Here is a 139,650-nt window from a genome sequence, read left to right on the forward strand (position 1 = left end):
TGTTGTTAGTGCTGTTGAGTCGATTCCTACTCCTAGTGCCCGTGTGTTCAGCAGAGTGAAACCCTTCCTGGTCTTTTTGCATCATCCTCTCACCTTCCGGTGCTGTATCAGACAATGCTCCCCTCCTATTCTTAGAGTTTTCATGGCCAATTTTTTTAGAAGTGGGTGGCCAGGTCCTTCTTCCTAGTCTATCTTAGTCTGGAAGCTCTGCTGAAACCTGTCCACCACGGGTGACCTTGCTGGTATTTGAAATCCTGGTAGCATAGCTTTCAGCATCACAGCAACATGTAGCTGCCACAGTATGACAACTGACAGACAGGTGGTGTGGTTCCCTGACCAGGAAGCAAACCCAGGCCCGGGCCACCGTGGTTAGAGCGCCAAATCTTAACCACTAGACCACCAGGGCGTAGTAGAGACTATAAAAAGGGATATGGTTTCAGAGGAGTAGGAGGTGCTTAGAACCAGATTCTGACCTGCAAACGCCAGTGATCTGGATGAGGAAGAAATAAGAGATGCACTCAAAGAAGCCAATGCCCAATGAAATCAGGATGTTAAAGGGCAAGGTTTTGGAGGAGGAACACATAACAAAGGAAAATATAAAAAGAGCCACAGATGTGAAAGGGGAGATTCAGGAAGTCTACAGCACATAATACATTGTGGTTTAATAACAAAAGGGGGGTTAATTTTTTATTGGGGGAAGGGATATTTTCAATGCTCAATGTTGAGAGCTAGAAGAAAAAGGAAGAGATAATCTGATCGCTTGGGACCCTATGATATGATGTGATCAGACAACTGAAAGAAAACAGAAATACCCAACATCGATTTTGCTTGCATTTTGTCTATTAAAGAAAGTGACCCTCAAGCTTGAAAGAATAAGGAAAATAGCAGCAAGAGGAAATTAAAGGTAAGATAGGTGCAGTGGTAGAAAGCAGCAAGTTGCCTTAAATGGGTTAAAAATCTTCAGACCCAGATGAGTTATATCTCAGTAGACAAATGCTTTAGATTATGACCCCGAAGCCTTTCTTATGGATCTTTAAGAAAATGTTGGAGGAGATGACATAAGGGTAACTATGACTATTTCCTGTCTTGAGTTTCATAAAAGGAAAAAATATGTGCTCCAGACTGGATGCTTATTCCCAGGATGATTTGAGACCATGAAGAAAAGGTGATTATTTAGGGGCCTTTAGTGGTTTACCAAGTCCATTTCGTGTCAAATGGACTTCATTTCATGATGTTGGAAGAATTAATTGATCATTAGAATAGGATTATAGCACAAACAACGTAATTTGATTCTAAAAAACAGCTGGCCCAGTTGTCTTAGCCATGACTCTCAGTTCAAAGTGAAGGCAGAAAGGCTGTTTATCAGCTCGTGTAACAGGAAGGACGCTGAAGTGGCTCTCACAGTCAAAGGATGAGCTGCCGAAACCGGGGCCTCAGGGGACCAAAAGCAGAACTCATTTCCCCAGGCCTTCTTGCTCCCGTCTCTCAGTCTGCTTCTCAGTGCTTGGCTTCATTCAGAGGTGACTTCACCTCTTGCTGTGGGGAGGATGGCCGCTGGCAGCCCCACGTTCATATTTTCCAGGCTTGGCAATCCCAGTGGAAAGAGCAAACATCTTTTTCCTCACAGCAATCACACAGAGTGACTTGTACCCTTATTTTTACATTTCTGTACTGCTTGAATTTTTCACATGTATTACTTTCTAATAACGAATTTTTAAAAATAAAAAATTTCTAAATAAAACCATTTATCAACATTAATATAGAGAGCTGCATGGACAGACTATTGCTCACTTAACTTTCCCCCTGCTGCTGTACATTTAGTTTGTTTTCAGATCCTACTTTATAAATAAAGCTGCGATCAACATCGTTGTACATAAATCTCGGTCCATGCTTCTGATTATTATTTTAGGATGGGGTCCCAGAAGTAGAATTCCTGGGCCAAAGGTTTTAAATATTTTCCAGGTCTCTTGATACATGTTGCTATATTGCTTTTTAAGAAATGGGCCTATGCTTCAATATCACATTGAGTATTATTATTTAAAAACAAAGATACAGGCAAAACCCCTGGCATTCTCACTGTTATTTTAATTTGCATCTATCTGATTACAACTTTCCTCTGTTAAAGGGATAAAAGGCAGCAAAGTATTAAAGGAACTTTGGGGAGGAGCATCTCACTATGTGGGGGGTGTTGGGCTGGGGTGGAATGCCTGTTATTATTTGTCTTACTTAGAATGGGATGAGAGGAAGGCAGAAGTCCCAGGGCCCTCTGCACAGGCCAGCCCATGCCCCTGGAGTTAGACTCAGGGCTGTGTACCACACCTTGCATGGGAAAATTGGGAAACTGAAGTATATTCAGGGGAGGCTGACAAAGAGGGTAAATCTGAAAAATGTATCATAAAATTATAACATATCTTGCCAGCTCACTTCCTGTGCCCATGTACCTTCTCTCCTGATTCATCCCTCAGCTCTGAAAGGGGTGTCTGTCTCACGCGGCCTCCAACGTTTGTTGTGTCAGTGTCCGTTCTAGGAAACCACTAGTGAAATTTCCCTTTCAGACCTGAAGGCTCTATGCCAGTCAGAGTTCTTGGTTGCAAACAACAGAAATCATCTCTGGCTAACTTAAACAGAAAATCAAATTTACTGAAAAGATGGGGGAGAAGGAAGGTTGAGCGGGGCCTGGAGGGGAGGAAGCACAGCCAAGTCACATTGATCAATGCTCCAAGAATCAGCTGGTGAGGATGCCACCGTTAATGCCCCTACCTCTGTAACCTCTGCTGCTGCCACCACGATTAAGCAGCCGTGCATCTTTAGGTCACTCCTTTGAGAGGCAATGAATTCCGAGGTGGGAGCAGCCCTCTGACCTGCGGTCACACGCCTGAGTCCTAGCTGCCAGGTTAACTGGGAAATGAAGTATCTGTCCTTGTAGGATTTCCATCGAAGGAGGCCATCCCCTGTTTAACCCAAACCACACAAAGAGAAAATCTCTCAGATAGGAGAGGTGTCTGTTTTAATGGCAAATGGCAACTATGATCCCCACACCTGCATGTGATTAATGGTTTTCCCCTTTTGTGGGAAATCCATGAGATTAGCTAACGGATTTAAGGTCACATTTACAACATTCTTGAAAGAAATCCCTGTCCAAATTGATGTTTACTTTTTAACATTGTTACCAAAGAACAGAAAGAGACCCACCTATGACCTCATCTCGAATGAGGTAATGGATTTAGGATTAGCTCTCACTTTAGCCCTGATTTCTGTCTCACATAAGGTAAAAACAGTTGATCCGCTTTAAGTATTCAGGGGTTCGGGGAAAGAACCTCAGTTTCTACTGCCTCTTCTTTTCCTAAATCAAGTCATTCTTATCTACAATAGCTAAGACTTCAGAAAAGGAAAGAACTTTCACCTGCTGAAGACCAATTCCAGACCAACTCTTTAAGTTCCCTAAGGCTGCTGTAACAAATTACCATCAACTAGTTGTCTTAAAAAAACAAAGAAACGGTGGCCGGCCTGGTGGCACATGGGTTAAGTTCACACGTTCTGCTTCTCGGCGGCCCGGGGTTCGCAGGTTCGGATCCCCGGTGCGGACATGGCACAGCTTGGCAAAAGCCATGCTGTGGTAGGCGTCCCATGTAGAAAGTAGAGGAAGATGTGCGCGGATGTTAGCTCAGGGCCAGTCTTCCTCAGCAAAAAGAGGAGGATTGGCAGTAGTTAGCTCAGGGCTAATCTTCCTCAAAAAAAAAAAAAAAAAAAACTCCAGAAATGTATTCTCTCACAGTTCAGGAGGCCAGAAGTCCGAATCAAGGGGTCAGCAAGGTTGGTTCCTTCTGGTAGGCTCTGAGGGAGAATCTGTTCTGTACCTCTCTTGGCTTCCAGTGGTTGCTAGCAATCCCTGCTGTTCCTGGGCTTATCGAAGCATCACTCCAATTCCTGCCTGCATCTTCACATCACCTTCTCTGTGTTTCACATCTCCCTCTCCTTTCTCTTATGACACCAGTCATTGGATTTAGGGTCCACCATATAAATCCAGGATGATCTCATGTCAAGATCCCTTAATTACAAAGATCCTATTTCCAAATAAGATCACATGAACAGGTACCAGAGTTTAGGACATGGACGTATCCTTTGGGGTACACAAATCAACCGACTACACCAAACAAAGGTTGAAACAAGTGTGCTAATTCTTAATATTGTTAGAGGGAGAATAAAGGAACAGAGAAAACCTTTCAGATGGTTCTGCCTCTTGGTGTTCTGAAATTTCTATTTCTTTATTTATTTTAAAAGAACTAAAGTGATGGCTATAACTTCCATGGCAGTCAATTTGGTAATAGCTAACAAAATTACAAATGCATATGCTTTTTGGGTGGAAGTGCTTTTTATAAATTTTTATTGAGGTATAATATGCATAAAGAAAAGTAAACATATCATAAGGATAGACTATGCTACTTTAAATATTGTTCTTTCCTTTTTCATTTATAGTGAGCAAACAATCATTTAAAGGTTCTTTCCTACTGTAAAAGTAATATACATTCAATGCAAAAAAAATCAGAAAGATTGAGAGAGTGCAAAGAAACTATGCCACAACCATAGTACCATCCAGAAATTAACCATTACCATTTTGTTGTCGTTTCTTCTGGGTTCCAATGCAAGTATACGCATATACTTTTTTTAAAAAAAAAAAAGATGAACCATATGATACCTATTTCCTTGTAGTTTCTTAACAAGTTACAGTGCATTGTGCACAACTCTCCATATAATTAAATTAACACAGTTACATCACAATTTTTTTTTAATATTTTCTTTTTGCTTCTCCTCCCCAAAGCCCCCTGGTACATAGTTGTATACTTTAGTTGTGGATCCTTCTATTTGTGGTATGTGGGATGCTGCCTCAGCATGGCTTGATGAGCAGTGCTAGGTCCGAGCCCAGGATCCAAACCAGCGAAACCCTGGGCTGCTGAAGCAGAGTGTGCAAACTTAACCACTTGGCCATGGGGCTGGCCCCTACATCATAATTTTTAATGACTATATAGCATTCTTAAGTGAGGCCCCACTGAAGGACATTCAAGTTGTTTGCAGTTTTTTCACATCATAAACAATGCTCCGATAAACAAGATGGTGCAGACATTCTTGAAAACTTTTTAAAAGGCCAAATTTTTGTGGGTGTGTGAGGAAGATTAGCCCCGAGCTAACATCTATTGCCAATCTTCCTCTTTTTGCTTGAGGAAGATTGTTGCTGAGCTAACATCTGCGCCAGTCTTCTTCTGTTTTATTTGGATTGCCACAGCATGGCTTGATGAGCATTGCTAGGTCTGCACCAGCGATCCAAACATGTGAACCCCAGGCTGCCGAAGCAGAGCTCGCGAACTTAACCACTAGCCACCAGGCCAGCCCCTTAAAAGGCCAAATTTTAAGTGCAGAATATACAATAACTTCTATGTCTTAAATGCACATCAAAAGGAATTCTTGATATTCCCTCCAAACTTGCTTTAGCCATAGCTGTCTCCATCTGTCAGGTGGTTTCATCTTTCCATTAGCTCAAGCAAAAAAACAGACAGGAAAACAAACATTGGAGTCATCCTTGACTCCTCTCTTTCTCTCATGCCTAAATCCAATTAATCAGCAAATTCAGTTGGCTCTTTCTTCCACATATACCCAGAATTTGACCATTTCTCATTACCTCCACTGCTCATACACTGGTCTGTGTCACTGTTATCTCCTGCCTGGATAATTGCAATGGTCTCCTAACTAGGGTTGCCAGACTTAGCAAATCAAAATGCAGGACACCCAGTTGAAATTTAAGTCCAGATAAGCAACAAATTCTTTTTAGTCTAAGTATGTCCCAAATATTGCATTCTCTGTGCAGCGGCAAGAGGGATTCTTTCGAAAAATCAGAATGTCACTCCTCTGTTCAAAACTCTGCGATGCCTTTTCATCTCACTTACAAGAAGAAGTAAAAAACCTCAAAGCTGAGGCCCTTAACCCTGCAGGATCTACTCCTCGTCATTGTTTCCTCTTTGATCTCATTGGCTTCCCTGTCCTCCCCTTCCCTCTGCTTGCATCTCTCTTCTCCCAGAAATACCTTCCCTAATCGCACTGTTTAAAATTTCACGCTTCCCTTCTCCTTCCCTACTTTTATATTTCTGTGTAACACTTAGCATCTTTAAAAAATATACCATTTAATTTATTATCTTCCTCCTTCCACCAGGATTCAAGTTCTATGAGGGCACTTTTGCTCTTTTTTGTTCACTGCTGCCTCCCCGGTGCTTAGAATAGCGCCTGGGACATAGATGCTCAATAAATATTTAATTTATTGAATTAAGGAATTGTACTTATCGAATTAAGGAAACGTAGTCATCCAAATCAATAACTTTTTTTTTTTTTTTTTGGTGAGCAGCGATTGGCCCTGAGCTAACATCTGTTGCCAATCTTCCTCTTTTTTTTTCTCCCCAAAGTCCCAGTACATAGTTCTATAACAAATAGCTTTTGTTTCTGTTTCACTAGACTCCTTTCACATTGCGATCATTCAGCACGTTGTCTATTTCAAAGTTGTCAGGTAATCGCTGTAATCTTAGAGAAGCCATTTTCTGTACTTCTGTAACCGTAGCTAACATTCATACATACAGACACAGTTCTTAGGTATGATTATATTTTAGAACTTGAGGTATTATTATTAGAGTTAATTTACAGATGAGGAAAGTAAGACCTGGAGAGGGGAATAATTTGCTCGAGATCGTCTGCGTGGGATAAGGCAGCGCTGGGTACAGAACCTGTGTTCTTAACTATAGTGCTCTGCCAGCTCGCTTTTAGCTCCTTTTCTGTTTTCTTTTGGTATTAACTTGTTTTGGTTAAGCTATCAGTACAAAGCTCTTAAGGATCAAAGTCAAAAACTGTCAAAGGCCAAGTGCTTTCTCCCCCTCCAGTCAAGGACTCGGCATTTTGCATTTGAATCCTGTAGGGCGGGAAACGGCAGGCAGGTGTCGGGAGGGGTGGGGAGGGGCCGCCAGACCCCCGCCAGCCAATCAGAGCGGGCGGGAGCCTCCCCTCCCCCTCCGCCATCCACGCGCCAAAATTCCAAACGGGACCACGTCCGCTACCCGCCGTCTCCCTCCGCCGAGCTCCGCGAGCCGGAACTATGTAAGAAAAAGAAGTCAGCGTTCTCCCGCCCCTGTTCGCTCAGGTGCTCGACACTGGAGGTGCAGGTTCTCCTCAACTTCGGCCCGAAGTCCTTCCCTCTACAGATGGAAGGAAAGTTTCGAGCCTGCGAGTGTCGGGTGGCGGCGTGGGCGGGACATGCGGCGGAGGGATTTCGGGCGCGCGCGCTGCGGCCGCTGGCGCGGAGCTTGTGGCGCCAGAATTCGGAGCGCGGAAGAGCCTGAGCGGCTGCCGTCCCCAGCTCGGGCCCATCTCCCGCCGCGGACGGCCGGGCGAGGCGGCCAGAAGATGGTGGTCCTCCGCAGCAGCCTGGAGCTGCACAGCCACTCCGCCGCCTCAGCCACGGACTCCCTGAACCTGTCCAACGAGTTCCTCAGCCTGGAGCAGATCGGCCGGAGGCGGCTGCGCTCAGCGACCGCCGCTGGGCAGTCCGGCGTCACCGCGGCCGCCGCGGGCGTGAGTACCGGCCTGGGGCGGGCCCCTCGGGCCGGGCCTGGGGGACCCGTTGCCCGGGTGGGGCCTGGGGGGGGTGGGCGGCGCGGTTGGGGTGACAGTTGGGGGGAGGGGCTGGGAGGAACGGGATCGAGGACGAGGGAAAGGGCAGCTTCTTCCACCGGAGCCCCGAGGGGTGCGGGGCGGGTGAGGAGACGGGCTGCCTGGAAGAGGGCTGAGCCGTGCGTTCCTGCCGACTTGGACGCAGGGGGAAAGCGAAGCCCTCGGAGCCGGAGTGCAGTGGGAGGCCGGGCCTGGGGTTGGCGCTGCCCCGCCCCCCGCCTCCCTCCCCTCCCTCGCCAGTCAGTCGCCCAGGCTCCCGTGCGAGGTCCCCATCAATCGAGTGTCACACGCTTTTACAGACTGTATGCGAGATGGGTCTTTTCGGGGCCACGGGAATAGAGATTATAATTCAGGTTCCCCGCCCTTCCTTTACGATCCGGAGAGGTTGGGGAATAAGAGCACAGTGCATAATACCAGGTTGCACAAGGTGAGGGATGGGGACCGACGTGAAGCCCCGTGTCAGCTCCACAAGGGTGGATAGTTAGGGTATCGGCGTTACAGAGGAAGAAGCGGACTCAAGAAGGTAGTCAGTCCGTGGTCGATCTGAAATCGGAGCCTGGATTCTCTGCCCCCAGAACCTTTCCCTTCCTGTTACATCCTGCTGCAGTTATAAACAGTGTCTGTAGGGGAAGTTTCCGAGGGGCTGGAACAGTCAAGTCCTCTCGAAAGAAGGGCTTCTCCGTCTAGGTCTGAAGTCCAGATGGGATTTGCGATTGGCCGAGTTAAGGCTGAGGGAGAGTCCCTCCACCTCCCCACCCCAGCTGCTGGGAGAGGCACGGATGGAGGGGGCAGTGTTAACAATGGGTTGGAGAAGTTGAGGAAGCAGCCCCGTTCAAGTGAAGGCAGCAGGAAGCAGTATAGTTGTGTTGGAGGGAGGCTGGGGATGGGGGTGGGAAAAATAGGACCAGAGAGGGAGGGTTAGGAACTGGGAAGTCAGAATGAGAGACCAGGGGGAGGGATGGCAGAGTGACAAAACATAGTGAAGGGAGGGATCCCTGTAGGAAATTAGCTGTCGGTATCTATTGTAGATGCCCCATCCTAGTCGCTCCTCTACTGAAGGGAGTGAAAGAGTCTGTTCAGTCTCTGACATGGTGCTTCTGCATTGAAAAAACAAATTCCTGACTTGCAAGAGCTGTTTCTCAGTCCCATGCACAAGTTGGTAGACATCTCGGGGGGCCAGACACTTCTGCACTGAACTGGGGTCACTTGACTTACTAGCTCATGTTCAGAAAAGCTCATTATTTCGGTGAATATTCGTTGACTGTTTATCATCTTCAGGAACGATGCTAGGTCCTGTGACTGTAATGATGTACTGAATACCGCTTAAGTAACCGGCAGTTAAAACAACTGTTAGTTTTTTTTGTCTCAGCTTGCCAAGCATCAGCAGGTTTCTACATTTGTTGAAAGGGGTGATACCCACCACATGGGTAGTGAGGATTAAATGTGTTCATGCGTGTAAGGAGATTACCTGAACGCTTGGCATGTAGTTAGAACTCAGTCATTGTCGGCTCTTAAGACCCCAGTCAGTTTTATTTAATGGCCTCTCCATCTTTCCAGTTCCTCAGGTCAGAAACCTTAGAGTCATCCTTGACTCCTCTCTCGTTTCATGTTAGCAAATTTTGTTCCCTTTACTTTCAAAATATATTCAGAATCTGACAAGTTCTCAGCTCCCCTCCATTGTTGCCATGCTGGTTCAAGCCATTATCTCTTGCCTGGATTATTAAAATAGATTTTTGACTGACCCCCCTGTTTTCCACCCTTATGTGTAATGTCCCTGCCCCCCAGCAGTCAGTTCTCAATATAGCTTACAGAGTGATCTTTTTTAAAGTCAAAACAGTTGATTATTCCTCTGCTCAAAAATCCCTATCTAACAGTCAAAGTTTAAAAGTTTGGGAGCAGCCTTATGCCCTTCCAGCCCCTTCCCTTTATCATGACATCCTCTTGCATTCTTTCTTTTGCAAAACCTAGTCTATTCGAGCCTCCCTGGCCCAGCTGCTTCTGAATACCAGGGCCTTTACACTGCTCTACCCTCTGTTGGGCATACTCTTCCCCTGGATATCAGCATGACCTGTTCCTTTACCTTTTGCATTTTTTTTAATTAAAAACAAAAAAACCTCAGAAAAGAAACTTGTTTTTTACGTCAATTATGCATTTCAGAAACTTAACTCCTTGATCACCCTGATTGATTGGGCATTTCCTAGTCTCCTCAGCCATGTATTTATTGACAGTGTTTAATAACGTGTTCCAAGAATTTTACAAGTCTTAACTCAGTCCTCATAACATTATGAGGTAGATGTGGTTATCTTGTTTTGCAGATGAGAGAACTGAGGCACAGAGACTTAACTAACTTGTTCACATTCACCTTTATATAAGCCACAGAACAGAGTACTACCTGGGAGGACCTAGGAATCTCTCTTTCAAGTCCGCTAAAATTCCACCTTTTCATTGATGGTGACCCTAACCACCCTATTTAACATTACAAACCACTCTGATTGACATGCCCTTTTACTCTGCTTCATGTTCCTATAGCACTTACCACCTTCTAACATATTCTATAATTTCCTACTTTTTAGATATTTTTCTCTCTCCCTAAATCAGAATGTAACTCCATAGGAATCTGGATTTTGACCTTTTGTTCAGCAGTGTATTTGCAGAACCTCAAACAGAACCTAGAGTATAATAGGTGCATAAGAAATATTTCTTATTGGTTGTCATTGCTCTAAAGGACCTTGGTCTAGCAGAGGAGACCTAACAGCAACGTACAGAGACTGTTTGCCAGAAGTGTTGTGTCAGTGGTGTGTAGTGGTTGAGCAATTAACACTCCGCTGGATGTTGTACGGTGGAAAGAGTTTTTTTCCTAGGCCAGGCTTTCCAGTAGAGATTATACCTTTTTGAGACATAGTACTCCTCTCTTCTGTAAAGCCTCTAGACCAAATTATGGTCAGAGTGTTCCTTGGTGAACATGGGATTGGATCAAAAGAAATGGATAATCTTGTGGGGTAATGTATGTATTAGTGCTGACAAAGCCCACCAATACTAAAAATGAAACGTACGTTTGTGATTGGAATATTTTCTCATTTACGGACTTTATACATTCATTTGATTTGATTATAGCTTGTTTTTTACATCAGTTATGCATTTCAGAAACTTAACTCCTTGATCACCCTGATTGATTGGGTCTTTCCTAGTCTCCTCAGCCATGTATTTAGTGACAGAGCATTTCTTAGGGTAGGTTACTTTTACAGATGGTTGAATTTATTCATATTAGTTCGTTAACTTGAATTTTTCTTCATCTAATCTCAGAGGCTGACCTTATCTTCGAATTCTGAAGGTACCTGCGGTCCTATCTATTTATTAACCACATTCTACTTTTACACTTTGAATATAGTCTCACTCAGCTGAGCTTAAGGCTGTGTTAGTTTTTTTTTTCCCTTTACTTTTATGGGTTCCCTGAATTTTTGTTTGTTTTTAATTTGTTTTTTTGCTTTTTAAACTTTTATTTTCATCCTACCATCCTTATGAGTTTGGATGCCCCTTCTGTGGTTTCTTTTTTCCTCTGAATCAGATTAGCCATTGTCTATTTCTGTGCTTTCACAGGTCTGAGGCTCTTTGATTCATTAAATTTAGAGTTGTTTCTCATGCTGAAGAGTCACTTAAGGATAGATAGTAGGGGGGGTTTTTTGGGTGATGATTGTGCATTACTTTTGGGTTGTGTTTACATACATTTTTATTCTTCCGTATGTTGTTAGGTAAAATAAAACATGGTGTAGTATGTAGAAGGTACTATTTTGGGGGTTTTTTTAGTTGTATGTTTATTTAAAAGTCTGGAAAGATGTTCCAGACTCAACACTGACGTGTATGACATATGTGAGATTTTTAAAAACTTGAAGCATAACACAACACAGAAAAATGAAAAGTATACAGCTCAATGTATCACAAAGAATGGATAGGGAGATTTTGACATGTGGCAATAAATCTTGCTCCCTGGAGTTAGGTGACGTGGCTGCTCTGCATTTGAGAGAGTGTGCTTGGTTTTGTGTAATAATAGGTAGTCCATTTTTGTCAGTTTGTGTTAGACTGGCCCTTGATTTTAGGCTTAGAAGTTGCAACTTTTAGAACAGAGATCTGATGAGTTAGTGTTTAGGATGGATTATAGTCAACAAATCTGGAGTTTGGAATACCAGTTAAAAGATTATAATGTTAATAGCTACCATTTATATAGCACTTGGTATGTGCCAGGCAAAGTACACACATGCACATACACACATGCATTTGCCCTATAAAGTAACTATTATTATTATATTCATTACAGATATGGAAACTAAGGCACAGAGAACTTATGTAATTTGGACAAGGTTACCCAGCTGTAAGTGACATGGCAAGAATCAATCCTAGGTAGTCTATCTTTAAGAGTTTGGGCTCTTAATAAGTACACTATTATCACAATAGACCAAAGCAGAGAAAACTAGAGCATAAATATACTCGGAGGAATGGAGAGAAAAATACCAAATAATACTGCAAGGAGTTTGAGAGTTGTTCAGATACAGGGAGGGAAGGTGGTGTTGTTTCCAGCTAAATTGGTGAGCAACAGAACATTGAGAATGTGATGCCAGAGTTTGGTGAGAGGTTAGGACTATATGTCTTTAGGAGTCATCTTTATAGAGGTGATAGTTGAATCCTTGAAGGTGAATAAAAAACATAGCAAAACAAAAATATTTAAGAAGGTCTGGAGCCATGGCTGTATTTTAAGGGTGAGAAGAGGATGAATTATGTAAAAAAGAATGTCATGTAAACCAGAGTCAAGGCATTTAAAGAAGGGAGTGATCAACTCCGTAGAAGTCAATGAGGTAGAGCAGAGGCCGTTGGCTTTAGCTATTGGGAGATAGCTTTAGATCTACTGAAAGAGCGGTAGAGGTAAAAATCAAATTGCTGGAGCTTGTGGAAGACATCAGTGGTGAGGAATTAAAGATGAAGCTGAGGAAGGATGTCACAACTGGATATACTAACATGTTTACCATTGTGCATTAAAATTTACTGCTGTTCAAGCTTTCAAGGAGGCCTAAGTCTGGATGAATACATTTCATAGCATTATTATAACTGTGATTTTAAAAATCCTGTTTAAACGTCATTTGTTGAATTGATATTTGAATTGACTCAACCAGCTGACCCCCTCCATGCATATTTTTTGTTATGAATTTAAAGCTTTAATAAGCTTGTTTTTTTGTGGGAAAACAGCATATTAGAATATTTCTCTTATGCAATTGTGTCTACTTTGGGGAAAAAACTTTTGTTATTCTATTGTTGCATGCTCCCTGTACTAACTTACTGATTCTGCAAGATTATAACATACTTAAAAATCTAACGTATATTTTTTCCTCTTTTAAAACTTCACTTTTAAAAAACTATCAGTGCTCTCAATATTTAAGTAGATTTTAGCTAAAGAATAAATGAGAACACTACATCTACAGGTTTAGTTTTCAGATTAAGTATCTTTTCTCTTTGTTTTTTACTTCTTAGGAAATTTTTTTCTAGTAATACATATTGGAAGAATGTAAAAAAAAGAAAATGGAAGTCCCCATTTCTATCATCCAGTGTTAATTAACTGTTAACAGTTGGCATTTAACTTACCTCTAGAAAATTATTTTGATTAGCTATATATTAAACTGTGACTGATCTAGTAACGGTGCTGGTTTCCTTAGATAATTATATGTACACAAAATAATTCATCTAGAGGCATTTATAACACACAGAAATTGCAGATAACCTAAACGTAATACATTAAACAGGTTGTTAAATAGATTCATGTAATGATTGAAATACTATTCATTTAAAAAAAATTTTAGAACGATATTTAATGACATGGGAAAGTGTATTACTAAGAAAAAGTTACAAAATATAATAGTATTATGTATTATCCCAATTTAAAAATAGTACGAATATGTTTGCATAGGAAAAGAATGGTTTATGCACCAAAAGGTTATCTGGTTGTCTGTGGGTAGCTGGAATTAAGGGTGACAGTTTCATCTTTGTGCGTTACATTTTTTTCAATTATATTGGATGTGTATTGCTTTTATTTTTATATTGCTTTTATGTAAACTTTTTTGAAAGTTAATGATATTTTAAAATTCCCCAGTGTGTATTTCTATATAGGTGATTCCCCAAAAACCTGTTTTGTTTTTCTCTCCACTCTGTTAAGGAGAGTCTTTCTTAATGCCTAATGCTTATTTAGGAAGGATGAACTAAGCCGCTCACCATGCACATCAAAGATTCACTCATACCATTTATAAGATTAAATCTTCCAGGTTTCTCAGGGAATCTTTTCTTCTCAGTATTTAGCACCCCCTTCCTTCTCTTTTCTATGGAAACAAACCTTTTATTATTATCCCCGGGAATATAGTGACATTTACTTTTCCTTTTTTATTGTAATAAAATATAGATAACATAAAATTTACCATTTTAACCCTTTCTAAGTTTACAGTTCTGTAGTATTAAGTAAGTGCATTCACATTGTTCTGCAACCATCACCACCCTTCATATCCAGAGTTTTCATCTTCCAAAACTGAAACTCTGTGCCCAGTAAACGCCAGCTCCTCATTCTTCCTCCTCCCAGGCCCTGGCAACCACTGTTCTACTTTCTGTCTCTGAATGTTGCTACCCTAGGAGGCTCATTTAAGAGGAAACATACAATATTTGTCCTTTTGTAACTGACTTATTTCACTTAGCATAATATCTTCAAGGTTCATCCATGTTGTATCAGTATGTTAACATTTCCTTTCTTTTTAAGGCTTAATAATATTTTGTTGTATGTACATTTTTTTTAATCCCTTCATCTGTCAGTGAACACTTGGATTGCTTCCACTTTTTGACTGTTGTGAATAATGCTGCTGTGAACATGAGTGTACAAATACCTGTTCAGGTCCTGCTTTCACTTCTTTTGAGTGTATACCCAGAAGTAGGATTGCTGGGTCATATGGTAATTCTGTGTTTAATTTTTTGAGGAATTGCCATATCGTGTTCCACAGTGGCCGTACCATTTTACATCCCACCAGCAGTGCTCACAGGTTCCAGTTGCTTCACATCCTTGCCAACACTTAGTTTCTTTTTTGGATAATAGCCATCCCAAGGAGTATGAGATGGCATCTCATTGTGGTTAGATTTGTATTTCCCTATGACTAGTTATGTTCAACATCTTTTCATGTGTTTACTGGTCACTTGTATATATTCTCTGGAGAAATGTCTGTTCAAGTCCTTTGCCCATTTTTAATTTTTTTTTGTTATAACATAGGAGTTTTTTATATTGTGAATATCAGTCCTTTGTCAGATATATGATTTGCAAATTTTTCACCTATTCTATGGATTTCTGTTTCACTCTGTTGATAGTGTCCTTTGCACAAAGTTTTTAATTTTGATCAAGTCTAACTTATCTATTTTTTCTTTTGTTGTCTATGCTTTTGATGTCATAGCTAAGAAGTCCTTGCCAAATCCAATGTCATGAAAGTTTTCCCCTATGTTTTCTTCTAAGAGTTCCTAAGGGTTTTTGTTTTTGTTTTTGAGGAAGATTAGCCCTGAGCTAACATCCGCCGTCAATCCTCCTCTTTTTGCTGAGGAAGACTGGCCCTGAGCTAACATCCATGCCCATCTTCCTCTACTTTATATGTGGGACGCCTGCCAAAGCATGGCTTGACAAGCAGTGTGTAGGTCCGCACCCGGGATCTGAACCAGCAAATTACGGGGCACCAAAGCAGAATGTGCGAACTTCAGCGTTGTGCCACTAGGCTGGCCCCCCACTAAGGGCTTTTTGTTTGTTTGTTTGAAGATTTTATTTTTCCTTTTTCTCCCCAAAGCCCCCCGGTACATAGTTTTATAGTTTTAGTTGTGGGTCCTTCTAATTGTGGCATGTGGGACACCACCTCAACATGGCTTGATGAGCAGTGCCATGTCCGCACCCAGGATCCGAACGGGGGAAACCCTGGGCCGCCGAGTGGAGTGTGCAAACTTAACCACTTGGCCGTGAGGCTGGCCCCTGTTTGTTTTTTTTGAGGAAGATTAGCCCTGAGCTACCATCTGCCACCAATCCTCCTTTTCTTTTGCTGAGGAAGATTGTCCGTGAGCTACCATCCATGCCCATCTTCCTCTACTTTATATGTGGGACGCCTGCCACAGCTTAGTTTGATAAGAGGTGCGTAGGTACACACCTGGGATCTGAATCAGCGAACCCTGGGTTGCTGAAACAGAGCATGCGCACTTAACAGCTGCACCACAGGCCAGCCCCCCTAAGGTGTTTTTTTTTTTTTTTAACTCTGTATTCTATACATTTCTAAGCTGCCATCTAAAATCTCCCCACCCCCACTGGTTTAAATAGTTACAATGGAGATCTATTTGTCATCTTTTAATGTTGATGTTAAAAAATAAAACTATTACATCAGACTTCTACAGGTCCACTGGTCTAAAAACCATAGTTATTTGATACCTGTCTTGGAACAGTAAAAAATAGTACATGAACAAGCGCTTTTAGTGGTCAGAAATTTTACCTTCATCGTTTTTTTCCCCTTTTAATTTGTATTTCCAATTCATTTAATGTACAGCATTTTATCTTGATACATTTTTATGCTTGAAAGTCATTTATTAATTATCATTTCATACTTGTAAAGCAAAATTTGACTTTTTTTCCATTTTTCTGTTATTGTAAGGCTCCAAGGAATAAAATTTTTATGTATTGAATTATCACAGTTATTAATATTCAATTGATCAAAACAGCGAAAGCATTACCTATTTTGATTCACAATGATTAAACGTAGAAAGTAAGATTTCATTAGGATTTCATGTGGTTGAGTTCCCCTCCTCACTCAGTTAGTTCATGGATCTGTGGGTGAGTCTTACTTATTGCTGAAAACGTTTGGCATCAGTTCCATTGTTTTTATAAATGTAAGCACTGAGAACATTGTTCATATAAATAAGTAGATAGTAATGAAGGGAGTTTTGTTTAGCAGTGCCTCGCAGTTTTTCTGGCTTTTATGCTGAAAATCACTTGCCAAAAATTATTTTTAATGGTCTTTTAGCTTGATTAGGTCTCCTTTCAATTTTCTTGAAAGCAAATAATTGGAAACCATCTAACAAAGGAAAGGATTTGTTGCCTATTTTGGTCAGTCTTTTTTTTTTGTGAGGAAGATTGTTGCTGAGCTAACACCTGAGCCCAGTCTTCCACTGTTTTGTATGTGGGGGATGCTGCCACAGCATGGCTTGATGAGCGGTGTGTAGGTCCACATCCAGGAGCCCAACTCACAAACCCCAGGCCACTGAAGTGGAGAACACAAACTTAACCACTACCCCATTGGGCCCGGTGCCAATTTCTTAACACCTACACTAGTGTTTTTCTTTCTTTGGTTTTAGGAAGTGTTTAATGCCTTGAGGCAGTCCACGATAGTAAGATCCAGAATGAGTGAGAGATATGACTTTGTTTTGTAAAATGAGAGAAAGGTAAATGAAAGAGGATGCCTTGTGTTAAGGTGCCTTCACAGGCAGATGAGTTTTAAGGAAAAGTACATATGAAAGTTGAGAATCTGGAAATAGATTCCCTTAATATTTGCCTTGGAAAGTCTTATGTTACACTACACTGATCTAAGATGTAGATAGTTGTTTTAAAAATAATATACCTACCGGGGCTGGCCCCGTGGCCGAGTGGTTAAGTTCGCGCGCTCCGCTGCAGGCGACCCAGTGTTTCGTTGGTTCGAATCCTGGGCGCAGACACGGCACTGCTCATCAAACCACGCTGAGGCAGCGTCCCACATGCCACAACTAGAAGGACCCACAACGAAGAATATGCAACTATGTACCGGGGGGCTTTGGGGAGAAAAAGGAAAAAAATAAAATCTTTAAAAAAATAAATAAATAAAAAAATAATATACCTACCTAAAAGTGTTGATATTTTTTTCAAACATCCTTAAATGTAGGTACACTGATAAAAGTGGTAACAAATCATACACGTCACTTAATATTTTATGAAGTACTTGTTTAATTCTTACCCAGATGCTTGTATAAATATCCTTATTTTACTTGTGAACCAAACAAATATTCTGCCCAAAACTAATGACAGAATGTCCTGATAAAACAATGAAATGACCGAATAAAGCCAGCCTAAGGTGGGGGGCACTGTTTCTAAAACACTGCCTGTTTTTCTAAAATTGTCAATCTTCAGAGTAGGAATGCATGAATTAGAGTTGATAGGTACTATTGCCTTCTCTTCTAGTGTAAAAGTATTCTTTATATGATTTCAGAGAGATGTGTATGAACTTTTGAATACTTTATGACAGAACCTCTGTAGCTCATAAAGCAGCCCACTGACTTAGAGAACCTCCGGTCTATTGAGCAAAAATAAAGTTACATGGAGTTTCTGTGGTTTTACAACAGATTAACTTACCTAAAGCCAGTCTCTGAATTCAGTTGTTTCATTATCTGGGTGAAATAGATAGTAATAACTCCTTTTTGTCATCCAAGCCAAAATTACAATTCTGATGGTCCAGTTATTTTAAGGTTGCTGCCAGTGGTTGCATGGCAGACAACGAATGGTGTGTGTATCTTTCTAATTTCTGTAGCCTTAAAATAAAGGTGTACTTACTGTTATGGACTATTACAACTTTTTATCACTAGTGGAAAACTAAACTCTAGACAACTTATTATGAAATAGAACTATTCATAATAGTTCATAAATAAATATATTAGCCATTTCATAGACATTGCTAATATTTATCATAAAATGATTATTTATTCTAAATATTAACTTTCGTAGCTCCCTAGAGAGATGCAAAATGATTCTGCACAAATAGCAGTTGTTACAAACTTATAATCAGAGAAAACTCCTAGGAGGAGTTTAACTTGGGAATTTTGACTAAAGAAAAACTTAGATGGCTTTCTTAATTTTTCTTAAAGGATGGGTCTTCAGTTAAGGAAGTTGAAACCTACCACCGGACACGTGCTTTAAGATCTTTGAGAAAAAATGCACAGAATTCTTCAGGTTCTAGTTTTGAAAAGAATATGGAAATAACGGAGAAACATGCTAATAGCAGGCATTTTACAAGGTAATACAAGATGGTTGAATGCTAATTTAAAATAGTTTTAAAGTAATAATTTAGAATTTGCATTTGATTTTTAAGTGTATTCTTGGCCAGTCATCAAGATTTCAGGGTTGTAAAATGTTATTTATTTAAGTGAAATTACCACAAGTGAATATTATTGAATTAAAAATGTAATATGTACACAGTCGGATTTGTTTTTATTGTCCAAAGATGATGTTTTTGATGTGCGTGAATGCAGCTAACAAGATTGGTTGATACGGGATCAGGTCTCTTAAGTACTTGAGTATCTAAAGAGCCTGTGACTGTAACTTTCTTATGATATGTGGTTCTGTTTCGTAGTCTGTCTAGAGCTTTTATTCAAAATAGTAGTTATATTTCTGATTGCTTGCTACCAAGTTTTTCATCAGTTCTGAGTCTCTCTTGAATTTCTCTGTGTTGGTGTGCTTATAAAGCAGTCTTCACGTAGAGGCAGAATGTGGGGTTTTTTTGACATGTCTAATGAGACTAGATGTTTTATACATATTTAAACTTTGTTTCCCAAGAAGCATGAGGTAGGTAGCATGAATTCCATTTTAATACTCCAGGAGTTAGTTTCAGTGAATTAAGTAGGTAGTTCATGCAAGTTGGGTTTGTTTGGTTCAGGACAGATTTAAATCTAAGTTTAATTAGCTCAAAACCTTCACTTTTTCCCCCACTTTGGTGGGCCTAACATAAATGGGAGGAAGTGCCAATTAGAATAAAATTTGTTTGATGAAATAATTGTTTTTACATTAATTCTTTTCATAAATTGCTCATGACTTAGAAGACTAGAACTCTCCTACTTTTTTTTATATGTTTACCGGATTTTTTTTTAATTTTAAGATTGGTACCTGAGCTAACATCTGTTACCAATCTTCTTCTTCTTTTTTTTTCCCCCTTGGTTGTCTTCTCCTCATCAAAGCCTGCCAGTACATAGCTGTCTATTCTAGTTGTAGGTCCTTCTGGTTGTGCTATGTGGGACGCCGCCTCAGCATGGCCTGGTGAATGGTGCCATGTCCACACCCACGAACCAAACCAGCAAAACCCTGGGCCACCGAAGCAGAGCACGCAAACTTAAGCACTTGGCTAGAAGGCCAGACCTGAGAACTCTCGTACTCTTAAACAGAATTTAGATTTTGATTTTGATTTTGTGTAGCAGGCTTTCCAGATAAGTGAGGTTATGCCCTTTTAAGTTTTGCATTAGTGTTTCTTTTTCAGTTACTTGGTCTTTTATTATATATTTTTAAATTTGCATCTTATTTCGTCCATTATTTATGGAGTGTTTACTGTTGTATTTCAGGGAATCCAAGATAACAGCAGTTGAAACGTACAAAATTATTTTATAAGATGGTAAAAAAGAAAAAGTAGTGAAAGTTAAACTACAACATGCCATCTCTTATAAGACATCCCAATTTCAGAGACATTAAAATGGGAGAAATGTACAACTTTTAGAATCAGTGAAATACAATTTAAGCTACCCCAGTATTTCTGAACCTTGAAGTCTTCTTGGGGTGGGGGGGAGTGGGCCATGAATTCTCTGTGAGAATTTTCAAGTTTATTGTATGATCTGAAGAAAAAAATAAATATTCTGGGTCATCTAAATTGCTACCCTACAGAGAACAGCCATAAAATTCCAGGCCCTACATTTGTTTTTACAACTAAATTGGCACCAAGTAATACTGCTTTAGTTATCTCAGGTTCGTGAGATAACAAAATCTGACCATAATACATAAATGACATGTCTGTTCTAAGAGAAAGCCACGTGATGTGATGTTATGACAAGCTGTTCAAATGAAGGTTTAGAGCACTTCAGATAAAGAGAAGTATATGAATTGAATCATCACAATACGCAGCAAACAGGATACATAACATACCAAACTCAAGAGAAATTGATAGCAGTCAGCACCACATTCACGCAGCAAATGGCTGTTTTGTTTCAGCAAAACCTCATGTTGTATTAATATTTTTGTTGGTGGTTGGTTTTATTGTATAAAACATAAATGAATTTATATCTAGTTTGGCTTATAGATAGACATAAAAGAATTAATGTTGGAAGTCCTGTAAGTTTTTACCTTTAGAAGGATGTGTACATTATTTCAAGTTTGTGAAACATTGTGCTGGGCTTTATGCTTGAAAAGTATTAAAGAAGTGTATTAAAATAAGTGCTTTTTAATCTGGATTTAAAGATGAGTGACTTGATATTTTTTAATTAGATTCCTTCTAAAATATATTCAGTTCCTACCTTTTCAATTATTTTTAAATAACTTTATTGAGATATAATTCACATATCATAAAATTCATAATTTTAAAGTGTAATTCAGTGGTCTTAGAATATTCACAATATTGTGCAACCATCACTACTATCTAATTTGAGAACATTTTCGTCACTCCAAAAAGAAACTGTTTTTTCTTTCATTTGGTACAATATTTTGAAGGTTCGTCTGTATTAGAATATCTTGCCAGCACTTCATTCTTTTTATTTTATTTCCAAATAAGATTCCATTGTGTGAATATATCACATTTTGTTCATCCACTCATTAGTTCATGGACATTTGGATTGTTTCTACCTTTTGGCTATTATAAATAATGCTATGAACATTGGTGTGCAAATTTTTGTGTGGACGTATGATTTTGATTTTTTTGGGTATATACCTAGGAGTAGAATTGCTAGGTCAAATAGTAACTCTGTTTTAATGTTGAGGAACTGCCAAACTTTGGTTCAAAGCAGCTGTACCCTTTTACATTCCCACCAGCAATGTGTGAGGGTTCCAGTTTCTCCACATCCTCGCCTACACTTGTCATAGTCTCTCTTTTTGGTTTTAGCCATTTTAATTGGTGTGAAGTATTGCATTGTGGTTCTGATTTGCATTTCCGTGATGGTTAATAATGTTAAGTATCTTTTCATGTGCTTATTGGCCATTTGTATGTCTTCTGTGGAGAAGAATTCCTATCTTAAAAAAAAATCTCTGTATTCAGATCATTATTACAGGGACTATTTATTATTTTATATAATGATAACATCAGGATCTCTTTGTATAAGAATTATGTAAAGTGGCCTTTAATATTTTTGAATTCTGCTTTGTGTAGTTTTCCTGTTTCTTATTAGGGTGACCCTTTTTGCTGTTGCCAGTTTGCCTGACTGAAGTAATCTCTTTACTTCCTTCCTTCCTGTGTTTTCCCCCCACTTTGTTTTCAAGCTATTTGGGGCTCAAAAACAAGGGGACCAAGACTGTTAAACAGAAAGATTTGAGTAACTATGCCTTGAGGGCAAAATCTGTATTTCTTTGGTGCTAGGGTTCTTAACTAGAGTCCAGTAATCATGGTTTTCAGGGGGCACATGAAACCTCCAAAATAATGTTTAAACTTGTATGTGTATATGCAGTTTTCTAGGGAGAAGAGATCGATAGCTTTCGTCAGATTTGCAGGTGTTAACAGAAGTCCAGCCACCTGTTTTTGTAAATGGAATACAGCCATGCCCATTCATTCTGTCTGTGACTGCTTTTCCACTTCAGTGTTAGGGTTGTGTGTGTAGTTGTAACACAGACTTTATGGCTCACAAGCCTAAAATATTTACTATCCACTTAAGAAAAAGTTTATCAACCCTTGCAAAGGGAAAAGGTGCCCCCACTTCCCCTACAGGCAAAAAAAAAGAAAAACACTGCTTTAGTCATTGTGTCCCTACCATCTTAACAGAGGCCTGGTTTATAAAAGTGTGGACATACATGGTATATAGGCAGAGGCTCCTTTATGAGAAAAGTCTATGAGCCTGTGAACAAACTAGGCCTTCACCTGTAGATGGATTGCTCCAAGGGTTTTGATTTTGCTCTTGGTTCTTATCTGTGTTCCAAGAAAGGGAAGGAATTAGTGATGACTTACATTGTTATGAGGATGCATCAGTTAACTCTTCTGGATAAGATGGTTTCTTTTTATTTTAAAGTATCACATTTGAAATTTCACATGTAAAACCAGCCCAGTTGCAAATAGCCTGATACATGGGTTGCTTAATAGGTATAGCCTATCCAAGTATGGAAAATTAAATCCTTAAAAATAAGTTAATAAGACATAACTATTTTGTTTGCTCAGTGGAATTTTGGAAAAAGGTAAGGGTAGGGTACCTTTTTTTAAACCTTTCCGATTCAGTAGATTCTGTCTGCCAGTTTGTAGGTAGGACATCTGATTCATAAATGGGATTGTTTCTACGTGTACATGTTAATGCATGTCGTGTAAAGACTGTGGCCAGCAAATGTTCTTAGAAGGAAATTAACATGTCACTAAGGGACATTAGTTTTGTTTATAGTTATAAATTCCTCAATGATGTGGGACCATTATATCCCTATGGCATAAAACACATTGACTTGTTTTTGCTCAATGCTTAGTTCAATTATACCTAAACACTTAGGCTAAGGATTTCGTTTCCTGTTTAGGTAAGATTAATTCTGTTTAGGTTCTCAGACTGTTTAACTGTAACTTATATTATACAAGCATAGATATTCTGAAGCTGTTTTTTAGGTTTTTAGGTAGCTACGAGTATTTACTCTCCATACTGATTTAACTTTTTGTCATAGTTTGGAGTATTAGGAAATGTAGGATTTAAAATTATTTTGAATTATGTAATGTATTTTTCTCATATAGGCAGTTGGCCAGACAGCAGGCTGATAAAAAAAAAGAAGAGTGCAAAGAAGGTAAGTAATGTTAAAGGCCTTCCACATTTTAAAAACATGTAATTAATATTTTGTTTATAGGTGTATTGAGGTGCATACAAGAAACTGTCCATATTTAAAGTGTACACATTTTTTGGTTTTGACATAAGTATATGCCATGAAGTCATCACCACAATAAGATAGTAAAGATAACCATCACCTCCCAGAATTTCCTCAGGCCCTTTTATAATGCCTCCTGGCTCCTCTTGCTTCTCTCCGTGGCCTCTACCCACTAAGATTCCTGAGCAACCACTGATCTCCTTTCTGTCACTATAGATTAGTTTCCGTTTTTCTGGAGTTTTCTATAAATCGAATTATACAGCATGCATTCTTTTTTGTCTGGCTTTTATTCAGCATAAATTACCTTGAGTATCATCCATGTTGTTGCTTTTTGTTACTGAGTAGTATTCCACTAAATGGATATACCACAATTTGTTTTGTTTTTTTTACAGCTTTATTGAAATATAATTGAAAGTTTAAGGTGTACAACAAATATTAATTTAATGCACTTATATATTGCAAAATGATTACTACCATAGCTTTGGCTTACACCTTCATCATGTCACATAATTACCATTTGTTTTTTGTGGTGAGAACATTTAAGATCTATTCTCTTAGCAACTTTCAAGTGTATAATACACTATTATTACTTGTAATCACTATGCTGTACCTTAGGTCCCTAGAACTTACTTACAGCTGGAAATTTGTACTCTTTGGCCAACATCTCCCCTTTTCCCTCAAACCCCCATTCCTTGGTAACCACTGTTCTATTCTCTGTTTCTGTGAGTTCAGCTTTTCTAGATTTCACACGTAAGTGATATCATACTGTATTTGTCTTTCTCTGTCTGACTTATTTCACTTAGCATAATGCCCTCAAGGTCCATCCATGTTATTGCAAACGGTAAGATGTCATTCTTACAGCTGAATAATATTCTGCTGTGTGTATATTTCACATCTTCTTCATCACATTCATCCATTAATGGACACTTAGGTTGTTTCCCACAATTTGTTTATTCATCTTTTGATGGATGTTTGTGTTGTTTCCAGTTTGGGGTTATCACAAAACTGCTTTGAACAGTTGTGTACAAATCTTTGTATTATATATCTTCCCTTTTCTCTTGAGAGTGGAATTGCTGGATCATATGGTAAGTATATACTGTGTTTCTTGTAACATTATTTTTGTTTTCTAATATTTTTAAGAAAGGTAAGTTCGAGATACTAAAATTTTGTTATATGAAAGTGTAGCTATTTAATTGTTCATTTTAGAATTATTTCATAAATGCTGTTATTTCAAATCTTTTCATTATTTTTATGTACACATCTGTAAAGACAAAGTGATTCCAACTACTCGGTCATTGAGGACTAGGAACATTGTTCAGACTACAGAACACTTGCATGAAGAGAATGGTGATGTTGAAGTTCGCCGCAGTTGTAGGATTAGAAGTCGTTATAGTACTGTGAACCAGTCTGTGCTGTTTGACAAACTTATAACAAAGTAAGTAAAAATTATTTACATTGTAAGATGATTTATCTGGCAAAAACCTTTTGTTGAGGCGGGATCATAAATTTTGAATAGTGTGAATATTTAACGCATTCAGTTTGTGTAAAGTGTAACGGAGAATGATTGTTAGAGGACTTTGTAATGGTTCTGTATACAGTATGTACCTAAATTCTTAGGAAAAAATTTTAAAAATATTTTTACACAAGTAAATCAATGCTATTTATAGAGATATTTAACACCCCAACACTCAAAGAGTACAATGGAAGAAAAATTGTTTTTAAAAATATACTACTCTTTTATAATTTTAGCTTATATTTATGTCAATTTTTTTAAAGCACTGCTGAAGCTGTACTTCAAAAAATGGATGATATGAAGAAGATGCGTAGACAGCGAATGAGAGAACTTGAAGACTTGGGAGTATTTAATGAAACAGAAGAAGTAAATATGTTCTTCCGTTAAGGGGATGGTTTAATCTCCAGTTTAACCTTTTCTTACATACCTGTCCATTTTTTGGTTAAATTATTCATTTTGTTCAGCATTTGTTTGATCAGTCACTAGTTATTGCTGGAGTTGTAAGCATTTATAGCTGAAAATATCTTCATAATTAAGCAAGATTGGAAGATCCTACTGTATTTTTATTTATAAATATACTAGATGTTTAATCACTTTTATTTAAACATTTTTAGGGGAATCTTAATATGTATACAAGAGGAAAACAAAAAGATATTCAAAGAACTGATGAGGAAACAACTGACAATCAAGAAGGCAGTGTGGGTTAGTTTTTTCTTTTCTTCTGTCTTCTGGGTTTGAATTTCAGTACTTTTAATTTAGTAGGATATAGCCTTTTTATTCAGAAGCTGTGACATTTATGGTAGTTTGTGAGAGATCAGAGAATTGGTCATAATTTAAAAGAAAAAAGTGAAGACAAGGGAGAGCTTAGAAGGATAGTATGTTTTGTTTGGGAAACTACTTGAAATCAACAATTCTAAATCAAATAAAATTGGTTTGCTTGTGTAATACATTTACAGACAACACATATATATCTCTACATATTTTAGTTAAAAGGTAATTAAAATTAAGTTGTGCTATTCTGTTGAGGACTTAGTACTGTAATTTATTAGAACTTTTCTTGAGTGAAACCAGTTTTCTGAAATGCATTTTAAATGTTTGGTAAGGGTATTTTACATTATCATAAGTAGATTGATTTATGCTGCATGTAACTAACTCAGTGACAGCCAGAAGGGCTGGATAGAATGTCAAACTTAAGTTTAAAAGGCAAAAACTAAGTGTGTAGATACTCAAATTTGTCTAGAGGTTGCATTAACCTGGAAGCTTAAGTATAGTCACCTATATTAATGAAATTAGCAGTAATACCATAAACTTTAGTTTGGTACTTACAGTAGCCTTTAAACTTCTTTCTCTACTTTCATCTTTCCCTTCCTCTAGTTGTTTTTAATTCTACAATTTTTTACTTGATTTTTAAAAATCTTCATTTAATGTTGCAAAAGAATTACAGATTCTTTCTATGAACAATGTAGGAGTAGATAAATTTTTAAAGGAGGGTGTCTTTCTTTATTTCCCATGTTAGAGATTGTTAACATTTTGGTGAGTGTCCTTCTGAAAGTAAATGTTTCTTAATTGTAGAATCATCTGAAGAGGGTGAAGACCAAGAAGATGAAGATGATGGTGAAGATGAAGATGATGATGAAGATGATGGTGAAGATGAAGATGATGATGAAGATGATGATGATGATGAAGATGAAGAAGATGGAGAAGAAGATAATCAGAAACGATATTATCTTAGACAGAGAAAAGCTACTGTTTACTACCAGGCTCCATTGGAAAGTAAGTGCTATATATATTTTTTCCAGGTGATATAATTGTATTACCTTTATCTTTACTACCTTTCCTCTATTATTATTATTTTTCATGTTTGCAGAACACTCATGGCTATTGTCTTTCTTAACCTATCCTAAATGTACAAGAAGTTATGCCAAAGAAAGTTAAATGTTAGCCTTGACCAAAGCAAATAATTGGGCTATTTTGAAATTTCGTGTATGTCTTTAGATTTCATAACTTTGTACTTAATTTATTTTGTCAGTCTGCAAAATAAGACTGCTTTTGATTTATGTTAAAAGTTGTGCCTTAGTACTTATGAGCATATACCTGGGGGCTAATAATCAGCTGTTATGCATCAGTATAATCATAATGGTTGTTTATGGCCAGTGTATGTTTTGGTTGGTTAGTGTCTGTGCTATACATATTTTCAACAGCAACCTTACAGACATAAATTATTTAAAACATGAACAGTAAAATATTCCATAGTAGATACGTAGTAGTATTTTCATGGAAGGCAGCACTTTTGTAAGTATATAGGTGAAGAGCAAAACTGTCTTCATACATACTTATATGTCATGTAGTTATAATTCTTTTTTTTAGAACCTCGTCACCAGAGAAAGCCCAACATATTTTATAGTGGCCCAGCTTCTCCTGCAAGACCAAGATATCGATTATCTTCTGCAGGACCAAGAAGTCCTTATTGTAAACGAATGAACAGGTTTGGTTCTGAAATAGTGATTGATTTGTGACAACATAATTGTGGCTATGTTAGGACAGGATTCTAGAATCCTAGGATTGGATGTATCAGGATGGAATTTTAGAATCATGTATTTGGGAGAGTTAGCTCTGTGCCTTTAGTGCTCTAATCCCCACTACCACTGATGTTTTTGCTTTTGCTTCCACTAATAGGAATTGTTAGTAACTACTGTGATAAGGTAGTTTATTCCACTTGTTCCACACTTTAGTAATAGAGCTATCTTTGCTTCAGTATTTACTTGATTTTTGGCTTGGTCTTAAGCATTTTACAGACTGTTTCATTTAATCTTTACATTAAGTTAAAATAGCGGTTTAGCCTTGTCTTCGCTATCATGGACATATTTTCCTACCATAATAAATATTATAAGTTACGTAACTTCTAGACTTCTCATGACTCTGACCATCCTTTTCTGGATGTGTTTTTTGATTTGTTTATTTTATAAAGTAGGAAATATTAATTTTCTTTGACTATTCAAATCGTGGGTTACTATTCCTTCTACATCCCAACGCTTGTTGCTTGTCTGTCATATTTAAATCCAAAGAGGTAATTCTTGTTATTTCCTCATTCTCCCAAGTAATAAAAGGTTTTCTGATGCGTTAGAACTTTCTGGGTAATAGAAGCATTATAGTAGTTCTTTAATAAGAGAGCTTCTTGAAGACGAAAAAGGCAGGAAAGAAATGACACTGATGTGGGAAATGGTACTTTCTTCCTAACATTATTAGTTTGCTCAGAAGTAAGAGTAAAGTCCTATGAGACTTCAGCTATTTGAACTGTTCTTGCATCTCTCCTCTTAGAAGCAAACTATCTCTTCATCTTTTGGTCATGGAAGGTGACATCTTCATAGGTGCTGAGAAATTCCTCTCTTTTAGGAAATACATGAACTACTACTTGTGTCTCTGGGTCTTTTAATTTCATTTTCAGAGTGTCAAAACTACAAATGTACATTCTGGATTTCTTGTTTCATCATCCCTTTTCACACAAGCACGACCTGGAAGGATAGAGGATCAGGAAGGCAAACTCAACTTGTCAACCTGCCCAAGATGAATTGCACTGGAAAGAGGTTGAACTGTTCTTACTTTTCATAGGACCCTTAGAATGTTGTTAAAGACTGACATTTCACTAGTGAAATTTAATAGTCTTCTGAAAAGGAGAGTAAGGTTTAGTGCTCCGTGGAATCCCCACGAAGCATGGGGCTCAGGGCAGCTGTCTGGGTAGCCTGACTCAAGGGACAGGCCTCTGTGTGATCCAGCAGAAGTGAGAGACGGGCAGTTACTTTGAGATTTAATTTCTTCTCCCGTCTTTAATGGATTTATATTTCTGGAAGTAACATACTTGATTGACTGCCTCTACACTTGTCACCTACAATGTATCTTACAGCAGGTTGGAATTTTCTTTGTCACTTTGGTGCTCAAGTTCCATATCTGGTTCACAGTCTACTCTTTCCCTATGGAAAGTGTCTCACATTGTTGCATAGCTCCTTGGGTACAGGATTTTTTTGCCCTCCAATTATTTAACAAATGTATGAATACTACCATGTGCCAAACACTATGGATATAAAAATGATTAAGCCAGGATTCCTACCCTTGGATCTCATAGACTAGTAGAAGATTCTGACACATTTAAATTTAAGTATGAACTAAGAGATTTAAGCTGTACCCTGAGTCACATTATTTGACTTAATGACCTTCTTGGTGTTGGTTTTGATAAAGCCCTTTAAGACTTTTACTTTTTCTTTTTCTTTTTGATAACTTTATTGAGATATAATTCATATATACCATGTAGTTCATTCATTTAAACTGTACAATTCAATGGCTTTTAATATAGTCACAGAGTTGTGCAACTATCACCACAATCAATTTCAGAAGCGTTTTCAGAACAATTTCACATAAGTGGAATCTTTTGCGACTGACTTCTTTCACTTGGTGTAACATTTTCAAGCTTCACGCACATTGTGGCAGGTATCAGCTCTTCATTCCCTTTTAGTGCAAAAGAAGATTCCATTGTATAAATATATACCATATTTTGTTTATTCATTTATCAGTTGATAGACATTTGAGTTGTTTCCACTTCTTGGCTATTATGAATAATGCTGCTGTGAACATTTGTGTACAACTTTTCATACATGTCTTTTTCATTTCTCTTGGGTATACACCTAGAAGTGGAGTTGCTGGGTCAAATACTAGCTGTGTTTAACGTTTTGAGGAATTGCCAGATTATTTTCCAAAGTGGCTGCTCCATTTTACATTCCCACAAAGAATGTATGAAAGTTCCAGTTTCTGCACATCTTTACTAACACTTGTATTACCTGACCTTTTGAATATAGCCCTTTTTTTTGCCTTCTGAGGAACCTTTGCCCTGAGCTAACATCCGTTGCCAGTCTTCCTCTTTGTATGTGAGCTGCCGCCACAGTATGGCCCTTGATGAGTGATATAGGTCCATGCCTGGGAGCTGAACCCAGGCTGCTGAAGCAAAGCGCACCAAACTTAACCACTAGGGCACTGGGGCTGGCCCTGAATATAGCTCTTTACACCTTTTTTATGTTATTAACTTTCTTGCCAAGGTGGTGTGAACATCTCATCCCTTTTAACAACCTTAGTGGTAGTCATTTTGCTTAGCCTCTTTACTTTTTCTTGAAGAGACCAGCTTCTGTTTATAGTTGATGTTCTACTTCAGCTACTTAAGCAATGGAAACAAAGCACACTTCTGAAGAATCATTTGAATAGTGCTCTTAGTATCCATGGCAAATGGTCACGAAGTCTTGCAGCCACAGTGCAGGATCTTCCAAAGGTCTTTTGGCATACTTATCATAGAAGAACTTCAGGAATGCTGCCTTTGAGCAAGCTTTTCTTGCTTAGGATTGCTAACCTCTGGTCATCTAAGGTTTATTCTTTAGCTTCAGTCTGTAGTTTCTGGACTTTCTAGTCCCTTTGAACAAGAAGGTGACAATAGCACAATTGCTTCACCAGTTTTCCAAAGTGCTCCTTACCTCTTTCAACTGGCAACTCTAGATGCTTTGGTTAGGTTCAAAGTGCTGGTCCAGTTCTTCTTCGTGCCAGATTTTTCAAAAGTTTTTAGTAAAATGAAAAAAAATGAGTGAAATTGTTTATGTGTGTTTAGGATCTTTTAAAAACTGAAGTAATGGCCTTTCTACAGAATAGAGTGCTTATAAATAACCTAGACCCATGCTAGGACAGCCTGGGTTGCGAGCTCAGCTCTATGTCTTATGAGTGACCCTTGGCAAGTTAGTTAAACTCTCTGTGCTTCAGTTTTTTGATACATAGAATGAGGATGATAGCACCTATCTCATGGTATTGTGAGAACTAGATGATTTAATACATGTAAAGCATTTAAAGCAATATCTGGCACATATTAAGTGTTGTATGTGTTTGTTATTGTAACTGTACTTTCATGTTTAAAAATAATCCTTACTTTGCAAGTGAAACATTGGAAACTTTGTCAGTCTACAAGGTTTTGTTGTTGGCTTATAACTTGGTTGGTTTGTGAAGTAAACAACTGGAGATTACCAGTGTAGTACTGTATAGCATGTGGTTTTTGGGAATAGGCAGACATAAATTTGAATTCTGACGCCATCATTGACTAATTCTGAGCAAGTTACATAAGCCATGAGCCACATTGGCCCTGACTGTAAAATGAGCCTATAATAAGTACTTGTCCAAAGTTTTAATTAAAATTAAGTGAGATAATATGTCAAGCACCTGGTACAAGAAGCACTCACAAAATGTTCTTTTTATTAATTGTGAAGTTAGTGTTAATTATGTGGCTACATAGTGAATTCACATACAATTATGTGAATTATGTGATAACAGGTTAGAATCTCTTTGAAATATTAATGGTAATATTAAATGTCTTCATATAAAATTGCAGACTTGTACTAGATAGTTTTAGTTTCAGGCTGCTGACAAAAATGGTCTTGGGTGTGTTTGGGTAGGTGGATGGTGGAAGATTATTTTCTCACTTAATTTTGTGTTTTCACAACCCCTTATCTAAAACCCTTGGGGCCATTTGTGTTTCAGAATTCAGATTTTTTGTTTGTGGGGGGAGGGGACTTACAAAGGTAACATGCAACATACATAATATGTAATATTAACGTCTTAGGGGTGTCTAGGCCAGCACTTCGTAGTCAGATATATTCTATAGCAAAATATATGAGTGATTGTAGTCTGTGTGACAAATAAAGACTATGAATTGCCTTTATGACATTTTAGATCATGTTTTGCTGCTAAGTGAATAATGGAAAAACTTGTTTTCAGAATTGTTAGGTACAAGATTCTCAACCTACATTATGCAGATAGTAGATTGTGAACCTTTTATATTTTTGGAAATACCTACTTACCATGATTGCACTCTGACTCAGGAAAAGCTCTAGACCCTGAGCCAATAGAATGATTAAAGGGTTTTCCAGCCAGGTTCTTTGTTTTTCCTGTGGGTGTTTTGCCACTGTCCAAACGTAGAAGTGATTTAAAAATTTTTTAGGGTCCGGCCCCATGGCCGAGTGGTTAAGTTTGCCCGCTCCACTTTGGCAGCCCAGGGTTTCGCTGGTTCAGATCCTGGGTGTGGACATGGCACTGCTCATCGAGCCATGCTGAGGTGGTGTCCCACATGCCACAACTAGAAGGACCCACAACTAAAGATATGCAACTGTGGGGGCTGGCCCGGTGGCGCAGCGGTTAAGTTGGCACATTCCGCTCCTCGGCAGCCCAGGGTTTGCCTGATCGAATACCAGGTGAGGACATGGCACCGTTTGGCATGCCTTGCTGTGGTAGGCATCCCACATAGAAAGTAGATGAAGGTGGGCACGGATGTTAACTCAGGACCAGGCTTCCTCAGCAAAACAAAGGAGGACCGGCAGTAGTTAGCTCAGGGCTAATCTTCCTCAAAAAAAAAAACAAGATATGCAACTATGTTCTGGGGGCTTTGGGGAGAGAAAGGAAAAATAAAATCTTAAAAAAAATAAAGTAAAAATTTTAAACATTTGTATTGCTTTGTATCTTATTTAATACTAACAAGCAGCCTAACAGCTTGATGATATTTTTATCCTTTTTTGTAAGGGAGAAAATTGAGGCCTACGTGGGTTGAGTAACTCATCCACATTTACACAGCTGTTAAGTGGCAGTTGTGAATTTAAAGTTGATGATATACTATAGATAAAAGGCCATCTTATTCCTCACTGTTTCCTAGAATTTTTTTTTTTTTGAGGAAGATTAGCCCTGAGCTAACTACTGCCAATCCTCCTCTTTTTTGCTGAGGAAGACTGGCCCTGAGCTAACATCCGTGCCCATCTTCTTCTACTTTATACCTGGGATGCCTACCACAGCATGGCTTGCCAAGTGGTGCCATGTCCGTACCTGGGGTCCGAACCAGCGAACCCCAGGCTGCTGAGAAGTGGAACGTGTGCACTTAACTGCTGCACCACCCGGGCTGGCCCCCTAGAATTTTTTTTTAACCCTTCTTGCTCCTTTTTTGTTTATATAAAAATTCTCGGGACCAGCCCAGTGGCAGTGGTTAATTTCGCACACACTGCTTCGGCAGCCCAGGGTTTCACTGGTTCGAATCCTGGGTGCGGACGTGGCACCACTCATTGGTCCATGCTGATGCAGTGTCCCACATGCCACAACTGGAATGACCCACAACTAAAAATACACAACTACGTACCGGGGGCTTTGGGAGAAAAAGGAAAAAATAAAATCTTTTTTAAAAAACAGTTAAAAAAACCAATTCTGATGTTCTCCCTTTAAGGTTGACACTTGAAAATAGGTGATTGCTTTCAGATGTGAAATTATATATAGTATAATATTGGAAAATACTTTTTAAAATTACAGTCTCAAAGGTTATGATACCCTCTTTATTCCATCTTTCTCTTTGAGGATAACTGATTTATATTAAGACTAAGAAGTCACTCTGCCTGGACCATATCCTGTCTTAGTGAACATTTGATGGTTGACTCTATCACAGCCCCTTGACTCTTTTTCCCTTCCTCTCAGCTATCCAAGTCTTTTATTTTATGCCTTTCAAAAGATTCAGCCAACAAGCTTACTTCATTGGTTCAGGAAATATATTGATTTTATGATAAACCTTTGTGGATATTAGGTATTTCTGATGTTTGCGTCTTACGCCTTTTTTTCCCTGTCGTCCTCCATCATGATTTCAGTTTTTCTCTATACTTTAGGCGGCGGCATGCAATCCACAGTAGTGACTCTACTTCATCTTCCTCTTCTGAAGATGAGCAGCACTTCGAGAGGCGAAGAAAAAGGAGCCGTAATAGAGCTATCAACAGGTAGGTCCCATAGTGATGCCTTTCAAAACTACCAGCTATTTTATTTAAGTGGTGAGAAAGCTGAATAATTGGGAAATAGGTACAGTTTGATTAAAGAATTACACAACAGTTTAGTGTGTAAACTTAGAATGACTTCTAGTTTGAGATCTACAGTTGAAACTAATAACAGGACATATGTTTTCTTGCACAACCATTATCTGCCCAAAATGGTGTTTGGTAAACACTGACTTAAGGAGATAACTTTTTTTCATTTCAAGTATTTTTTCTATTTATAATAATAATACTTTTTATTGTAGAACTGTTAAAGAATATTGAAGGGTTTGCTCATTTCAAAATTCCTTGTAGTATTAGTACATATATACTAATCAACTCATTTGATTTTCACAGTAATTATATGAAGAATAGGGCAAGGATTATTCCCATTTTACAGATGTGGGTAAGTGAATGAAAAGGCAGTGCTTGGATTCTAGTAATATAGCATTCTTAGGGTAGAAAATAATGCTTCATGAAGCAATTAGAACATGATAATTGAAGGGGCATGCGAACCAACTGCTTTTTGTATCTGTTCTTCTATCATGTTAGATCTACCCTGTCCATTATGGTAGCCATTACCCACATGTGGCTCTTGAGCACTTGAAATGTACCTAGTCTGAATTGAGATACACTAAGTTTTTGTAAAAAAATACACTCTTGTGTTTCAAAGACTTAATACAAAAAAAGAGAATGTAAAATGTCTCAATTTCTAAAATACTGATTTTTCATGTTGATAATATTTTGGATATATTTGGACAAGTGAAATATTAAAATTAATTTTGCTTTTTTCTTTGTTTAGTGTGGCTAATAGAAAATTTAAAATTACCTTTTTTGCGTGTATTTCATTTCTATTGGACAGCAGAGGGTTAGATCATCCAAAAACTGTATACTTAGACAACTTGGATTTTTCTTTTCTTTCATTCGTAGAAAACTTGCGGATTTTATATTATGAGGTTATATTTCTATGAAGAATTATTTAAGAAATACCCTTTATTTTTTTCCCCTGCTTTTTCTCCCCAAATCCCCCCAGTATATAGTTGTATATTTTAGTTGTGGGTCCTTCTAGTTGTGGCATGTGGGATGCTGCCTCAACGTGGCCTGATGAGCAGTGCCATGTCCGCACCCAGGATCTGAACTGGCGAAACCCTGGGCCACCGGAGCAGAGTGGCCAACCCAACCGCTTGGCCATGGGGCCTGCCCCAGAAATACCCTTTTAAAAACTGCAATTGAAAACTTGTCCATCTTACATTGCACAGTATAAATTCCTCATGGAACTTGGGGCTAGCGAGAATCGTCACTTGGGGTGAGCGTGGTATGCTTTTACTTGTGTTCAGCTGCACCAGTCAGTCTTTGCTTAGTCATTCTGTTACAAATATCTTAATCTCTAACATAAGCACTTGTCGTTCTTCTGTCTATAAAACAAGCAGGCTCTTCTAGGTGTAGTCTTTGTAACCTACTGTAACTGTTTTGGAAAGTATTTGGAAAGTAGTGATTCATTCTTGCTTGAGAGGATTGATATGGATCCAAATGCTGGTGGACTATGAATATTTTGCTGAGAGGTATTGTAGCAGGTCTGGAGACACATTGCTTGGGCTTGATTCTTGGATCTGCACTTACTAGTTGTGTGACCTTGGGCATTTTAGTTAACCTTTCTGTGCCTCAGTTTTCTTTAAATAGGGGATATAATAATACCTACTTCATAAGACTGTTAGGAGAGTTTAATGAGTTAATACATGTAAAAGCACCTAAAACTAAAACAATGACTGGCAAGTGGTAAACTCTATATATGTTAGACACAGTCATTGTAATGAATGTTGATACTGTCTGCATTTTCAACCATGAAGTACTTTATCGTGCTGTGGCATCTTGAAAACTGGTATTTTCATTTGATTGTGTATCTTTAATAATAAAGCTTCAGATATAAACATTTCTAATGCTTAAGTTGTCAACCTATGAACAAAATGAGAAAGTTGAATTATGTAATCTCAAGATCGCTCCAGTTGAAATTTAATTATTTTTTTAATTCTTAAGAAAAATGTCCGTATTCTAACATGGAATTTAGGGAGGAAGGTGAATTGATGGATGTTTTTTTAACAAAATCTTTTTTCAAATAGGTGCCTCCCACTAAATTTTCGGAAGGATGAATTAAAAGGAATTTATAAAGATCGAATGAAAATTGGAGCAAGCCTTGCTGATGTTGATCCAATGCAACTGGATTCTTCAGTGAGTACTGTTTTGAGATGTGTGCTTGAACTATAATATTGTTCTTTTTAGTTTAAAGTTAAAACAGAAGCCAATTATTTTATCAGAAACTTTGATCTTTACAGACTTTTTTTCCTTCTTTCTTTTTTTTTGAATCTTCAGACCACAACTAAAATACTCTTACTCAGTTGACTGTGTGCAGGTTGGGTATACTTGGGGATGAAGTGACATTTTAATCTTGACTCTAAATCCAAGAATGTCAGTGTTTCCCTTTCGTTACCAGGTACGATTTGATAGTGTTGGTGGCCTGTCTAATCATATTGCAGCTCTAAAAGAGATGGTGGTGTTTCCTTTACTTTATCCAGAAGTCTTTGAAAAATTCAAAATTCAACCTCCAAGGTAATTTAACTATGCATTTTATTTTAGCCAAAATTTGTGCTGTGCTACTATTGTCCAGAAAGATAATGCTTCTCTCTTGAAATTTTTCAGGTCTGCAGTAATTTGTTACACTTTTCCTGCAAGGTCCTGGGTGTTTTGAATATTTTTAGTTTCTCAGTGTTTAATAAGAATAGTGGTTTCAAAATTGGTTCTCCATGAAAAAAAATCATTCTCTGTGGCTTTTCATACATTTATTGAAATTCCTCCCATACATACTCTTTTTTTCTTTCATTTTAAAAATTTAGTTTTAAATTTGTATCAAAGTAGTATATGTGCATAATTTTAAAGATAAATAGTACTGTAAGTTTCACAAAGAAAAATGGTGGTGGTCCCTCCTCTACGCTTCTCCGTTTCGGTTTACACTTCTTAGAGCCAACTACTTTCAATCCTTTAACTGTTCTTTACATGTACATATCTAAATAATATGTTTATACTATAATTTCTGCTTTTTCTATTTTAGGCACAATCTGTAGACTTCTAACTCTGAATAGTGACTATTTGGCTCTTTTACTTACCCCATCTTTTACATTTACACATTTTTTTTTGCTTCCTCATACGCTCCCAATAGTTTATTTATACATATGTAAAATTGTTGAATCAGTTTTCAGTGTTTGCTTTATGACTGTGTAACTATTTCTTACAGTTAACCCATATGTAGTATATTGACTTACATTTCTTCTCTTTTACAACTCTCCTCTTGCCTCCTCAGCTTTAATACTTGTCTATTTTTTGTGGGTTTTTTTAAATTAGTTTTATATATACTTATCAATTCATCCACAAAGTCTTCGCTAGAACTATAAAACTCTTTTCTGTACAGTTAAACATATCAAGTAATCTGTTGGCTCCTTGGTTTTCTGGACACATCTTCCTCAGGCCTTTTTCTCCTGCTTCCATCAGGACTGGTTGCTCGTTGTCTTGTAGCACAACTAAGCCTTGGGACTTCCATCCCCATCATTATGGAATTGCCTTTTATGTTGCTTTCAGTGCTGGGTTCCCTACTTCCTTGGTTCAAGTAAGACCTTCTTGGTTTATAGCTGTGTTTTGAAGGAGCACGTTCTAGAAATATCCTGAGAAAAAGAGTGCATGGGAAGTTATTTTTGTTTATTTTTGGCAGCAGTCCTATAACCTCACACTCTACTGATATGTCTTTTTCCTCTCCTCCACTTCACTGTGCTATACCTTTACAATCTGGAAACATGTCCTTGATTTCTGGGAAAGTTTTTGGTATCACTTCTTGAGGAATTTTTCCACTCCAATTTTTCTTTTCCCTCAATTCATGTCATTTGAATGTTGGACATTCTAGATTAATCTATTCTTCTTACCTTTTCTCTCTTGTTTTGGTCTCTCTTGATATTAAGTCAAGGCTTTCCTTAAGTGTCTAGTGATCCTTGACTCTCTGTTAATATTTAAGAGTGAAACATGTTTCTAAATCTCACTAGTAGGGTTTGTTAACTTGTAGGTCTCACCTTAGGGTAATTGGTGGGGCTGATTCTTTCACCAGAAGTCCTCAAAGTCAGTATCTAGGGGTGTTTTATCCCAGAGGTGAATCCTTCAGTCTCTGTCTGAAGCTTATGAAAGCCTGGCTGCCAGCGTTTTAGCAGAAGACCTGAGAAGTGTTAGTAGTCTCCACCATTAAGTATGGAGTTTTTAATTTAATTCCTGCAGTGTCTCATCTTGTTCTGTACCAGAAAGTGAGCTGTCCAAGCAAGTTACCTGCACAGGGTAGGGGAAGGGAATCAGGGTCGTCTCACTGTTCTTTAATAATGTCTTACTCCATTTTCCTGTTTTCAACCCCACCTTTCACTCCTGCCTTGAGATATGTTGCCTCTAAATTCTGTGAGGGATTTTGCAAATTAGCTTTCTTACTGGGGGCTTCTTTTTTTTAGATTTTTTGCTTTTTCGGGTCTGCTAAGGTCATCTGCATTCTAACTTGCAAAATTTTGTTGGGATATCTCAAGTGCTATCATCTCATTTTGTTCAGTTTGTTCATTTTATGCACTTAAGCAGAATTAAAGGGAAGAGCACAGACAAAACCATATACTCAATCTGTCATGTTTACCTGGAAGTCCACTCTTGAACTTTTATATCACCATAATTTATCCTCTTCCTTTTTCTTCTAGTTCTTATATGTTATTAACCCATTTTTTAAACCCTAGTCTCTGATTCCCTTTTCCTTATACAGCTTTTCTCCCTGCATCACCCTGTATGGAAATATTGATTTAAGTAAACTTTTTTAAATTAGTAAGCTTTTTTCCCTTTCCATTATAAAAGTTATGTAGTATAAATTAATCACAGTTAAACATTGGTGAATTTTAAAATTTTAAAGATCAGAAGCATATTAATATTAAATAATAGCATTTACTTCTTACAGGAAATGTTGGAAGTACCTAGTTAATTTAGTGAATTTGAAAGACACAACAAATTCCCCCAATTTTTTCTCTTCATTTCTCCTTTACAACATACATTACCCCCAGTAAAAATCAACTATATGGTAGTGTGAACCTGCCATTTTCATGTTATGTTCCCTTTCCATTTTAATGACTGAATAGTATTCCATTATGTGGATATATCACGTTTTATTAAATTGATTCTGCTCTTGCTGGCTATTTAGTTTTCATTATCACAAATGTTAATGTCATGAACATCTCATTGCTTCCTCTTTGTGTGAATCCTTAATTCCTCTTTAACATGGTCTCACAGGCCCCTGTGAGACTGAGTGCACACGTTCTGCTTTGGTGGCCTGGGGTTCGCCAGTTTGGATCCCGGGTGTGGACATGGCACCACTTGGCAAGCCATGCTGTGGTAGGCGTCCCACATATAAAGTAGATGTTAGCTCAGGGCCAGTCCTCCTCAACAAAAAGAGGAGGATTGGCAGCAGTTAGCTCAGGGCTAATCTTCCTCAAAAAAAAAAAAGTCTCACAAATAAGATTGTTAAAATCACTATGGTTTATTCCATTTGTTTGATTGTTTTCTTAAAAGTTGCTTTTGTGTGTGTGTGTGTTTACATTTGATTATGTCCATTTCTTCTTATTTTTTCTTTAATATTTCATTCTTAACTTTTAATGTATTTCATTCATCACTTGTGATTTTTTCCTGCTACTTTTATTTTGTCATTTCTGTTTTTCTGGGATATACCTTAAGTGTTTCTTTTCAAGAGCAGTTATTTGATGATGTGAAATTGGTTATCAATTTCATATTACTTTGGTAGAATTTAACCCCTCACGTGTTCTATTTCTACAGCCTTTTTAAACTTCTACTGAGAGTTATGAGTATAGCCCATTTTCTCAGATTTATATCTTAAGAGTAGTGAATAACTTTGGAATATATGAAAAAGCTGTAGGTTATTCCATGGCAGTGATGTCACCAAAAATTATTTTAAATTATTTACATTGGCCTAGTCCCTATCACTCAACTACCATTTCTTTAAGTTCTCTCTTCTTTTATCTTACTTTCTCTCCTGTTCATTCCCAACATGTTTTCTTGCAAAACTTTTGGTATTACATTATTGATGCGGAAGACCGAAGACTGTAGATGAAATCTGCTCTTCTTTCCCCTGATAATGTTACAAAAGTAAACTATCAGCTCTTTTTAAGCATGACTTCTATGCAAGGTAAGGTAATATATGGGCATGATGAATTAATAAAAGACAGTATGTTTCAAATAAAGAGTTTTGTTTAGTTTCAATATTAATTTTGTGGTGTCAGTATTAATTCCCTGGTTTTAAGTTGTGCTTTGTGGATTGAAATGATATTTCCATTGTCTTATTTACTTTTTCATTCACTAATGAAGTGCATTCATGAAATTGGTTTCTCATTTTGTTTAAATAGTCTACTTTTTAATGTATAGCTAAAATAATACTTATTCTTTTACAGAGGTTGTTTATTTTATGGTCCACCTGGAACTGGAAAAACTCTGGTTGCTAGAGCACTGGCCAATGAGTGCAGTCAAGGGGATAAGAGAGTAGCATTTTTCATGAGGAAAGGTGCTGACTGTCTGAGTAAATGGGTAGGAGAGTCGGAAAGACAGCTACGATTGCTATTTGATCAGGTATGATATTAAAACTTATCTATATAGGTCTATAATCAATGTAGATGTAAGTATGTAAGGATTAGATACAGCCTGCACTTTATCACTTTTCATAGAAATAAACTCAGAAGAATTAGACCAAATATCTTTCTAGATTATTTTCTTTTGTATGTCAAGATAAGACTGACCTACGATGAACAGTTTTATAGTAAGAAGAGAAAGGAATAATTGGATCTAAGTTCTTTGGAGTCTTAGGTCCCATACCTAGAGAGCGAGTGATAGTCTCATACTTAGAGAGACAATAGTAGTGAGTTATGTCTCAATATGCAAACTGAAGATTAGTTCTGCCCTAGAGTGGCTTTCAATTTCATATCCCACATTGTATTGACAGCACATTGTGAGATAATACATTCTAATCTACCGAGGCACATTGCTGCAGATGCTTTTAAATCTCTTTATGGAACTCACTGAGATTCTTTATTTTAACTTTACAGAAATAGATTTTTTTTAAAAAGCTGTAGCATCTTGCTAAATGTTTCCCCATCCTGACATGGAGGAATGCCATATCACTGTCTTCTATTCTTTGTCTTACTTTAACAGTTGGTGTTTTAGATATTTTTTGTGTCCCAATAACTAAAGCTATATGAATTCTAAGGTATATAACCAGTAGAGTATGTATTTTGAATATTTCCAGTTGAAAATGCAAATAAAATTGAACTGTGTTAATATAATTTAGTCTGATCTTTAAACATAGTTCTTGAATTTACATTTAGATTTATAAGCTATAAATAAATGCTAGTAAGCAAGTTGGAATGAAAATGGATTAAAATGGTTTATAGTAAGTCTATATATTTGAAGTTTTTCATGATAATGTGCAATCACCGGACCTACTTTCTAGGCTTATCAGATGCGCCCATCAATTATTTTCTTTGATGAAATCGATGGTCTGGCTCCAGTACGGTCAAGCAGGCAAGATCAAATTCACAGGTAAAACTTGCTTGATGGCAGTTCTGCCTTTCTTCCTACATTCTGAACTATGTTGATGTTATATGAGGGATAGAATGTTAAATGGTAAAAGAAACTTTACGAACCAGTAGTTTCCCTTTTTTTGGTAGTAGAACCCCAGTATATAGTACAAAAAGAAAAAATGAATGTGTTCTGGGTGGCAGGATATTCTCAAGCACAGTATTAAAATGTTGGTTACAGATTTAACGTGTGATACCAAACTTAAGTGCCCACAGTCCAATGAGGTAAGGCAAATAAAATGAGTGAGGCAGGCCAGTGGTGAGAGTGGGACTATGGTTGAGAATATGGCGGTGTGTCCAGTCATAAGAGCATAGCCAGTTGTTTCTAGCTCCAGCCTACTGTTGAAGTGCAGAAGCTGAGTCAGACTTGAAAAACAAACTTCCTCTCTTTCTTACACTTTATATTCAGATTTTTGTATGAAATATCTTTAAATGTTGCCAACAAATTTGGATATTTAAGACACTGTCTGAGCCCAGCAAAATATGTCTTAGCGCATTACTACTAGTTTAAGATTTTAATACTAGCCCAACCTCCTCATTTCAGGATGGGAAAATTACATCTTCCCTATGATAACCTGCTTACCCAAGGGAGCACTTTTCCTTAGTGGCACTGCCTTAACTTGAATTTAAATTACTTTTAATCCCAGTTCATCTTCACTTTTTCAGAGCTTCTTTTCAAATGGTCGTATGAATTGTCTGTAATTGTTTAATTAATTTGGGATACCCTAAAGCAAATGTTTGTGTGCCTTCATATATCCAGTATTGTTTGTTTATTGTAGATAATATAAAAGAGGAACAGCATATAATAATGTGAGTGATAGGGAGGTTCTGTCTTTTCCGACATCTAACAATATTTACTGTATTCTTGTGGCCTCCTTTGACTTGATGCTGTACAATTTTGTTTGTTGCTCTGAGTAAATTAAAATGTTAAGTAGTATGGTAAAAATACCTATGTCTGTATGTGTCCAAATTCCATCATCAGCCATACTGTATTCATGTGTTAATAGGGAGAAACAATTACAATACTGTCATCACTTTACAATCAAGTAATTGAGTACTTACTGTATTTTGGAACAGTTCTAAAGGAATTGGAGAAACTTTAGCAACAAAAATTATAGAGTAATTTTAGCAAGCACATGCCATCTCAAATACACACATATATATATTTTTTTAAGAGAAACTTAGTGTACAAGTATTTTCCCCCAAAGAATTTAAAAATCTCAGAGTAAACCTTGTTGTTAAACTCAGGCTTTTAGAAGGTAGCACTTTGAATGTGATTAAACCGTATTATCTTATTGTTAGTAATAATATTGTAGGATAATGCAAATAAGTAATTATGTGAATACATTAGAAAATAAGATTTTTAGTCTAAAAGGATCCAAATATAAAATAAGTTAAATTAAAACCCTAAAATCTTTATTTTGAATTGGAAATATAAGTATGAACTCATGATGAGGTTTTTTTTAAAAGAAAAAATAATTTCTAGCTCTGGACACTAAAAAGGCCTAGAAGCAATCACAATCCGGTAAGCACTTCATACTCCTAGCACCCAGAATGTGATCCTTAAATAGTAGGACTCTTAGCAGAGATGGTGGATTGCAGAACTGAGGCAGGAAATAAAGACAAGCCTGGAACATCCTGTAATACATGGAAACAAGCAACTGAAGACTACTGGGGTCATATCAGAATGACATAGCCAATTTTGAGGGAGTTTCCACGGGCCAAAGATGGGGCAATTTGATCGTCAAAAATAATGATGACTGCAATAGATTGAAATGCATCAAATACATAAAAACTGTTAGTTTTTATTGATTTAAAAAAAAAATTTGTTACTCCAGAAGTTGCTAAGATAGTGATTCATTACTCTGAAAATTGATAAAGGGAATGAATCAAGCATTTCTTTTTCCTGCCCTGTAACCATCATTTGGGGTAATTTAATAGTTGATGAAGTAACCTTGTTCTTTATAGGAAAATCACAGTTAATAAACAGAAAGGAAATCATTGAATTAGAAAATCACCATTTTGCAATACCTTATGAAATAGTGGCTTTGGACCTGTGGTTTTCCACTGGGAGTGATTTTGCCCCCAGGGGGCAAATGTCTGGAGACATTTTTGATTGTCACAACTGTTGAAGGGGGCCACAACTGGCATCTAGTGGGTGAAGACCAGGGATGCTGTTAAAACATCCTACAGTACAGAGGACAGCTCTCCACAACAAAGAATTTTCTGGCCAAAAATGTCAGTTGTGCCAAGGTTGAGAAACCCTGATCTAAGCGATAATTATTCATGATTGCTAAAACAGTAAGGTAAAAAGGTTGACAGTGAAGTTTATGATGAGTGGAGTAAGTTGATATAATGCCTCGCCTAAACCCAGCCACTGATCTTAAGTGAGAAACTGGTATTATTTGCCTCCTGAGATATACTTAGGAAGTACATGGTATCTTCCTATGAAATATGCTGTCCAAATAGTTTTAACCTACATCTAGAAGCTTGTAGAACTAACTACCATTTTACAGGGAATACGAAAATAGAGGCTAAGTTAAATGACCCCATCAGTAAAGAATCAGCCCAATCCAGAATGTGGGAAGGAAGTTCTATGAAACAAATGACCCCATTTCTTCAACAAAGAAATGGCATGGAGGAAGAAAGAAATGAGGGAGGTGTGCTGGGAACTGTTACAGATCTGAGGGACGTTTGACTAAGTGCAGTGTGTACATCTTTGCTCGAACAAATCAAATATAAAAATATAATTAGGGAAAACTGGATATTCGGTGAAATTAAGGAATTATTGTCATTTACATTGGTATCATTGTAATGTGGGAGTTTTTTAGCATTATCTCAGAAATACATACATGAAGTACTTAACATGAAATATTTATGGAGTAAATGATCTTAGTGTTTTTGTTTCAAGCTAGTGGGTAAAGACATAAAAAAATATTGTTAATTGTTGAAACTGGGTGATGAAGGTGTGGAGACCATTTTACTACTCTCCATGGTAAAAAAATTTTAAATGTAATTAAAATCCTTTATTTTTATGCTTTATGTATATTTTATTTTATTTTGGGGTCCTTTGATAATGTGTACACAATGGAACATTTTATAATTTTTAGATACTGTTTGTCTACTCAGTACTTACTGGTATTTTTTTGATGTATCCTTGTTTGGGAACTCTCAAGTTCCTTTGTGAAATGGTTTCCAGGATTTATTTTTGGCATTCTAAAGACCATCTGTGTTTTCTATTGATTTACTCTCTACATGCTATTTAGTATGTTATTTTACAGATTTTTTTTTTTAATCCATTGAAAGTTGTGGGATGCACTAAGAAAATTCATTCACATGTTTAATGTATTAAATCTTACTAAAAGAAGAAATGATACATTCAAGATTCAGTTGATTAATCTCTTCTCTCTTATTTTTAAATTTAGTTCTATTGTTTCCACCCTGCTAGCTCTTATGGATGGACTGGACAGCAGAGGAGAAATTGTGGTCATTGGTGCTACCAACAGACTGGATTCTATTGATCCTGCTTTACGAAGGCCTGGTCGCTTTGACAGAGAATTCCTTTTCAGCCTACCTGATAAAGATGTAAGAATTTAACATCACTCAAATTTTAACAAAATATGTTGCCTTTATCATGAAAAAGTCTTGGTACAGTGAAAATTTGAAGATTGTGTTTTGTATGTTCTGAAGCAAAGCTGTATGATTAATATCCAAACATGTTTGTATGTATTTTTAGGGAGGCATTACTTTATTTAAAGAGAAGAAAAGAACTCAGATGGTTTCTTATTCTTTTCTTTAAATAAAATAATGCCTCCCTAAAAATGCTCTTAAAATTCTTTCAGTTTGAGCACAGCCTTTGGATGTTAATCATACAACTTTATTTTGCTTCAGAGCATATGACGTAATGAACAGTCAGTCCTTAGTCAACTTGTTAGCTTTGGCTTTTTCATGGGTACCACCATATAATCCTCCCCAGCTATTTTAAAGCCACTTAATCTTTTGAGAACCAAGCAGGAAAATATGGGTAGAGCTGTCAGTACTCTTTAAAACAATTCTTCTTATGTACCAGAATGAACAATAGTTGAGTAGTTATTTAATTTCTCTCATTCACATTTATGATGAATAGAACTCGAGCACTATAAATGTAAATCTGTTTAACATAAATTCTTTAAACTCTTAAAAATACATCTTTTTTTTCATTTTTACCATTTCATATTTCTGTTTATATTAGGTATTGATTTCTTTACAATTTTAGGTAAAATATTTTAAATTGAAATTCTAATCTGAATACCACTTTATTATAGATATAAAAAGTGAAATTGTTTTTGTATGTAGGCTCGAAAAGAAATTCTGAAGATTCACACAAGGGATTGGAATCCTAAACCACTGGACGTATTTCTAGAAGAACTAGCAGAAAACTGTGTTGGTAAACATTGCTTTAAGCATTAAAAAGAAATATTATTTGCGTTTCAAAGATGAAACAAGTTGTAGTCTTGCAAGATTATATTTGTTTCTCATCTCATATTTGTGACATGTTTTCTTCTTAAAAAATCCCAGATATCGAATAGAGGTATTTGACAGATTGGCTATCAGGGAACTTGGAGAGCAAAGTAGACAATAAAAATAATAGCTGTCTTTGCTCTTTACATTTTTCTGATCATCTCATTAAGTATTCTACCTATGTTCTTTCAAGTAATTCTCACATCATTCCTGTGAAGTACATAGCATTATCCCCATTTGACAGATGTTGAAAATTGCTGAGAAATCATAAATGATTCTCCAAAGATCACCCATCTAGTAAATGACAAACTGGAATTTGAACCTACTCTGTCTGATTTTAAAATTCTTGCTCTTAGCCCCATGCTGTACTTAATGCTTGTATATTTCACTCACAAAAGTTGATCTCTTGATGGTTATTACCACCATATAAGTTCATTGGGTGCATGAGGGATTTTAGCTTTATTACTCCTAAATATTTTGCTACTATATTGCTATGCTGATTTTCAATTTTATTTTAACCATGGTTATGCTAATAGGGTAGTGGTTTACTTTTTACCATTTTTGTGGTTGCCTTGAATAGGATACTGTGGTGCAGATATTAAGTCGATATGCTCTGAGGCTGCTTTATGTGCTCTTCGTCGCCGCTACCCACAGATATATACCACTAGTGAGAAACTGCAGTTGGATCTCTCTTCAATTAATATCTCAGCTAAGGATTTTGAGGTAGCCATGCACAAGATGATACCAGCCTCCCAAAGAGCTGTGACATCACCTGGGCAGGCACTGTCCACCATTGTGAAACCGCTCCTGCAAGGCACTGTTCACAAGATCCTCAAAGCCCTGCAGAGAGTATTTCCACATGCAGAAATCAGAACAAATAAAGCATTAGACTCAGGTATGAAACTTGGGTGCCCATTTAGTTTTCATTATCAGTAAAGCTAAATCTTTTATACATCGCTGAAGTGTTTCTTTTTTTTTAATTTAATTTTTATTGAGTTGATAGGTTACAATCTTGTGGAATTTCAGTTGTACATTATTGTCTCTCAGTCGTGTTGTAGGTGCAAACCTTCACCCTTTGTGCCCACCCCCCACCCGACCTTTCCCCTCGTAGCCACTAATTTGTTCTCTTTGTCTACATGTTTAAATTCCTTATATGAGTGGAGTCATAGAGATTGTCCTTCTCCAGCTGGCTTATTGCACTTAACATAATTCCCTCAAGGTCCATCCATGTTGTTGCAAATGGGACAATTCTGTTTTTCATGGCTGAGTAGTATTCCATTGTATATATATACCACATCTTCTTTATCCAGTCATCTGTTGATGGGCACTTAGGTTTCTTCCACATCTTGGCTATTGTAAATAATGCTGCAATGAACATTGGGGTACATGGGACTTTTGGAATTGCTGACTTCAAGCTCTTTGGATAGATACCCAGTAGTGGGATAGCTGGATCGTATGGTAGTTCTATTTTTAATTTTTTGAGGAATCTCCATGCTGTTTTCCATAGTGGCTGCACTAGTTTGCATTCCCACCAGCAGTGTGTGAGGGTTCCTTTTTCTCCACAACTTCTCCAACATTTGTTACCATTGTTTTAGTTATTTTTGTCATTCTGATGGGTGTAAGGTGATATCTTAGTATAGTTTTGATTTGCATTTCCCTGATGATCAGCAATGATGAACATCTTTTCATGTGCCTATTGGCCATCCATATATCTTCTTTGGAGAAATGTCTGTTCATGTCTCCTTTCCATTTTATGATCGGGTTGTTTGATTTTTTGTTGTTGAGTTGTGTGAGTTCTTTATATATTATGGATATTAACCCTTTGTTGGATGTATGACTTGCAAATATTTTTTCCCAGTTAGTGGGTTGTGTTTTTGTTTCAATCCTGTTTTCCTTTGCCTTGAAGAAGCTCTTTAGTCTGATGATGTCCCATTTGTTTATTCTTTCTGTTGTTTCCCTTCTCTGAGAAGACATGGTGTCCAAAAAGATCCTTTTAATACTGATGTCAAAGAGTGTACTGCCTACATTTTCTTCTAGGAGCCTTCTGGTTCCAGGTCTCACCTTTAGGTCTTTGATCCAGTTTATTTTGGTGAATGGTGAAAAAGAATGCTCAATTTTCATTCTTTTACATGTGGCTTTCCAGTTTTCCCAGCACCATTTGTTGAAAAGACTTTCTTTTCTCCATTGTAGGCCCTCAGCTCCTTTGTCAAAGATTAGCTGTCTGTAGATGTGTGGTTTATTTCTGGGCTTTCAATTCTGTTCCATTGATCTGTGCACCTGTTTTTGTACCAGTACCATGCTGTTTTGATTACTGTAGCTTTGTAGTATGTTTTGAAGTCAGGGATTGTGATGCCTCCACCTTTGTTCTTTTTTCTCAGGATTGCTTTAGCAATTCGGGGTCTTTTGTTGCCCCATATGAATTTTAGGATTCTTTGTTCCATTTCTGTAAAGAATGTCGTTGTGATTCTGAATGGGATTGTGTTGAATCTGTAGATTGCTTTAGGTAGAATGAATATTTTAGCTATGTTTATTCTTTCAATCCATGTACATGGAATGTCTTTCCATCTCTTTATGTCGTCATCCATTTCTTTCAGAAAAGCCTTGTAATTTTCGTTGTATAGGTCTTTCACTTCGTTAGTTAAATTCACCCTGAGGTATTTTATTCTTTTTGTTGTGATTGTGAATGGTATTGTGTTCTTGAGTTCTTTTTCTGTTACCTCGTTATTAGAGTATAGAAATGCTACTGATTTGTGTAAATTGATTTTATACCCTGCAACTTTGCTGTAGTTGTTGATTACTTGTAAAAGTTTTCCAATGGATTCTTTGGGGTTTTCTGTATATAAGATCATGTCGACTGCAAACAATGAGAGTTTCACTTTTTACCTCCCTATTTGGATTCCTTTTATTCCTTTTTCTTTCCTAATTGCTCTGGCCAAAACCTCCAGTACTGTATTAAATAAGAGTGGTGATAGAGGGCATCCTTGTCTCGTGCCTGTTTTCAGGGGGATGGCGCTCAGTTTTTGCCCGTTGAGTATGATGTTGGCTGTGGATTTGTCATATATGGCCTTTATTATGTTGAGGTAGTTCCCTTCTATCCCCATTTTGTTCAGAGTTTTTATCATAAATGGCTGTTGGATCTTGTCAAATGCTTTCTCTGTATCTATTGAGATGATCATGTGGTTTTTATTCCTCAATTTGTTGATGTGGTGTATCACGTTGATTGATTTGTAGATGTTGAACCATCCCTGTGTCCCTTGTATGAATCCCACTTGATCATGATGTATGATCCTTTTGATGAATTGCTGAGTTCGCGTTGCCAAAATTTTGTTGAGAATTCTTGCATCTGTGTTCATCAGCGATATTGGCCTGTAGTTCTCATTTTGAGTGCTGTCCTTGTCAGGCTTTGGTATCAGCATGATGTTGGCCTCGTAGAATGTGTTAGGAAGTGTTCCATCCTCCCTAATTTTTTGGAATAGCTGGAAAAGGATAGGTATTAAATCCTCTCTGAAAGTTTGGTAGAATTCTCCGGGAAAGCCATCTAGTCCTAGGGTTTTATTCTTTGGGATGCTTTTGATTGCTGTTTCAATCTCTTTCTTTGTGATTGGTCTGTTCAAATTGTCTGCTTCTTCTTGACTAAGCTTTGGGAGACTGTAGGAGTCCAAGAATGTATCCATTTCCTCTAGGTTATCCATTTTGTTGGCATATAGTTTTTCATAATATTCTCTTATAATCCGTTTTATTTCTGCAGAGTCTGTTGTTATTTCTCCTCTTTCATTTCTGATTTTGTTTATTTGAGTTTTCTCTCTTTTTTTCTTTGTAAGTCTGGTTAGGGGTTTGTCAATTTTATTTATCTTCTCAAAGAACCAGCTCTTTGTTTCATTGATTCTTTCTACTGCCTATTTTGTTTCAATAGCATTTATTTCTGCTCTGATCTTTTATTATTTCTCTCCTTCTGCTGACTTTGGGCTGTATGTTCTTCTTTCTCTAAGTCAATTAGGTGTAGTTTAAGATTGCTTATTTGGGATTTTTCTTGTTTGTTAAGATGTGTCTGTATTGCAATGAATTTTTCTCTTAATACAGCTTTTGCTGTATCCCATGTGAGTTGGTATGGCATGTTATCATTTTCATTTCTCTCCAGGTATTTTTTGATTTCTTCTTTAATTTCTTCAATGATCCATTGCTTGTACAATAGCATATTGTTTAGTCTCCACATCTTTGTGCCTTTCTCAGCTTTTTTCTTGTAATTAATTTCTAGCTTTACAGCATTATGATCAGAGAAGATGCTTGTTATTATTTCAATTTTTTAAATTTGTAGAGGCTTGCCTTGTTTCCCAACATATGGTCTGTCCTTGAGAATGTTCCATGCGCGCTTGAGAAGAATGTGTATTCTGCTGTTTTTGGATGAAGTGTTCTATATATGTTGATTAAGTCCAACTGTTTTGGCTTTTTGTTTAGCTCCACTGTTTCCTTGTTGATTTTCTGTCTGGATGATCTGTCCATTGATGTGAGTGGGGTTTAGGTTTGTTAATTGTTGCTTTATGAACTTTGGGGCTCCTGTGTTTGGTGCATAGATATTTATAAGCTTTATTTCTTGTTGATGAAGTGTCCATTTAATCATTATATATTGGCCCTCTATGTCTCTCTTTACCTGCCTTATCTTGAAATCTGTTTTGTCTGATATAAGTATTGCGACACCTGCTTTCTTTTGTTTGCTATTAGCTTTGGAGTATTGTCTTCCACCCCTTCACTCTGAGCCTGTGTTTGTCCTTGGAGCTGAGGTGCGTTTCCTGGAGGCAACAGATTGTTTGATCTTGTTCTTTAATCCATTTTGCCACTCTGTCTTTTTATTGGAGAGTTAAATCCGTTTACATTGAGGGTGATTATTGATGCATGAGGGCTTAATGCTGTCATTCTGTCGCTCATTTTCCGGTTTTCCTGTGTTTACTTTGTTTCTTGTCCTGTGTGTTTTAGCCTACCCATTGACTTCTGCAATTTCTTATGCTGGGTTTCTTAGGTTTTTCCTTATTTATGTTTTGTGTCTGTGTTCTGTTTTTTAGTTTAGTGGCTACCCTGAGGTTTGTATTCAGAATCTGCTGTATAACATAGTCCTTTTTCTAGTGGTCTCTTACTTCCTTAGCCTAAACTGATTCAGTCCCTTTCCTTCTCCCCTCCTAAATTATTATTTTCATCTCTTATTCCAACTTGTGTTGTGAGTTTGTCGTCAGAGTGATAAGATTGTCTTTGCTTTGGTGATTTTCCTTCCCTTTATCCTAATGCTATAGTTGAATATTTGCTATACTACTCTGATTCTATGTATTTGACTCCCTACTCTGTGTTTTGTGACCCCTTTCTCCCTTTTTTTCTTTTTTCAGGTATGAGGGCCTTCTTGAGGATTTCTTGTAGTGGAGGTCTTGTGGCTACGAAGTCCCTTAGCTTTTGTTTGTCTGGAAAAGATTTAATTTCTCTGTCATATCTGAAGGATATTTTTTCCTGGATAGATTATTCTTGGCTGAAGATTTTTATCTTTTAATGTTTTGAATATGTTATTCCAATCTCTGCTAGCTTGTAAGGTTTCTGTAGAGAAATCTGCTGAAAATCTGATAGGGGTTCCTTTGTAGGTTATTTTCTTCTGCCTTCTTGCTCTGAGTATTCTTTCTTCATCATTCATTTTTGGCATTTTTACCACTATATGCCTTGCAGTGGGTCTTTTTACATTGGCAAATCTAGGAGATCTGAAATCTTCCTCCACACATATTTCTCTCTGAATCCCTAGATTTGGAAAGTTGTCCTTTATTATTTCGTTGAGCACACTTTCTGCTCCATTTTCCTTTTCTATGCCCTCAGGAATACCGATAATTCTTAAGTTGCATTTTCTCATTGAGTCAGCTATTTCTTAGAGATTTTCTTCAGTTTTTTAAATTCTTAGTTCTCTTTCTTCCTCTATCTGGAGCCATTCAGTCTGTCTGTCTTCGATTATGCTAATTTGCTCCTCAATGGTGTCTACAAGGGCATTCAGGGAATCTGTATTCTCTGTTATCTGATCCGTTGTATTTTTCATCTCTAGTATTTCTGATTGATTCTTCTTCATAGTTTCAATCTCTTTTGTGAAGTAACTCCTTGACTTGTGTCTCTATATTTCCCTTTACCTCATTGAGTTTTTTGATGATAGCTATTCTGAATTCATTGTCATTTAGTTTACCTATTTCCAAGTCCTCAGGACATACTTTTGTGTTTTTATTGTTTTCCTTCTGGTCTGGAGCTTTTATAAATTGCTGGATGGTAGAGGAGCGGTTTTTGTGCATAATGCTATTATTCGGTTGCAGTTACAGCCTGTTGCCACTAGATAGGGGTCGAGAGCACATGTTCTGAGCCCTCTGACTTCAGCCGCAATGGCGGCGCACAGCGCAGGTTGGGGGACGAGGGGCACTTTCTCTTGCACACCGACCTGCATTCAGATCAGCACTCGCTCTGTGGTTTCCCAGGGCCCTGGCTTGATAGGGTCCTCCCACGCAAAAGCTTTCCCTCGTTAGAGGGTTTCCACTGCATGGGCCTGTGGGAGTCCTGGACAATCCCGCGGATGTGCAGCCCCTCCCCCACTCCTTCCCTCATGGAACCTCCGGCAGCAGGGATCCCAGGCTCTAGGGGAGGGAGCGAAATTCTCTCTTACCCCGTTCCAGCTCCTCCGAGGCCAGCTCCAGCCTCTCCGCCATCCGTCGCTTGGCTGCTGTGGGTCTCTGATGATTTCCGTGCTATTAGGATTTTTTTGTTGGAATGCAGTTGTTCCTTTCGGTTGTACTTTGGAGGGGAGAGAGTCCCGGGTGAGCTCACTCCACCATGTTGCTGACGTCACTCCCCTGAAGTGTTTCTTTATAAAGAGCCTCTTAAAAGGAATTTGGGGGCCTGGCCTGGTGGCACAGTGGTTAATTTTGCACATTCTGCTTCGGCAGCCCGGGGTTCGCCAGTTCAGATCCCAGGTGCGGACATGGCACTGCTTGGCAAGCCATGATGTGGTAGGAGTCCACATATAATGTAGAGGAAGATGGGCACGGATGTTAGCTCAGGGCTAGTCTTCCTCAGCAAAAAGAGGAGGATTGGCGGCAGATGATAGCTCAGGGCTAATCCTCCTCAATAAAAAATGAAAGGAATTTGGTCATGCTTTGCCTGGATATTTGAAGGAAATTTACTTCACAGATTGCCTTTAACTTAATCTATTTTAAGTTTGGAATGCATTTTTATATTTATTTGTTATTCATATCTACACAAATATTTTTGATCCTTAAAATACAAATTTATCGAGGTACACTGATTTGCTAACTGAAGTATTCAAGATTTGGTTTGCAATCCTGAAAAGTTACTAATATACAATTTTTTTGTTTTATAGATATTTCTTGTCCTCTGCTAGAAAGTGACTTGGCATACAGTGATGATGATGTTTCATCAGTATATGAAAATGGACTTTCTCAAAAATCCTTTAATAAGCCTAAAGAAAATTTTAATTTTCTTCATTTGAATAGGTACATTTCCCTTGGAAATAAATATATTTTTTGGTGTGTAAATTCCCTAAAACTAAATGAGGTGGTGGTTGAAAAGACAAAAGATGCCAACTAATCTGCTGTTTTTTTTAACTTATCAGAAATTTTGTTGTTGTTACAGTTGTCACTATAGTAGAAATTACACTGTATAAAGTATTCCTATACACTGTATAAAGTATTCCTAAAAATCTGTGGAGGTTGATTGTTTCCAAAAACCGTCTCAACTGTGCTGTTATGATTGGCTGGCTGTGTAATCAAAACTTTTGACTTATGAAAGTTCATAATTGGTAATTTGGGAGGAAAATGTAAACCTCTGTTTTTTCTAAAACATACTCTATTTCTCATTTCTTTCAGAAATGCTTGTTATCAGCCTATGTCTTTTCGACCAAGAATATTGATAGTGGGAGAACCAGGATTTGGGCAGGGTTCTCATTTGGCACCAGCTGTCATCCATGCTTTGGAAAAATTTGCAGTATATACATTAGACATTCCTGTTCTTTTTGGAGTCAGTGCTACGTCTCCTGAAGAAACGTGTGCCCAGGTAATTTATTGTTGTCCAGACAAATAAGCTGTAAGACAAAGCAGTCTTCTCGAGACAGAATCTAGAATTGCTGCATTCTTTTTGTTCTGTGTTTTTTTGTCTTTCTAACTTCAGGTTTATAAAATGGAACTATGCATTATTGCTTAGACATTAAAGAGTATGGGTTTTAATTCCATTTACACCACTTAACATCTGTGTGACTTTAGGAAAGTTATTAGATCTCTCTGCCTTGTTTTCCGCATTTGCAAGATGGAGATAATAATAGTGCTTATCTTGTGTGGCTGTTGTGAGAATTAAATGAGTGAAGTACTTAAAATAGTGACTGCTCTGTTTTAAGTACTCAGATATTCTGCTGCTTCTGTGTTTGCTATTTTTATATTTATATTTAACCTTGGTTACCACAACAGAAAAGTCTTGTAGATTTCTTGAGCTGTTTTCTAATTGCTTGAAGCAATTATGTTTTCCTAAATATGAGACTTGCACAAAACATTCAAAAATAAAATTGTGGGAATCCAATGTTACTACAATAATTTAAAAAAAATTTTTTTAATAAATAAATAAAAATAAGATTGTGGGATTGAGGGAAGCATTTTGAAAACTTGAGGACTTTATATGATAATTTTGGAAAGTAAAACATTGTTCCAGACTAATAAAGCTAGCATTACTTATGTGTTGACTCTTTAACTGAATGTAATTTTTTTTCTCTACTAGATGATTCGTGAAGCTAAGAGAACTGCACCAAGTATAGTGTATGTTCCTCATATTCACTTGTGGTGGGAAATAGTTGGACCAACACTCAAAGCCACATTTACCACGTTATTACAGAATATTCCTTCATTTGCTCCAGTTTTACTACTTGCAACTTCTGACAAACCCCATTGTGCTCTGCCAGAAGAGGTAGTTTATGGGGAAGAAAATCATTATACTTTAAAAAGAGAGTTATTCATACCAAAGTAATAAGAACTTATTGTAAAAGTTCCAAGTGCTACAAAAGTGAATAAAATGATAAGGAAGAGTTTTCTTATCAAAGATACCATTGTTAACTTTTGGTATATGTGCTTATTGGGCAGGATGGTGTGTATATAAGTGTATGCATATAATGCTACATTATCAGTTTTTTTCTCTTACAAAAATAGGATTGTATGATGCATATTATTCTGCAGTTTGCTTTATATATTTTATGTATTTTCTAATTCGTAAGTCACATTCTTTTTTAAGAGTAGCATGGCTTTTTCCATTGTCTTGATGTACTGTAATTTATTTATTCAAATCCTTGTTCATAGGTATTTTGTTTTCCAGGTTTTTTCTATTGAACTGCTACAGTGAGCATCCTTGGCTTATAATTTCTATGAGCATTACTATGTGAATTTTTCTAGCATCTCTTCCTAAAAGTGGAATAACTGCAGCTTAGTCAAAGAGTGTGCACATTTAAAATTTTTGACAGTATCATTACTGTCCTACTTAGATGACTACCAATGATGACAAAAGTTCATGCTGCTTCTGTCTAGAATACTCTTCTCCTAGATATTCGCCTGGCATAATCCTTTTTTTCTCAGGTCTCTGCCCAGATCACCTCAGAGAGGCCTTCCCTGATCAGTTTCTCAATTATAGCAATAGCTCCTCTGCCCATCACTCTCTTTTCCCTTACTCTGCATTGTTTTTATTACTACCTGCCATTAAATATTAATTTGTTTGACTCTGTCTCTCCTAGCAGAATGTAAAGTACATGAAGTCAGGGACTTTCTTTTCTACCTCTCTGTCCCCACAGCACATAGGAAGCAGATATTAGGCTTCTGTGGCTTTTTTTAAATGAGTGAATTTAATACTTTTTTCCATAGCTTTGACAAAATTGTTTTACAGTTTTTAGAATAGTAGTAGGAAGATAAATTCAAATGTTTTCTTAAAGAACTATCTATTGAGTGTTTATTCTGTGCTGTGCATGGTTCTAGGCACTGGGAATATAGCAGTGAACAATGTAGACAAGAATTCATAGCCTCTTAGGGCTTACATTTTAGTTGAGGGGGAAACAAACAAAAATAAATAAAATATGTAATACTAACCTATGCTATGGAGAAAAATTTAACTAAACAGTGCCGGAAGAGTGCGGTAGGGCCACAGTGTTAAATAGGCTAGGTAAGGCCTCACTAAGAAAATGGTATTTGAGCAAAGACCTGAAAAAGGTAAGGCAGGGTCCTATTTGAGTATCTGAAGGACAAAGGTTCCTGACTGAGGAAAAATAAGTGCAAAGGCCCTGAAGCAAAATTGTGTTGGGTCTGTTGGAAAAATAGCAAGAAGGCTAGGATGGCTAGAATGAGTGAAGGGCAGAGGAGAAGGAAATGAGGTCTCAGAGTTATCAAAAGACCAGGTTATGTCCCTGATCACTCTGTTTTAGTAGTTGATTGTGAATTATTCCTGTAAGTTGAATACGCTGAGAAATGAACAATAAGTATATGTTACAGACTCTTAGGGTGGGAAGGGGTCTTAAAGGTTTCTAGTTTAATTAATCATCTAGTTCAGGACTCTCCTTTATGTGGATATCCCACCTTTGTGGAAACACTTTCTTCACTATTCACTTTGTTAGCTCTGACTCCTAAAAAATCAGCTTATTTTGAGAGGCTTCCAATGCTTAATCTCTGTTTGTTTCCAGGTACTATATGAAACCTGCCTAATCTGTCATTCTTTGTATATTTGAATATTCTTTTATGTTCATTTCTCTCTACCCACTCTGACCCAAGCTTCTTTACACTAAACGTTTCTTCTATGATATGCTATATTCCTTAAGGTTGTTAATACAATGGAAGTTTATTTCTTACCCACTTAACAATACTAGGCAGGTGAGTAGATTGGCAGGTCTGCTCTCCCCCATGCAGTCATTCAGACACTCGAACTGAGAGAGCGTTCTCATTTTTATCACATGGCTTTTCAGGTTGATTTCATTCCATTCAGCCTGAAAGGAGTGGCCCATTCATGGCCTCATCTGAAAGTGATGCATATTATTTCCTTAACATTCTTTTGGCTAAAATTCAGTCACATAGCTGTACCTAAGTATAAGGGAGATAGGAAATATGATAGCAGTGTGCCCAAAAAGAAGATTACATGGAGTATGGTAATAGCAGGCTCTGCCACACATTACACGTATTTTTAGTTTCTTCAAAATTCTAGTCACTCTCCTGAACGTCTTTCTCTTTATATTCCTTTTGAAAGGCTGTACCCAGAATGAATTAAGTACTCTAGCAGTGTTCTGATTAACAGAGTAAAGAAAAAATGCTGTTTAATAGCCACGTTATACCATTGGCTTATTGTACTCACTGTCGGTGAAAACTTTGTTAGTCATTTTGAAGTTAAAGATAATAAGTTTATACTCTTGATAACAAGAGACTAGCTGAACTAACTTTATATGGTTGTGGGGAGATTGGAAAACTGTAATCAGTTTAATATGGGATAACTTTATCAAGAATGTGGGAATTCTGTACTTAAAGATCGTTTTTAAAGGATAGCTTCTCTGTTTCCTTAGGGTAATATTTCCTAAGCATACAATTGTAAAATGGGTAAAGTACCCCAGTACCACACTGTATAGTAAGATGGAATGGGCACAGGACCAGAAATTGCTCATTTTAAAAAATGAATAATCTAGTTTATATGGATGCAAATAAGCAAGTCTACTTTGAGCCTTGGTGATTAGTAATTCAATGATACTGTCTGTATAGCATTGGGCTATAATATATGAGAAATACGGTGTACCATTATTAGCTACATTAAAGTTTGTCTATCTCATAACTGCAGTCAGGCTACCTATATGCATGAGCCTCTAAGTCAAAAATGAGTGGACCCTAACAACTCAGAGCAGTATGGGAAAATGGGGAAGAATGTCGTCAATGGATTAGAAACTTTCATGAATCCATGGAAGATAAAGCAGTGGGGATTAGATTGATGAGGTTAACCACAGTTCAAAGCATGAACGTGAAAGGACTGCTTTGAAAGATGGGAGTGGTTTCTAACTCTGTGTCAGTGCTAGGAAGGAATCGAAAGAGCCCTTGGACAACTTTGGGATAATTGGCTTTCTTCACTTCTGGCCATGCCAGCCAACAGTCAGCAGAGTTGTTTGTCCTCATCTAGAGCAGTGATGGTGGGTTCAAGGACTAGTGTAGCAGAGCAATGACTTATCTATGGCTGCTGATATCAGGAGGAATGGGGAACCCTTGTGCCCCAAGGGCAAATTACAAGCACATGCTGTTTCCGATATAGTCTAGCTTCTTCCATAATCACTGGAAGTAGAAGCTAGAATAAACAAAAAAAGCATCTAAGTATGCACTTGAGGAAGGACAACTCTGGGGATAATCATATCTATGCGTCACCAACAGGCTGTTGTGGAAAAGAACCAGTTGGAGTTATAAATGAAATGATTCCCTCCAAATAAATCCCACAGTGCTGAAAAGGAGCAGACAGATGAAGAGTGAATTAGCAAGATGGAAGATCATGAGGCCAGGAACTCTTACAGTGTGTGATACAAAAGAACAAAGAATTGAAAAGTGAGGAAAAAGTTAAAGGAAGCAGAGGAGCTAGATTTAGGTCTAACATCTATTTAATGAGATTTATGGGAGGAAAAAAAGAAATGTGGAAGAGAAAATAGTCACATAATAGAAGATTTCATAGAGTTAAAGAATAGCATACGTCTTCAGATTTCAAAGGCCTCTTGTGTTCTAACTGATGGATATAAAAAGGCCCACATCAGGGCTGGCCCAGTGGCACAGCAGTTAAGTTCGCACGTTCTGCTTCGGCAGCCCAGGGTTCGCGGGTTTGGATCCCGGGTGCGGGCATGGCACAGCTTGGCGCACCATGCTGTGTTAGGTATCCCAGATATAAAGTAGAGGAAGATGGGCATGGATGTTAGCTCAGGGCCAGTCTTCTTCAGCAAAAAGAGGAGGATTGGCAGCAGTTAGCTCAGGGCTGATATCCTCAAAAAAAAAGAAAGCCCACATCTGGATAAAATTTCAGAAGCCCAAAAGTACAGAAAAAAATCTAAAAATCTACCAGGAGAAAAATATTACTAGAAAAGACTGAAAACCAATTTACTTTTACCTTTTCATTGATAACACTTGCTTCTAAGGAGACAACTGAGCAACATTTTCAAGTTTTGAAGGAAAATAGTTTTGAACTTGTAATTTTCTGCCCAAGAAAGTTAGCATTTGAGTGCGAGAGAAGATATTTTTGAACATGCAATGCCTAAGAAACTATTACCCGTAAACCTCTGACTGAAAGAATTATTAAAGGATTATTTCTCCTCTTGGATTTTTATTTTGCAGAAGTGGCATATAACCAGCATTGATCAAAGAAAACAGTAAAACATCACAAATTGTGATAGAAAAAATTTTTTTAAAGAATATGAAACTAAATCTAAGTTGGTCTTGGTCTGAACTTGAAATGACAGGAAAGACAGTGAAGGAGGAGAAGAAAGTAAAAGCACGTTCAGATTTTTGTCTGATATGTAGATATTGGTTAACCTTACAGTTTGGTAGAAAAAGCAGCTTCGATATGTCTGTTAAAACTTAAAAGAATAGAAATACAACATATAACTTCCAGACCACAGAAAGGGGGGAAAGGTACACATTCCAATAAAAATCCCAAGATACGTGGATTCTAAAATTGAATGTAGAAGGAAAAAAGTGCTTGAATTTCCAAGAAAATTTTGAAAAAGCAACGAGGAGGTTCTTGGCCCACCAAATATTAAAGCATATCACAAAGTTAGTGAATAAAACTCTGGAATTTGGGCCACAATGGACAAATTAATGGAATACAGTCCATTAGTAGACTCTTGTATACATGGTAATTTAGCAAATGAATTAGCAAAAGTAGAGATTTATTTCATAAGTGATATTGAGACAGGAGGAAAATATTCATATCATAATGTATTAGAGAAAAACATTTTCATGATTTTGGAGCATGGAAGGCCCTGCAAAGCAGAAAATTCAAAAGCTATGAATGTAAACTTTTCGCTATCAAAGATACCTAAATAAAGCACACAAGCATCCTACGAGGAATAAACATTGCTATCCTCTAATAATAATATTGGAAAAGGTCTAGAGGTTTGTTTAGAAACATCTTTTTGGCATCTGTTTTGCTTTTATTCTTTTTTTGGGCAGTAAAATCGACATAAAATTTACCATCTTAACCATTTTTCTAAGTGTACAATTCAGTGGCATCAAGTACATTGCATTAAGTATATTCACAGTGTGCAGCCATCACTGCTATCCATTTCCAGAACTTTTTCATCATCCCAAACAGAAACTCTGTACCCATTAAACAATTACTCCCCGTTCCTTCCTCCCCTCAGCCCCTGGTAACCTTTGTTATAATAGCTTTCTGTCTCCAAATTTACCTATTCCAGGTATTTCATATAAGTGGAATCATGTAGTATTGTCCTTTTGTGATTGGCCTATTTCACTTAGCATAATGCTTTCAAAGTTCATCTATGTTGTAGCTTTTGTTAGAATTTCATTCCTTTTTAAGGCCAAATGATAGTCCATTATAAGTATGTACCACATTTTGTTAATCCGTTCATCTGGTGATGAACCTCTGGATTGTCTCTCCCTCTTGCCTGTTGTGAATAATCCTGCTATGATCGTTGGTATACAAGTGTCTGTCTGAGACTTTGCTTTCAATTCCTTTGGCTATATATCCTGGGTTACACAGTAATTCAGTGTCTAACTTTTTGAGGAACCACCATAGTGTTTTCTACAGTGGCTGCACCATTTTACAGTCCCACCAGCAAAGGGCTGTAATTTCTCCACATGCTCACCAACATTTGTTATTTTCTGGCTTTTATTCTTATTGAACAACTGCTTATTTTCATATCTCACTTTTGGCTGTGTAAGTGAATTAGCTGATCTCAACAAAACCTTTTAAGTAAAATATAACCAAATTAGTTACCATATGAATTATAGTTTGGAGTCTTGAGTTTTAAAGAAGATCCCATGTGTTTTGGTTATTAATCTATTGCATACATGGTTTTTATGTAAATCCAACATATGTAAAAGATTTGTTTAAAACATAATTTCTTTAATACACAATTTAGATTGTCATTAAAAATGTGTATAATCTACGGTTGTGTTGAATAATTGACACATACATAGCATGTGTGTGTATACATACATAATGCATTTACTTTCTTTTTTAAGGTGCAAGAATTATTTATTCGTGATTATGGAGAAATTTTTAACGTCCAGTTACCTGGTAAAGAAGAACGGACAAAATTTTTTGAAGATTTAATTCTAAAGCAAGCTGCTAAGCCTCCTATATCAAAAAAGAAAGCAGGTTAGTTCTTCTATCAAAGTTAATATCTAATAATTTCAAGGAAGTGGGAATAAAATATCAGTTAATGGCACTGCCATCTTCTAAGAACGTAAGCTCAAAACCTTGGTCATGGGGGCCAGCCCCATGGCCGAGTGGTTAAGTTCACACACTCCACTTCGGCAGCCCAGGGTTTTGCCCATTTAGATCCTGGGCACAGACATGGCACCGTTCATCAAGCCATGGTGAGGCAGCATCCCATATGCCACAACTAGAAGGACCTACAACTAAAAATATACAACTATGTACTGGGGGGCTTTAGGGAGAAAAAGGAAAAATAAAATCTTTAAAAAAAAAACAGAAAAACCTTGGTCATGAGGTTGATCCTCTCCTTAAAAATCTCTATGCTGCCCATTAAATAGACTAAAGTTCTTAAAGCACACACAGCCTTTCATAGTATGGCCCCAATGCATGTGGAATTTGAGCCAGAATTCATAGTATAGCCCCCATCTGTCTTTCCAAACCATTTTTGGCACTTCTGTTCTCCCTCCTTTCCCCCACCTCTTTCCTTACAAAGCACTCTTATCTTTAAACCATACACAATATATTCCTGCCCTTTCATAATTTCGTTAATACTTACTTTCTCTCAGTATTGTTTCTATACCCATCGCCCATGTCTGCCTAAGGAACTACTCATCCTTTATAACTCATTTTTTGTTCCCTAGTATAGCGAGGCAAAATTAATTTTCTACCTTTATGACCCACTGTACTTTTTTCATACTACATGACATTGCGGTGATGTTATGATTATATCTCTTACTCAATAGATTGTAATCTTATTGGGGCAGCACTGTCATAGCCCCTTTTTAATCCTGAGTAGTCGGTGCATATCTGTTTAATCAAAATTAAACTTTTGTTATATTTGAAAACATATCACAATTCTTTATTAGTTCAAAGTCTTTTTCACTGTTAGAATATTCTTGGAAATAATGCATTTTCAAAGTTTTAATAGTCTCTTAAATGATCCTAAAATGGAACAGAGGATGATTTAGGAATTAGTATTCCAAATGGCAAGTTATCAATGATTGCTGGGGGAGATGTAGGGGTAGAGATTATGGTAGCATTTAGTATTCCAAATCTTCTGAGTTCTGGCAGATGCAAGGAGGATAACTCCTGAAAGCCTGGTTGCTATGTGCACTGAATCATTTAATATGATGGGAGAGTAGTAACTAAAATCTTCTATTATGTGAAGTTTTGCAGGCCTTGGAGGTACTTCCAGTAGCACCACCACCTGAGCCAAGACCATTGACTGCAGAAGAAGTGAAACGACTAGAAGAACAAGAAGAAGATACATTTAGAGAACTGAGGATTTTCTTAAGAAATGTTACACATAGGCTTGCTATTGATAAGCGATTCAGAGTATTTACTAAGCCTGTTGACCCTGATGAGGTATTAATTTAGTCTTTGTATCAAATGTGTTCTAAACTATAATGCTTCAAAATCAGAATATTTGAATTGTTTGTGATTTCTTCTCTATTTTATTAACTTGTTTTTTCTGTACAGAAACATGTTAAGTAGTGTCCTAGACAAATGGAGACTTCAAGAGCTATGTAACACATTTTCCTTTCCTACAGAGACTAGGCAACGAACTTTGGCCCAACCCAGACGTTCTAGAAGCAATTTGAGAATGTCTTAATGCTACATAACATTATTCTGACCTACATGGTTAGAGTGAGCTGGAGAGTGAGGTCTTAAGTTGACACTGAAGGATGGGTGGCATTTAGATGAAGAAAGTGGTATAGGATGTTACTGGAGATATAGGTGCCCAAGAGTAGCAGTAAATGCAAAACAAAACCAGCCTTAAATAGAGTCAAAGATTTCATATTAATATATTGTCATTATCTCTTACATATTTATTCTCTCTCCCCTATATTCCCTGAAAGAGAAACTTAAGTCAAATGTTTTTTATGTTCAGAGTTAATTTAATGATTTGGTCATTTGCTTGAATTTTAGGTTCCTGATTATGTCACTGTAATAAAGCAACCAATGGACCTTTCGTCTGTAATCAGTAAAATTGATCTCCACAAGTATCTGACTGTGAAAGACTATTTGAGTGATATTGATCTAATCTGTAGTAATGCTTTAGAATACAATCCAGATCGAGATCCTGGAGGTGAGCATTAGTGGATTTTTTTTCAGGGGCTGGAATGGGGGCTGCTAACCCCCTTATTGAGGGTTAATTTTATGTCAGGTGCTATATTATAAACATTTTATATTCACAGTGCCATTTAATTCTCACAACAACCTTACCCCTCATTTTATAGTTGAGGAAAATTAAGTTTAGAGAAGTTTAAAAAGTTATTCAAGGGCCGGTCCGGTGGCGCAGCGGTTAAGTGCGCACGTTCTGCTTCAGCAGCCCAGGGTTCCCTGGTTGGGATCCCAGGTGCAGACATGGCACCACTTGACACGCCACGCTGTGGTAGGTGTCCCACATATAAAGTAGAGGAAGATGGGCACGGATGTTAGCTCAGGGCCAGTCTTCCTCAGCAAAAAGGAGGATTCGCAGCAGTTAGCTCAGAGCTCATCTTCCTCAAAAAAAAAAAAAAAACTTATTCAGAGTCACATTCCCAGGAAGTGGTAGAGGCAGAATTTGAATACAGGTTTTTTTCATTCCAAAACCTCTGTGTTTATCAACAATTACATGATATATCCTCTAATGGGACACAAAAATTGCATAACAACTTAGCTTGTTTTCTTTGTTATCAGTGCTCTTTCTCAAAAAGTGGAAAAATAAACACTTCTCTGTAATAAAATAGGTTTGAAAGGATTTTCTTGGTTAAGACCATTATAATTCTTATTAAAAAAGTAATGCAGTGTAATACTTGGTAATAATAATATTTTAAAAACTAAGTCCCCCATTTACTTTCTCCAAAGATGAACACTGTTAAGTTTGGGGCTATTTTTCCAGACCTTTTCTATGCACATACTCATTCCACCCTTACCTACTCAGTCTATTAATAAAATTTATAAAGTAAGAGATTTTTTAAATGATATGATATATTCAGATATCTACATATTTGATATAAACTTGTCCATTTCCAAAAAACATTCTTTCTCAAGTGCTTCTTTTCCCTAGCTTTCTATTGTTTTATGGAGGCAGTGTCCTTAACTCTTTCAGTGGATAATGTGTTTTTTAATAGTTGTGTTTCCTGCATTAACTCTCTCCTCCAGTACATTGGCTTTCGGTTTTTATAGTCATGTGTCGCTTAACGATGAAGATACATTCTAAGAAATGGATTGTGAGGCAATTTCATTGTTGTCTGAACATCATAGAGTGCACTTACACAAACCCAGTTGGTATAGCCTACTACACACCTAGGCTATATGGTACTAATCTTATGGGACCACTGTTGTATGTGTGATCTGTCATTGACTGAAATGTTATGTGGTGCATGAATGTAAATTGGTAGTACTTATCAATTAGATTGATTAGCATAGGAACCTACTGAGAGTTTCTTCAACAGTTGAGAAATCCACTATTCTTCCCTTCCCAGTCCTCTGTCCCTCCTTCCCTGGCTTTTCTGGATAATTTAGAGTTCTGGAGTTAAACGATGGAAAACAGGCCACCAAGCTGGGAACACCTCTTAATTGTAGAAAGAAGGAAGCATTTGCCCTGGAGGCAGAGGGCTTTTTCTGTTTCATTGCAATCATGCTGCTGCTGCTTCTCTTTCTGTTCGTTGTGACAATCTAAAATTAATTTAGGGCCGGCCCGGTGGCGCAGCGGTTAAGTTCGCACATTCCACTTCTCGGCGGCCTGGGGTTCGCTGGTTTGGATTCTGGGTGCGGACATGGCACCGCTTGGCACGCCATGCTGTGGTAGGCATCCCACGTATAAAGTAGAGGAAGATGGGCATCATGTTAGCTCAGGGCCAGGCTTCCTCAGCAAAAAAGAGGAGGACCGGCAGTAGTTAGCTCAGAGCTAATCTTCCTCAAAATAAAATAAAATAAAATTACTTTAGACCAGTGGTGTTCAAACTTTAGCAGGCATCAGAATCTCCTAAAGGACTTGTTAAAATACAGATTGCTGGGCCCCGTCTCCACAGTTTGTGATTCTGTAAATGTAGGGCCTGAGAGTTTGCATTTCTGAGAAGTTCTTAGGTAATGCCAGTGCTGCCACACTTCGGAAATCAATGCTTGGATTTGCCCTGCCTTTCTTCAGTCCCAGATGCCATGTTAGAAGCCCCCTGCAACATCCCATCTGATATGGTAGCTATTGCTGTCAGCTATAACCTGGGTGTGAATATTGCAACCTACTGCCCTGTGAAGGGGGCTGATCCAGGCATTCAAGCTATTCTGCATTCGCTTATTACCTGCTTTCTGCCTCTGCATATCCCAGTTTACAGTACTTGTATTCTGAGTTTAGTATTTTTTCCAGTGTTTCCTGTGTAGGGTTGCTCTTTCATTGTCGTTCAGTTTTTCTGTCAATGTTGTACCGTCCTCAGTATCTCTTCCAAAATTTTTTTCACATCCCTTGTTCACATTAGTGAACTGATAGCCTTCCTTACTGTTTTTGTTGTTATTATATTGTTGTGTTGTTGTCTGGTCTTGCTGTTGTTTGATTCTTATATTTTTTTGGTATTTCAAAGTGATCTAGATAGGACAGAGCAATCAAACTGTTTGAGTTTACTCTGCTGTATTCAGTCAGATGTCCAGACGTCAGATTAAATACCACCAAAAACAGAATAACACAGTTCCAGTAACTTACTATTCGTGGTAAAAGTAAAAAAGAATTGTAATGACTGCACTCTTAGCCCAATATGCTGAGTGTATTTTTGGTAAATTATTAAAAGGAGAAACTTTAAATTGTATTCTTTAATCATTTCTCAGATCGTCTTATCAGGCATAGAGCCTGTGCTTTAAGAGATACCGCCTATGCAATAATTAAAGAAGAGCTTGATGAAGACTTTGAGCAGCTGTGTGAAGAAATTCAGGAATCTAGAAAGAAGAGAGGTAGGAAGATGATTTTTCCTGAGAAAAAGATGCTTCTGCCTTTTAATCAGTCATGTAATTGTGAAATCAGGAAATTTGATTTGATATCTCATGTCTGTTTATAAGGTTGTAGCTCCTCCAGATATGCCCCATCTTACTACCATGTGATGCCAAAGCAAAATGCCACTGCCGTTGGTGATAAAAGGTCAGATCCAGAGCAGAATGAAAAACTGAAGACACCCAGTACTCCTGTGGCCTGCAGCACACCTGGTAAGTGTGCTTGGGTAATTTTTATGTAGGGGATTGTAACTTTATTCTCTTCTAATGCTGTTTACTTTTTCCCTCAGTTTCCTTTGTTTATATTGGTGTAGTAAGTTACATTGATTTTGTTAATATTAAGACAACTTTGCATTCTTGAAATAAATCCAGATTCCTAATGATGTACCACTTGCAATCCCGGTTCACCTTCATCTAATTGTGGATGACTTGATTTGAAACTGATTTTCATTTCCTATGAATCCTGGTGTATTTTCTGTTTCTCATTATTCTTAGGGTATATCGCCACAGGGTACCAACCCAAACGCTGTGGGTTTTCCTGAGGACTTCTTTCCTTGGCAGGCTCTGAATTCCAATTTTTGCTCTTTAAGCCCCATGAATGTCAGACTCTCCTCAGCTTCTTAGCCTCTCAACTATTCATTTTTCCCCCCATATTTGGGTGTCATAATTCCTCAGTGCCTTGTTAGATCTCCAGTGCTTTTAAACAATTTTTAAAATTCTGCATGTGTATGTATTTTACTGGGGTTGGAACCTTGCCTTATTGTATTGCAGGTTTATCCATCCAGGGGTAATTGATTTGAAATAAAGTCCTTCTTTTGTAAAACTGGGAGAAGGAAGCTGGGTAAGGGAGGATTAGAAAGGCAAACCAGCAAGAGACTTCCACTGCCAGAATGCTTTCGGTCAAATCAACTTTAAGCAAGTATATATATGGAAATTGAGGACATGAAAAATGACTCCCTTAAAACAATCCATTCCTAGCTATATACCCAGCAGGACTGCATACATTGTGTTCGTGAAAAGACATATATAAGAATGTTCGTAGAATCAATATTCATAATAGCCCAACACTGGGAGCAACCCAAATGCCCATCAACAGTAGAATGGAAAAATAGGGATTATTACACAACAGTGAGGATGATTAAACTTCAAGTACTGCAATAGTATAGATGAATCTCCCAAACATCATGTTGCTGTGTGGTTATACTGTGTCTAGTCTAGAAAAAACATTTAATCTCTATATATCTTAGTTTCTTCCTCTCTAAAATGATGTTATCAGTAGTAATCTTGATCAGGTTAAAATGAAATTTCAATGAGTTAGTACACATAAAGGGCTTAGAAGAGTTCCTCTCATATGACAAGCACTCAACAAGTATGGGCCATTTCTAATTTTGCCCTTCCTCCAGTTTATTCCTCATACTACTGCCAAAGTGATCTTTGTAAATATAGACATCAAACGGATAACATAATTGCCCTCCTTAAAACTATTCAAGATTTTTAAAAAATTATTCAAAATAGAATCCCAACTCCTTAGAATGACAGGTTATTGCCCACTTCTCTACCTGCTTCTCACCGTATTCTCTACTTTTGTTTCCATATTCTACCATACAAAAACTACAGTGATTTCTCAAACTCTCCATCCTCATATCTCAGGAGCTATTTTTTTCGCACTTACTTAGACTTTAGAAAATTGTTCAATATTCTTTTATCCTTTTTCTTTACATTCTTTGAAGCCCAGTTGAAGAGAAAAATTCGCAAAAAGTCGAAGTGGTACTTAGGCACCATAAAAAAACGAAGGAGAATTTCACAGACAAAAGATGATAGCCAAAATGTCGTGAGTGACAAAATTGAGAGTGATACAGAGGAAAATCAAGATACAAGTGTAGACCACAATGAGACTGGAAACACAGGAGAGTCTTCAATGGAAGAAAATGAGAAGCAGCAAAATGCCTCTGAAAGCAAAATGGAATTGGGAAATAATACTTCGAGTAATTGTAGTATTGAGAATGAACTTGAAGAATCTGGGAAGATTACAGCATGTACAGAATTGAGGAAAGATAAGATTGTTTGCAATGGAGATGCTTCTAGCGCTCAGATAATAGATACTCCTGATGAAAATGAAGCAAAAGGTAAGTCTTTCTCAAGTAAACAACTTACTGATTTTAAAAGATGTTTACTCAGAGTTCTTAAGCAACTAATTACCCTCTCAATTTCTTCCTTTTTACGTGTCTTTCATAGTGCAGGGGTTAATTAATTAGGAAAAAATACCATTATCTTTACTTAATGACTATTGAGCTAGTAAATCACTATTGTTAAAAGCAAACTGTAGCATCAACAGACGTGGATTTTAATCCCTAGTCCATAGCTTAGTAGTTTTGGACCTGGGCAAGCTTCTTGACCTATCAGCCTCAGTTTTCTCATCTGCAAAATTGGGGTAGATAGTTGCAGGATAATGAGATATTTTGAGGATTGAATAAATAATCTATCTAAAGCATGCAGCTAAGTGCTTGGCTGTACAGTTTTTAAAAGCTGGCAGGATACTGTCTTATTTTTAAGCAAGATAAGCAGTTTCCTGTGATGCTTGCTGAGTGATGTAGAACTGTTACTTACCTCTGTCATTCCTCTATCCCTGTTGTGGGTTAAGTCCAAGATTATTTACATTTATTTCAGTGATCCTGCTCCCAAAGTTATTCATTTGGAATTGTTGTCTGTCTGAATCTTCCTGGACCTTTGGAAGTAGATTTGTTTGGTTTTTGGAAAAGCCAAACATTATTTAGTCTTACAAAACAAAAAAAGGGGTAACAATCACTTTATTTTGGTCAAAAACAAGTATTGACTAAGTTAGAGACTGGTTTTTTCCAGTGGCTTATATGCTGTAGGTAAATCTTTTTCAAGGACTTCCTTGAAATGAGTCCTAGTGTGAGTAATAGCAAAATGGACTAGGACATAATAGCCTTTCCAGTGTGGATATTTTAAATGTTAGTCCTCCAGCTATATAATTTAGTATGTTTTGTTTGGGTTCAGAGTTGTTTTATTTTTCTTTTATCATTATCTTTTTTCAAAGGACACTATTTAGTGGGACAGGTAGTTGTTTACATATCAGGAGATTTGGGTTCTTGTCCTGGTTTTTACAACAGCTAGGTATGTTGGCCTTAGGAAAGTCTCTTCCCCCTTCTTGGCCTCATTTTTCTCATCTATCAGTGAGTAGATTGTTAGAGATCAGGGATAGGCAAACTTTTTCTGTAAAGGGCCAGATAGTAAATATTTAGCCACATGTCTGTCACAACTACTCAACCGTGCCAGAAAATCCACATTGACTTGTGTGTGTAAAATAGGTGTGGTTGTATACTAATAAAACTTTATTTATAGCAGTAGGCCAGATTTGGCCTAGGGTATTAGTTTGCAGCTCCTATTCTAGGTTACTGAGGTCCCTTCCAGCTTTTAAATTCTGAGTCTTATGCCTGAGTAGAAGGATCCCCTAAAATTCTCAATTTGAGAAATACTTTCTCAAATGTCCTTAATTTTTCAGTAAGTGGCAGCATCTTAATCTTACAGTGAAGTCAATATGCCAGAATTGGTGTTTGTGTCTTAGTAAATATATCCTGCTATTTAATCTGTCTAATATTTATTTTAGGCACTATAATGTCTGTGAACCAAATAATAGTCATGTACTTTTTCACTCTAGAAATGTGTGTTTTGCGAATGACTCGAGCTAGACGTTCCCAAGTCGAACAGCAGCAGCTCATCAGTGTTGAGAAGGCTTTGGCAATTCTTTCTCAGCCTACCCCCTCGCTTGTTGTGGACCACGAGCGATTAAAAGTATGTAAAGTGAAATTGTAATGCTTTCATTGTGCAGGTTAGTAGCATAACCCACCAAAAGAGAGGCTGTGATAGTACATTGTGTCAATTTGGCATGCAATAAATAATCATCTTTTATGAAAGGATAAACTTGGTATGGAATAACTTTTGTAAAGGCGCTGGTTGGAGATGGCTAGTGTGTTTATATTATAGTTTTTAACATACTTGTCTACATCATTGATCCCATACAATGTTTTAATGACCAGTTCAGTTGGTTTTTAATTAACCATAATGGCATATTTTTGTTGACTGTGATATGTAATGATGCCTGCTAGGGCCAGACTTGAAGAATCACGGAAATCCAGTGTGGTCATTTCAGTTGTGAGAAAAACACTGAGCAATGGAAAATCTTTTTTATAAGAGAAAGAACCCTGACCTGGTGAGGCAGTTCACCATTTATGTACCATCTCTCTTTTTTTTTTTTTTAAAGATTTTATTTTTTCCTTTTTCTCCCCAAAGCCGCCCGGTACATAGTTGTGTATTCTTCGTTGTGGGTTCTTCTAGTTGTGGCATGTGGGACGCTGCCTCAGCGTGGTCTGATGAGCAGTGCCATGTCCGCGCCCAGGATTCGAACTAACGAAACACTGGGCCGCCTGCAGCGGAGCAGGCGAACTTAACCACTCGGCCACGGGGCCAGCCCCAATGTACCATCTCTTTTTGTTTTACATAATGAATTAGTGTTAATCTACTTGTAGTACCATCAAATACCTTGCAAAAACTGCTTTTTTTCCTATTAGTCTAATTTGAGACTATTTTTTAGTTCGTAGAGATTTATGGCTAGAAATTGAAATTGGCAACCTGCTCAGCTATAGTTTTTAGAATGGGAGTTACCCAGGGCTGAGGCCAGGATGATAGAATACTGATAGCTAACAACGGCTAAATGTCAGAGGCGCTATTAGAGGCTGCCGTGTCTTGTCAAATGATTTGGTCTGCCCTCTCTCTGGCTTATATGCTAGAAATTCCAAGAATCTTCAAAATTAAAATAATCTCGTCTTGGGGAATTTATCTCTTAGGTATGTAAACACTCATGTTTTCTTTTAGAATCTTTTGAAGACTGTCATTAAAAAAAGTCGAGAGTACAATATTTTTCAGTTGGAAAATTTGTATGCAGTAATCAGCCAGTGTATTTATCAGCATCGCAGGGACTATGACAAAACAACACTTATTCAGGTAAACTAATCTATATAATAAATTAAATGATTTTATAAGAATTTTTAGAGACCATTTTTTCATATGTGGATTATGGATTATTTCTAGGTATAACTGAGTTCCATAGTTTTTTAATCTAGCACTTCATTAGTTTGTGTTTCTTTAATAAAAAGTGGTCCTATAGTATCAGTAAACTGTGAAAAATCTTTATTTTATGTGTGTATTAATGAAGATGTATGGCTCCTTTTTAAGGTAGACTTAAGATAGACCTATTGGTCTTTACTTATAACTATTTGAAATTAACATAAGATGAACACATCTCAGACTCATTTCAAAGGGATTTAAATAATGAAGTCCCATCAGCAATATCAATAGATGTGATAGTCTTAAATACTGAACTAAATTTCTATTTTCACTGTCAGATATATACATGGGTAATAATATCCTTAAGGTTGTTTACTGGGAAAAAAAAAAACAGCAATGGAGTAATGTTTCTTTAGCTTTTTCGATATTGAAACTTACTATTTTTCCTTTCTACCCTTTATCTAGAAAATGGAGCAAGAGGTAGAAAACTTCAGTTGTTCCAGATCATGATGTCATGGTATCGAATATTCTTTATCTTCGTTTCCTATTTAATCCACCTTTGTCGTGTCCACATAACTGATGCAAGATGAAATCCTGCATCTTTAAGGAAAAGATTAAAATAGTAAATAAAAATAAAAATATTTAAACTTTCCTAGTATTTATGTACATATGTAAGATAAATTACAGAGATAAGTGATAAATATTGGCAGTTGGATTGAACAAGGCATAGTGAGAGTAATGCTGTGGCATATCAGTAGTTGAAGTGTGGCCAACTCGTAATGAAGTTATTTTGATAACTAATGTTTTATGGCATTTACGAGTAATTAGTGACATCGACATTTTCTGTTTTAAGCACTTTTAATTTTATCCTTCCTAAAAATAGTTTATTGTACCAGACTAGAAATTTACTTAACCATTGTGTCTTTGCCATTGTTTTTGTTGTCTTTGTCCTCCTTGGTGCCCATCTCTGATCTGCCTTTAGCTTCCCCTGCCCATTCACTTAAAAGCCAATGTTCAAGTCATGATTTGCAAAAGGACATGAACAACTTCTGGCTGCACCACAATTCTGTACTTGACTGTTCAAAATTAATGCTTTTTATATAAACATTTTTATAATCCTGATTTGGGTTAATAGAAGTTTTAAATATTTTTTGGGTTATTTTTATGATTATACACACAACAAATGTATTAATAACTACTTTGTTAAACAGCTTTTTAAAGTTTTTATATTTGCAAAATGTTTATATCATTCTAAATTTATGCTTAGGTTGTATTCTATAGATAGCTTCTATATACAATTATATAAATATAAATATTATAAATTTTGTATTAATGATACCAAAAATATATGTCTTTCTTAAAGCAATAAAGCCATTCATCACCATGCATATTCTTTTTTTTTTTTTTTTTAGGAGACATTCTAATATTAGTTTGTAAAATAGCTTCTGTTGGAAACTTGTTTCAAAGGAATAGGGAATAATGATCTCATATGAGAGATTCCGGATTCTAATACAGGTTCAAAGTTGAGCTGCCTTTTGTTATTGATTTATGTGGATATTGTATTTAAAACCTTCTAAAACCCAGTAATTCAGATAGCTTAATTAGTAGATACTATCTTATGTAACGCATAAAGCAATGTCAGTCACTGGAAACATTTAAGTACTATGTGTATATTCCTGAATTCACACACACACATATATACTCATGTGTATTGAAGTTTATTATAACTTATTCCAGATGCATCTTATGTAACTAGGATTTCATTTTGTATGTATAGCTTCTGTAATAAATTTTAAAGGTGAAAATTGCGTCTCAAAATTATTTGTTTCTTCATTATTTTAAAATGTCCTAAAGATAATTCAGTGCAAAACAAGTGCAAAAATCTGTTTTATTACTATTCATAATTTAAAATGCTGTTCACACTGGAATGTTTGTATGGTATATGTTCTCTAGCTACAAAGACTAATGTGTTTCCTGTCCTTTTCATGACATACTGTCAACAGACGTAGGAAGTAATATGTCTACATTTCTATGTAGACTTTCAAAACCATGCTAAAATTGTAAACCTAGAATGTTTTTCTCATTTTTTTGCTTAAAAGTGCAGTCTATTGTAAGTAGGCAAGAAAAAGAAATAAAAGGCATCCAAATTGGAAAGGATGAAGTAAAACGCTATTCACAGATGACATGATCTTACATGTAGAAAATCCTAAAGAATCCACAAAAAATCTGTTAGAGCTAATAAACAAATTCAGCAAAGTTTCAGGATCGAAGATCAACACGTAAAAATCTGTTGTATTTCTGTACACTAGGAATGAACAATCCAAAAAGGAAATTAAGAAAGCAATTCCATTTACAGTAGCATCTAATACAATAAAACACCTAGGAATAAATTTAACCAAGGAGGCACAAGATATGTACACTGATAACTACAAAAATGTTGCTGAAAGAAATTCAATAACACCTAAATAAATAGAACGACATCCTCTCTTCATGGGTTGGAGGACTTAATGTTGTTAAAATGGCAATATTCCCCAAGCGATCTGTAGACTCAGTGCAATACTTACCATAATCCCAATGGCCCTTTGAATTTTCCTAAATTCATAATGGAATTGCAAGGGACCCTAAAGAGCCAAAACAAGCTTGAAAAAAATTTTAGAAGACTCATACTTCCATATTCCAAAACTTATACAAAGCTACGTTAATGAAACTGTGGTACTAGCATGAAGGACAGACGTACTTATCAATGGAATAGCATTGAGAGTCAGAAGTAAATCCATATATCTATAGTCAATGGATTTTTGACAGTAGTGCCCAAGACCATTCAATAAGGAAAGAACAGTCTCTTCAACAAACGATGCTGGAAAACTAGACAGCCACATGCAAAAGAATGAGGTTGTACTTCTACCTCACACCATATACAAAAATTAACACTATATGGACTAAAGACCTAAATTTAAGAGCTAAAACTACAAAATTCTTAGAAAAAAACGGGCAAATTTTTATGACCTTGAGTTTGGCAATGATTTCTTAAATATGGCACCATAAACACTAACAACAAAAGGAAAACTAGATAAATACAATTTCATCAAAATTAAAAACGGTCATGCTTCTAGTACAGATACTATCATAAAGAACTATTAAAACTCAACAACAAAAAGAATCCAATAACGGATGTGAATGTTTTCGATGACAACAATTTTGAGGTGTTTGGTCAAGTATATTGGAAGATGCCCCTCTTGAGATTTGTCTGTTTTTCTTATGATTTGATTGTTGGGAGAAAGATCACGAAAGTAAAGTGATTGTATCAAGGTTACATGTTATCAATGTGATTTATGACTTGATTGACCTTGATCACCTGCAGAAGTAGTTTCAGGTTTGTCCATTGTAAAATTGCCTTCCCCTCCCTTTTTGTGTTACACTTTGAAAGATTACTATGCACAGCCCACTCTTAAGGAGTGGAGAGTTAGGCTCCCCTTTGCCTTTTTGTTTTTAACTGATTCTGTCAGGGATCCCTGTAAAATATGCACTATGGGATCAGTTGAGGTTATTTCAGACTCACTTGTCTTCACTACATGCACATGCACACACAGTACTTTGTTGCTCAAAATATTGCAATTGAGAGAGTGCTCCGTAACATAAGGGACTTTGTTAGGACTTGAATTTAAGGTAACTACTTTTTGCTGAGGGATCCTGTGGGCGTAAAAACTCACTTTATATTAGGACATTAAGAAAAAGATTGCCAGTTTGCCTCCTAATATCCATTCTCTCATTCCTTGTAACAAAGTCCTGGAAATAAGTAAAAATAAATTAATTCATAAAATAATAAAAATTTTCCTGCTGAAAAATGTTTTCTTCCATTGCAGCAAGATGTGACTAAGTTCTGGCCAATGAAATACAAAGGAAAGTGAGCACAATTTCTAGGAAAGCTCTTTGAGAGCCCTCTCTGCCCTTCTGTGCTTCCTTGTACCTGCTGCCTGAAATATATATGTGTATATTATATAAATATGTAAAATATATATTATACAAATATAAAGTGGCTGTATATATATAATGACAAGGAACTCTGGAAGCTATCTTGAACTATGAGGTGACCTTAAAGATGGAACGCAAGCCCTACTTCATAAAAGTAGAAAAAGAGCCTTGCTCATGATCACTTTAGGGGATTGCTGTTCAAGCCCTTAACTGTATCTGGACTTGAAAGAGAAATAAACTGTCTTGTTTAAGTTGCTGTTGTCGAGTGGATCTCCATTATTGAGAAAGGACTGCAAGAAAGGATACATAAAGAGTTGGGGACAATATTTTTGATGCTTAGGGACTCAGAAGGTCTTATTCAGGACTTGCTGTTTATAGGAAGTAAAAGCTGGAAAAATAAGACAGTGCGTCCTTGAGCACACAGGTAGCGTGATCAAGTGGACTTGAAAGCTTTTCTTGGATGGTCTAGAAAAGTGACAGGCTAGAGGAAGGAGAATGAAAAGGAAGTCTTCAGAGGTGTTTTTGTAAAGGAAAGCTTAGTAAGACCTTGTTTGGTAATACAATGCACCTTAAAGATAATTCCGGAGTTGTAAAGATAAACTCTCAGGGGATCGGTGGGGATATTGACAGTGATAGAGAACAGGTGCCAATTTCAGGGATGAGTTGGGTACAATTGGAAACATCTTGATTTTCAGGTAATATAGGGATGCTGGAGAGGCAGAAGACAGTATAGTCTTCCTAGTCCATATTTTGCACCTAACTTTCGTGGTAGACTGAAACATGACCATCTAAAACATACCTTCATCCTAATCCTGGGAACCTGTGAATGTTTCCTTTAGTGGCAAAATGAAAAACGAGAGCGTTTTTTAGAAGTAATTAAATTAAGGATCTTGAGGTAGAGTGTCCTGGATTATTTGTGTGGGCCCTAAATGCAATCATGTATCCTTATAAAAGGGAGACAGGGAGACTTTAGAAGAGAAGGCAATGTGACAGTCAAGTCAAGGATTGGTGTCACGTGGCTATAAGCCAATGAAATGCTGGCAGCCAGCCTCCAGGAGGTGGAAGAGGCAATGAACAAACTCTCCCTTAGTTCCTCCGGAGGAGAGCAGCCCTACCCACACTGGTTTTGGCCCAGTGGGACCGATTTTGGCCTTCTGGCCTCCAGAACTGAAGGAGTTGTGGTTGTCTGGAAGTACCAGTGGTGAGAAAGAACCACCATTTTAAGTCTTTCACCTTGAGATGAGTCTCCCTAAGAAGAAGAGGAAGTTGTCATGAGAGTAAAATGAGGAAGGAAATGAAAGAGGTTCTGAATTGATTTTATACGGAGGGGGATTTCTCACCTTGTAGTAGGAGTGCTGCCAGTTTCAAAGCAAAAGGAAGGAGAATAGCTTTGCTTGTTTTTCTCTTGTTTTAATCAGGGAGAAGGGCATGATTGGAATGGGGCAGGACAGGTTGCAAAAATACTTCTTCAAACTATTCTTACTAAGGCCACTAGTGACTGCCATTTTCCTAAATCAAATGTACACGCCTTAGTCCTTTTCATACTCTGCCACTCTGCATCCTTCCATGACACAGAGCGCGTCTTTCTTGAAGCGAGTTTTCTCCTGCCTGCTGTGACGCTACGCTCGTGGGTTTCCCTCCGGAGTCCAGAAAAGAGCTGCTCTGTACTTTTTTTCCTTTTTGATGACCTCCCTCTACTCTTAGTCTTCATGTTGTTCTCCAGAGCTTGATCCTGAGCTCTCTTCTCTCTGCGCTCTTTCTCCAGGTGTGGTTCCCTGCTCTCAAGGCTTTAAATACAGGTATTTCAACTATATATCAACCTCTCCCAAATTTATATTTCCAGGCCATATCACTTTTCTGAACTACAGACCAACACATTTTGATCTTTCCTTGAAACCTGCTGCTCCTCCCAAGTTCCTCTTTTCAATGAATCTACCATCTACTACCATCCATCCAAACGCCAAAGCCAGAAATCTAAAGCTTCCCTCTCTCTCAACTTCCAATCCATCACCAAGTCCTGATTTTCTGTCTCCCAAATACCTCTCAGATCTCTCCATTTCCTCCCCGGCTCTCTCAACCCACTATAATCACATGTCTGTCCTACAGCAAGAGCCTCCTGATGAGTCTTGCTTATACTCTTGCCCCCACCATCCATTCTCCAACCAGTAGCCAAAATAGTCTTTTAAGAAACTCAGATCTGATGCCATCATTTGCTCGTGCTCATTAGTGCTTCCCATTGCTGACGCTTGTTATGGCTCCTGCCTACCTCTCAGCTTCATCTCCCCACTTTTCTCCTGGCCCACAATACGCCACCCATGATAGCTTTTTTTCAGTTTTTTTTTTTTTCTACCTCTAGGCTTTTCAAAATCCTCTTCCTATTCTTCATTTCTCAGCATAAAAGTCACTGTCTTGGAGAAGTTTTCCTGACCCTCCTCAATCTAAGTATTTCCTATTTTAATCTCTCATTTAATCCCCAATATTCTTACATGACACTTTTCGTAATTTGTAGCTGTATATTTTATAATGTTTATTTGTTTAATGTTTGTCTCACCACGAGACATAGGCTTTTTAAGGTCAGGAGCTAAGTTTGTTTTGTTTTATGACTGTAGATCCAGCCCTTACCATAATAGGACCATAGGTGACACTAAATAAGTCTCAGTTGACTTCATGACTGGGTAATGGATAAGGAGAGCAGAAGATTAAGGAGCAGAATAGGAAGATAGGAAGTTAATGGAAAATGGAGGCCCATGGGGGCTATGGTGAGGGGAAGCCCACACTTCGGAAAAGGAGAATGGGATCTACCTAATAGCGTCTAAGTTTTAAAAAGACACAAAGTCATCCCAATTTTATTTTTAGGACCTGCTTCTGTTAGATTTATCCAATTCCATGGCTATGTAAGAACACATTTTCACTTTGGTTTGCTGAGAGTTAATTGTCCACGTATTAGGCATCCTCCTGAGACTGAAACCCGTCTAATCAATAATTGTATTTTTTTAGCTTTTCATAGTCATTCCATAAAATGACTGTGAAAAGACTGGAAGGTTGTGGGGTTTTTTGTTAGTTTGCTTGTGTGAGGAAGATTGGCCCTGAGCTAACATCTGTGCCAATCTTCCTCTATTTTATGTGGGACACTGCCACAGCATGGCTTGATGAGCAGTGTGTAGATCCGTACCTGCGATCTGAACCTGTGAACCCTGGGCCTCCAAAGCAGAGTATGTGAACTTAACCACTATGCCACCGGGCTGGCCCTATGTTTTGTTTTTTGACTAGCTCTGGAAACAAGCACAAAATACCAAGAAATATATATGTATATGTAACTATATATTTATATATTTACAATAAATTATATTTAAAATAAACATAAGATAGAATTTATATATAAATTGTTTATTATATATAAAAATGAATTATATTTCTATATAAATAGTGATAAGAGAGTAGCTATCAGTTAAAGTGTTGGATTACGAATAGATGGGTTTTATTGGTTAAGAGTCTTTTGGTTGCAATCAACAGAAATTCTCTCTGGCTAACTTTAGCAAAAAAGGCGTATTTTTGAAAGGATGTAAGTTATCTCGTGGATGGTCAGAACAACCAAAAGTCGCTGGAGAGAAACAGGGCTGCTCTAATTGTTATTAATGTGACTCAACAGAGACACCCAGACCCAGTGTTTCTCTGTTTTAGATTTCCAAGTTCCCCCTAACAAAGAATTGGATTGGTCTTGATGTCCTTCCTAGCTATGGCCAGAGACCAGGGCCATATAATTTAGACATTGCTATAGGAAACCCCCATTATAAGGAAGTGTGAACCCTGCAGCTACCCTAAGATTTGTCTGTCATAAAGGTTAACAAAGCTGCAATTATTGACATAATTTCTAGTATCCATTTGAGCCAGTTCTCTGATACACACGTGAAACTCTCTCACCTTGTGTGCACTTTGCACACTGTATCTTATTTAATCCTTACAAAGACCCTAGGAGGTAAATTCTAGTATTATTTTCATTTTACAAATAAAGAAAGGCTTAGATAGATTAATTTGCTCAGTTTCACACATAAGTGGCAGAAGCAGGACTCCGCTAGGTCTGTGTGATTGAAACCCATGTTTGTAAGCACCTCCCCTGAACAGACACTGCAGGTGCCCTTCTTATATGCTCTTGGCATCCAACATTCAGGTACGTGCCATTGGCAACCTCCTGCAAACATTTGTAAACCACACCTGAGGCTTTTCTCGTGGTCCATGCTGGATGTAGGCTAGAAGTGAAGGGAAGTTAACATGCCTGGGAATAGCTGCCATCCAGACATAGATGCGAGTTGGAACAATTCTGAGGTGTGTTCTACACGTTGTCTCTAGGTTCCCCATTGGGATTGAGGCCCGGGTCTCAGAGCAATCACCTGCCCCAAACTGCGCTCTATGTTAGCTTCCTTCCCTTTCCCAACCCACTCCTCCACTCCCCTGCTTGTATTTCTCAGCATCGCCTCCCAAGTAACCCCTTGCCCTCGCATCCTTTACTCAGGGGATGCTCTAGGGAGAACCCAACCTAAGCTCCCTTGATAAAAAGTAGAAAAATATGAAACGCCCTGACAATAACTATAAAATTTTTTTGGGTTTCTCAGCTGTTATTGAACCTCACAAACCAGCATTATTTCCTTAATATTTTATTGTGATGGCCTAACAATTTTATTTTCAAAGTTCTTCCCATTTCAAAGATTGTCTTAATTCTTTTGGAGCAATGTGGAATTATGTCTTTATTCTGCTTTTAAGAGGAGAAATCTGGAAGCTTCATGTTTAGGCTATGTAATTTTAGTATGCAAAGGTTGGGAATGAGATCACTACATTTGAGCAATCAGCCCTGCCAACATCCGCGCTCTGGCTGGGAGTCAGAGAACAGCACTTAACATGCAGCGAGAGGGCTCCGGGAATACCACTACCTTCAGAGCACACGCCAAATCCAAATGATTTCAACATTCACAAGATAAGGGACTGGAACCCTTAATGGATCAAACAGTGCCCAACATGGGGCCCCTGAACATGCAGACGTTGTGAGCTACAAGTGTTGGTTTAAAGGACCATTGTGAAACTTCAACTGGCTTAAAGATTGACTGGGGGGAAGAAAGGGTGGCTCGTTGCAATAGATAATGTATTCATGAAATAATTTGGAAACTGATTACGTGTGATGAATCCTAATTATAGCTATTTACTGTGCTGAATATTTAAGAAAAGCAGGGTCTTAAAAAAAGACACAAGGTTTTGCTTTAATCATTTAGGAAGAAAAATAAGTTACCGAATCTTACGTTCTGTAATTATTTTTTTCATTCAGTTTACGTGTTTTATATTTAGGACCACAGCATATGTCTCTTCTGTTTCTTCCTTAAATTTTTCTTGTCTCCTTCCCCCCCTACTAGGGAGAAAATGTAAATTACCACCATCACTCAAATGAATTCCCTGGTTTCTTCTGAACCTTCACCTCACAGCTGTTGCATGAAATATAATCACTAAAATACTAGCTAAATGAAAATGTCTATCCAAAATGACAATTTTCTAATATTCTTACACAAAATAACCTTGCAGGAGAAGAAACAGAGATAACTGAACGTATTTTCTTTCATCTAAAAATAGCTAATCTGGAAATACATCAAAATGCTAATAGTGGTTAGGAAGAGAGAACCATGGATAGAGTCTTATCTCTATTTTTTTTAAGTTTCCGCAAAGTGATTATATTCCTTTGGTAATACAAATGTTTTATAAAAACATAAAAGTTACTTTTAAGCTCGAGTATTTATTTTAATTATGAAAACTGAAATATTTAAAGGAAGGTAAAAAATCAGAAAAAATATTCTTGTGTATCTAAACTGAAAAATTATGTCCGTGTATTTTTATATTATCCCTGACTGTCTTTGGGCAAGTGTTTTTCAAAAAAGTTGTTAAAAGTCTGCAGACCTATCTGTGTGCTCAGAAAGGAGATGTGTAACCTTTGGGTACATGCATAACATAAGCCTAGTGTTATATTACCCTGCTGGCTGTAAGCTGCCGACCTCTCATGCAGCTATGAAGCAGGAGGGAAAGAAATGTGTAAGGATGAGGGAAATTGCAAATTGAGAAATTAACTTAATGACACGTCCAAGCCAACTGGTCTGTATTTTCAATTTATAACATTCACAATTAAAATGAGATAATGGGAGTTAAACTCCATTACAAATGACAAGACACAACACTCATATGTTATTATTAGAGTATTTTAATTGTAGTTATGAGGGCAGGGACTATTTCTGTTTAGTCCAATTAATATTTGCTGAATTTATGTATATATGTATTACTGAGGACCTACTGTGTGCAAGGCATTAGGAGAGAGAAGAATGAGATGTGGCCCCTGCCCCCCAAAGAATGTACAGCACGGTAAAATTACATATCAACACACCTAAATTGCCTCATACTTCACTAAAGAAATTAGGTTTGCCTTTACTTTATCATCCAAGGCTGAGAGGATGGACTATTGACTTCACTCTGGTGGAAAAGGAGGGCCTGTGGAATCAATATGGGTTTCAATCTTCTTGAACATCTTCTCCACAAAAGATGCCTTTGTTAAGGTAACATGGCTGAGATATTTACCTCTCACCAGACTGTCCTTGTGCTCCTCCACGTTTCCGGTGACTAGGGCTGATCAAAGAACTCTAAGCAGAAGTACACGTGTCACTTCTAAACCGAAACATTTAATAGCTAGTGGAAATCTCACTTCCCCCACCCTGGGCAACCTGGAAGACCTGTACACAACATAGCCCAAAAGAGGAAGCAGCCTGGATCCCCGAGCCACCATTCAGTAGGGAGTGGCCCCAGAGAGACACTGAGAGCTACAAGACAGCTCGATGAATCAGAAATCCTGACATGTGAAGCCCAGGGTAGCTGGGTTTGTTACAGCAGCACGGCCTAGTCTGTTTTGACAAACAGAAATACTAATATACTCACTTAATGGTTGTTGAACCTGTGATGGAGGAATCAGTGTGAAGGCGAGACTATGAGATCTGTTTTCTAAAAGTGGCCAAAAATTGATGTGTCTTTCTGTGCTGATCCCCTCCACAAACAGTGGAAAAGATGTGACCAGCTGCCAGCCCAACCCAGGCCCCTTCTACCCAATATTTAAACCTGAATAACCTTCTGCCCCCACAACTTGTGGGACCCGACCAAGGCAATCTTCTTGAGCATCAGTTTCTTAGTCTATAAAAAGGGGGATGTAGTACTAATATTCATAAGATTGTTTTGAAAATTAAATTATATAGAAAAACACTGAGCTGGGGGCCTGGCAGGGAGGGATGCTTCATAAGAGTTGTTTGCCTCCGCTACTCTTTACCTGAGGCCAGCGGTTCTCAACAGTGACTGCATTTTGGAATTATTTGGGAAGCTTAAAAAAAAAAAAAAATCAGTGCCCGTATCCCACCCTAAACCAAATCATCAGAATCTTTGGAGGTGGGGCTGGAGTATAGATGTGTTTTTATTTTTTTAATTTTTTTTCCTTTTTCTCCCCAAAGCCCCCCGGTACATAGTTGTATATTTTTAGTTGTGCATCCTTCTAGTTGTGGCATGTGGGATGCCACCTCAGCGTGGCTTGATGAGCGGTGCCATGTCCGCACCCAGGATTTGAACTGACGAAACACTGGGCTGCCGCAGCAGAGCAAGGGAACTTAACCACTCAGCCACAGGGCGGGCCCCTAGATGTGTTTTTAAAATGTTGAGAAACATTGCCTTAGGCAATGTGTAAGTGAAATATTTGATTATATATAATCTAAAATAAAGCCTTCATAATAAAAGAAAACTTCAAAGTACATAGTGGGACCACTTTTTCACAAACGTGGAGCTTTATAAAAGGCTTATTTATAAATAGCAGACACAAAGAGTCAATACATAGTTACTGGATGCTCTCAGGGACTGAAGGGCATTCCGATAAGCAGAACTGCAGATAAGCCCAGTGATGTTGCAACGGAAAGAACAGGCTCAGATACCATTTACATTGTTTATAGCGATGACTGTTTTCGTGTTGTTATGGGCTGAATTGTGACTCCCTCAGAATTCACATGTAGAAGTCCTAACCCCAGCACCTCAAAACGTGACTATATTTAGAGATAGGATCTTTGCAGACGTACTTAAGTTAAAATGAGGCCATTAGGGTTGACCCTAATCCTATATGACTGGTGCCCTTATAAGAGAGGAATCTGAATGCAGACATGTACCGAGGGAAGATGATGTGAGGACACTGGGGGAAGACCACTGTCTGTCTACAAGTCAAGGAGAGAGACCTGGAACAGATCCTTCCCTTACAGCCCTCAGAAAGAACCAACCCTGCCGACACCTTGGTCTTGGACTGAGGGTCTCTGGGACTGTTTCTGCCAGTCTGTGGTACTTCCTTATGGCAGCCCTAGCAAACCAGTACACCTGTGCACAGCTGAAGGCGTGGTAGGTGTTTGGTGAGTGGGTGGGAGAAATAGCCACTCTGATTCCACTTTATCAAGAGCTGTTCAGAGAGGAGGTGGGTTTTTATACGGGCCCGGAAGTTGAGTATTTTGACTATATGATGGGATGGTAGCTTAAAATATTAGAGAAGGCTGCCTGTGTCCGGGTAACGTGAGTGACTGTGTCTGCTGGCTCACACCCATCTTCTGAGGAACTGCCCTTGCTCACAGCCTCTGCTGCCCACATAAAGCTGCCCTTTCCCCCCAGGTCTGCCCACCCCTCCTGCCATGGCAGATTGGACTAAGCGAACATTTTAAGAAAAGATGTGCTGGACCAATCAGATTCTCTCTCTCGATTTTGAAGTTGGGACACTGAGAACCAGGCCGTTTAGCTCTAAGGAACAAAGACTCCTAGGTTAAGGCCACTTGGCTGGGCCACGTTCTAGAGGAATCTTAAAAGGAGAGTCAAGGGAGGAGAGGATGGAGTGCACATGCAGGGACAAACAGTAGCTTTCGCTTCTTTGGTTGAGCCAGCTTGAGCGGGATTCTGTACCACAACCAGAAGAGTGTTAACTGGAACATCATGAAATCAAGATGAGAAAATCAGTCACCCCTGTGACCAATAGCCAGCCAACCACTGGAGGTGTGACTGAGGCTGTCCTAGATGAGCCAGCGCCTGGATGATCCACTGAAGTAAGAATGATTTCATCCTGGACTAGGCAGCCCCTAGACAACCCACCTGCTAACCACAGATGCATCAGTGAGTCCAGCCAAGATCAGCCAAACCCTGCCCAGATCATCAGAACCACCCGGCCAACACACAGACTTATGAGCTAAATGATTGCTGAGGCTTTTAAGCCACTAACTTTGGTGGATTTGTTACGCAGCAACAACTGCTATTGTAGAGAATCTGGGACTTGAACAGAGGACCATCTGACTTCAACACCAGTGAATGCTCTCAAATCTTCTGCACACTGTCACCTGGCGAATCCAATGCCTTCCTTCTGGGAAGCAGCATATGCAGCATCGTCATTAGATTTTAGGATCAGTCAGCGTGTGTTCAAAACCCACCTTTCATTGCAGATTACTGGGCAACTGACTAGGCAGGTTACCCTCTCTAAACCTTGGCTTCCTCATGTTAACTGCAAACAATACCAACTACCTCCCAGAGACACCAGAAGGGTAAAATGAGATAGTATATCTAAAGTGTCCAGAGTTTAGTGAGCCATGAGGTTTCCCGGAAGATGGAAATCTGCAATGGGTCCAAAAGTTCTTGATGACTGAAGTAGAATTCCCCTTCAGTGTTGATGTCCAACCAACTCACAGTTCTAGGAATGGATACCTCTTCTTAGAGATAGTGACTTTTTATAGCTTGTAATTCTTGGTTCTACAAGGCTGCAATAAGTTTTCCCCCAATTATAACCACTTTTCTAGATCACTATTTCTCAAAGTGAAGGGTCATCAGCTGCCTGTCAAATGTAGATTCACAGCCTCATCCAGACCTACGGAATTAGACTCTCCTGGGGGACGCTACATTTTAAACAAAGTTCCCTGATAATTTTCATGCACATTAAAGTTTAAGACCTGCTGCTCTAGACTCCTCTGCTAAGACTTTAAAACACAGCGAAAACTAGCATTTTCTTACTCTAGCATTGCCTTCTGGTTGGATGTTCTCCTAAAGTTATTTGCGTCCTAAGATTTTAAGTCAAAAAAGATACACTGGCATCTTTTTTTCAGAGAGTGTTGACATAGACACTAACTTTTTGGTGGAAATAGAGTGCACACCGATGAATGAACCAACCCAGACGACACCATGATTGTTTTCAAAAGAGGTGTATCAACATGTTACTCCTTGAATAAATACTGGGAAATCAGTTTTTCCTATTTTTCCTCTTTTGAGTCTATAGTCCTATATAGAAATATATGGTCTCATACTGGATACTGAAGTATGGGAAGAGTGGAGTGGGAGGACATTTACCAAGAATATTAACTCGTCCTTATTGTTGTTATTATCAATAACATTATTATTTTCACAAAGCAAGCATTCAAAGGAAGAGGGAATGACCTGACCCTGAACTGACTTTGAAAGTTTGTTCAGCCTGAACTAGCTTTAGCAGGAATGTTCTGTCCACCTTCTGAAGCAGCCGTTAGAGGGAATTGTGGGAGTGTTTCACTAGGGCAAAATTCTCAAATTCACCTAACTATAGCTAAGAGTTTAAAGTATGTTAGCTTGATGTCTTTTTGGCTGATCTGTTTCATGATATCATGTTTTTTAGGAGACTTTGTCACCAAAAGTAGAAAAAGGAAAAATAAAAACAGAAGGAAACTACCCCAAAAAGTGCTGTTGGAAGCCTGTTCCTCTTCAGCTGACACCAGTGCTTCGAACTTTTGATTCAAAGCTCTTGAATTCCCTACAAATATTTTTTTTCACTGTTGCAAAGGTGGACGAGGCTCTAAATAGCAAGAGTGCTGTGCTTTTTAAAGGCTGCTGGACAACTTCTCATCTCTAACACTACTGAAGTTTTGCCACACCAGACTGTGTATGACAAACCGCAAAACATATGCATAAAAAAATCTAGACTCTTCTAATTGAGCCAATCCTTGGGTAAAATCTTACTTCTGGAGTCCCACAGCTGTTGAAATCAGTCATATTTACAATTTTTACAAATGAGTTTATTTTAATAAAAACAAGTTACTCTGAGCATGATCTCTAAACAGATTTATGTGGGCTGGCACAATCTGCTATGCTAAACATATATTCATAATGCTTAGGTCTGCAACCAATTTTTTTGAGTGTGATAACAGTCTTGCTTTGTAAAAGGATACCAAATAATTGGCAGCAATTCAGCTAAGGACACTGTTCTCAGCACTGTGCTATTGAAATTCTTTTCCTGGACAGAATTGCCCTGTGGGCATGGCCCTAAATTGGAAGGACTCTGGGCTACCGGCATTGGGCAGTGAACCAGGCAGACAGCTTATAGAGAGAAGGAGGTGACTCTATAAACTGGTACTACAGAAGAGGAGGAGGAGGATGGGTGGGAGAAGAGGAAGGAAGGAATAAAGGAAGAGAGGGAGGGAGGGAAGAAGGGAGAGGAAGAGAGACGGAGGGAAGGAGAGAGAAGGGAAGGTGAGATTTATATTCGTCAATCCGTACCTTTAAAGGGGTCTCTTTATGTATCTCTCCTTGATCTCTTCTCACCTCTCATCTTGCTTGATGTTTTTATGCTCATGTTTTTTGCTTGGTTTCTAGACTGTAATCTCCTTGAAGACAGAAATATCGCCTGACTCAGCCTGGCAGCTCCCACAGTGCCTGATATAATACGCTGATGCTCAAAAACCTGATTGTTAAATGCATGAACGGAAGAATGAATTTCTGTATCTGAAGCATTTCCTTTCTTCAAGTCCTAAAGCAGAGGTTCTCGGTGGGCACAGTACTGCCCCCTGGGGGGCATATTGAAATTTTGTGGGGGCAGTTTTTGTCGGGTATTGTTCTCATATTGGTGCCAGTGTATTTGTATAGTGAAAAACGTATTATCTTTTATTGATGTTAGTATTGTATTTTAGAATAAACTACTTTCCTCTTTTTTGCCTTTGTATTATTAGAACATTACATTGGTTTCTTGAAATTATTTGTGTAGTTTACATTATCTATGAATTTAATTCCGGGAGAGTAAAGTGGTATTCAATTTTTGTTGTAAATACAGAGTGTTGAGTATGGCAGGAGCGAACACCTCTGCTTATAAGATCATTAAGCTTTGCTCGATTCTGCTTCCACAAGTTCTGGGATTCTAAGACGAAACATACAAATAAAAACAAGCTGGTGTACGTTGATTTCAACGATCAGGCTTTCACTGTAAGCAACTGCATATTTTAGGATTAACGTGGCTCAGTGGAGCGCTGAGTCGAAGCACAGCGGGTCCGTGACTGCGGTGGGGACTGAACATCAAGGCACCACGCTCTCACACGTCCAGGCCCGTGACTCTACTACTCTACTGTGCTGAGTAGCTTGGATGGTGCGTGGTTTCTCTTGGCTTTGGTTTGCACTTTTCTTCATCCAAAAAATGACGTGGGTGGTGGAGGGAAGGGGAGGTGGGAGGGGCAATGACGCCGTCCCCGAAGCCCGGGTCCGCAGCTGGCCCCCTCTGAGGGGCTGGGTTCACACTGAAGCTGTCTGGATTTAGGGACCACGGCTTGAAAAGAAAGCCCTCCAGAAAAGCGAGTCGTGAGGGGGGAAAGGAGGATTTTCAGAGAGCAGAGGGACCCGAAGGTGGCTCCGTCTAGCACGGTGGTTCCAAGCGAGGTTGAACTTTTAGTGTCAGCGGGTGGAGCTGCGGCTTGTGCTGGAATCGGGACCGGAGGCAAGAAGAGGCGGGGCGGCGGTTGACAGGAGGTGGGGCTTCGGGCTAGAATCGAGACGGGCCTCGGGGAGGCGGGGCTTCTATTGACAGTGGGCGGGGACTCCGCGGAGAGGAGGCGGGGCTTGGATAGTACAGCCGCGGGGAGATGGGGCTGACGATAACGAGGGGCGTTTCTCGCGATCCGGCAGTAACATGAGGCAGACGGAGAGCCCAGAGGGCGGGGCCACAGCTGACAGCAGGCGGGGCTGCCTTCTGGATGGACCTGAGTGAAGACCAGACTTCAATCGATAGAGGGCGGAGCTATCCCCGGCAAGGGGCGGGGCCGCCTCGAACCTGGAGAAGGCGGGGCTTCTGTTGACAGAGGGCGGGGCTTAGGCAGACTGGGGCGGGGCTTCTGTTGACAGAGGGGCGGGGCGGCTCCCTACCTCCCGCCGTGCGCCACTCAGGCGGGTAGAGGCCCGGGTCGAACCCTAGCTGAGCAGCGGGGGCCCGGATAGCGGAGCCAGGCGCGGAGAGGGGTGGGGGCGCGCGGAGGGCGCGCGCGCGGAGGGCCCCGCCTCGGCCGGCTCTTCCCTCCCCCTCCCCGCCCCCGGTCGGCCGCTGGGGCGCGCGCCTCGCCTCGCACCCCCACCCCGACCCTCCAAGCTCCGCGGGGCCCGCCGAGCCGCCGAGGCCGTGTGCCGGCCCGCTGAGCGGTTCCGGGGGTAGGGTTCACAGGTCAGAGTTGACTCCCTGAAAAGTGCAGCCGGTTTGAAATGCAAGATGGCGGCGGCGGGGCGCTGAGAGGCGCGGCGGCCCCTGCAGGTAGCGGCGCGAGCCGGCTCCGCGACAAGCGGGCCGGGGCACCCCGGGGCTGCGGGTGGGATCCGGCGGCGCGGAGCCCGCGGCGGGAGCGGCGGGCCGGACGGAGGAGGGCAGCCCCGGGGCAGAGACTCGGGGGCTGGGCGCTCGCCGCGGCGGGTGGCGGGGCGGACCGGCGCGGGGCGTCCGAGGGGGAGGGACCGGGCCTGCCTGGGCCGGGAGCCGCCGCCGGGGGACAGACCCTGCGCCGCCTTCGCGCTCCCGGGGTCTCTGCGGCCGTGGAAGGAGCTGGGGGTGGTCTCTGTAAGGGAAATTTCAGCCCGCCTGCTGAAACTGAGCAACTTGGGATTGTTGGGGGAGCGCAGACTGCTCTCCCTGGGGGCGGACGCCTTAGGGATGGAGGACCCCCGCAAGGTTGAGGGTCCTAGGGGAGGACCCCCGCGAGCTCTGCCCTGCGGGGCGTGTGGCCGCTTCGGGACTGTCTCCCTGAGAGTCAGGAGAGATTCTCTTGCTGGAGCTGGGCACCCTGGCATTGGGCTCGAAGCCCCGGGAAACCCTGGGTGGGGGGGAGGCCGTACCCCACTTCAGGGAAGCCTGGGCACCCACTTCGGGACCAGGACGTGCCCCGACTTTGGGGCAAGACTCAGAGTTGAGTCCTTAAGAATTCTGTTACGTTTTAGGGAAGCCCTGGGACTTCGGGAGAAGTTAATTAAAGAGAATGGAAATGTTCTCCGGCCCTTCCAGGAGGGAGACAGGGAGGCTGACCAGGGACTCCTCCAAACCTTAGGGCCTAAAGGGAGCAGTCTCCTCATGCTTGCGGGGAATGGAGGGCTGGGAAGGAGATGTGAGAGGACGGGGCTCTAAGGGCAGGAAAGAACCCTGGCGGATACCCTTTGCCTGTGTATTTACACCGAAGTTCTAGGTAAAGGGACTTGAAATTCTTTGTTTCAACACGTCTCTCCTCTGTGGGGAACAGTAAGGAAAGGGCAAAACCCCGGAGCAGGAAAAGCTTCCATTTGATATCCTTAGGTTGGGTTAGAGAAGGATCAAGCTATGGCAAGGCTTCAGTGGGAGACTCTGGGTAGGAGAATTGGGAAGCGGGAAAGGAGATGGATAGAGGAGGAATCTAGGGAAGAGGTTGGGCAGAGCGGGAATTCCACAGCGCTTTTCTGTCATTTCACTCCAGCTCTAAAGAAACACGGGAGGAGAGGCTAATCTTTGCACGGGGTGGGGGTCGGGGCATGTGTAAGGGCAGGCTAATTGATAGAGGATTTGTAATGTGATTAGGTTGGGGTTCCATGTAACTTAAAAGAAGCAGCAGTTCTCTTGGAGGTTAAGAGGATAGCAGAAAAGGGAAAACCACAGGATTGGGAAAGAGAGTGGTTTACAGTTAGGGAGGAAGAAGCTGCTTTCCCCCAGGAATAGTGACTGTTTGTTGGGTTGGCGTGTATGTGTGTCTGTACCTACAGAAGTGCACCTTTAGGTTTTTTGGTATTGGTCATTATTTCTCAGTCTTTGTCTGAAAGCTTCAACTGATGTTATATGGAGCTACGTGAATTTTACTTGCTTCTGAAAAATTACCCTGAAAAAGTTTGTTTTTATGCCAACAGTGAGGATGAACAGGGATTAATTCTAACAGGGATATTGGCCCTGTCTGGGCATAGAGTTTTTTATTTCTTAAGTAGCAATTCTGACTCTTGATTTTAAGCAAAAGAAATGTGAGTGCTGCCAAAGACAATAATGCGCTAACAGGATGTTAAAGAAAAAAAGGCTTTTGTGAATATTTTTTCCTCTTAGTTTTTCTCTCCTTGCTCTCTAAGCATTTCAGGGCTAAGCAGACTAATTTTATGCAAAATAAAATGTAAAATCTTGGGTCCTTTCAATATATAAGTGATAGCATTTCATTTACCAATGAATCTTTTCGTAGGAGAACCTTTTCAAATGCTTTATTTGGTGACCATGATTAAAATGAGAAAAAAAGAATTAAAGTAAGACTTGGGTAACTGATGACAGCTATGATTCATGCAGATTTCTTGAACCATTCTAGTTTTTTTAAAGAGAACTTTAACGTCTTCGATGGAAATGTTTGGAAAAACACATTTCAAGTATAAACTAGTTTAGAGCTGCGCATTTGGAACATTATTATACATGTGTGCTGTTCTTTGGTTTCTGTAAAGTGTGCGTAGCTCTGGTTTTATATTCAGTTCTGAACAGATTAGGCTGCGTGAACTGGAGTGGCGTTGACGCCAGATGGTTTGAAAATATGCTAAGGCTGAAAACCTGACTGTGCGTGTGCTGGTGAGCACTCATTAGTGGATAGATGTCCTTCCCTTATAGCCAGCTTATTATTTCACTGGATTCAGAGGACAGTTTATGAATGATGTAGCAACTATTTGACCTTTAGTGACACTTGTTTTATAAGTTTTTTTTCAATAAATGTGAATGAAATTTGACAATTATTTTATTAATGAACTTAATAGCATAGACGGCAGTTCATTTTGGAGAATATCTCTCTTTTGTATTATATTTCACATTAAAACTGAAAGGTGATGTTATGATGTATTATAAATTTTCTTTCTTGTAATGTTCATTGGGCACAAAAATGTGATCTTTGGGACTTAGTTTGCTTTAAATTATGCCTTTATACTTAAATGGAAGTACTCGTAAGATTACTAAAATGATTACAAACGTAGCTGAAGAAATAGCCTTTTTATGTACATTGCAGCATTGTGGATTTGGGCTCAAAAGACTATTTATTTGAATATTAACAGTGTTGAAAGTTCATTGCCTGAGCTAGTTTTTAATCTAATATCATAGTCAATAAATTCAGGGAGGCGTTTGGGAACATCTGCTTCACTGTTTATGGGAATGGCCAGTATAGCACATTCACTTTTACATCTCATTTTTTTCTAACTTAAAATCATTTTAAATCATTCGATGTAATTTCAAAAGTAAGTTAAATTACACTTCTTTGAAGGGAAAAAACTATGATACTAGCCATTGAATAATAGCCAGTGTTGCCATAATATTACTGAAATATTTTATTGTGTCCTTGTTGTTCTGATATGTTTGTAGTCGCCAGCAACCAGATTTACATGCCTGAAGCTGCTGATTTAGATTACTAATGTGGATATACTTTTGAGTTTTACATTTTGGAGATCTGTATTTTAGAGTCAATTTTTAAAGTAAATATGTAGTTGTCAAATTTTGGGCTCATCTGTTTTATTATATAATGTATATGGTTGAGGTGTCTCCTTTAACTTTTGAAGTTCACTCTCATCCTAAATGTTAGAAAGATACTTGGAATTAGAGAGAAGCGTTCTAATGTAATCCCAGTATCAGGACCTGACAAACCGCCGGGCAACCATGCTTGTCGTCCAGAAGTACTGAGGAGCTCTTCATCGCTCCTCTCGCTGCCTCGTGCCTTTGCATGTCTCGGCAGTTCTCCTCAAGAGACTCCCTTTCGGTAAAACATCTTGCAATTACTGTGTGATTTAAGAATGGATTCAAATAGGTTACCAACTTCCTACAATATTAATAATTCATTTTGGAAAATAACCGCCCCTCTTTGGCAGCTGTTTCCTAGCTTCTCTTCTAGTCTGCATCCTGTAGATGGATGACTAAGGAGTGGCTGAACAAGGAGATACCAGGAAATGAAATTGTAGAACCCCAGGCTGCAGAGATCACAGGCTGCGCGCTGGGCCTACCAGGAAAATGCTCTTTTGCTTTTCATGAAAATAGTGTAACTGTTCAGCCTAAGCTTTAACGTAACCTAGAAGTATTTTACTAAAGAACTGGTGTATTTGCATTATTTCTTGACTTAAAAGGGATCTTCATAAACTTGTATGTAATAGTAGCAGGAATCAAAGGATAAAGTATTGGAAGGAAATCATTTTCCTTAATATTCATTCACTGTGGTTTACAGAGTTTCAGCACTTAAAGAATAACGACAAAAACGTTTCAACCCTTCAAAAGCATTATTTACTGTTATTTAGTAAGAGAAGCAGTTATAGTTTTTATTAAATTTTCCTGATTGGTTTAACTACTCTAAGTAATATACCACATTTTTGGACACACATCTGAGTTTTCAGAGAATGCTTTTGAGTCTGATTGTACAGTTGAATGCTTCACGAGGCACTGACTGAGAGCCGTTGGTAGTAGCTTTCTTGCAAAAACAAACCAGTTAAACACCAGTCATTCTGTTGGATCCTGCATGTTTGGGGCAGAGGATCGCTAGTTTATTTGAGTAGTAGTGGCTTGTGGCCAGCCTTAATAATCTGCTCCGTTCCAATTAATACAAAGTGAATTAGGATACAAATATCAGTAGGTTTATGTATAAACACATACCTCCTCCTAACTCTTCATTTATCTAAGTTGTCTTTCAAAACTTTTGTGTGCTAATTTTTTAACAACTCCCAATTTCTTCATCTCAGCTGTCATATTACAGCCTGTATATATTTACCTTTGGAAAATTTTTATTGAAAATAGTATAATAGTGACTTGGCTGTTTGATATAATATAAATAGAATTTTTTAGAGTGTAGTTTTCAATTTTGTGTTTCTTACCAACATTGAATTTGTCATTTAGAGATTCTTTTAAAATTTCTGTGAGGAAATTCAAAATTACATTTATTTTTAAAAGCCAAGACATAAACTTTAAACTTTCCTAAGACTGAATCATATCTAGAATAATAAAGTGATATTACTTTTTTTGTAGGAGATGGCAGATAGATACTTTGGACCTGTTGGTAATGATGGCCTGAGCTAAACACCTCCTAATTTGAAGGGACACCCTTCCATGTCAAAGAAAATGCTGAGGAAGCTGTGGCAAGTATGTGTTTTGTTGTTTTGTTGTGGTAAAACTCAGATACTGAATGTGCCCATTTAGATGCCATGATACTATATTTGGCTAAAGTTTTAAAAGCTTTTCTTAAAAAAGCAGCAAATATATTCTTAACACTTTTTAAAGAAATGTACTTTCAAACTTTAAAAATATAGGAGTATTGGCTGCTTTAATTTTAAAGGAAACAGCATCATACTTCATAATAAATCTATGTGGTATATTTATAATTGATTTTTCAATTAATATTTGCTGAAATACGCTGTGTGTCAGGCACTGTACCAGGTGCTGTGGTAACTTGTAAACAAGACAAATGAAGGTCGCAAGGGCAGAGAACTTTAGTGTGGGGAAATTGACCTAGAAATTTTATTGGTTTTTTGCCTATATCCAGAAAAATGCTTGAGGACTTACAAGAACAATAAGTCAGAGAAGGGCAAAAATATATGATTTTACTCATATGTGGAAGACACACACATAGATAAGGAGAACAGATTAGTGGTTACAGAGGAGAAGTGGGTAGGAGGAGGATGAGGGCAAAGGGGCACATATGTACGGTGATAGATAAAAACTGGGCTGTTAGTGGTGAACATGATGCAGTCAATACAGAAACTCAAATATAGTGACGTACACCAGAAATTTACACAATGTTGTAAGCCAAAATGACCCCAATAAAATAATTTTTCAAAAGACCTCTAAGAACAATTCCTGAAAATATATTTTCAATATGTAGCCTACTAATAATCATTAATTATAATTATAAAAATTAGGATATTAATAATTAAATACTTTGATTTAGATTAAGCATATCAATAAGTATTTGAATGTATTTGTACATTATTACTTTTATATTTTATTTACCTGATATAAATTGGCTTTTATAAGAAGCATTAGATAACATACTATACTGTTTGAAATATTTATACTTTAGTCCAATAGTTATTTTAGATGATTCCAGAAAGCACTAGGAAAGATTCCATAACCATTAATGTGGTAGTTCACTTTCATTTTTAAAAAATTCATAAAGTCCTTACAAGTTGACATTACCAATACTAATTACTGTTATCTTTCAAGGTGTTTTTAAAAATTGAATGATTATATCCTGAGTGAAATAGGTAACAGTTACTCTATTTTATAAATGGGGAAGATAACGGACAGATGAATGGGTTTTCAGCCTCTCAGTGATAATCTCACTTGGAATCAGAATAGCATTCTCATGTTAGACTGTCTGTGAAAGACTTAACACACCTCCTTGAGAAGAGTAAGGGAAAACTATTTTTGGTATAAAATTACTTTGGATCATACTCACAAACTTTAGTAACAAAGGAGATTTCATTATAGTGCTAGTTTATATGTCATCTCAATATGTTACATCCGTACCAGCAGAAGATAGAAAACCAGGATGTTAGTGTCCTAGAGACCTTTCAAAAAGACACTTTACTCCTCAAATCTGGGGTCAGAGCTTTCCAGGAGAAATCTGTCCAGCTTGGATTCTCTTTTTAATCAATAGCGGCATTAAGAATGGCTCTCTCAGGTGGAAAAAAACAGGTAGAGGGGACAGAGTTTCTAAACCTTTAAGCCTTAATTAGCATCAGCAAAGGGATCTTTTGAAATTAGATTATCTTTGGCCACACTTTCTTAGATGCTTTCATTTTGATCACATTCACTCCTGTCTATATTCACCTTAATCCTTGAATTTTGATTGTTTTGAGACCATCTTGGCAATCTTCTTGAGATTTATCTCTTAGGCAGTAATTCTAGGTTACTGTCATTTTTAGAAACATTTGTTGTGGGTACAAATTTGGGTTGTCAGTTTCTCATTTAATTTTTTTTTTTTAAGAACTTGACTATTGGATATTTCTAAATATTTTTACATTTTAGCTTTGAAAATGCCTCAAGTATGTAAAGGCCAAAATGTTTTGTGTTTTTTTTTAATTAAAAAAAGTATCCTCTTGGACACTTTTCTTTTTTTTAGCATGGTAGTCTTTGTTTTCCTTTGACTCCATTATTCTTTGTTCCTACTGTTATTTCAGCCATTCTGTGATTTTGGTGGATTTGTAGCTCTTAGTTTGAATACAAACGTGTAAAAATAAGTATTTTCAGCTGGCTAAACAGAACTCTGACTCAGAGAGAAGTGAAACTAAATAGAATACAGTCCTAAAACTTCTCAGTATAGGTATGAATACATATTCCAAAGAATTCTTAGTTTGTATATTTTAGCTACCCTAAATTAAAATTAAATTATAGTTATCTTCTAAGTGTTCTTATTTGACCCAGAATTGGTATAAAAAACAAAGCTTGTTTTTATGCACATAAAATCTTCCAAAATAACATGCTTTTGTGGCTAACTAGGCCAATAAACTTATCTGTTAATTATTTAATTTGAAGTACAAGACAGTGAAAAAAATAGAAGCTTGGAAATTCAGTGTAATTATGGTTCTGCTTAACTATAAAGTTTTTTAGACTTTTTTAAAGTACTAAGCATAGAATTTGAAACAATTCACTAACTTTTTATAGTATATTACCTTGAGAGCTTATTTTTTAATCTCTTTAAAAATCTCGACACCATTAAAGTATAGTTTTCTCATGGAACAGAGAAATAAGGATTCTAAGTTCAAATTTGCATTTGCTGTTTTTACAAGAACTATGCCCTTTTCTTTTAATTTCACTGCAGGACTAATTCTTTGAATGAATGTATCTCCTTTGTTTCATTTTTATGTAGTCCACAAATTTAGATATACACTATTCATACATGAGACTGGTTTGGTACAACAGAATTATAGATGTTGGTAAATATTTGTTGAACATTCATGCTATATTTTAATAAACAGAATGTTATATATTTGAGGATTTTTAATATTCTAATGACTAAGGTAATTTTATTGGTAAGGATTTGACCATTGAAAGTAGTCTCCTGTAAAGCAAGCACAGTTGCCCTTTGTAGCACCACTATAAATGAATGTTTAATGAGTGAAATGTATGTTATAATACACAATACAGATATAGTTTAAAGATTTTTTTTTCAGCAAATATCATTGGGACCTTGATAGGCACTGTTTGGGGCCCTGGGAATATAGTGGATAGCTAAACAGACATTCTTTCTGACCATGTAAAACTGCTCCAAATTTTTATACTGTGTTAAAATAAATTTTACTTTCATTAAATACTTTTCTGTATAGAAATTTTGTTGTAATTATTTTGATGAGTTAAGAATCATGAATTGATTAAGGAACATCCCACCCTCAGGAGAAAAACCAGGATGCAGATAGAACTATGGAAAGTGGGTTGGCCCAGATCTGCTCCCTGGAGATTGTGCTCTTGAGGGCTGTTAGGACCAGTCTGACTTCTCAGACCGCGGGGCAGCAGCTCCAAAAACTGTCTGGAAAACACCTGAATGCTATACACACTCAGGGATTCCTGCTCCCCCTGAGAAAACCTTTATGTAGCACATGTTTTTGCCTTAAAAATAGACAGTAAACTTTGTTTCCAGCTTGAGACAAATGACCATAGAAATATTTGTCTATTTGCAATTTTAAGGTCTTGAAACTATTGTTTGTTGTATTTTTTTTAATTTTTATTTTTTGCTGAGGAAGATTCACCCCGAGCCAACATCCACTGCCAATCTTCCTCTTTTTGTATGTGAGCCACCACCACAGCATGGTCACTGACAGACAAGTGGTGTAGGTCTTTGCCCGGGAACCAAACTGAGTGTACTGAACTTAACCACTAGGCCACCAGGGCTGGCCCCTGTTTGTTATATTTTAAAATAAAGCAATGTTACAATAATACTAAAGAAAACTTTTAAATACCACCCCCATAATGTCATGTGAAAATTTCACTTTTTTATATTCTCATGTAGTCTTTGTCCACATGCATACATATTTTCCCATGGTTATTTTATAATTAATATGCAAATTTTGCTCTGATTTTAAAAATTTAACAGTAAATGGATATTTTCCATATTCCTTAATTACTCTTTTGATTATCATTTTTAATGGCAGTATAACAATTAACTGATTTGATCAGTTTTTTAAAAAAATATTTCTTTACTGAAAAGTTAACTGAAAATAGTTTTCAAAAGTAATTATATTTACCGTGCTGGCTGCATTTAGAGCATAATTTTTTCTTTTATTTGGCAGACTTCACTTTAATTGTGTTTTAATTGCAGAGCACCTGGCTACTCAGTTGTGCAACTGAACTCTAACCTCTTTTACAGGTAAATAGTACAAGATTCCCCAAATTGATTTTGAGCCCTGTTTTTAGTTGACCTTCAAAAAGAGGATGAGATGCCTGTCAGCTAATAGTGATTTCTCTATGGCAATTTTCCTGTCCCAGCCCCATTGCACTTTAATGACAAAAGGAGATGAATTGGAACCATACCATAGAAATTCTTATTCTCTATTTTTACCCCTTCTGCTTTTTCATTCAATTTGTGTGCCTTGTCAGCTGATTAAATTGCTTGAGAGAAAGAAAGGGAAAGAGAAAAAGAATACTACTAAATAAATGGTATTACTTCATCCCTCAAAAGAATTTTTCAGGGAAAGTTAGCATTTTTAATGGAAAATAGCATTAATTAGGCACCTACTGTTTATCAGAGTGTGTGAAGCATTTTTATTTGATCAGCTTCTGAGGTAGATACCACTATTCTTATTTTCTCCAGGGCAGCCTTCTCTGCTTCTTTTCTCGAAGCCTCCTGCAATGTGCTGATAGTGTTCCCGATACTTCCTCTCTCATTGTGTTGATCATAGTTATTCTAAGTAATTGCTTACTGCCTGTTTTCCTTGGTCGACTGCTAGTACCTGGCAGACCAGAGACAATCTGTCTTGGTCGCTGCTGTATCTCTAGTGCCTAACACAGTGCCTGGCACATGGTTGACATTCAGCAAACAGTTAGTGAGTGAATTTGTTGAATTGAAGAATCTTGGTTTTATAGGTGAGAAAACTGAAGTTGATATTGAGTAACTTTTCCAGTCACCTAACTACTAAGTGACAGAAGAGACTCCAAAAACCTATGGTTTTACCCTAAACCACAACGCCTCTGTGAATTTATTCCTTTGGGCTTGGATTTCTTCCTTCATAAAAATGGGACAATTGTACTGAGGTCTTTGCTTCCCCCAAATTAGGACTTTATAATAAGTACCCTGCGGATGCCTTTGTTTGTGCTTCGGTCTATTTTAGGCTATATACATTATAAAATTGAGCCATTGGACCAAATCTTGAGGCTTTTTTGGTAATTCTCAGTCTCCCTTTAGAAATATGTTAAATAATATACTCACTCTGGTTTTGTTAGCTAAATGTGAGCAGTTTGAGGAGTAAAGAGGAAAGAGTATTTCTCCAGCCTGTGTAGTTGGGTATAGAAGTAACCCGAGGTTGAGGTGATCTGTAATACCCAAGGTAATCAGATTTTTGGTCTTTTGCATTACTGAAGACTTTTTTTTGAAGTATCTCTTTTAAGTAGCTTATATTTATATTGCCAAGACCAATGCTTTCAAAGGAAAAAGCACAATTGTGCATATACATCATTAGATTGTAATACAGCATATGAGTATTTTGTAATTTTTATGACTTTAGCAAAAAAATTTGTTTTTAAAATTTGTTTATATCTGCTTAAATGCTTACGAACTGACCATTCTGAGCTAGTGAACTATATGGAAGAGAAATAAAAGTAATAATTTGGTAGCACATTCCTATTTTTATGCTAGATAAGATAAAAAATAAGTTTAACCCAAGAGCTAGAATAATAAAGGGAGCTTAGCTCCTCAAGTGTCTCTTCTGTATCTCTTATTGGTACTGGCTACTCTGTTCTACCCCTGCGTGCCCCAGTCCTGCCTAATACACTGAAATAACCTGAAAGGACACATTAAATTCTCTTTAGATTTGTTTTCAAATTTCATGGCTTGGCGGTGGGAAGCTGGGAAGGATTTCTGATAGAACTGATATATTGTCTTGAAAGTGTTTAATGTTTTTAAGGCAAAGGCTTTCAAACACATCTCGGAACCCATCAGAGGTGGAAGTAGGGATTGTGGGATCCATAGGATGGGGTCACGAAGTAGTTTAGCCTCTCTACTTCTCTAGCCAGACAGCTACTCTTTTATTGTTTAGCACTGGGGCCTCTCATAGAATTTTGTTTGAAGAAAGGGCTCCCTTGCTTACAGCAAAAAGTTTGAAACCACCACTTCAAGGAAAGGTAAAACTACCACTTCAAGGAAAGGTAAAACCCCCCTATCTTTGACTTTTGGTTATTAGTATACACCAATTAAATATAATCTCTCTGAGATTCTAGGAGAATAACAGTCACAAAATTGTTTACTCCCTGGCCTTTCACCAGTTCTCCTTCACTTTCAAAAATGTGGGTGCTCCTCATTTGCTACTCTGCCACTTACTTAAAGCTGTTTGAGGAATTCCCTGTTTCTAATGACAAAAAATGATCAAACAGCTATGCTGACTCTTGAATAAAACAGTGGCATCCCCTATTGAATTGAATAGGAGAGATTGCCTTACCTTAGCTTATATGATTTAGTTAAGAAATGGTTTTAAATTTCAGTGATTTCCTTATAGTCCCTTAGAAATCAAAGGAATTTTATAGAAAGAAAGAATGACACCTTTGATAGTTGGGATTTGGTCTATTGATTCTACTATTATTAGTAAGCCGATGCTCTTTATTTTATACTATGGGAAATCAGGGAACAAGGGACATTCAGTCCAACTTTCCATCTGTTGCTTGGATCCATCAAATGGATATGTAGTATGTATTTGAATAATCCTGGGGAGGGGGATCTTACCCCTTCGAAGGTAGGGCATTCTCTCTTTGGACAGCTGTTTCCTAAAAATGTTTCTCCCTTTACTGAGTCAATGCGTCTCCTCACAGAGACCTAGTTTTGCTTTATAATCTTTGAAGCAAACTTTTCCTCTTCAGTTCAGCTAGGAGAAGGATTATGCTGGTAAATAATAATTTGTGGTAGAGAATAAGTGAGACCACTTATTTTATTCATTTTCATTTCGTTTAGACTTCAGAAGCACACCAACTTTAACTGCTTTCACATCAACATTTTATTTTAAATATTTGGGGTACAACATTATTAAAATATATTTGTATAAACATAATTCACTTTTTCTTGATGATTTAAGGTCATTCTTGTAAATTTCAGTTAATGTTCTCTATGGTGATTCCCTCAGGGCAGGCTGAGTTTTGTAAAACTGTTTTTCTCTTCATTCTAGTTCAAGTTAATAAACATGTAGTGAGTCCCTACTTCCAGGCTTCTTGTATGCAAAGCAGATACAGAAATGAACGAGAAGTCAGCCCAAATAGCTCAGCTGGAAGAGTGTTAGATTGAAGAAATAAAGATTCTTCGTTCAATCCAGTTTCAGGAGCTTTGTTATATCTCAATAAAGCTATTACTTAAAAAAAAAAAGATTACCATCAACTATGAAGTCTTATTTAACATATTTTTTATTTTATAGTTTATTCTGTGAATTTCCAGTTATAACTAAATATACAAATATTTTCCTATGTATTCACCAATCTTATTAATAAACAGGTAGAATGATTAAAAAAAAACAGAGAGAGAGAGAAGAAAAAGAATGAGGCACACACCTGTAATAAGGAGACCAGGAGTGTGGATAGGTTGCAATTCAGAAATCTCACATTCCTCTGCCACAATATATGGAAGTGCTGGGCTGGAAAATAAACCTGGGAAGAGGTTAGGCCAAGTTAAATGGAGAAAGTGATCTATAGGACAGACAGAAAGATCATCACACCCAGTGCACAAACCAGTGTCCCGGCATAAGGGACGGCCTGCATTGAGTGTCCCTAGAACAGCAAAGTTTCTACTGATGCTGAAGCCTAAGGAAATAGGACTCAGGAGAGAGATGGCAGGAAGAAAGTGAGGTCAGGGTCAGCGTGTGAAGGGAACTACATAGCCTTAAGGAGTTTGGAGTATTCCTTCAGCCTTGGGTACCCATCATAAACTTTAAGTCAGGAGACTGATATGAGTAGATATATTTTATAAATTCTGGTAGCATGGTAGAGAATGATTAAGAATGTTTCTGAAACTTCGATCGTTCGTATCCCACCTTTGCTGCTTTTGCCATACTTGGGCATGCTTTTGGGATGATGAGGCAGACCAGTAGGAAGAAGAGGGCATAAGTGATGGGACTGAATTTCTTATACACTTAACAGCCATATGACTGAGTATATGTGACTGCTTTTTAGAGTTTTAAAGTTCCTCCCTTTTTAACAGATTATCATTTCACATTGATAATAGTGTGCCTGCCAAAGCAGTCTCTTTCCCCCACTTCCCTTCCAATATATAGCTGCCTGGAAATCCAAATAAACAAGTCTAGGGGCTGACCCATGAGGACAGGACATGCCCTTTAGTGAAATGGCTTGGAGACATCTATTTTGATCCTTAGAAGACTTGTTTCCTGGTTCTTGTCTTATTCTAGATCTTTATAACTGAGATATCCAACAACTTCATATAAGTGAAATATAACTGTAATTTGTTTAAAGATTACACTTTTCAAAAAGTGTAAAAGATCACTCATTTAAAAACATTTTACATTTATTTTAATGTAGGTGATTGGCGTTATACTTCAAAAATTTCAGCAGTTCAGCAGTATTTTATCTGCCAACAACAAGCTCTTTACTTGATTGCACCATGAAAAAGCTGCTAATGAGACTTGTTGAGCACAAAAATGGACTTGAAGAACCAAAAGCCATTGTTTTCAAATGAAGAATACTGAACAGTTTTAAGCCTCAATGTTTTTTAATAATCACCACTGAGATTTTCCCCATAACATCAGAATGGCAAGCAGGCGAAAATCAACAACACCCTGCATGGTCCTTGCCAGTGAACAAGATCCAGACCTCGAGTTGGTATCAGATTTGGATGAAGGTCCTCCTGTACTTACACCTGTAGAAAATACCAGAGCAGAGAGTATCTCAAGTGATGAAGAAGTTCATGAATCTGTGGATTCTGACAATCAGCAAAATAAAAAAGTTGAAGGTGGCTATGAATGTAAATATTGTACTTTTCAGACTCCAGATCTAAATATGTTTACTTTTCATGTGGATTCAGAACATCCCAATGTTGTGCTAAATTCATCCTATGTTTGTGTTGAATGCAATTTTCTTACCAAAAGGTATGATGCACTTTCTGAGCATAATCTGAAATACCACCCAGGAGAAGAGAATTTTAAGTTGACTATGGTGAAACGAAATAACCAGACAATCTTTGAACAAACAATAAATGATCTGACTTTTGATGGTAGTTTTGTTAAAGAGGAGAATTCAGAGCAAGGAGAATCTACAGAAGTTTCTTCTTCAGGAATATCTATCAGTAAAACTCCTATCATGAAAATGATGAAAAATAAAGTGGAGAACAAACGGATTACAGTTCATCATAACTCAGTTGAGGATGTCCCTGAAGAGAAGGAGAATGAAATCAAACCAGACTGTGAAGAAACTGTGGAAAATCCAAGTTCTTCAGCTTCTGAATCTACTACAAGTACTTCCGTTGTAAACAGAATACACCCAAATACTGCCAGCACGGTCGTGACCCCAGCAGCAGTTCTGCCTGGATTAGCACAGGTGATAACTGCCGTATCAGCTCAGCAAAATTCCAATTTGATCCCCAAAGTCTTAATCCCTGTTAATAGCATTCCTACCTACAATGCTGCATTGGATAACAACCCCCTCTTGCTTAACACCTACAACAAATTCCCTTATCCAACAATGTCAGAAATTACAGTTCTTTCTGCTCAAGCAAAATATACAGAGGAACAGATCAAAATATGGTTTTCAGCCCAACGTTTAAAGCATGGTGTTAGCTGGACTCCCGAGGAAGTAGAGGAGGCAAGAAGAAAACAATTCAATGGAACAGTACACACTGTACCTCAGACCATAACTGTTATTCCTACACACATTTCCACAGGGAGTAATGGTCTACCATCCATTTTACAGACATGCCAAATAGTTGGTCAGCCAGGTCTGGTCCTTACCCAAGTAGCTGGAGCAAACACCTTGCCGGTAACAGCACCGATAGCCTTGACAGTGGCAGGAGTTCCAAATCAAACGAATGTACAGAAAAGTCAGGTACCTGCTGCTCAGCCTGTTGCAGAGACAAAGCCAGCAACAGCAGCACTTCCAGCCTCCCAGCTTGTCAAGCATGAAACCACACTGGCAAACCCTGATTCATTTGGCATTCGGGCAAAAAAGACTAAAGAGCAACTGGCAGAACTAAAAGTGAGCTACCTTAAAAATCAGTTTCCCCACGATTCAGAAATTATCAGACTTATGAAAATCACAGGCCTGACTAAAGGAGAGATTAAAAAATGGTTCAGTGACACAAGGTACAACCAGAGAAATTCAAAGAGTAATCAGTGCTTACATCTCAACAATGATTCCTCTGCCACTATTATTATAGACTCCAGTGATGAAACCACAGAATCCCCGACTGTTGTTACTTCACAGCATAAACAATCCTGGAATCCTTTTCCCGACTTTACTCCCCAAAAGTTTAAAGAGAAGACTGCAGAGCAACTTCGTGCCCTTCAGGCAAGTTTTCTTAACAGCTCCGTACTTACAGACGAAGAATTAAATAGATTAAGAGCGCAAACCAAACTTACCAGAAGGGAAATTGATGCTTGGTTTACAGAGAAGAAGAAATCAAAAGCTTTAAAGGAAGAGAAAATGGAAATAGATGAAAGTAATGCAGGTAGTTCCAAAGAAGAAGCTGGAGAAACTTCTCCCGGAGATGAATCTGGTGCACCGAAGTCAGGGAGTACAGGCAAGATATGTAAAAAAACGCCAGAGCAGTTGCACATGCTTAAAAGCGCATTTGTCCGAACACAGTGGCCGTCACCAGAAGAGTATGACAAGTTGGCCGAAGAAAGCGGGCTGGCTAGAACAGACATAGTTAGTTGGTTTGGGGACACCCGTTATGCTTGGAAGAATGGAAACTTAAAATGGTACTACTACTACCAAAGTGCCAATTCAAGTAGTCTGAATGGTCTGTCTTCCCTTAGGAGAAGGGGGAGAGGGAGGCCCAAAGGGAGGGGAAGAGGAAGACCCCGAGGCCGGCCCAGAGGAGGCAAGAGAGTGAACAGCTGGGACAGGGGGCCGTCGCTCATCAAGTTTAAAACGGGAACTGCAATACTTAAGGACTATTATCTGAAGCACAAATTTCTCAATGAACAAGACCTTGATGAACTTGTCAACAGATCACATATGGGCTACGAGCAGGTCAGAGAGTGGTTTGCAGAAAGACAGAGGAGATCAGAGTTAGGTATAGAATTATTTGAGGAAAATGAGGAGGAAGATGAAGCTATTGATGATCAGGAAGAGGACGAGGAAGAAACAGATGACAGTGACACTTGGGAACCCCCACGACATGTGAAGCGGAAGCTTTCTAAATCAGATGACTGAAATGTAAGTTTTTAATCTAAGTGTGTATTCATCAACCACATACATTTATAACAGTCACCTGTAACTGTCATCTTTTGATAGTTTTTTTCTAAAACAGTTTTTCTTTTACCTAATAACAAGATTAGGTGCCACGAGTATAGCCAAGAGATATGTGGTCATCATGTGTAGTCTGATTATTATGATTACAATGTTTATTATGTAGAGTTTAATATTGCTTTAATTATTTTTTACTTGAAATGTTTTTTACTTTATTTTAAGGGAAAGTTACCCATTCTCTAAGAAGGGAGACTGGTGGGTAGGGGGACTTCCCAAATACTAAAGATAACTAAAATGTATTTCTTGCAAACCCTCTTCATTAAAGCTTCATTTTTTGCCTGGTTATGGAAAGAATTCAAAAACGAAAATTAAAAAGAAGGGGAAAAGTATACTGAAGGAAAGACCACAGGGGTGAGGATTGCTCAGTTTTAGGAAACTAGGTGAAAATGGGTGTCTTTTTTTATTCATTGTATTGCCCCCCAAACTACTAGATTTTTAACTGGAGTTTAAAATGCTTTATGTATTAAAATTATTCAATATTTTTTCTATTAAAAGCCAAAGTTCTGTTTTAGGCTTACATATAAATTCATGTTTGCGTAGGTGGCATCTGTTTTTGGAAACTGTGATATAAATTATTTCTGTCTTAGAGATCAAAAGGTAAATAACAGATTTGATAGTAAATTAACTCAACTGCCTGAAATGTCTTTTCATTCTTTGATATAAAACAAACCTGCTACCAGCAGAAATATTGTATTTAGTTAAAAATATATCTCTGTAATCATAAAAGTGCAAGTAAATATGCTTTCAATTTGAAAGATTTGGCATGCTCCTTAAATCTCACTTCTTTTCTAGATTGGATTAATTAAAATTTCACTGTAGTTGCAAATCAGATACCTGATTTGGAGTTAGAACTTCAATTCTTAATGCTTTTGGAATTCAATAGCATAGTTCTATTGTTTTTTATCCTCTGTTTTGGAGTGTTCCAGGATAAAAGTATCCTTTTTTGAATATAATGGTACTGTGTCATGAAATGTTTGTATGTCTACCAGTAGCGCAAGAGCATCATGTTCTCAGACGTTACTGCAAATGACTGTTTGAAATTAGTGTTTGAGAAGTGTAAGGGAGGAGAGGAGGCAGAGAGCCTCCTTATCATGTGAGCATGTTCACTTATTTCCTTAGCTTTTTGCATCTCTACCCCATCCTCTACCTTTATGCTGTCTTATTCTGTGCAGTATTTCCTTAATTCCCCCATGTCTTCCTCCCTGGTTTTATTTATTTTGTTTTAACAATTATTTATAGAGAGCTTAATATGTACCAGGCACTATTCTTATTGCTTAGCAATCATTTTCCGGGTTTTCTTTTCATCAACAATTTTTTTTCAGGCTGAAAAACAGATGAAATGAAAAATGCACCTATTTTAGAATAAATCTCACTCCAGGTTATAGAGCATAACGTATCATTGTACGTCCCAGGAAGTTAAACAGTTTTGTACAGCTTTAGCCTGAAGCGCAGCCTCCATTTCCCAATGTCAGAAATCTTCACGACAGGCTTTCTTCTGACCTAGATGCATACAGTATTTTTAACAGGGATTTTTTTTATTGCTAAACACAAGAATGCACACTCAGCCAAGATTAAATCAACAAATTTGTTGCTGCAATGAATTGTTGTTGTTGTTGTAGTAACCTCTGCAGAGATTTTGTGGGGAACTACAGTCTTCTGAAAATAACATGAACTTTTCTGTACAGTTTAGTTTGACCTTACTTTAAGTCTGTGTGGGTAATTCTTACATGTTAATACTGGAGTGGACACTATGGTCAGAAACTCACACAAAGCCAGTTACCAAAAAACAGTATCATATATGTTATACATGCATTTTTGTGGTATGTATACAGGCATGTCTTACTTTTAAAATTTGCAGAAGTCTAAAATTATAAAACATTAATTAGCAAGTTATCATTGGATTCACAAAATAATTTTTCATGTTATAAAAGGATTCACCATAAATTTCCTCTAAATAGTTACTTCTCCATTTAATAGTTACTTCTCCAGTCAATTTACAAAAAAGAAAGTAACCAAAACCTTTCCAAAATAGTTATTGCAAAAAGTGAGATACATATATATCTTTTGCACAAGCCAGCCTTATATATAAATAGAAAAAAATATGTCTTTAGATTTCATAGTCTGTTTATTACAAATACTGACAATGAAATATATACTTCCTACTGATAATTTTTTATAAATTATTACATACAGGTCAAAAACGTCTATCAGCAAATCTGGTCTATGCAGAACAGATACATAGGAGTTGCACACAAAATCTAGTGCATTATGTAAGATGTATGTGGCAAGTGATCTCGGTGTTAATCGGCAAATACCGAGGATGTATTTCCTTGGCTAATTTATATCATTTTCATTTCTAAAGGTGGTAAACATTAAAATATGATTTTCTTTAAAATTTTAGTTTTTTATTATGTTTTTCTTTTATAGCTGCCTAAAACGTTGGAGGAGAATCAATTCTTCAACTCCAGATGCCTGATTTACTGTGAATGGGCCCATTCTTTGATGACACTGAAAACGTTTTGGGGCATACACATTCTCAAAAAATAGGATCCAATACCTAAAAGAAATGGAACTTAATGTTGTGCCAAAGTTAACTACTGCAGTGGCGGAAGTTCTGCAATGTAAATAGAACACTAACTAAAAACAACTTGTAAAAAGTCAAATTTTAATACAGGACATTTTTATTCTGCTATGATGGAGACATTCTGATTCTTAGACTTTCTGAGGGGGTTTAATGACCACTAGAGCTTGTCCTCATACTTTGTCCAGCTTAATACTGTCTATCTAGCAAGATGGGCCTTATTGCCTGTATTCTTTGATATGTAATTAAGCTTATAGCTTTGAGTGACCAAACATTTTACAGAGTAAAAATTGTTAGAAACAGGAAAAAGAAAAACCTGATTTGTTTCTATGTCTTATTTATCAGGCCCTGCACTAAGATTGAAAGTTGTGCATGGGCTTATACAGTTTCAATGTAAGTGAAAAAAAAAGCCTGTTGACACATGTTGGAACAATAAGATTTTCTGGTATTAGCCCTTAATGAGTGGATCTTTCACTGAACACATTCATGGATACCACTATGACACTTGTAATAATTTTGTTACTTTTTTCATTAGAAGCTGAATTTGCTTTTTATGAAACTGAAGAAAATCAATACTGAAGAAGGAAAAGAAACTGGCATAATAATTTGGATAGGGTGAAACTCTGAAATAAATATTGTACCAAAAATGTGAAAAAGAATCATGTAGTAAATATATACTTAGTGTTGTCTTACAATCATATGGAAATCAGAGATGTTTGTACAGGTGTCAGATCAGAATTTTCAAGAGTTATCTTTTGGTGAAATTCTACTTTGTGTAACAATTTCAGTGAATAGAGAAAAAATTCTGAACTGATACTAACGAGTTAAAAGTTAGCTTTTTGCTTCTGAATCACAGGAGTGTTAACTGTTAACTCTTGCCCTTTCAGGAGACGGAAAGCTCATCCTAACTTAGAAACTTTGTAAAGACCGGTGCTGTTCATTCATGTTGAGAAGGACCTTTTCTTTTGTGACTATAGGACGATTTTTCAATATGTGCTTTCTTCATAGAAGAAATGTTCAGTTTAATTAGCTTTGGATTTTAAAATGTTTTTCTGAATGACCAGAAGTAGTGGGCTTGGCCAGTTTATTCTATCTAATTTAATGAATAGTAAACATTAAGCTCTTGTTTTTACTTAAATGTTTGTCGGCTAATGAAAATGTTATGAAGAAGCCTTGAATATGCATGCTGCTTTCATTTTTATAAGCTTTTTATTTTTTAACTATAGCTTTATTAGCAGTTCCAAAATGCTGCAATTTAGCTGATTTCTTCACTCCGACAGCTGGCTTTGTGGGTGGCTTTTTCATACTACTGTTAACATTTTTTAAATGAAGCAATGTAAAGACTAACAATTTAATGCACTAAACTGTTCTTTCTTTTACACGTTTAAAAACTTCTTAAAGCACTCTGTATTATAATGATTAAATTGCTCCCTTTTTTAAACCATTGCTAATGTGGTCTGAGTTTTGTTTGACAATTTTAATGTTTTCAAAATTTGAAATGTCAAGTATTGGAAATGAAGCCTTTGAATATATTTATATTATGTTTCCCTTGCGATCTGTTAATTTTGTATAGCAGTCAATAACTGTTAGTAATTTTTCCCATCTCTTTTATACGCTTGGCACTTAATTCTGCTCTGATGTTGGCTAGCTTTTAAATATATTTATTTGACAGAGCAAAAGAACCCTCCTCTCCTGGTTGATGTGTCCTTGAATAGAAAATAAAAGTTAGCAGTGATTAGTAGTTTTCAGTGATTTCTTTTCCATGTTATTAACTGAGTTTTTAAAAAATTGTGGTAAACTATACATAACAAAATTGTCAATTATATACATTTTTAAGTGTACAATTCAATGGCATTAATTATATTCACAATGTTCGGCAACTGTCACCGTTTCCAAAACTTTTTCATCATCCCAAACAGACACTCTGTAACCATTCGGCAATAACTCCCCATTTCCCCTTCCCCCAGCCCTTGGTAACCTTCAATCTACATTGTGTTTCTATGAATTTGCCTATTCTTGATATTTCAAATAAGTTGAATAATACAATACCTGTCCTTCTGTGTCTAGCTTATTTCATTTAGCACAATGTTTTCAAAGTTCATCCATGTTGTAGCATATATCAGAACTTTGTTCCTTTTTATGGCTGAATAATATTTCAGTGTGTGTGCATACACCACATTTTGTTTATCTGTTCATCTGTTGATGGATGGACACTTGGGTTGTTTCCAGCTTTTAGCTAAAAAACATGCTGCAGTGAACACTGGCATACAAGTATCTGTTTGAGTCCCTATTTTCAGTTCTTTGGGGTATATACCTAGGGGTGGAACTGCTGAGTCATATGGTAATTCTATACTTAGCTTTTCGAGGAACCATCAAACTGTCTTCCACAGGGACAAAATGTTTTCCACAGCGTCTGTAACCATTTTACATTCCACCAGCAATGGACAAGTGTTCCAATTTCTCTGCATCCTCAGCAACACGTTTTATTTTCAGATTTTTAAATTATCATCACTCTCCCAGTAGGTGTGATATCTCATGGTGGTTTTGACTTGCGTTTCTCTAATGACTAATGATGTCGCGCATCTTTTCATCTGGTTAGTGACCATTTGTATATCCTGTTTGGAGAAATGTCTATTCAAGTCCTTTGTCCAGTTTTTAATTGGGTTGCCTTTTTTTTGCTGAGTTTTAGGTGTTCATTATATGTTCTGGATGTTACACCCTTACCAGATACATCATTTGCAAATACAGGCAATTCCTGTTATTCACAGTTCCTGAATATGCAAATATGCCTAAAGTTTATTTGTAACCCCCAAATCAATATCCATGGCACTTTTGTGGTCGTTCACACACATGCACAAAGGTGGCAAAAAATTGGAGTTGCCCAATGTGCTCCTTCCCACTGAGGTCAAAAAAGGTGATGCTTTGCCTCTTGTTTCAGCTCTTATACTGTTTTTTTTGGTTTTTTGTAGGGTTTATTTATTTAGTTTTCCTTTCTTTTTTTGGTGAGGAAGATCATCCCTGAGCTAACATCTGAGGCAATCTTCCTTTATTTTGTATGTGGGATGCTGCCACAGCATGGCTTGATGAGCAGTGTGTAGGGCCTCACCCAGGAGCCAAACCCACAGACCCTGGGCTGCCAAAGCAGAGCACGTGAACTTAACTACTACGCCACAGAGCCAGCCCCTCTCGTGGTTAAGAAGCATCCCTTTTGTAGTCTGTGTAGTGCCATTTTTTAAGTATTTGAGCCTTTTTTGGTGATTTCACTGTTTAAAGTGATCCCTACGTGTAGTGCCAAAGTGCTGTTCCTAAATGCAAGAAGGCTGTGAGATGCCTGATGGAGAAACCACGTGTTAGATAAGCTGCATTCAGGCACGAGTTGTAGTGCTGTTGGCTGTGAGTTCCATGTTAATCAATCAAAAATATATGTTAAATAAGGTATCTTTAAACATGAAACAGATGAGTCATGTGTGTCATGTCCTATAGTTGGAATCATACAGTATGCAGCCTTTTCAGATTGGCTTCGTCCACTTAGTAATATGCACTTAAGTTTCCTCCATGTCTTTTCATGGCTTCGTAGCTCATTTCATTTTAGCACCGAATAACATGCTATTGTCTGGATGTACCACAGTTTATCCATTCACATACTCAAAGACGTCTTGGTTGCTTCTAGGTCTTGGTAATTATGAAGAAAGCTACTATAAACATCCATTGAAGGTTTTCATGTGGACATAAGTTTTCAACTCCTTTGGGTAAATACTGAGGAGCAGGATTGCTGGACTGTATGCTAAAAGTATGTTTAATTCTGTAAGAAACTTCCAAACCATCTTCCAAAGTGGCTGTACCATTATGCATTCCCACCAGCAATGAAGGAGAGTTCCTGCTGCTCCACATTCTCATTAGCATTTGGTGTTGTCAGTTCTGGATTATGACCATTCTAATAGGTATGTAGTGGTATCTCGTTGTTTTAATTTGCATTTCCCTGATGGCATATGATATTGAGCATCTTTTCATGTGCTTATTTGCTGCCATCTGTATATCTTCTTTGATGAGGTGTCTGTTAAGGTCTTTGGCCCATTTTTTAATCAGGTTGTTTGTTTTCTTATTGTTGAGTTTTAAGAGCTCTTTCTATGTTTTGCATAACAGTTATTTATCAGATGTGTCTTTTGCAAATATTTTCACCCAGGCTGTGGCCTGTCTTCTCATCCTTTTGAAATTGTCTTTTACAGAGCAGAAGTTTTTAATTTTAATGAAGTCTAGCTTATGAATTATTTCTCTCATGGATCGTGCGTTTGGTGTTGTATCCAAGAAGTCATTGCCAAACCCAGTTCTAGGAGTTTTGTAGTTTCCTGTTTTACATTTAGATCTGTGAGCCATTTTGAGTTAATTTTTGTGAAGGGTGTAAGGTCTGTGTCTAGATTCGCTTTTTTGCACATGGGTGTCTAGTCGTTCGAGCACTATTTGTTGAGTAGACTATCTTTAAATACAGCGTACCTTAGTGGAATGAAGTTCTCTTTCTTCTACACTTCCTTTGTGCTTTATATTTCTCTTAAAGGGCTTATTACTTTCTGTCTTCTATTACATTCAGTCCCTTGTTCATTAACTGTATGTTTTACACAGTAAGTGCACAGTTGCTTTCATTGAAATAATATATGCATGTTATTCCTTCTGTCCGGCTTGTTCTTCTGATGTTGTCCCCACCACAGTTGTCACCTCCCCTTGAGGCCTCCCGTTTTTCTCTCCTGCCCTAGTTACTACTAGCTGCTTCCCCCATATCTACCCGACAGGTCTTGGTTTATGCCTTTATTCAGTACATGTCACAGCTGGCTCTGTTAATACATCTATTTCACTAGCTAAGAGCACTTTGAAGGCAGAAACCACATTTTTTTAAATCTTTTTTTTAAAGGTAACATTTACTGAACACTTACCGCGTGCCAAGCCCTAGGTTGAGAGAGTTCCATGATTTGTCTCGGTCCCCATGGACTGTCCATGAGGTAGATGCTATCATTACCCCCACTGTATAGATGAGGAAACAGGCTCACAAAGGTTCAAATTCACACACCTAGTAAGGGTTGGAGGAGTCAAACCTGAACAGTCTCTGGAGTGCTCATCCTTAACCATTGCCTCTAGTGCCTAGCCAGTGTCTTCACAAAATTGTTACTCAATAAATGTTAATAAAATTAAACTGAAGATTGCGAGTTTGGGAGCCAGGAGAGAAAAAAGCAGTGTCAGGCTGGTTGTGTACATAGCTGGTGTTGGCAGGCAGTGTTTGTCTTTGGGACAACAGCCTGTGATACTGGAATGAAATGATCTGAGCAAGACAGAGTACACTCCACAGCCCTCAGAAAATTTCATTTGGCTCAAGAGTTGCTGACCCAAATAAAAGGGCATTAAATTGAGTTTTGTAGAGGAAAATGGGGGTGCAGGGAGAGGCCAAAACTCAGCTACATAGTTAGATCATATGACAACGAAGGGAGTGACAGGAAAACAATGCAACCACCACACCACACACAATAAATGCTAGAAAACACAGCCAAGAAGCTAGTAAGATACAGTACTTGGAGTTTGGATCATTAGCTCATTCATTCCTTCAGTAAACACGTATTGAGCACGTGATCTGTTCTCTGCCTGGCTGCGCCCTCTCCTGTTTCAGGCCATGCAGCCAGCTCTTCCTCTTGCTCACTTGCTTGTTTCAGCACGATGGCTGCTTTCTGCTCCTCATTCTTGCAGTTTTTCAGAAGCTCTTGCTTCCGCCTGCCATGCTACCTCCAGATATCCCCTTTGCCAGCTCCTTCCCTCCATTCCAGGCTCAGCTCAGAGCTCACCTCTCAGAAGCACCTTCCCTACCTGAAGTAGTCTCTTCCTCAGACATCACCCTTCACATTTTCTTTATAGCACTTGCCATGGTTGAAAAGTACCCTGTTCATTTATTTACTTGTTTATTATTTTCCCACTAGAACTTAAGTTCCATGAGAGCAAGGATCTTGTTTGTCTTATTTATCACTGTATCCTCCACTCTGAAAACAGCCCTTGCCTTATAGCAGATAGTCAGTAAATTTTAGTTGAATCATGCCACAACTAGTGGACCCACAACTAAAATATACAGCTATGTACTGGGGGGATTTGGGGAGAAAAAGCAGAAAAACAAAAACGATTGCAACAGTTGTTAGATCAGGTGCCAATCTTTAAAAAAAAAAAGAAATTTTAGTTGAATCAATGAATGGACTACCATAAAAGTTTATAGAGGGGCTGGCCCGTGGTTGAGTGGTTAAGTTTGCACGCTCCGCTTTGGCAGCCCAGGGTTTCACTGGTTTGGATCCTGGGTGCGGACATGGCACCGCTCATCAGGTCATGCTGAGGCGCCATCCCACATAGCATGACCAGAGACACTCACAACCAGAATATACAACTATGTACTGGGGGGCTTTGGGGAGAAGAAGAAGAAAAAAAAGCGATGGGCAACAGATGTTAGCTCAGGTGCCAATCTTTAAAGAAAAAAAAGTTTACAGGATATAAGAAATGAGTGAACTCAATATGTTAATGTAAGTTGATAAATACCCATGAAAATTAGTGGGATGGAACTCATGCCAGTAATGGAACGGTATGCTTTGCTCAGGAGAAACAAAAAAGATGGACAAGGAGAAAAAGCAATATTTACAAATATCCAGAGAAGCTCAGAAAGGAAGCTCAGAGCAAAATTGCTTGGGTTAAAAAAGGAGAGAAAGATGCGATTTCATTATGGAAGGGGTTTTATAGGCTGCCAAGCTCTATTATTCTCTATCCTAGCACTTTGCCACAATCTGTAATTAAATATTTTGCTTGCTTACTTGTTTATCATCTGTCTTCCCCACCTTAATATAGGCTCCTTAAGAGCAGGGCCCATGAGTGGTGTATCCTTAGCACCTGGCACAGAGTAGACCCTCAATAATACAATGGGTTATGCACAGAATGCATAAATAAAAACTGTGTACCCAGTGTTGCCCCAGAGGAGTGTACAGTGTAGAGGGGAGAGGATTCATATGCAAAGAGACTAAAGGTTAACCCATTCAACAGTCTTGGAGTGAGGGCCCACCGGGGGCCAGACACTCTCCTCGGTGCTAGACAGAGATGAATGACCAAGTCCCTGCCAGAATGAGCTCACTGTCTCCTGGGGGTGATGGACAAGCAAGCATGGGACAAAAAAGTGAGCATGGACAAGAGCTGTATGGGACGAGAAGTGCCTTGTTAGAGAGAAGCATGTGGTACTGTGTGAACCCAGACTGGGGGATCAGGAAAGGCTTCTGAGGAGTCAGCCAGATGGAGGGCACTGGGAGGGGCCTTTCTGACAAAGGAACCAGAGCTGGGACCTGGTAAGGGCAATGAAGGTTGCAGGATGAAGGGAAGACTCGGGGGAGAATATGGAAGGCCGATGCCAGAGAGGGCCAGCCTGGCCGAGAGCAGGATTTGGCTAAGGGGATGGGGGAGGGAGAGGGCTAACACTTTTAGAGCGATGGACATGTTCATCATCTTGATGGGGGGAAGCTTTCACAGGTGCATACCTATGTCAAAACTCATCACTTTAAATGTGTGCAGTTTACTGTTTGTCAATTATACCTCCATAAAGTTGTAAAAACAGAAACACTAAAAAAATAATAAAACTGTATGAGTGAGCTTGGCAACAGGTTGCAGATGGCTTTGATTGCCTAGCTATGGAGGGTGTGGTTAGAAAGGTGTCAGGCTTTTTCAAAGCACCTCTAACACCTCCCTTGGACCAGGGAGGAAAGCAGTAACCTCAGACACCCTTCCTTGAGGGCTGGACGCGAACTTCATCTGGCTGCCTCTTGCCTCACAGAAGGTCTGTATTTCTGGGAAAAGGCAGAAACTCTGAAGACAACCAGTCTTCCCACCTTTAATGGTCAAAGATGATATTTTGGTGTTCCAGAGCAGAGCACCTTCGAGGGGTAGACAGAGAAATCAAGAGGGAAATCAAGACTGGGAAGGGCGTGAAGGACTGCAATTTCTGAGTATAATGAGAAGCGTCCTGTACCCTGGCAGCCACCCCAGGGCTGCGGAGTAATGTACCAGGAGTGGCTAGACTCTGGGCTCAGGGGCCCCCAGCCAAGGCCCAGGCAAAGATCCCAGTGCTCTGCCTGCTACAGTGGCTGCAAATCCTGCAGACTACACATGTATGTCTACTTGGCTTCCCGTCACCTCCCAGAGCACAGTCCCTCCTGAGCCACCGGCAGACCACCAGAACCTGCAGCTCTCTCAAATGGCGACTGGTCTGACTCTGGCCCAATAGAGTCTCTTGGTCAATAACCTGGAATTGGGACACACAGTAATGTTAGTCATTCTTTTCTGCGTACTTGAATTGCCCAGGTTTCAGAGGCCATGTTTGGGATGTGTACAAGCAGGGCAGAGAAAGCCATTCTGCAGAGACACACAGAGGAAGGAATGAAAGTCCCCAAGGCTCCAGAATATGAGGCAGGCAGAGCCAGCCAGTGGCAGATTCAGTTCTGTCTTCGTGAAACCCTGCCATCTTGTTTTTGGAGGAGAGCTGATAACACAGATTTTGATGCCAGATAAAGTTGACTTTGAATCTGGCCTTTTCTCCTCACGACCTGGGATCCTGCACAAATTACCTCTCAGATCTTTGTTCCTCATCTGTAAAAATGGGAATAATAATGTCTAACTCAGGGAGAGAGAGATTGTGAGAATTAATGAAAGTTAATAGGGTGCCCATAGCACAACCTAGTACATAATAACAGATGCTCGATAAATGTAGGTTCCTCCCCTCCCTCACTCCTAGATGGGACATGAACAAGTGGCTTAGAACTAAGAAGTACTCCTGTCTGTTCCTTCTGCCATCTCCTGTCCATTCAACAGGCATTGACTGAGCTGCTCTGGGGTCAAGACCTAGGGGTCTAGTCTAGGGACTGAGTCTATGAGAGTAAAAAAGACACCATCTCTACTCTCCAACAGTCCACAGTGTGATAAAGGCCACAATGGATAGAAGCATGGTGGAATTACAGGAAAAAGAAAGGAGGGCTGCCTGGAGGAGGTGATGCTACCTTGCCATGGGGAACTCAGTTACACCCCTTAATCAAAAATCAGATTTGTACAGAAAATCTAAAGAAATCTATTTTTATCACCACTCATACAATTTTAGATACTTGCAGCATACCCATTTACTCCCTAACATAACCTAACACCAGGCATTTCCTAAGTGTACAAGGTATATTTTCCTAAGTGGATAAGAGTGCCCTTCTCTCTCTTTTATTGGTTTACTCTCCTCTTTTAACGGTATTATCCCGGGGCCTCTCTATCAATTGAAGCAGTGGTTTACAACTTGAGATCGCAGACCCCAGGTCCTCAGTAGCGACAGGGGTCTTTCAGCTGTTGTCATTATTGCCAGAGGCCCCACATGAATCACATTTCACCCCTCCTAAGCCTGCCCAAGGTCGGCAGCAGCTACTTCTTTGCTTTCTGCTAGAATCCTAACATGCAGCGAGGCAATGCTGGTAGGCTCAGGCTGGGAGAAGCTTGGATTGGCTGTTAGATAGGACTTAGATTCAATTTTATTTTTAAGGAAAATGAAGAAATTTTTAGTTAACAAATACAGCTTTATTGTGTACATCAATCCTCCACAACTCTGTGGAAAAATAACTGACAGCGTTCTTAGTAGTAAAAAGGCTGGAAACCCGAGCTCAGGAATCCTGAGTTCAAAGGGCAGAGAACTCTCTTTTACCCATAAACTGCCCTTCCCTGACTTCCAACCCATTTCAGCAGAATATCCAACCAGCTCAGTTAGTTGTTGGGCCAGGAGGAGGCTGGACCTGGGAGGCCTCAGAACAGGAGAGGATGGAAGTTCTAAAACCAAACAGCCTTCAAAAAGAAAAACCTGAAAACACTCTCCCTGCCTGCCTTTGCTTTGCTCTTACTTTGGCCCTGGCATGGGAATTTTGAATGAACATGCATTACTCACTTGCCGTCCGGCAGACACTTTACACACATTATTTTACTCAGTGCCCACTTCACAAATCAGGTCACGTGGCTAGTGAATACCTGAACCAGGATCATGAACCCAGACAAATCCGGTGCTTGATGCCCTTTGACACTGCTGTATTGACTTTTCTGTTAGGACAGGGCATTTTAGGATTAGGGCAAATCTCTCTACCTTCTTTAGACTCTATTCCTTCTGGGTGATGATATTATGGATATATATATATTTTTAATTTTTCTATAATTTCTAAATTTTTCCTGATAAGGACATTTACATCTCTGATGGGAGAACAAGCTTTTTTTTTTTTTTAATGGTCCTTCCCTGGATGAACTCATCAGTAGCTAGTGCCTGGAGGCTGTCCTGGTGGAGCCTTCCACTCAGGCCTGTTGGATCTATGGGCTGGTTCTGGACTGGGGGAGTCATCAGCAGAGAGCCGGATTGCGACACCTTGGGAAGTGGATTACGTTTCATAGGGTGAGTTTGTGGAACAGAAAACTGGGTTGAGGAAAGAACCTTGGAAGACAAATGGTGGATGAAGAACTGGTGCGTCAGGAGAAATAAGAGGAAAACCAGGGAAACCCTCCACGTGGATCACCTGCTGTGTAGCAGGGCACAGTAATATTGTGCTGTGCAATATTGGCCGGTATTTTGTCAACAATTTCTACTATTCAGTCTCAAAGAATATTTTGAAAGTATAAGAATTCTAGTATGCTAGCCTTAGAATCCTGGGATTTGGGGTTTTTCTCCAGGTAGAATGAATGGTCCTTGATGGGGCCCTGCAGTGAATCTCAGGTCCTCTGCTTTCTAACCGCGTCAATTACTCTCACCTTTCTTATAGGTGGTGGTGTCTCTTCTCTGAAGAAACGGGAAATACGGACTCATTTCTTTATTTCCCAGCTCTTAGCCACGTAATAATCGATCCTGAGCGAGCTACTTAACCTCCCTAAGCGCCAGTATCTTCATGTGCAAAATAGTAATCACTGTGCCTTTCATAACTTGTTAGGAGAGGATATATAATGCAAAAAAAGTGCTTAATACAGTGCCAGGAATATCGTCAGTGGCGAAAAAATGGTACCTACCAGTTTTAAACAGCTACCCTGGGGTCAGCGATTTTGATGCGTGCACGTAAGAATCGCTCTGTCCATCTCCTCAAACAGAGAAGTCAAACACGGGTTCACAAGTTTGTGAGTCAGATAAAAATCGCAGCTCAATAACGGCTGCACGCCTGCAGCCCCGGTTAGGCCCCTCCAAAAACTACAAGTCCCAGCATGCCGCGCTCTGGGCCCTGGCGGACCCGCCTCTTCCGTGTCGGCCCGCACGTGGGCGCCGCTCTGGGCACCGCCTCTTCTCGATGCTCCGGCCGTGGGCGCGATGGAGAGCGGGTGCTGGTGGCCCGGCGGCGAGTTCGAGGACTCGGTGTTCGAAGAGAGGCGGGAGCGGCGGCTCGGACCGCCCGCGCCCTACCGCGCCAAGTGCTGCGAGCCGCAGGTGAGAGGGCCGGGCTCGCCCCATGGCTCCCGGCCGGGCGCTTGGGACGCCCCACGCACATGTCGCCTCCCGCTGAACCCAGACCCTCCCGCCCCCCGCCTCCCCGGGCTGACCCTCTGCGCCCCCAGCCTCCCCGTCGTCCCTTCGCCCACGCGGAACGGGCGTCTCCCGAGCCCCACCGGGTGATGAGCGCGCACCTGGCGTCTGGCCGGTCTCCTCACGGCAGCTGGTCTCACGCCCTGCTCTGAGATGCTCGAAGATCCGCAGTAACTCCCCTCTGCCTTCTCCGACTCTGCAGCCCGGACCCCCAGAAATCCGGCCACCGCCCACTTGTCAAACCTTGGAGTTGTCTGCTCCCCAAACGGTGACGTCCCACCCACGGGCCTGCCCTTGTCCTGTGAATTCCGCCTGCCCGCCTTAATCCTCCTCTGACGGTCAAAATCGTTCAATTGTATCCATTTCTCAGGGCGCATCTTAAATGTTGCCTCCTCCAAGAAGCCTTCTCTGGTTCCCTCTTCCAATCAAATGTTTTTGTCTTTGACTCCTTTCTCCCCTTTGAGCTTCTATTAAAGTACTTGTCTGTATCTGAGTGCTAAATGATCCTATGGGAACGGGTGCTTAACTTTATGTTCTTGGCAGTGCCTAGCAGTTTTTGTTCATAATAGGAACTCCGTGAGTATTTTTAATTAGTAGAGTGTTACTTTGTATTATTTTATGTGTGTAAATTTTATCTCGCCAATAATAGCTCCTATTTATCAAAAAGTTACCTGTTCCAGGCGTTGTACTGGGTTCCTTTATGTTTATTGTTTGGTGTTTTTTTACAACCATTGTACTTAACAGATGTCAGGTGCTCAATAATTTCTGCATTGTATTTTTACTTTATTTCACTTACATTTCCTCCTTACCACATGCAGTCTTCCAAAGTTATGTTTAGTACTTGATCATATAGACAAAAAACAGGGAATGGGGGGGGGAAGTTATGTGGTACAGCTACGGTTATCAGGCAGGACCCTTGAATTTCCCCACTGGCTTTACCTCTTGCCTTTCAAGGTGTCAGTTCCTTATTTGTCATTTGGGAAAAAGAATATTTGCTGGCTCACAGGGTTATTGTAACAATGAAATGAGATACTTTGTCAGGTGTGATGTGCTGTATACTTGAAAAGTAAAATCCAAGAATCATTTGTCTTTAGAATTTTTTTGGTATTTGATACTGTTCATAAACTCAAAGAGGCGTCATTCAAGTAATGTTGGTTTCCCTAAGTGTCAAACCAGGAGTCTGGGTTAGAAGATTTCTGTTGTCCCTTCCTGCCCGGATTCTGTGTGGGACCAGATGTTGGCCTTATCCAGCACTTCACCCCTTAGTCCCATCCCCGATCACAGCTGCTCCCTCCTTCCTCTTATCAGAAAGGGGTCTTTGAAGCCATCCCCTGTCTGAACTCTTGTGCGCCTGCAGGTTATATGGGAGAAGAAAAAGAATCTTTTGAAAGCCAGTCTTGCTTGATCATTTCCCAGTAGGATAAGGAAAAGTGGACGGAGGTTTGCGATTATGCAGTTATGGTTCAAGAAGTTGGGACTGGCTAATAATCCCATAGAGTGTGTGACTAGAGCGCAGCAGAGTGCAAAGGAAAGTTATGGGTTCCGCATGTAGACTGCTGTTGAGTTACACGGTGCTTGAGGGAGAACAGAAAAATAACAGTGACTAGCTCTCTCCACTGTGATGGGTTAGGCTCAGGAGAGAAACTGTTGTACTAAGGTGACGGGGGCAGTGGCACCCAGGCGACTCTTAGAAACAGAACCAAGCAATTTCAGCGTGATGCTGGAACCATCATAAATGCATTTACGTTTGAGTTGATAGCATTTAACTGAGGATAGATTTCCTTCAGCCTCAGTGTGTTTTACTCTAATGAGATCCTTCTTTGGAGCTGGGAAACCTGGGACACAGAGTGCTTTTGGTCACACCTGTTTTCTCATCTTATTCTTTACTCAATAGCCAAGAAAGCTCAGTCTCGGTTTCCTTTCTATCCATAGGGTTTAAGTCAGTAGAAAAGCGCATAAAATATTCCAGATGGGCACATCTTCAGCCTTTTCTCCTGCAGGTCTTTGGCATTAGGCTGCGGAGCCTCCCCATCAGCCTTAATTTCTGTCTCATCTTTGCTTAGATTCCAGTTTTGGCTTATACAACATTTTCATAATAGCACCGTAATGGTAATTCTTTCCTGTGTCCTTTTTGTAAAGACTTGTCAACCCCTGTTCCATCCACTCTGAACATCTCCACAAGAACACCTATCTCAGTCTAAAATACCAGTGTGAACTGTGCTAGTTAAATGCAGGTTCCCGGGCACCACCACCCCATATTGAAAACACTATAGATGAAACCATGGACTTTTCTGCTTCTTTATTTGAGAGGTTTCATACTACTGTGTGTTTATTACTTGTGATAATTTTAGTCAAAACTGGGCTATCAAAATTGTCATTCTTCTTTGTCAAATGTTTTCCTGAGTCTCATCCTGAAGAAGTATGGTTTGTTTTTATTGAGCTTGAATCACTTATATATGAGAAGTTGCTTGTGAGGGTGAGGTGGGAAAGCCTAGCTTCATTCTCTGTAATATGCTGTTTTCACAATTTCTAGTGGTTTTACGAAGAAACGGGGAGCAGTGATGATGTTGAAGCTCTAACTGTCCAGAAGTTCAGAGGGGACCTGGCCTACAGACGGCAAGAGTACCAGGTAGAATTCAGCGTTTCCCAGGCTGCGCTACTCGCTATGGGCGCCTGTTCTGTCAGTTACAGCACGTTTAAATAACAGTGTGCTAGGCGAGGAGGGTGTTGTCTTGGAAGATAAGTTTAATCTTTTGTGGTAAGTGTTTGTAATCTTAGAATCCCTAGCTTCTGCCCCTTTCTACGTGGCTCGATAGAATGTTTTGTTTCCTGTAACTCCAAATGGGGATCTTTTTGGGATCCGCGTAGGTCTGTTTCCCTGCGTTCTGCATCTCCTCATTATGTGGGAGCCTCTAGCACAGCTATCTCCTGGTGTCACAGGAGCAAAGCACCCCAAAATGTAAGAAAAGGGAAAAACTAATAACTGGGTGCCAGCTTGCTTTCCATCTAGATCTCATTTCATCTTCACGAGAGTCCTCTTGTTATTTTGCTGATGAAAAGGTTACACAGCAAGTTAGTAGCAAAACCAGGATTCAAGCAAGCCCTGGTCTATTTGGCTCCAGAATGCTCTTTCTCCTAGAGTGTGATGTTTCCCGTGATAGTCGTGGTTATATTCTCCAGCCATTTCATCTCTCCCTTTTAGAGAAATAGTGCTGACTGAGATACTCGTCTTCCTTAAGTTCATCGTAGGGTCTATTATAACATTACCGTCGGCCTGGGGAAAAAAATCATCCCTGTAACTGAATCCTTTTCTCTTCTGTGTGACCCACCTTTCTTTACTTCCCTTCTCTTTATTTCCTTTATTTAACAAATAATTGCCAGAAGGCACTGCAGGAGTATTCCAGTATCTCTGAAAAGTTGCCATCCACGAATTTTGCCATGAAAAGGGATGTCCAGGAAGGCCAGGCTCGGTGTCTGGTTCACCTGGGAAGGCACGTGGAAGCGCTGGAGATTGCTGCGGACTTGGTGAGTGGCTTCCTTACCTATTTTCATTTGCTTTCCTAGGATGGTCGAATAGTTCATTTTCTAAAAAACAAAACGAAAAACAACTTCCTGCAGGCAGCAAACTCGGTGGGTTTGGGTGAGCAGAAGAGGATTGTCAGCGGTGTGAGAACTTCATTAGGATGCAGTTTGGGGCTCGAGACGTGGTCATTTTCTTGTAATATTTTTTCCTGTGTGATGCTCAGAATTCTTCACTGCCTGAAAATCTCATTTGCAAAGGTTTTTCTCTTGTTAGGTGTAAATACTCAGAGTGGAAAGATTATCAGTGATCTGTTTTCTTTACATTTTTTTATTTTCCAAAATTTCTACAATGAACAAATATCACTTTTGTAAACAGGAAAAAAAGTTACCAAAAAATGACTAAATATCATTCTAACCCAAGCTTCATAGTCCTTTTTATTTTTAAATAGCATTTAAAGATTTCTTTTTAAAGGATAAAGAAAAGCAGTTCTTTGCAATTCTGGATTCTACTGGTCTTTGTTTTCAGGTTAAGGCATTGATGGTTTTCTTCTGTGGTTGTCTGTGTAAATTTTATATGAGGATTGGTCAAAGTTGACCAGTTCTCATTTATAGATGTCCAGTTTTCTCCCTCAGAAGGAATTAATGAGGCGCCAAGGCCTGACCTCGAACCCCGTGGGTCTGGTCAACCAGAGGTCAGCCTAAAGGATGCTTGCGGTTGAGGCTCCTCCCCCCCGGCGCCTGATCTAAGAGAAATCCCGAAATTTGCTTGCCCAGGGGTTCATTGCGTAGGACCTCATGCTCTTGCAGTGAGAGGAAACCTTGGCGGTAATTGTCTGCAGAACACGGAAAACAGCTGTGTCTTGTTCTTTCTTCTCCCCTCTACCAACTGTGGGTTAATTCTTAAACTGGAAGATACAATTACCTTGTTAAGGGAGCACATGGCGTGAACAGTGAACTCGGTGCAATTTAACAGTGTTCCTTCTCAGTCTCCCTGGTCTGCAAACAGCAACTTGGGCCCTTTTGGCACCTTTTTCTAGACATCCGTTCCGTCCTTCGTTACTGTTCTGCTCTCTCTGTGGTTCCTTCTCGCTTGCTAAGTGTCTCTTTCAGTGGCTCAGAGAAAGAGCTGTTGCCGGTCGGCAGACGCCAGGTCTCCAGAGCCGGGGATGGGCTCCAGGTGGGGGGAGGGACCAGTCAGAAGACCTTCCACTCGCTTGTCGGGACTTTGAGAACTGTGCGTCGGGCTTTTGGGCACCCCGTCGGGGAGACAGGAAGGAAAGAACAGTGTGGGTCAGTGGGCCTCACCCCTTTCTGTGGGTCTCTGCACGTGGTCTCAGTGGACCCTGCCTGTTTGCGTGGTTTTCTCATTTCCTCGTACCTGGGTTTTGGGTTCCAGATAACATTTTTGTTCTGTTTTTTAAATTTCTCCCCTACTTGCAGACCCTCCTCTCCTGTTATTAGCTCTGGCTCATTTCTGTTTTTTGTCCCAGTGGTTATTGTCCCCTCACGTTCTGTAGGGTGACAGGTCAGTATACAGCATTGAACGAAACAGACAGCTGGTTCTGGAGTGGCCGTCAGGATACGAACATGTTATGCTCACAACTTCTGTTGAAATTTATTCACCCCTCTTCTTAGTGAATTTTGGGTAAAATTTGTAATAGAACTTATTTCTTAAATAATTTAAACATCTTATAGCGACTCCTATGCTCATGTGATAAACTGTGATAAGGAAACTGCTTTCTGAGAGTAAAGGACTCGTTTTCATTCACGCACTCGACAGACATTTATTTCAGTCCTGCCGTGTGCCTGGTTCTGGATTCAGTGCTGAGGAGACGGCTAAGCCATATCCATCCCCTGCACATGCATTGCTCGTCTCGTGTCTAGTGGGAGAATCCTAAGGCAGCCACCGTGCGTCAGCGCATCTGAAGTACGCCTTATTCTGTGACTTCTGGTGTGACTGACTGTAGCTGTGCTGCTTACTAGCTGTGTGACGTCAGGCCTGTTAGATAACTTCTCTGTTGTGTCTCAGTTACCCCATCTATAAAATGGGGATAATAATAGAATCTATTTTTAAGATTCGTCATGAGGGTTAAATGAGTAAAGCACTTAGAATAGTACCTGGCACATGGTAAGCACTCAGTAAATGTTAACTGTTGTCACCATCATCACAACACAGAAGGAGGTGCGATATTCTGGAAAAAATCACGCAAACTCATTTAAACAGAATTTAATTTCCGGAGAGTTATTTACTGGTTATGCCATTGAAACCCTCGCCTCCAAATCATGGTTTGGATGTGACGACCTCAGCCTCAGCACACGCTTGCTTTCTCACCGTGGACGTGGTTTTCAGCAGTCTGAAGCACTGCAGACTCGTGTCGAAGAAAGGGAGCATTTGTGACAGGTCGTCTGTACCTGTTGCTCTCCTTATTGTAAATAAAGGCGCGAAGACGTGTCACTCAGCAGTTGTTAAAAAAAAAGTCTGTTGTGTCCGAGGTGCTGTGCTCTGTAAAGGGAATCAGCGTTCAGCAGAAGCTGTTGGAGCTTAAGGCTCTGTTGGGGAGGACAGAAAACTAAACACTAGTAATAATAAGACCGGATAAGCTCTGTCGCTGGGAAGGGACAGGATGACCAAGTAATTGCGTGGGGCTTTATTCTCTCAATATATGAATATTTAGGATCCTCCCCAAACTTCCACTCGCCGGTCTGCCAGTTTCTTCGGGCTGCATCCTGGGTGGTTTTGCTTGTGTTTCTTGCTCCGTCTCGTTCTGTGTGGGAGCTTGGTCTGGAAACTGGTAGGCCAGGTTTTCCTTAGACTTCAAATCAACTGAAAGGTAATTTTAGTCTGCCATCTGCTCTCCGCAGACTTTAACTTAGCAAAAGAGGGCTTGTTTTCCCCAGCCCACAGGGCTGTCGCCATACGGCAAGTTAGGCAAGAGGCGGTGGCTTTGGTTAAAGGGACTTGAAAAGGATTTTCTCATCAGAAGGAAACCAAGTGGCCCCCTCTGGTCAAAAGTAATTGGCCTGATAGTTACCAGGGAAGGCATTTGGATTCAATTATGATGCATCGTGAAACACGGAGAGCTTCAGGGCTATCCTGTGTAAGATGTCTAAGCCAAGTACAATTTGGAAATAGAGTCTTTTGAATCCTCAAGGAAATTACCAATTGGAATTTTAGAAAGTCTGGAATATTAAAATGGAACCATTAGACCAGGGTATAAAAAAGTTGGCCATGGGTCTTTTAGATATCTGACTCAAGACAATAAAGATTGTAATAAAAATGGAAAATCACTGACATAGTGTTTTTGTAAGGCCACTGTCACATGAATTATGTTATTGTTATGACGCTGGGATGTTTGGGGATGACTGGTGATTATTTTGCTAAGTTGTATATATTTCTCTAGGTTTCTGGCTGCAAACTGAGATCTGTTGAAAAATATTTAGTTCACTCCTGTAGCTACTGAAAGATACTTTTAATTTATAACATATACAACTTGGGTTTTTAGGCATCTCTATTTTTGTGTGGAAAACATTCTGCAGTTTAAAGTTTTCATTGTTCTTTTTTTCTCCTCAGGAAAATAAAGCAACTAACACAGACCATTTAACCACCGTGCTCTACCTCCAGTTTGCTATTTGTTCAAGTTTGCAGAACTTGGAGAAAACAATTTTCTGCCTACAGAAACTGATTTCTTTGCATCCTTTTAATCCTTGGAACTGGGGCAAATTGGCAGAGGCTTACCTGAATCTGGGGCCAGCTCTTTCAGCTTCGTGTGCGTCATCTCAGAAGCAGAACAGTTTTACCTCAAGTGATAAAACTATCAAATCCTCCTTTCCACACTGGGGAAAACACCGTCTTTTGTGTTTCCCTGACACGTTGCCTGAGAACTCTTTGTTTCCCATGGAAGCAAGCAGCTGTGATAACCAGAAGAAGGAGAAAGCTCTTAAAAATGTTCAAATCTGTACGGCAGAAAAGAGAGAAGCAGTGTTGCTAGAGAATCAGATGAAAGCATGTGCTTCTTTTATACGAACCAGGTAAATGAAGAAGGGATCAAAAAACATGTGGTCCTAAGCTTGGAGTAAAGGTTTTATTGTTCTAATTTTAAGCTTTAAAAAGTTCTAGGCTAAGGGCCACCCTGGTGGTATAGTGGCTAAGTTCATGCACTCCACTTCAGCAACTTGGGGTTGGCGGGTTCGGATCCTGGGCTCGGACCTATGCACCACTCATCAGCCACGCTGTGGTGGCGACCCACATACTAAATAGAGGAAGATTGGCACAGATGTTAGGTCAGGGCCAATCTTCCTCACAAAACAAAACAAAAACAGTTCTAGGCTGGATACGTGGTTTATGTTTTTCAGAGTTTTCCTATGCTCTAGAGCAAATCCTTTGAATGTGTCCTTTTCGTATGTAAGATTTAGAAACAAAACTATATTTGCTCAAGAATGCAACTTGTATCATGACTCAAGATAAAATGTTAAAATGGGAAAACATTAAAATTAGGAAAAGAAAATTAAATGTATAGAATGCTGACAAAAGGGGAAGAGGTATTTTAAACAAGGAATTTTTCGCTTGTGTGTTCCGCAGAAATCTACTGAATAAGAAACTGCTCTTGTGTTTGAATCACTATTAATAATGTGAACAATCGATGTTTAATGCATTCTACAGAGAATTCCCATGGTTTAGGGACTCCACATACTTTGAATCCGTAGAGTATGAGAGTTGAAAGGAAAGGGGAGAGTACACTGGACCAATTCTGTAATTTGTGAGAGGAACAGACTCCGTTAGGTCTCTAACAATACCAAAAAACATAGAGTTGAGGGGTTTTTTTTTTGACTCTGGAGAATTCAAGAAATATTGATTAACAGTAAGGCTTACTGAGAAGTGGTATCTAACAGTAAGGCTTACTGAGAAGTAGTATCTATTTGGCGGATTTTAAACTTGTTTCCGCAGATGTTTATTTGGTGTTGACAATGTCAATTTAATTCAGAAGTACATTGAATGGCAACAGTGTGTCAGGTGCCTGCTGGGTGCTGGGATCATAAAGATCCTTAAAGAAAGAGTCTCTTTCCTTATACTACACACTGTATTGAGGAAAATACGCGTATAGTCAGTGACTGGCCGCACGGGTGCTAAACAGCATCAGTAGCGTGTGCGGAACTCTGTGGGGACCAGCACGTGGGAGCTGTTCAGTGTGGCAGGAAGAAGGAAGCCGTTAGAGACGGGGTGGTGCTTCTGCTGGATGTTCTGGAACCTTCGTCACTGTGTGGATAAATGTGTGCTCGAGGCTTGGTGTACGCTGTTTCCCTTCAATCCTCACCGCCCTCGGGGGTAGATGTTGGGATCCCACTGTATAGACCGGGAAACTGATTTACAGCCGTGCCCAAAGCGATGCAGCTACGCAGTGCTGCCAGGAGCTGGACACGAGTCTTTGCCTCCGGAGCCTGTGTTCTTTCCAGGATACCGTGCTGACTGCATGCAATGGAGCTCCTGAGCTGAGGGGAGGCATGGCAGGTAAAGAAAAGCACAGCGCAAAGGGTGGAAGGGCCGGTGTAGCACAGTGTTGTCACGTAGTCTGGTGTGATGAGAGCAGCATTGGTGCGGGGAGCTCGAGAGGGAGGCGGTGGACGACCAGAAGGCTGGGCCCGCACAGTTAGCGGGAGGCAGGACTTTGGAGTCAGATCCCGTTTTAAGGAACCTAGTAAATTGTTGTTATTGAGTGAATGAGTCTGGACTCCTCCCCTTGCCAGCTGTCTGACCTGTGCCCATTACCACTTAAATTCTCTGATCTCCAGTTTCCTCATCTTGACAAGCTGGAGAAATGGGGAGAATGTCTGCTTCGTGGGGTCGTGAGAATTAAAGTGTCTGACGCACTTACCGTAGTGCGCAGTCTACAGTAAGCATTTGGTGAACGTCGTACTTCCATGGGTTTTGTTTTTATTGGTACAAGACGTTAAGTGGAAGGCCTGAAGAGTGTTGGTAGGTTGTAAATGTTGAAATGATGTGACGAGACCCGTGATTCCAGAGGGCGATCTGGTGGCTGGGAGGAGGTGGCAGAAGGAGCGTGGAGGCAGGGCCACCAGTGAAGGGGCTGTGGAGTATTGGGGGATGGTGCTGAGGACCTGACCCAGGACAGTGCAGTGGTAATAAAAGAGGAAGGGATGTCACTGAGGGTGGAATAGACAGGACTTGGTGAACCAGCTGAGTGTGTGGGAAGGACGGGGTGGGAGGGGAGGACAGACGAGTCAGGGACTCTGGAAGAGTCTACCGTGGGTGTGGAGGTGGGTGGTGGTGCCTTTCCCTGAGACAGGACAAGATTTAGGTGGAAGTAAGGACTTTAGGTTTTTAGGTGTGCTGAGATTCAGGCACCTGGACATCCAGGACGTCCAGCTGGAGCTTTTCACTGGGAAATGGGAGTTGAGCTCAGTAGAAGGGGGCTAGAGAGGAAAGAGATTCAGGAAAGAGCTCAGCAGTCAGGTGGTGGTGAGAAGTCAGGATCGACCCTGAGAAGAGGATTTGAGAGCTGGGAGGTCATTTGTGACCTGTGAGAGGCAGTTTCAGTAGTGACAGGGTGACAGGCAGATGGCAGAGCGTTGAGGAGTGAATGAACATGAAGTGCCAGGAGCTGGTATAAGCTGTATTCGCAAGTAATTTCAGGAGCAGGAGGGGGCAAGCAGGTACCTAGAAGGAGTCATGTGTGTGCACCTGGCTTCCTGAGGCCGGGTGGGCCATGGAGACAGAGCCCGTGTCAATCAGGTCGTGTCTCCAGCACCCTCTCCAGTGGCTTCCCACTGCACTGACGTAACCTGCCCGTTTCTTTCCGTGGCCTGCAGGGCTGATGTGAGTTGGCCCTGCCTCTCTCTCTCTCCTCATTCACTCCAATTTTTCCTCCCTGGCCAAGTTCCAGCCACAGTGACCTTTTTGTGATTTTCAGACACTTCAAGCTAGTTCTTGTGTCGGGGCCCCCTTCCCCCCTGGGGAACCCTCTCCCCCACATATTCCTGTGGCTGGCTCCTCCTCAGTTAGGTCTTGGCTTGAGTGGTCTCAGAAAAGCCTGCCTTCCTTGCCCCATCTGAGGTAGACACTTCATCTGCCTTGTCTTGGGTTTTTTTCCTAGCATTCATCACCACCTGAAATTACTTATTTGCCACCTCTCTCCTTGGATTCCTTGAAGCAGGGACCTGTCAGTTTTGCTCACCAATATCTCCAAGGTCTAGAGTAGTGTGTGGGACATTCCCCAAGACACGAGGTGAGTGAGCAGGAGAGCTGAGTGCTTCTGGGCACAGCAATAGGGACCAGCGAGGCCTGAGGGAAATTGGAAAAATCTACATGTTCAATATTTTAAAAAGCAAGAGAAGGAGCCATGTGAGGAGGACAGAAGGGAGGAGGAAAGAGGAGACCAGGTTATGATCAGGATGGTGGGAAAGTTAGCAGTAAGGCGATTGCCAAGTGGTCATCGGAGGGTCGGCAAAGATCTGGGCCTGTTTGGGTGGCTGTGGTGTGCCAGAGAGTCTGATTGGTCCTTGAGCTCAGTTTGCTGTGGGTTCAGGGAGATGGAAGGTTCGTAGAACACTGGCTTCAAAGGAGCACTTCCGGGGTCGGAGCCTTCGATGGGGAGGCTGGTTCTTTTCACTCCATATTACTTGCCCTTTCGATCACTTGACCATGCAGGAAGCCCTTCTGAGGTTTGGCTCTAAAGGTTTCTTTGAGAAGCTTTGGTCTGTGCATTTTAGGAAAGATGACTCTCCAACGTAGAGTTGCGCAGCTTGTTCATGAGAAGCTTTAGGATCCAAACGAGGGTGAGCCCCTCCTCTTAGCCTCGAGGGCCCCCGTCCAGCTGGATGCCTGCGCTGCATGGGGGGGCGTGTCCCCACCGCTGCCCCGGATGGGCACCTGCACACAGGGACTTCCTGTCTTCCAGGCTCCTGCTGCAGCTCGCCCAGGCTCAGCAAGCCTCGTTTGCTTTGGAGAGGAACTTGAGGACTCAGCAGGAAATTGAAGATAAAGTGAAAGGGTTCAGCTTCAAAGAAGACGCTTTGCTGCTGATAGCTGAGGTGAGTTGACGTGAAACGGGGCATCAAGAGATATTTTTCCTGGCTCCGATACCACGTTTTATAAAACAGGGCCAAATCTCATCTAGTAAGTTAGGACGTCTGTCTCCCTCCTTCACGTGCCTTTTGACCACTTAATCCCCGAAAGCGGCCTCTTCAGCATCTTTCTCGGGCTGCACGCTGGAAGGCGGGGCTGTGCTTCACTTACTTGTGGATGCTGGTTGGTCCCCGCCAGCTTGCGCAGCGTAATGCCCAGTAATTGTCTTTTGAGTGTCAAATAGAGGAATGAATGAATGTTGGCGTTTGGGCAGCACTGCTGTCTGTCTTGTCCTCCGTGCATCCTCCTAGCGGCCCGTGGGATGGGTAGAGCTGGGAGGGAGGCTCTGACAGGTCGTGACTTGCCTGAGGTCAGATTTTGAGTGGCAGAGCTAGACTGGACCCTATCCAGCTACAGTCCATTGACTTTCTGCTCCACCCTGTTACTACTTCGATGATTGCAGGGAAATGCAAATGTCAATTTCTTTTTTTAACCTTTATTACCTTTATGAAAAATAGGCTGTCAAAATTCTTAAGATGGCATTTGGAGATTAGGTGTTGAAATTATTCACGCCAGTTCCTTTTAGTAACTACAGGTGAAACTTGACAGTTCAGGTACTTTTCCCATGAGAACAACTCTCTATCCATGAACATCCTACCGTCATTCTTCCAAGAAATACCTACTGCGTGTCTCTGATTGCCAGTCTCCTTTATTCCTTCCCCAAGCCAAGCCCTCATTTGGACTCTTCCCTGTGCCGGGACCACGCTGTCCTCTCTTATCCTCTGAGCCTTTTTCGGCCTTTCCCCTTCTGGGGGCTCTTTCCTGAGCCCAGGTACCCTGTCTGTCTCTCCTGACTTCCCGGAGCCTCCTTAGTCATTGATTACCCTCCAGTCTGTGTCTCTAGTCCCGCCTCTGGCACACTGGTGTCACATCTCAGATTAATTACCTACTGAGTGATTAATTTGAGATGATTGTTGATTATTCTGCTGTCACTGCAAGTACAAAATGTCTAAAATGGAACTACTCAAAACACTTCTCGTCAGTCAGTCTTTCGTCAGTGCCTCACGTAGTGTGGAACCTTTCGTGGCCGGCAGTGAGGACGTGTTGAGAGGAGGAAGAGAGGAGCTGGAGAGAACCATCTCTTCGTTGCTTCCATTGGCCCTCTCTGTCATTCTTCTTTTATCCACACCCAGAACCTCTCTGGCTGTGGGCTTCTCCCTCTCTGGTCTCACCTCCAGCCAGGCACCAAGCCCACCCTTCCTTCAGGTCCACCCTTCATTTCTCTCCCACTGCCAGCACCCGACTCCTTCACCCTGTGTTTGACTCTCGCAGGGACCTCCTGGCTTGTCTCTCCTTGCTTCCTCCCCTCAGATCTACCTTGAACATTGCTACTCGGTTCATCTTAAAACATTGCTTTGACCATCTTACCCACTTGCTTAAAGACTAAAATGTGTCCCCATTACCTCTGAGGTCAGGTCTAGTATACATGCCTCGATAGGATGTGTAAGGCCTTCCAGAGGGTGACTCCAAACTTATGACCTGGTAATTCCTTACACAAATCTTTTGCTTCCGCTAGACAAATCTGCCTGTGTCTAACAAACTTGTCATGGGTTTTCCCATCTCCACCTACTGACTATTTCCATCCTCAGAGACCCAGCTGAAGTCCCACACCCTCTGGGGAGCTTTCCTGAATGTCCTGGTCTGCAGCAATTTTTCTCTCCTCTGAGCTCAGATAGAGTGATTGCTCGACTAGATAACTCTTGGGGCCCTAAAAAAAAAAATACAGGAATATGTCATATCTTTTCAACTAGATTTAGGTTCTTTATAAGTGAGAGTATCCTTATGAGTAAGACGTCCTTAAAGGTGTCTTAAACATCTTCATACCCTTCAAGATGCTCAGTACCTCTGGACTGACTGGAGTGATACTTCTCCACCTGGACAATGCATGTGAAATACCCGTGAGCTTTTTGAAGAATGCAAACATCTGGGCCCTCATTAGGATTCTAATGTACGTTTCATTTTGTGCTCTGTTAATTTTACTTAACGTTGTGACGTGAGCATGACCCTATATCCTTCAACATTCTTTGATTGCAGACTTTTTTTTTCTTTTCATAGTTATTTGAATTAGGATCCATGTAAGGTCCACATACTGTTTGGTTCGTTTATCTCTCACATCTCTTTTATTCTCTAACAGTTCCCCTTCCCCTGCTTTCTTTTGTGATAAAAAATATATAAAACATAAAATTTGCCATCTTAATCAGTTTATTGTGCAGTTCAGTGACTTTAGTTATATTCACTATGTTGTGCAACCGTCACCACTGTCTATTCCAAAATTTTTTCATCACCCCAAACAGAAACTCTGTAACCTATTAAGCAATAATTTCCATTCCCGCCTCCTCCCAACCCCTGGTAACCTCTAATGTACTTTCTGTGTCTATGAATTTGCCTATTTTAGATGTTTCAAGTAGTGGAATCATACAATATTTGTCCTTTTATGTCTGGCTTATTTCACTTAGCGTGTTTTCAAGGTCCATCCATATTGTAGCATGTATCAGAACTTCATTCCTTTGTGGCTGAATAATATGCCATTGTATATACATATATATATACACCACGTTTTGTTTATCCATCCATCTGTTGACGGACACTTGCGTTGTTTCCACCTTTTAGCTGTTGTGCATAATGCCGCTGCAGACACTGGCACAGAAGTGTCTGTCTGAGCTCCTGATTTCAGTTCTCTTGGGTATATTCCTAGGAAGGGAATTGCTGGATTATGTGGTAATTCTGTGTTTAACCTTCTGAGGAACTGCCAAACCGTACATTCCGTTTTCTACTTTTTATTTTTACCTAATGTGGTGACATGATTGTGACCCTATATTCTTAAATATTATTTGAGTACCTAATTTTTAATGTCTGGATAGTAGTCCAATTATAGCTTTGGATGAGTTACTGTTTATTTACTTAAGTCCTTTGTATTAAACATTTAACAAACATTCAGTACTATTTTAATAGATCTGCCAAAAAAAAACAATCAATGTGTGTATTTGTCCCTTTTAGAATAGATTACTAGAAATAGAATCACTGGGTTAAAGTATATGAACATTTTAAAGACGTGGAGCACATTTCCAAATTGTCATTCAGAAAGGTTGGTTCAATTTCCATATCCTCCAGCAGTGCATGAGAATGCTGACTTTTTGAAACCCAGTCCTAGGTGTTAGGTTGAACCATGTGAAATTGTCAATATTCAGTCATTTTGACCTATAAAAACAATTTTATATTGATCTAGTTAATTTTATTACTTTTTGAAACCTGCAATTTGATTAGTAAAAATAGCACTTTTTAGTATTAATATTTATTTGATTACTATTAAGATGAACATTTTTTTCATACATTTATTGGCCATTTATATATTGTAAAATACCTAGTCATGCTTTTTCTTCTTTATTCTATTTGTATGTTTCTGTTTTTCTTATTAATTTTTCTTTTAAAGATTTTCCTTTTTCCTTTTTCTCCCCAAAGCCCCCTGGTACATAGTTGTATATTCTTTGTTGTGGGTCCTTCTAGTTGTGGCATGTGGGATGCCGCCTCACCGTGGTTTGAGTGCCGTGTCTGCGCCCAGGATTCGAACCAACGAAACACTGGGCCGCCTGCAGCGGAGCACGCAGCTTAACCACTCGGCCACGGGGCCAGCCCCTTTCTTATTAATTTTTACGAGTGCTCTCTCTTTATATGAGGCTTCCTAACCTTTTTATATGTTGCAGTATTTTTTGAAGTTCATATTTTTTGGTATATAGAAGTTTACAATTTTTATATGGCCAAATATTTTTGCAGATTTTTTGACACCTGTGAATGATGTACTTGCTGATCCCTCTTTTTGGAATATTGCATTGTTTGGATATTACTATTATTCAGTTCTCTCTTTTTTTAATTAAAAAAAACCACTTTTAGTGTTATATCCCAGATTTTAAAATACTACATTTTATTGAGTCCAAGAAGTCATCCCTGGTAAGACACATCATTGTTTGATATACCACTAAGAGAAAAATAAGATGCCATTTATACTATGACATGCCAGTGGTTATAAGATACATCTTGGTTTCAGAAATGTTAAAATACGAAAACAAAAATTGTCTTAGAATTGATGAAAATACCCTGCTTTAATAAATGCTGACGGTTGCCTGGTTAAGCTATGATGTCGTCCGCTCTCACCTCAAACAATACATAGTCTTTGAAGACGTGAAGCCAGTGGGGACTGTTCTTTGGGAGTGCAGCTAACCCGTGATAACTGGAGTGCTTGGGAACACAGTGGCTCTCAGGTTTGCAGGAAACTTAGAGATCATTTTGTCCAAATCTAAGTGACTTATATTCCCTGTACAACGTCTCTGCCAGATGGCTCCCTAGCCTTCCGTGCCACACAGTAGGCAGTGTTTGGGGACTTAATTTTAGGTCACTGTCCTTAGCAAAGGTGGGCTGATGACTTAGCGTGTTCAGGTGCAAACTTTCTACGACTTACCTGTGTGGGTGTCTTATCAAAGAGAAACTGACACAGAGTCTGGGCCTGCTTCTGGCCAGTAGGGAGCAGTATTGTGCCTTCAGAGGGCAAGCTGCCCGTAAGGCCCTGAGCGTGCTGTGGTGACGTTTCTAGAGGGATTGTCTCTCTGGGTCCGGAGGGGGGCCCCCTGCTACTTGCTCCTGGATCGTTCGCTGCCTTTGACAGTTCTCCAGAAGCCTTTGGAGAACTTTTAAGGGAGAGGATCTGCGCCCCTCCCCCAGCAGCAGTTGTCCTCTGTGCAAGCTCTGCTTTGCAGTCATCTTACAAGGGGGCGGAATCACTTGCAGTTGCGCTCGGCCAACGGAGGATCTCTTTGACCTCGGGAGGCGGACTCGGCCCTCCCTGGAGGCAGAGGGTCCTGCTGCCCCCTGAGAACTGCAGTGACTGCTCCCTCAGGGAGAGATGCGAGCAGAAATGCAGGACGTTTTCCCTATGTGGTCCCTGGATCGCTTCCTCGGAACAGACATCTTTTCAATACGTTGGCATTGTCGGAGTTGTCCCCTGGCTGCTGAAGCATTTCTGCTTTTGTGTGAAATCCTTTATTTCCACTTGATGCATAGCATAGCCTTCTGTTCCACGTCTGCTGCCCCTTTTATTGGGACCGGTGTTTTTTTTCCTCCTACTGCAGGTTATGGGAGAAGATATTATCCCAGAAAAACTAAAAGACGAGGTTTGCACCGAGGTGAAGTGCGTTGGCCCAGCAGCCCTGAGTGGCTTGGTGATCGCATCTTCGGAAGAATTTGAAGACAAGTGGTTCAGGAAGATAAGAGAGCACTTGCATGCCTTTGAAAATCAGTTCCATACAGAGATACACATCTTGGCTTAGTGGGCTCTTTAAAAACAACACAAGACATCTTGCACTGTATTAATTGTCCTTGTTTACTTCAGACAGAATCCACTGCTAATCATGGAACATAGTGAATTAAAAGTGACTATTTATGTTTTATAAAAATGGCTTGTCTCCCAGATTATTTCTACTGTGTTCAGTTTCTTGATTTTTTTGTTTTCTCTTAAGATTTTTGTCATTCGTTTATCTTGTGCCTACTACCCCTTTAGAAGATATGTTGGGAAAGTGTATAAAAGAGGCTTTTAGATTCTGTAGTCTTTTAAAAACAGTTACTGTATTGTAGGCAGCAATGTAAGTATCCGCGTTGTTTAGGTAGATTCATCAGGAATGAGCAAGAATGTCGAAATGTAACAGTAAAGCATTTCTAGGAAGGGTGTGTCAAGGTCTGAGAAGGCGCTGAGGTTTTACCCTGTCAGCACGGTAGCCTGCCCGTCCGTGGATACTGCAGGGGCCTTCACTACTCATGGCCCAGCAAGCCCGTTTCTCATCCCACCAGCTACACCATGAGCCTGTTTGTATCACTTCTTCCTTCCAGGTCCCAAGCGGGTAACGCACACGGGTTCAAACCGCTGAGTCACACATGCTGGTTGCCTCGTAGGAGAGGAAGCCTGAGCTCAGGGAACTCAGTCTTCTGTAGTGGGCGCTAAGTGTGTTCACCCTCAGCTCCAGAGGAGGACGCTGTCTCTTTTTGAAGGCTGTTTGCTATGCAAACATCATCGGAAAGATCGTCTGGAGTGAAGGGCAGCTAGCGCGTTGCTCACAAGATGTACAAAAACACAAGAGACCCGTGGAGCACTGTCTCCCAGGGTGACTTTCCCATCCTTTCAGCCACACAAGTTATAATCACAGTCTGTAACCGCATCTTCAAAGACGAAGGGCCATCACCTTACTTGAATTATCTGGGATGGGAGAGCTCCCTTTGAGAGACGGAAGTCAATAATAAACCAAAAACTTCATCCAGTGTTGCCCCACGCAGCTTTCTATTTTTCTCAGCGCAAGGAGAATTCCAGCCCCGGGCAAGAAGGCTCAGTCACCAGGATTTCCCTTCTGCTCCGCCTGCTGGCTGCAACCTTCCCAGGCCATCCCCACGCAGACAAAGGTCTGATTTTGTTTGTATTTTGACTCCTCTTTTAGTATGAGTGAGCGCATGACGAGCAATCACAAGTTTAGTCATTTATCTCTAATGGGAAGCAGAAGACTTGGTATGATTAATAGTTCAATTTTTAGGAACCATTGAAAAGCATGGAAACGCCACAACAGCTTCCCATTGCCCTCCTTCCGTTCACTGAGTCGTGAACCATCGCTTAGGGAGCTCCTGTTCTGTGATGAGTGCTGTGCGGTTGCCGTGGAGACACGGGTTATCATGGAGTTTATGGTCTGGTGTGGATGGCCCTCAGCGTAGAGCCCAAACTGGAACGGGGTTTGCCAAGCCCTTCATGGTGGAGCCATTGGCTCCGCATGACTTCGTCTTTCCCTGCTCCCTGCCTTTAAATGTGCTGGAACTCACCATCAGGCTTCCGCACAGGCAGCTGAGTCTGGAACCTCCCCCGACCCCATCGCACAGCTAATTCACTTTCAGCTTTCAGGTCTGGACTTTGTGTTCGCTTCCCAGGAGTCTCCATTCCCCACGTGGTGGAAAGTTTCCCTCTTGGGCCCCTTCACCTCTCTCACTCCCATATTGGCCCTTAATGCTCAGTATCGTAATCGCCTGTTTGTTTTCCATGATAGACTTTAAACGTTGTAAAATCGGGTACTAGGACTGTCTGGTTAATGTTTGTATCCCCAGGGCAGAATACCTGGCATCTCACTAAATATTTGTTGAAAAGAATTGCTGAATTAGGCCCAGCCAGGTGTGTAGTGGTTAAGTTCATGCACTCTGCTTCCTTGGCCTGGGGTTTGTGGGTCTGGATCCCCGGCCAGGACCTAGCACCGCTCATCAAGCCATGCTGTGGCGGCACCCCACATAGAAGAAGTAGAAGGACGTACAGCTAGGATATACAACTATGTACTGGAGCTTTGGGGAGGGAAAAAAAAAAGGAAGATTGGCAACAGATGTTAGCTCAGGGGCATCTTCCTCACCAAAAAGAAAGAATTGCTGAATTAATTGGCTAGCATCTTATTTCGTTTTCGCAAAAGGTGAATACCCTGAAGTTCTGACCGAGCACGCTGCCTGTTTTTCTTTCTGTACCTAAAACCCCCTCCTTCCGTTGGTCTAGCCTCCCTGAAATGCCCTTTTCTCCTCTAGCTTCTCTTGGCTTCCCGTCTCCATCCTAGCCCCCTGTAACTTCGCCCATGCTTTGACCTTTTAGCCCTCTGGCTTTCCTCCCAGACTCACCGTCTACACAATCCTGAACTGGCTGAGTGTTCTTCTGGAACCTGCTCTCCCATCACTCGGCCCAGCCTCGCCTTCCTGGCAGCGGCGTGTCTGTACCTGTGAGGACCCCGCCTCCAGCACTCTGATGCCTCGGCTGTAATGCAGGGCGGGAGAGGGCGCCCGGGAAGACTGGGCCCCTCTGGGTTGCATCACACAAAAGTCATCTCCATCATCCAGCACAGATGGCGAAGCTTATTAACTGAGCGGTGATTATGCTGAGGAAAAATCTCAGGCCTGCCTCCTTAGCCACCCCACCCTCCTGTCAGTGAATGAATCATGCAGGAGGTGAGCTGATGTGACCCGCAGAGGTGACTGTCCACACTGTAGGAGTGTGAGATGGGACCCAAGGGCAGTTCCGGCCTCTTGTGACTCAAAAGGCCTGTCCTCAACGTTTTCTGCCGAGGCGGAATCCACGTCCGCTATTTGAGCTGGTGGGGACCCTTTGTCCTTCTCACGCCTACATCCCCACAATCTTCGGACTATAGCCAAAGAGATCTTATAAAAATAAAGATAGTTCTCAGATCCCTTCAGAGGTTTCCCAAATCCACGAGGCCTCTGAGGCCCTGCGTGGTCTGGCTGGGCCCCCTCTACCCCAGCTCACTCTG

At 39.4% G+C, this 139,650-nt stretch overlaps 4 protein-coding genes and 1 long non-coding RNA gene across 7 annotated transcripts; 3 read left to right on the top strand and 2 right to left on the bottom strand.

The window, feature by feature from the left end:
- Positions 1-7,326: 7,326 nt before the first annotated feature.
- ATAD2 (ATPase family AAA domain containing 2) lies at positions 7,327-73,409 on the top strand. The gene is made up of 28 exons (XM_046642427.1): positions 7,327-7,605; positions 18,631-18,779; positions 23,427-23,476; positions 24,824-24,989; positions 25,331-25,433; positions 25,682-25,769; positions 26,640-26,840; positions 27,435-27,552; positions 33,779-33,886; positions 36,034-36,142; positions 36,405-36,520; positions 40,432-40,606; positions 41,484-41,572; positions 45,036-45,195; positions 45,946-46,036; positions 46,691-47,005; positions 53,492-53,624; positions 53,997-54,183; positions 54,895-55,080; positions 61,359-61,494; positions 62,723-62,919; positions 63,484-63,643; positions 66,358-66,480; positions 66,586-66,729; positions 68,247-68,642; positions 70,199-70,332; positions 71,413-71,541; positions 72,070-73,409. Exons 1-28 carry the CDS (start codon positions 7,438-7,440, stop codon positions 72,112-72,114), a joined length of 4,176 nt encoding a protein of 1,391 aa, XP_046498383.1. The 5' UTR covers positions 7,327-7,437; the 3' UTR covers positions 72,115-73,409.
- On the bottom strand, positions 36,857-87,298 carry LOC124228125 (uncharacterized). Its single transcript, XR_006885640.1, has 3 exons — positions 87,166-87,298; positions 56,997-57,160; positions 36,857-37,626 (listed from the first exon to the last, which is right to left on the bottom strand). It is a non-coding gene; the product is annotated as an uncharacterized LOC124228125 (long non-coding RNA).
- A 1,495-nt stretch (positions 87,299-88,793) lies between these two features.
- On the top strand, positions 88,794-109,852 carry ZHX1 (zinc fingers and homeoboxes 1). Of its 3 annotated transcripts, XM_046642195.1 has the most exons (5): positions 88,794-89,173; positions 93,887-94,000; positions 98,175-98,222; positions 102,581-105,433; positions 107,954-109,852. In XM_046642195.1, exon 4 carries the CDS (start codon positions 102,809-102,811, stop codon positions 105,428-105,430), a length of 2,622 nt encoding a protein of 873 aa, XP_046498151.1. In that variant the 5' UTR covers positions 88,794-89,173; positions 93,887-94,000; positions 98,175-98,222; positions 102,581-102,808; the 3' UTR covers positions 105,431-105,433; positions 107,954-109,852. The 3 variants fall into 3 exon arrangements, with proteins under 3 accessions (XP_046498151.1, XP_046498149.1, XP_046498150.1); XM_046642193.1 differs by lacking the exon at positions 98,175-98,222; XM_046642194.1 differs by lacking the exons at positions 88,794-89,173; positions 98,175-98,222 and adding an exon at positions 91,664-92,636.
- LOC124228173 (translation initiation factor IF-2-like) lies at positions 88,840-89,703 on the bottom strand. Its single transcript, XM_046642504.1, has one exon. It carries the CDS (start codon positions 89,701-89,703, stop codon positions 88,840-88,842), a length of 864 nt encoding a protein of 287 aa, XP_046498460.1.
- Positions 109,853-119,434: 9,582 nt separating the features above from the next.
- Positions 119,435-137,807, top strand: C16H8orf76 (chromosome 16 C8orf76 homolog). Its single transcript, XM_046641579.1, has 6 exons — positions 119,435-119,574; positions 122,204-122,299; positions 123,052-123,195; positions 126,764-127,221; positions 131,106-131,238; positions 136,453-137,807. Exons 1-6 carry the CDS (start codon positions 119,458-119,460, stop codon positions 136,648-136,650), a joined length of 1,146 nt encoding a protein of 381 aa, XP_046497535.1. The 5' UTR covers positions 119,435-119,457; the 3' UTR covers positions 136,651-137,807.
- The last annotated feature ends 1,843 nt before the right edge of the window (positions 137,808-139,650 follow it).

Source organism: Equus quagga, chromosome 16, assembly GCF_021613505.1.
Source record: "Equus quagga isolate Etosha38 chromosome 16, UCLA_HA_Equagga_1.0, whole genome shotgun sequence".
In the NCBI taxonomy this organism is placed as follows: domain Eukaryota; kingdom Metazoa; phylum Chordata; class Mammalia; order Perissodactyla; family Equidae; genus Equus; species Equus quagga.

Excerpts from the sequence above, each read along its gene's own strand:
- C16H8orf76 (XM_046641579.1), top strand. The coding sequence starts at position 119,458 with ATGGAGAGCGGGTGCTGGTGGCCCGGCGGCGAGTTCGAGGACTCGGTG. Across the intron at positions 127,222-131,105 it reads GCTTCTTTTATACGAACCAG|GCTCCTGCTGCAGCTCGCCC; the intron begins GTAAATGAAGAA and ends CCTGTCTTCCAG. Across the intron at positions 131,239-136,452 it reads CTTTGCTGCTGATAGCTGAG|GTTATGGGAGAAGATATTAT; the intron begins GTGAGTTGACGT and ends CTCCTACTGCAG.
- ZHX1 (XM_046642195.1), top strand. The coding sequence starts at position 102,809 with ATGGCAAGCAGGCGAAAATCAACAACACCCTGCATGGTCCTTGCCAGT.
- LOC124228173 (XM_046642504.1), bottom strand. The coding sequence starts at position 89,703 with ATGCCAGGGTGCCCAGCTCCAGCAAGAGAATCTCTCCTGACTCTCAGG.
- ATAD2 (XM_046642427.1), top strand. The coding sequence starts at position 7,438 with ATGGTGGTCCTCCGCAGCAGCCTGGAGCTGCACAGCCACTCCGCCGCC. Across the intron at positions 25,434-25,681 it reads TATTTAATGAAACAGAAGAA|GGGAATCTTAATATGTATAC; the intron begins GTAAATATGTTC and ends AAACATTTTTAG. Across the intron at positions 45,196-45,945 it reads TCAGCCTACCTGATAAAGAT|GCTCGAAAAGAAATTCTGAA; the intron begins GTAAGAATTTAA and ends TTTTGTATGTAG.